Below are 144,179 nucleotides of genomic sequence, written 5' to 3'. Positions count from 1 at the left end.
GAGGATGCGTTCCCTGAATCTTGCTTTTCCTATTGATTCTTTATCTGAAATAAAACAAAGACATTTTCGCCGACAATTTATATAATACGAAAGCCACTGTCTGTTTCGCCTAAAATTTGCATGTATACTGCCTGATTTGTGATTTACTGTTATTATATGATATAAATTAAATCAAGTCTTCTTGTAACACAAAACATCAACCTCAACAGTTTAAATTATTTACGTCATATTCGATTCGAATGTATCTGATTCGAAATTCTAAAACAATAAATCTCGTATTTACAATCAATCCGAATTAGTTACTAACAACTGAGTAACAAATCAGAAATGTAATTGCTTTCGTTAAAAAATAATACAGACAGTGCCGAGCCATACTAACTTTTTTCAAATTTAATATGGAGCAGAACTTTATTGAAGGAACTCAGATTACATAATGCAATTTACACCTCACCAATGTGAGTTTCAGCCTTGAATGGGGCGTAGCATTCTCCATGTGAGGAAGCCTCTCCACTACGAAAGTTTATAGCATTCAATTTGGAATTATGAATTGGGAAATGTTAGGCATGAAGTGTGAAGTATTAACTTTAAGGTTATAACACACTAAATAGCTGTTGTTCTTTATTCTATATAAAATTGACCTATTTCCAATGACTGCAGCACACATCAGGACCCATTTTAAATTTCTGTAACTTACATTTTCTTGAAGAATATTGTCAGTGCTAACTAAAAATCAAAAGAAAAGTGGGGTTCATGTTTGATGCAAGAAAAATAATTTCAGTCAAACACACCAACTGCAAAATCAGCTAAAAAATGAGACCCCAAATTATACTGGTGGTGTATGATCTAAGTTTCCATGAAAAATTTTGTCATGGTGTTATTTCATGATCAAAATGCTATCTTCATGTCAAGCATAGATCTGTCATGTGATTTTACCAAAAAAAAAATGCAAAGAAAATAAGGAAAATAGCTCTACACAGCGAAAAAACTGAGGACTATTTGTATCCGCCATTATGCGACTACCATTTTTTTTCGCGCCATTTTTCTATTTAGTGTCTGTATGCCTATAAGAAAAACTTTTTTCTCTGACAGTGTGCCAATTTCATTTGAAATGTACAAGAAACCCAAATGCATGAAGAAATACAAGGTTTTAGCTTGATATCAACTGTTTCCAAGATTTTATGGCATTTTCAGTACCATAAGACAAAGCGTCAGATTTTGTCAAAAATAGCTGTCGCGACACAATGTTGAAGCAGTTACCCTAAATTCAGCCTTGTTTTGCCCTGTTTTGACATTTTCTACTCTGATCTGCATGCAAATTACACATTTAAACTGTTATATATCTTCACTTTTACCTCTGATGGACAGAAAATAGCAGTCAGTAGCCTATAATTATGCAGTTTTTGAAAAAAATACACCCAAAACAGTGAAAATGTGATATTTTTGGGTTTTATCCTCATTTTCAACAAAATTGCAATTAATTGTCTTTTTCTATCAAATTCTAATCAAACTAGCCCATTTCCACCATTATCTGGCCAGATTTCATTTTTTACCAATGTCATCGGTTATAACACACTAAATAGTTGTTGTTCTTTATTCTATATAAAATTGACCTATTTCCAATGACCGCAGCACACATCAGGACCCATTTTAAATTCCTGTAACTTACATTTTCTTGAAGAATATTGTCAGTGCTAACTAAAAATCAAAAGAAAAGTGGGGTTCATGTTTGATGCAAGAAAAATAATTTCAGTCAAACACACAAACTGCAAAATCAGCTAAAAAATGAGACCCCAAATTACACTGGTGGTGTATGATCTAAGTTTCCATGAAAAATTTTGTCATGGTGTTATTTCATGATCAAAATGCTATCTTCATGTCAAGCATAGATCTGTCATGTGATTTTACCAAAAAATGCAAAGAAAATAAGGAAAATAGCTCTACACAGCGAAAAAACTGAGGACTATTTGTATCCACCATTATACCATTTTTTTCGCGCCATTTTTCTATTTAGTGTCTGTATGCCTATAAACGGTGAAGTGTTAATTGTGAAGTATGAAGTGTTAAATGCGAGGTATGATACGCGAGGTATGAGTTGAGTGTATCAGGAAGATGCATTCAAATAAAGTAAAACATAACCCTTAAATGTTTTAAATGCGATATATACGTATTTAACAAACTATTATATTATTTTTCCATTAATACTTTTATGCTTCCTGTTCTGTGGATAGCATATTAACTGAGTGGTAGATAAATTATAAATAGCATTCGACAAACTAATGTAAATGCATCATGCCATGCCGTAATTCAGATGCATTATCCAAACAACTTATAAACTTGTAAATGTATTATCTTACAGATCTGTGCTGATATGTATATATTATTTCTCTTGGATCGTTACATTATCTGAGATATAATAAATACGTTTCGCAGTTTTTGCACGGAGTAGAAAAGAAAACGAACAAATTACCATGATTATTTATAACTTACATCACCCAGAAACATTTCTCGAGAACATGTTGGCATTTTAATCATTCACAGAATCTTTGGTCGATAGACGTATATCAAAAATTAGTTCATATTAAATAAAATAGAAATTTCGTTTCTAGTATGGACAATATCATCTTTACACAAGAGGGCGGCAGCGTTTAGAATGTATGTGACGCTTCTTTTTCAAAGTAAATGAAAGATGGATAATAAGTATTGCTACCGTTACGTTGTATTTGTGCTGCTATTGATTCTGGCTGTGGGAGATATACAGAACGAAAGTTTACGAGAAACAGTAATATCTACGCGAATTGGTTCTTTGAAAGGAATAACACAGGTTGTTAAATTTGACGGAAAATTTAAAAACGTAACAAGCTTTCTTGGAATTCCGTATGCCAAACCGCCAATTTTCGAAAGACGATTCTCTCGACCGGAACCGTATGGTGATCTGAAAAATGTTCCTATATATAACGCTACGTATTACAGGCCACATTGCATCCAACCTCTCGCAACATACTTCTATATGCAATATTTCAACCAAAGTGAGGATTGTTTGTTCTTAAATATCTTTATACCTGGAAGTTCTGCTCCACTTCACAACAACACGTTCGCAGTTATGATATATATTCACGGCGGAAGTTTTGCCGTAGGCGGAGCTGATGTTTATTCTGGAGATATGCTTAGCCCGTTTAATGACGTCATTGTTGTTACTATAAATTACCGTTTGAATGTATTCGGCTTTCTTAGCAGTGGGGAAAAATATTCAGGAAACTATGGACTCTGGGACATGAAGCTTGCGATCCAATGGGTACACGATAATATTAAAGACTTCGGCGGAGATCCTACCAGGGTTACATTGTTTGGAAATTCCGCCGGGGGAGGTGCTGTTCTTTTCCAGGCAATTAACCCAAGCAATCGAGGTCTCTTTCAAAGAGTTATAGCACAGAGTGGAACATGTTTTGCGTTCTGGGCTCTACAAGAAAACCCTGCAGACAATTTCAACTGGTACGTTACAAATGCTGGCTGCAACACAGGAACTCATTCAGATATGTTAAATTGCCTCCGCAAAAAGCCAGTAGAAGATTTAACTCTCGGATATACTATCTTCCTGACTAACTTTGTACCAGCTGTAGATTTAGAGTTTTTGCTAGAAGACCCTATAAAGTTATCTGAATCTCGAACTTCCGCTGGAAAGGTAGCTATGGCATTCTATTCGGAATTAGATCTTTTAATTGGCGTGTTAAGCCAGGATGGGGCATATGCACGAGGACGCTGGGAAGGGGAAAACATAAATGGAGTGTCAAGGTCTTACTTTGTGGAATCTTTCGTACCAAATTTGTTGCGCGACATAATCAACAAACCATCACCCGTGCTTATAGATTCTGTGTTAAAACAGTACACGGACTGGTCAAGACCAAATGACAAATTGATTATAAGAGAAAAAGTCATTGATTTAGAATCTGACATTACTTTTTTCATTCCTGCGATACACGCTTCCAGGAAACATGTTCAGATAATGGGAGAAAATAGTACCGAGAGAAATAATACTTACTTCTATGTGTTTGACCATAAACCAGACTTTGCGCCGGATCCAGAATGGCTGACGGGAGCTACACATGCAATGGAACTGCCTTACATATTTGGTTTTACCAAAGCTCTAGAGATAAAGATGACAATGGACTATGACGCAATTAGCCCCTTCGTAGCTTCAGAGGAAGACATACAATTTTCCAAAAAACTTATGACATTTTGGACGGATTTTGCGAAAACAGGGTGAGTTGAATAGAAGTTTTATTTAAATCTTCATGCCTACAAACATTACAAACGGTATAATGGAAGAAGGGATCGCTCAATGATGTTACAACTGGACAGTAGTGGACATCGTTAGTTTCATAAATCAGGAATAAGCTATATTTTTAACGTCATATAACAGATTTTGTTTCAATAAGTTTCCTTAAATGTCATTATTTAGTCTAAATAACTCTTATGATACCGAGTATTTAATTAGCTTGGTTGCATTCTACCTATTCTACCACAGTTTCTTCATATAGATTTATCTATATAATGGTGCTTATCTTGTCGGGTGTATCTTTACTTTGGAATTTTCAAAGCCCGTATGCCGTTTTGATCTAGCAGCTGATTCATACACGTGTACAATCCTGTCAATAACTTTGTGCACATTTGTCTTTTTCACAATCCTAGTGAATTTAAACATGCTTTTCTAAAGAGGGGCGATGAATAAAAAAAAAACACTATTTGCATGCGTATAAAATTATTGAAATGCACCAGTAGAATCCCATACTTAATCTAATTTTATCTAGGAATAATGTGCTAGCAATATCTTTTTATAGGTCTGTCAGCCTGAGTATACTGTCACTATTATAATTTGCTAGCAATATCTTTTTATAGGTCTGTCAGCCTGAGTATACTGTCACTATTATAATGTGCTAGCAATATCTTTTTATAGGTCTGTCAGCCTGAGTATACTGTCACTATTATAATGTGCTAGCAATACCTTTTTATAGGTCTGACAGCCTGAGTATACTTTCACTATTATAATGTGCTAGCAATACCTTTTTATAGGTCTGACAGTCTGAGTATACTTTCACTATCATAATGAGCTATATTTTACCATTACAGAAATCCGAATCTTGGCGAAGCAGAAGGACCTGATAGACTTAAAGAAACAGTTCTCCCAGAATGGCCTCCGTATTTACCAGATACTCAGTTGTATTTGGAATTGAGTCCTAATATGTCGTCACAGTCAGTGAAACACCATTTTGTTGCGTCACGTGTAGCATTCTGGGAAAACATGACATCTTTGTTGAAAGACTGCTGTTCAGGTTCTGTTTCCTGCCACTTTTCAAATACATACTGGTATACGGAGTGTTTAATGATATACTTGCACATGTCAGTCATATATTTGATATATTTGATAGTTAAATGAAAACCTACAAAACAAGGTGAGTCATACAACATGACTGAATGGGATATTTCACATAAAAGACGTTTGGTTTTAATAATCATTAAAGTTAAACGACGATACAATATACCATAATACCTTGCACGTTCACATCCTCACAATGCCACGGGTCAGCCCCTTTATGTTCTAACAAACCATTCCGAAAGGCCTATGTACTTCATGCCTTTCCAAAGGCAGAACAACCAACAAAAGAAACACCATTTACGGCCAGAAAACAGGACAGGAGACACATATCAAACAGTTCAGTTCAAGAGGGCATAAAAGGATTTGCAAATCATGGAGTCGTAAAATCGATGATATCCTTTGCATTATTGTAGACTTGTCGGTTTATCAGACATGATACATCAATCTGCCAAAATAGTTGTCAGTATCTCTGGAAGGAATATATTGAAATCCGAAATATTCAATGTCAGCCGATAAATCGCCATTCAAGAACTTCTGTATTGCTACTAAGGTCAGAAGACGGCGATGTAATTTGGTAAAAAAAACGTACGATTTCGTCTTTATTATATCTTTATACATGTATATACATAATAGTTACTGGTTACACAACAACGTGGAAATTTCAGACTATTTAAGGTTAACTTTAGCTATCTTGAAAATACATTTAAAATCAATTTGGTAATAACATGTTCAAGAGGTCTATGGCAAACAGGATGCAGAACGGAAATTTTAGATATTTGTCTGATTACTTATTGAATGAAAAATGCATTACACTTCAGATTCAGCATATAATTTGTTGTTATTATTTTTCATCTATCTTTATACACGTGCAAAAGCGATAAGACAGAACGTTTATCTAAATATCTGGTTTGCTTGAGTTTGATGCAGAACTCCGACATGAACATTGATACCTCAGTATTCACTCCTAACCGTCGACACGAAACAAACACTTGCTCGTCTGAAATATATTTAGCGGCATCGAGAGCAGTTTGTGTTTGTACAGTATTGCATTTTTTTCTGCGTTACATAAAAGATTACAAGTAACGAGAACGTTGTTCATAGTAACACATTATTTTCCAACAGTGATACACGCTTAGCTGTTGGCGGCACTGACGAAAACACATTAAAGGTTTTTAGCAATAGCTTACAGTTGCTTGGTAACACCGATAGAAGGGTCAGATTATGCTACAATTACATGAATAAACTTAGAAAAAACGGTGAATTTTAATGAGTTACTTCGTGGGTGAGCTTTCTTTTTGGCCAAACAATTAGTATATTCCATATTTCTTTTCTCTTTTTTTTTTTTTGGCAAACTTTCGATTGCATTTAAATACATTGGCATAGAAACGGGCAAAAAGTATCTTAATTGCTTCTTGGCTTTAATGAGTGATCTCTATATAACTAAAATGAGTTCAGAGTGAACATATCAGATATGAAGCTCTTGTTTTACCTATATTTATCGAGCAACAAAAGAAACAGACTACAAATAAAGTTTGGTGAAATTTATTTTTTAGATAGTGGCATATATTGGCCTTGTATCATAGCTCGGTGTTTTTTCTTAACAAATTTGGTGCAAGTAAATCGTATACACTGAGTGCAGGGTAAATAAAAGTGTGCAGGTTTTAAATACCCGCACGCTAGTTACCGCACTGTTGGATAGGTAAGTATGCCAGCGTGTCTGGAACAGCAGATAGCGAAGTGTATTTTATTGATTTTCTGCTCTCGCATTGGTTTATTTTACCTGGGCTTTACACATTTGTAAAGCAAGGATTTTAAGTACTCACTGAACTGCTGTATATGGCAAAGTGGAACGCCTACTGAACTACCATTTATGGATGGCTATGATACAAAACAGAACGAACATTAAAACTCTCGGGTAAATGATTTATACTCGGGGGCTACGCCCGCTTGTACAAATCGTTTACCCTCGAGTTTCAATGCTCTTTCTTTTACATGGCTGCAGCCAAGTTTCAAGTTTATTCATTTAGTCATGTCATATTACATGCATGAGACTATAACAGTATGACATAACAAATAAAACATAAGCGTGGAATGCATGCGGATGGTTGCTATATAGTATATAATTGGAATAAGTATTTTTACAATAGTTGCAAATACTTATATTTACTTTCATGACTAGAAAGGTTGCAAGATGTAACATTTGACAGTAAGTAACAATGTAGAATATACATATGGATACTACTTACAATGCATAACCTGAATGACTAGAGAAAAAGACTATATATAGTTGTACAAGCAACTGATAGGGATTTAGTCATAATTAGTGTTAACAAGTCTAAAATTATGAAGATATGCCAAAATATGTTTTACACGGAGAATGAGTTATATGAAATAAGGCTTAATAAAGTGTAATATCTGGCTAGCTAAAACATGACATAATGGATTTACAAAATAGAGCAAGTTTAATAAGTGAAGGTTTGTCATTATTATACACAAGTTTCTCAAATTTGTAGGTATTTGGATTATTCAAATAGTGCTGTTCCAAATATTTAGTTCTGACATTTACAAATAACTGACATTCCATAATGTAATGATATTCGTCACCGAGACAGTTGTTCGGACAAAAACCACACAGGCGCTGTTCTCTTTTAATACCCAAGATCTGTGATTTGTAGTGCGAAACTTACAAAGTGATCAGGCTAAATTTGTAGGTAATATATCAAGATACTCTTCAAAGGAATGTTTCTGCTTAAAAATACCAGCGAGAAAGAGGACGGCTCCAAGCGCGTGCTATCTTTTCATTATAGATCGCGCTTCAAGCGCGTACTCATCTTCTCATTATATTACGTCATCATATTATAAACCAATTAACAAATTATTCTTTCATGCTAGATAAACAGTTTAATCTTAAGCGATTAAACTCAATATTATCTGTCATTCAACAGGTTCTCAAGTGTAATCAAACACATTGAGATTTATGGTCTCATTATTAAAAAGAACTGGGTATCATTGATCAGCATATTAACTCATTTTACATTGTTGAATACTTCAAAACATAAAATAAATTTAATCACCTTGTTGAATGAGGAAGAAGTCATATAAATGACCTTTTTTTTCGGCGACGCCGTCTAAATTCGTTTTCGTTACCTATGCCACGTGACTTCAGTTTGCAAATCAAACTACTTGATAACGCATTATAGATAATTTATCAAAATGGAAGATTTATGTAACACTCTGCCTGATTGGATGAGAGTGTCAATTTCTTTCACTCTGTTGATTGTGCTACGCTGAGTGAAATGTGGACAAAGTGTTTATCCTAAACGACGCTGTTCACAGTTTTAAAGCTAACTTTGGCTCAGTATATTTAGTAAGAATATTGATATATCTCAAAATGATAAGTAAGTTTAATAAATATGATAAAAACCTGTTCAAATACCAACGTATATCAAATTAAAGAAAGAGCTGAATACGGTCTGCGTATCACATGAATAAGGGTGTGATAAGAGTCTTTTATGTAGAGAAGTGCTTTTTAAAAGATTTTCCTTGTTACAATTGTCGTCTGTATATGAAAAGGTTTCTTGCTTTTGTGACTTATTCAGATTGCATATTAAAATAAGTACTTGTTTGTTTTGATATATTTGTTATAAATTATTTAACTGATTTATTATATATGAATATTTTTCTTTAGTATGGTATGCAAATATTGAACTCAGTTGAAATCTGTTTTATTATATATATGCTATATAATGACTGAATCTCATTACTCTGAACTGAAGGTACGCTGCATACAGTTTATCTATGTGATATGACTACGGTCAAACTTTGCTTATGAAACAGAAATATTGAAATAACTACAATTGTATGTTTTGCTTGACCTTCACTTTTTTATAGGTGTGACGTCATTGTCCAAAGATTCATGAATAGCGAATATGCATTTGTTAAAGCGGGATCAGTTGGCCTATTTTAGAAATAAATAAAAATAATAAATAAAAAAATCCTTTAATTGATTTTTTCTCATGTATTCTAATCAAACTTGATTTGTAGCATCTTTATTAGGCCCGCAGCCAACTTTGTTCAGCTGGGACATTTAACCCCTTTTAGGGGCTGCTAGAGCTAAAACTAGAAATGCCTTTATACAGCGTCTCATGAACAGCTTGGTGGATCTTTGTCATACTTGGTCTGGAGCATCATTATAAGGTCCTCTTCCAAATTTATTTATATAGGAATTTGGGCCCTATTAGGGACCACTATAGCTAAAAGTAGGTATGCCTTTCTTCGCATTAACCACTAAAATGTAATGGATTTTTTTTCAAACTCGATGTGTAACAATATCGTAAGGTCTCCTGCTATTTTGTTACAAATGGGGATAGGGACCAATTTAGCTGAAAATATAAACACGTTTAATGACCTCTTCTCATGAACCGCTTCATGAACCTTCATCAAACTACTGCTGTAATTATTCGTCTAAGGATAAACGAAACAAAATTGCAACCCTACGAAATCTTTGCAAAAAATTAAAAGAGAACCATTTAAATTGTTAAAGTGCGGTGTTTAGTTTTGCAATTTGAAAAATGTTAGATGAAAGATGTATGTTAGATGAAAAATTCATAAACTTCTTTCCTTATTACAATTCGCCGACCATCATTTTTAAAGATATTTCTTGTTAAATATACGTTTCACTTCCATTTTGAAATAAACTATCCATATAAAAAAAAGCCGCTGGTGTTAGTATATTCAATAATGTTTTCGCCAGTAAGTTTAACATGTGCAGAAGTTTCGTTTTTCTTGGTTAAAAAGTTGCTTGACGGACGATTTTTCTCATTCGTACCTGCATTTTGACCTAATCATTACACCACCTTAATGTTTCTAGTCCGTTCTTTTTTCTTGCAGTTTATTAAATGCTGTTTCGTTTATATTATATCATTTTCATTATGTTTTTTTTTTCTTCGTAATCTTTTTCTAGGTCTTCTCTTTTCCTGTCTTCTTTCTTTCTTTTCGCAGAAATATTTTATACTGGTAGTTTCATTTCTGAAGGTAACTAAAGAGGTTACTTCAAAAATGATCATTAAACTTGGATTGAATATGTTTATTTTTAAACGAATTATCATTTACATCTTCTCCTTATTCTATTGGTTTCAGTTTTATGCTTTACGGTAAAATTTCCGAAAGTAGTTTTAATTCAGTGTAAACTTCATTGTTTAACTTCCAGTAACCCTTTCCTCGTGGATTATCGAAAATTCAGTCACATTGAGACGTAGAAAGAAGCAGACAACATAAAGTTTCATTACATTCGATCAAGGCGCCATGTTTATTTTATCTTGGGGTGATAGCATTTTACATATTCTGTGCATATAAATCAAGTTCACCTTTTCTTATATTTAAAGATATGCATGTATAGATCTATTGTGAAATAAAAGTTCTGGAAAACTATTTTCAGTTTACATATTTTTAGAGCACGTCTAGCAAAATTACAAAACCCTCTCTTTTTCGGACGTTTCATTTGTAACCCGCAAAACTCGGCTTCATTTAATTTGCACAAATATAAAACCAAAAAGCCATATAAAACTCACAATTTTGGGGGAATACGCACAAAAAATTTTTTTGAGAAAGAAAAACATTTGTTGAGAAAGAAATTTTTGTAATTTGAATACTGCAGGAGGTAATGTTAATACATGATATCGTTTTGTTCAGTCAACATTTTCTTGATTTCGCATTTTACCCGATAACACAAAACGCCGCACCTTTCTCAGTCACTGTTTAGTTGGATAATTGTTGAACACTGATAGCAGTATTTGAAAAGATCCATTATTAATCAATAGAGGATACATAAATGAAACAAACTGCAGCAATATTAGCACAAAGTATCCGATTTTCCGCCGCAGGTCATATTCAACAAATCCACGATATGCCTGTACTGTAGCTGCGAGTTTTCCAGCATAGGGTTTCAGTCAGATGAATAGGATCTCAAGAGCACCGGTCTACTTTCATGGTTGTCCTCTGGGATCAAGTCGCCCATCGACGACTGTATTTTTTCTAACATTAATGATTTAAAGTTTAACAATATCTGTTTGATACAAACAGTTTGATTGGTCACATATTGGTGAAACCCTTGGCGGAGAGAAGTTAAAGTTGAAAAACGGCGGCAGCTAGACACATGGAAGTAAGAGCACTCCTTTTCGTAGAACATTTTCTATACCACGATCATACTTTGATCATGATCAAACTTTGATAAAAATGTTATTATCGAACGTTTTACTGCTGAAAATAAAATTATGATGGGATAAAAAAAATATTCTGGTGTTTTTGCATGTCTAGCTCCTATCGAATAGCTTTTCATATGTGTAGGTTAAAGGCTTTATTTCTCGCCCACTAGGTAAATGAATTTCGAATACGTATGTCTAGTTTAAATATGTAGAATGTCTGCATCATTAAATATTCACAGACGTGATTGATAATAGTAATAGTCTCTATCAATGAACACACAGCATGAGAGGTAATACTTTATTAAGATAATAACGGAAACTGTAACTTGCAGACCGATTTGCACACATGTTATTGAATCTGCAGAACAAATTTAATTAGTATATATATGAATGTCCTGAAATGTATAAATGAATTCCTGGTATTTCGAACATGATGCTTCCAATGATAAATGGTCTTGGGGGAAACCAGTTACTGTACGTCGATGATGTATCAAATGTCCTGTCACTTCATCAATGCGGGCGGAGGATCATTTCATTATGTTATTGTCTGAAAGGATTTGATTGTTCGTATTATATGTTCGTCCATTATAGAAATTTAGTATGGTAAGGGTTAATATGCCGTATGGTCTCCTGGTACCGTTACTTCTTGTACATAGAACATCTATAAACATATTATTGCGATATGTATGTGTGGGTTATTTTTAATTTTAAACAGTGAATTTGAAATATTTATAAAAATGGTAAACATTGCAGTTAAATGTTTTAATGTTTTGACCAGGGTTTCCTAAGAAGTTATTGGTGCTGACACATTTATTAACATCAATTACGACATGTCAGCATATAGTGTGGAATAGTTAAACATTTAGCAGAATACGAGCAGGGAAATATCCAAAATTTATGGATTCCTGACAGAAAAAGACTATGCAGAGAATACTTTTTTGGTACATCTCTCAATATACTAATGTATATTTGAAAGCCCCACATATCAACAAGATTACTCGAATACAATATTTTTTGTATCAAAAGAAATATGCGGTATTTAATGATGTTTCGAAATCACATATTAAATTATTAATTTTGACACCTGCCATCTAGGTAAACATGATTGAACTAAAGCTTGCTGCGGATGGTAGTTAAACGATTTTGAATTTTAAACATGTCTTTAATACTTTCAGTTTATGGCCAGAAGCATTTTTGTCATAGAAAAATATCGATGAATTCCGGTTAAAGTGTCTGGTTTTGAAAAATAAATCCTACTTAGTATGGTGTTCCAAAGCGATGGTCTATAGAACATTTTTATATGTAAAAGACTTGAAGGCAACAGTTAAGACTTCGGCGGTAGCGACTTGTTTATTATTGTAAGAAGAAAAGATAACCATCTGATCAAAGCCAATGCCAGCGTAATCAAAATTTAACGTAAACTGGGCATAAAACTTTAAACCTGTTCGGAAAATCGTTGTTGAGACCCATCCATATTTGAAAACTACATTTATATGAGATATAGCTTAAAATTATTAACCATAGGTAAGCGAGGATGCCAGGAATGATAACTCTGATGCATTTTGTCAGAATAACTACTTACTGGTGTTTGTTTGTAATTCTTTTTTCTTTAATACTATAAACACCTTTGTAAAACTGTCGGGCAAAAAAGTAAAGAAACACATCCGTTTCGTGCATTTGTTAAACACTATGGTCCGTTTTGTATTTGAAAAAAAAAAACAATAACAGGTTGTAGTGGAACTTCCATGTCTCATTTTATATAATTTATTATCATTTTCTAGTCTAGTCATGTGTAATATGTGCTCACAATTTACTTACTCAAAATCTATGTTATTGTGTTTACTATTTTTATAATGAATAGTAAAATAATTTATATTTGCCTGTTCATAGGATAAAAATTAAAAACAATATTTCTTACGGTTTATTCCATTTATCCTCATTTGTATTACTTTCTATTCTTCTTATAAGGTCATTCGATATTAGCAACCTTTCCCAGTTTTGATTTATTAATGTCAATTGATATTGAAGTGTAAAGAATATCTTGTTGTTTACTTTTTATCGTGTTGTTAAAATATGAGCCGTGCCATGGGAAAACCAACATAGTGGGTGTGCGACCAGCATGGATCCAGACCAGCCTGCGCATCCGCGCAGTCTGGTCAGGATCCATGCTGTTCGCTAATGGTTTCTCTAATAATAATAGTCTTTGAAAGCGAACAGCATGGATCCTGACCAGACTGCGCGGATGCGCAGGCTGGTCTGGATCCATGCTGGTCGCAAAGCCACTATGTTGGTTTTCCCATGGCACGGCTCATATAATGCTTAAGCTGCTTAGAAATATATAATTGTGTAAAGAGAAAAAATCAGCGCGAAATCCAACTAGAATTTACACAAAAGCTTTAGAAAAACTAGGAATTATAACGTCTACAAAATTAACAGAGTACATCAGAATACATAGTCTTTTGGCCTGATTACCTAGTCCGTAAACTTGCAGTTAGACAACAATGGCGTTATTTAAATTACGTTCGTTAGATATTTTCTTCCTGATATCAACATCAGCTACACTTAAAAATATAAATACAGAATACAGAGGAACTTGGTGATACACAGTACAGAGGAACTTGGTGATACAGAATACAGAGGAACTTGGTGGGACGCTTTTCCTTGAAAAACATAAAAAAGTTATGAATTATTTGATACCGAGATGCAGATAAGGTGTATACTGTTATAATATCAGGTATCATGTACAGTAAGCATTCTGGTTTCTGTCTGATCTTCGCTATCTTGGTATAGTTATCAGAACTATTTTTCTACTTCTGTTAACTGCATTAGTGTCTCATGTTACAGTTAACAGTTTTCCCAGTTCACTTCCGTACGGACCTCGATCACAGATCGATAACTTTGCATCTATTTACAAGTTTCACAGCATAAAACCTGTTCTTTTATCTTTGATGATGAATATGCACTTATCGTAAATATCTCTTTTTCTCTCTTACATAGAATGGCGTTCATAACAGGTGCTATATATATGATATCTGGATAAATGATTGGTAAAAATGTAAAATCGTTTAGATTTAGGATTTTTATAACTTTGGAATACTGAAAAATGTTACAAATGCGTCCGTTGATAAGATCATATAAAGATTTGCGACAGAGGTTCTCTCGTTTTCCCAAAGTAGAAAATTACAGTTTTAAGGAGATACTTAAAGACATGTCCATTAACTTAAGTAAATACTGTGATACATCGTATAGTGTTACCAAGGGTCACATATTCTTTCAATTAATTAGCTAACGAGAAGGTAGATTCAGACTAACGTTTACAATGTTAATCAAGTCAAAACAGAATATCCTTTCTTACAGAAATACATGTATACTATATATAAGATAGTATTGTGTTTGTCATAATACAGATCAATTTTGAAACCAACCAAAAAGAATCAAAGTTGCTAATTTAGTAAACTTTATCATAAATAGAAATGAAAGTAATGGATCGATTTATTTATATGTGTATGCACATACATTTCGGTTGAATGCAATGCAATTTAAAGCAGACAACTCCTTCTTTCCCAGATACTCTATAGAGATTTGAGTGGCTTCCCATGAACATCATAATTGGTAATTTCTACAGAGGCTGTTTCTCTTTAGACAAAACACATTATTTCTTATTTTAGACACAGCTTATTAAATGCACATTTTGGCAAACTGTTTCTTCATTCATCTATTAAATATATTCATAAAACCATGTGTCTTGACTTTCATTCAGAAACTTCTAATAGAATTTACCAAATAGCGTATGTCGTCTTTTTTTGAAACAAAAATATATAAAAGCATAATTATAATTGTACGTTTGCAATTGCTTATCATCTAATTGTTAATAGTTTGCCACGTATCATTTGAATTAACATAACAGAGTTCTACTAAGCTTAACTAAAATTTGCAAATTATTTCGCTAAATCGTTTTAAAAGATCTTAGTTTAAAACAATCCATAAAAAGATAGTTATAAAGTAAACCATTGCGATATTTCCAGTCGAACGTATTCACCAAAAAATTGTATACAGTTAGATAATATTTTGAAACAAAAATGTGAAGAAAAAATTGAGCAGCACCATGAGAAAACCAACATGGTGCATTTGCGACCAGCATGGATCCAAACCAGCCTGCGCATCCGCATTCGCGCAGACTGGTCAGGGTCCATGCTGTTTGCTTTCAAAGCCTATTGCAGTGAGAGAAACCATTAGCGGACAGCATGGATCCTGACCAGACTGCGCGGATGCACAGGCTGGTCTGGATCTATGCTGGTCGCAAACGCACTATGTTTGTTTGCTCATGGTGTGGCTCAAATGTTTTTTTTAGAAACTTGCATCAAAAGTAACAACTTCATGTAACCAGTTCCGAAGTAATAACTGCACAGTGTTTCAGTACAATCTAAACACTTCTGAGTTTATTCTGGCACGTTAAAACTTTCCTTTACCAGCACACAGTTGCGATAAAATCCCAATTTACCACACCAAACCGAAACGGAAAGATAACCTTGATAAACCAGCTAGGGCGATAGGAAAATATCACAGAAATGTGATTTCAAAATGCTTTGTTTCTATAACTGCCAAATGATAAAAAGATGTCAAAAATCTTTCACAAATTATTTTAGGTCTGGTTAATCATTTTTGTGGTTTGAGGATATCACCTCTTTCTTTAAGTGGGGTATAACATTTTTTATGAAATATCTAGTTACTTGTATTGAGCGGTTTGTAAACTCTGAAATCTGTGCTCACATTATCGCTGCACTCCTCGGAAATTTCTAAGGCAGGAAAAACTTATTTCATTTAGCACGGTGCCTATACCACGTGACTTTTATGGCTATGTGTGGGTATAAAAAACATAAACAGCCGTCGATTCAAGGAACATTTTTCATGATAACTTTCTTAATCCTGCACCAATTTTATTCAAATAAAGACGAGGGCCCGGCCATAAGAAAGATACAATCACGGCCCATCAGTTTGAGAAGAATAAATTCGTATTTTTGTCGAAAAGTGCAACCGCACATTTTTCAGTCAGATTGCCGACGTGCTATGTGTGGGTGCATTCTGTTAAAATCGTTTATAAAACTCTTAAAAATGCGTTCAGCGACAGGGCAAATGGAACCGAGAATGTAATTTTACCTTGTTTTACAGTTGCAAAATGATCGTTAAGAAATATAGCGTATTTCTCTCGTTTTTTAAATAAATAAAAAATGCTATGTGTGGGTGCCGCTAAATTTATGCTATGTGTGGGAGTAAACTCATAAAAATGATACCGTTGCTTGAGATACTTGCACTAAGTAAGTTTTAACTTACTCGTGTTACGTTCATAGAAATGAGTGTCCATCTAGCATAACTGATCTTTTTTTTTTTTTTTAGAAAGTCGCTGTGTTATAGAGAATAGCGCGTCAGATTCATTGTTGTTATTGATTACGAGCGCGTGTTATCAAACATAATTATTTAAACGTTAAAACTCGGAAATATGTTTGAAGTAAAATTTATGAAAAAGTTATTTCCAATCTCCTTCAGTTGTATTAAAGTGTTGTTTTTTATCTTGATGCATAAACAACGTTTTTCATAAACACGCAATGGAATTAGTGTCCCTAAGGTAGTTTTAAAGGGCAGTATGTGTGACAATATAGTGTAGAGCACATATCGTAGCCTTTGATGCTACTCCATTGTAAATTCCACTGCTCACCTAGTTCGTGGTTAGTTGCAGCTAAAATGGTATTCATTGTAGCTTTGCGCTATACGTTTGAAACAACACAAATTACTACTATTACAGGGTTGTAGTTCAAACCACTTTTCAAGCATAAAGAAAGGGCTTCAATCCCTCGAACGAAAGTAAAGTACCTGCGATAGTGCATGTAAAAAACTGCTATTAAATTCATACCACACACATAACGCATGGAGTCATTTCATCAGAGTCGTTATTCATACTTAGATCACTGTACGTCAGTATTGCGTCTTAACTGTTCACACGAAAATATAAACACATAGTTAAGAAATGATATTTTGACAAAAGTTTATATACAGAAACAGTAAAAAGGTAAGACAATATGGTGAACTCTTTCGTGCCAAACAACAAGGTCAATCATATTGCATGGAGAGTTTACTTGCCTGATTATCCATTTTACTATTGAAAATAGTTTGTATATAAACAATGTTCAAAATATCGTCTGTGAATATAACTAATATTAGGATTGACATGTATGTTGTGATGCAGTAAGTTTGTTTGTTTATTCGTTTGATTTCAACGCCTTGTTTCAACAGTCGGAGTCATATGAAGTTTTTGAAGTTTGAAGTTTATTCAAATATATTCCACTGGGCTATAAGCCCACGGTGGCACACATATACATAATATAAACGAACAGTGGTGATATACAATATATATGGGGAAAGTAAGACAAACATAATTTTCACAAATACATAAAAACGTTACGAAACAGAAAGTTGTATACCAAAAAACAAATCTATGACATCATATAGAGAAATGCATAAAACACTGGCCATATTATGTTTGATATCCCAAATTGATCAGTTAGATCTATCAATTTAATGAATTCCATATACATAATTATTTACAGCTCAAATATAATTATAATTTGACATATGAGGCGGACAGTTCACCTAACCATCGTTCCTGGGAAGTACCAGTATACTAGACTCCCATCCTCCGTAAGCAACTGCATACTTTCTCACATAAAGAGACATAGTGGGTAGCTGGGGCTCGAACCTACGGTCCTCTATCAATGAGAGGTTACAGTGGTTTGAAGTCAGCGACCTTAACCACTCGACCACGGAGGTAGGTCACAGTAGATAAGTATAATGGAGTGTCCTTTATCACTAACAAAGTAGAAGACAATCAAAAATTGGTAAAATTATATCTGTTAGATCATTTTAAGAAAAGTTCCTTGGACAGTTCACCCCCTTCATAACAAACAATTTTATTCTTAATTTGTTTGATAATTTCTTTGGAGCCTTATTTTCTGCAATGGTCTTGTTAGAATGAATGTAGGCGCTTACAAAACCAACACAAAAAAAACAAAACCTATGATAGATATTATCTCACAACAGACCTTTGACGAACTCTTCTAAAATCACAAACTGAAATTATAATTCAAGAAATGTAATTGATTGAGTGTTTCTTTAAAATTATTTGGCTGTACTTTTAGCGATAGACGCGCTACAGATTGGTTTTGTAAGCGCCTACATTCATTCTAACAAGACTGCGCCCTCGTGATATAATTCCTTTGCATCTGAATTCCAAACAATGATTTATTCAGCGACAAATCACTGGATGAGATATATTATTTCTTAAATAGGCTAGCGGCTCTGATGAAATGACTCCATGTGTTATGTGTGTGGTATGAATTTAATAGCAGTTTTTTACATGCACTATCGCAGGTACTTTACTTTCGTTCGAGAGATTGAAGCCCTTTCTTTATGCTTGAAAAGTGGTTTGAACTACAACCCCGAAGTAGTAGAAATTTGTGTTGTTTCAAACGTATAGCGCAAAGCTACAATAAATGCCATCTTAGCTGCAACTAACCACGAACTAGGTGAGCAGTGGAATTTACAATGGAGCAGCATCAAAGGCTACGATATGTGCTCTACACTATATTGTCACACATACTGCCCTTTAAAACTACCTTAGGGACACTGATTCAATTGCGTGTTTATGAAAAACGTTGTTTATGCATCAAGATAAAAAAAAACACTTCAACACTACTGAAGGAGACTGGAAATAACTTTTTCATAAATTTTACTTCAAACATATATCAGAGTTTTAACGTTTATTCTAGCATAAAACTGCTGTTATTTTCACTTTTCGGGGGTGTTTTAACAGGAGAGAAAACGTGTGTTAACAGAGAGATTCTCGCGCTCACGTGCTGTTATAACACCTTTATATATATGCACGTTCCATGGCAGAGCGTAACGCATTACCTGATTACAGCCCCAAAACGGATAATTCAAAATGAAATGACGTCAACGTGACAAAACAACGTAGACTTTACCGCGCATTTCATGGAAACTCAATGACATTGAGGAACAATATATTCATTTTCCCGTTTTTAACGCGTTTTATGCTAGAATAGCGTTAGCGCATATTCTTTTCATGTTATAACATCTTTAGAATCCCTTGGGAATCGTTGGTACCCTCGCCGTAACGGGCTCGGGTACCAACCAATCCCTCGAGATTCTGCAGATGTTAGAACACGAAAAAACATGCGTTATCCCTACAAAGATGTTTGATAACACGCGCTCGTAATCAATAATAACAATGAATCTGACGCGCTATTCTCTATAACACAGCGACTTTCTAAATAAAAATAAAAAAGATCAGTTATGCTAGATGGATACTCATTTCTACTATGAATGTAACACGAGTAAGTTAAAACTCACTTAGTGCAAGTATCTCAAGCAACGGTATCATTTTTATGAGTTTACTCCCACACATAGCATAAATTTAGCGGCACCCACACATAGCATTTTATTATTTATTTAAAAAACGAGAGAAATACGCTATATTTCTTAACGATCATTTTGCAACTGTCAAACAGGGTAAAATTACATTCTCGGTTCCATTTGCCCTGTCGCTGAACGCATTTGTAAGAGTTTTATAAACGATTTTAACAGAATGCACCCACACATAGCACGTCGGCAATCTGACAAAAAAATGTGCGGTTGCACTTTTCGACAAAAATACGAATTTATTCTTCTCAAACTGATGGGCCGTGATTGTATCTTTCTTATGGCCGGGCCCTCGTCTTTATTTGAATAAAATTGGTGCAGGATTAAGAAAGTTATCATGAGAAATGTTACCTGAATCGACGACTGTTTATGTTTTTTATACCCACACATAGCCATAAAAGTCACGTGGTATAGGCACCGTGTTTAGAGCAGAATTAGATTTTTAAAATAAAATAAGGAACGCCGTTCGTCAAATTGTTTCATTTGTGTTCACTTGGTGGAAGATACTTTGCTCTTATGTTATCTTATACATATTTGAAATAAGGCACAGTTAATGAAAAACTTTCAGGAAAACATTCAAAACTTTGTACTTATTAATACACAAAAACATCACTTATTGTTTTTTAGATTAAGATCTTGTTTTTAGTTTCTTTTAGTTTCTAATATTTCCTGTCTGCATTGTATCTAGGTACAGATATTATATTTTAATAGAAGACAGCGTTTGTTACAAAACAATTTCTTAAAGCATACTCCCGGCTATCATATAATGACTAGGCAACTTTAATGTCCAAACAAAATACTTATAATATATTTAGGAACAGACGCTTAAGTCCTCCTAATCAGTAAAACGAAATCTGGTAAACAATATTTATTTCGGTGAACCTGACATAACAGGTTAGAAAATCAATAGTAGTCCTCAAATACCAAGACCTTATGTTGATCGGCTGCCTGTAAAGAAACATAGCATATAATTATGTCAATAACTCAATTACAAAATATGTTTGTACATATGTATTTACTAGAAAAAAATGAAAGAAATGATAAATGTCAGTTTTACAGTCCCGCAGAATAAAAGCAGACTTGGTTACAGTAGAAAAAAAAACTTGAAATATACACAAGTTCCTTTCAGAAAAGTGTTGCAGAAAACAATTTTTGCTTTACAACGGTTGCAAGCTCATATCAACTATTGATACAAAATAAAATTTAAAAAATTACAACGCTTGAAAGATCACATAAATACTTAACGGAAAACAAAGCCATACAATAGTTGCAAGATCATAATACGTTATGTTCAAGGAAGATTCAACATAAAAAGTAGTGGAAAAAACATTTAATATTAAAATGTACTCCGTTTGAGACTGGAACAAAATCAACAAACCTTGAGAGAATTGCATGATCATATTTAAATTATTTGACATTTGAGACAGTACAAAATCAGAAGTGATAGTGGTTGAAAGTGAGGAACAAAAAACAAACCTTGACAAAGGTTACAGGATCGTATACAATTCTTCATAGCCCAATCACGGTGTTCATTACAGTTGTGTAGATGCTGATAGCAGACTGTATGATCAATGCAAGGATCATTAAAGGCAACTGCAGGTAAAACAGTGAATGCGTTTTGATAATTAATTACTCAAAGTACAAAATATATACATAAAAAGTCTACTTATATTCATAGAAATCCCTAGCAGAACTCAGCGTGTACAACTTCGCTTGCTGAATAATAGTCGTAGCAAGTTTCGTGACTCTGTGTCAAATATGTTTTGCAGATATATGCAATACAAACTGCGTCGGACCGACGGATAAACTGAATGACGACCAAAGGAAAATCAAGCTGCCCGTACCCAAGAGAAAAGTGGAGGGATTTAATCACACGAGTAAATGTATGAATTACCATTGCACAGTCCGCATGTTTTGCGGCAGTTTTGTAGGCCCCACGTACTATTACATTGAGTTTGATAGTATCTGTAACAATCTTGGTATGAATCGCTGCAATCTGTGGTCTGAGCTGGCTGAGCTGAAATTAAATAAAACATATAACAAATAAAAGGTAAGGATAGATTTCCCGAAATACAGTGTACCCAAACACAGTCAGAGAGCCATACATCAAAAAGTAGGCCCGCAACAAAATGAAACTGTTACAGAGGTGAAAAAAATGACAAGTACATTTCAATAGAATATGCAAAATACTAGACTGTATGAAAACATGGAAAGCAAATGAGCACAAACTATCAATGAGTCTGTTCATTTGTTGTAATGAAATGTGCAACAGCACTCGGTTTCCCTAGAATAGGTTTAAGAGGAATTCTATCGTTCAACAACATAGACTGGCGCATCAGTCGTTAGAGTCATCAAATGTAGAGCACCTGGCCATAAAATCAATCCTCTCTAACAACACTTTCTGTAAAATAATTACAATATCTCTTGCCTCTGTCTCTAACAGATCAGCCTAGAGAGAAAATCTAATAACAACACTATGGGGATATATTTATGGCCGCCACACGGTACTGAAAACCTGTTGCTGTAATTGTGTAAGATAAACGATTCTTTGAAAGCAAAGAACACAACCAGGTAAAATAATAGCAGACTCGATCGGTTTGATAGATCAAATTTATGCGTTGTTCGCCCTCAAGCACTTAGTATCAGTGAGGTTTTATGACAGAAACCAAGTTAAAAACCTGTAAACAATCAGAGTTGAAAAGGATGGTGAAGGTAAAGTATTAATGACAGTCTACATTAAATACATTAAATATAAACACATGCATTTAACTTAAGGTTACATATATTAAACCGATGGTTACTGCCATCGCGTAAAAATGCTACTTGCTTTTAACCGGAAGTGTAATTACTTAACAAATTCAATCATGGACAAACTTTCGATAGAAAACTTTGCTTTGTCGTATATCTATTTTTCGTTTAGATCTATTTTACAACCGTTACACTATTTTACATTATTTCGTATTCTCTATAAATGAATGGAAGCCCTGCTGTTCTAGGTTAAATCATTTCCTCCTTTATTTCATATGAATAGTCAGCTCATTCAGTAAATGCCAAACAAAACTCCAGGTATAAATTACCATGACAGTGTCCGCATGTTTTGCGACAGTGCTGTAGACCCCAGTTGGTATTACATTGGGAATTATAGTATAAGTAGCAATCATTCCTAGAATCACGGCAGTCTGTGGTCTGTGCTGGAGAAGCTGTGGTCTGTGCTGAAGTAGCTGAAAGTTAACACGGATAAAACAAATACTCACTAGAAGTTTTTTTTTTTGTTCCTCAATCATTTAGAGAACTTTTGAATTTTTTAAATGATTTTGTTTTGTCCTAAGGTAGGGTTTGACGAAAACCCTACAGATTTAGGTTACATGATATTAATTCATTTCCTTCTTTTAGTTCTTATAACAATATTCATACATATCTAACGGCGTTTTAATGATATAAATTGATAAATTACCATGACAGTGTCCGCATGTTTTGCGACAGTGCTGTATACCCCAACTGGTATTACAGTGAGAATAATAGTATAAGTAGCAATCATTCCTAGAATCACGACAGTCTGTGGTCTGTGCTGGAGTAGCTGTGGTCTGTGCTGGGGTAGCTGAATGTTAACACAGATAAAACAAATACACACTTTTTTTGTTTTATTTTGTTTCTCAACCACTTAGAGAACTTTTGAAAATTTTTAATGATTTTGTTTTGTCCTAAGGTGGTGTTTGACGAAAACTCTTCTGTTTTAGGTTACGTGATATTAATTCATTTCCTTCTTTTATTTCTTATAAATAATATGCATACATATATAAGGGCATTTAAATGACACAGCAATGCAAAGTAAGTTAGTATGCTTAGTCTACTTACCACTTAAGCAATATTTAGATGATATGTTACATAGAAGAGAAATTGAGCCGTGCCATGAGAAAACCAACATAGTGGGTTTGCGACCAGCATGGATCCCGACCAGCCTGCGCATCCGCGCAGTCTGGTCAGGATCCATGCTGTTCGCTAAAGGTTTCTTTAATTGCAATAGGCTTTGAAAGCGAACAGCATGGATCCTGACCAGACTGCGCGGACGCGCAGGCTGGTCTGGATCCATGCTGGTCGCAGACCCATTATGTTGGTTTTCTAAAGTTGATCAAAAGAGGATACGATGCGAAAATCGTGAAGCGCAGTGCATGTTTAGTGATTGACCCCTCCACAGTTAATCGCTACGCTTTCCTATTTGATGGTGCGATGACTAATAAAGTGTAAGACTCTATGATGCTTTTCTCCTAAATCCTACATACAATGGACGGAGGGAGTTTTGTCTTGCAGTTTTCTTAGTCGTGCCTTTAAAGGTTAGGCTCTTGGTTCTCTGACTTCAGACAAGTTGTTGAGTACATTGGTGTAATTATACCTTAGATTTACCTGAATTTTGTTTTACTTTATTAATTTGTTATTTTTGCGCTTATGTTAGAGCCTTTCTCAGTGGGGATTTTATATATATTGTGTTGTCTTACTTGTTGAAAATAGGGTAAGTGCGAGGTTGGCATGCCCTAAACGCGTTTAAACCCCAGTTCCCTTTATAAAGGTTACTGACCGTTCCAAGGCGGTGCCCATATTTTCAACTGGTTTTCTGTCTGTCTTGTATTGTCTGTTGCGTATGTTTTCTTGTTTATTGTATTCTTGTTTTCCCTCCTCCTTACTCCCCCTATTGCCCCCTCCTTTCCCCTTGCATTTACACTACTTTTTGCATCCCTCCCCCTTTACTTCGAGTTAGTTTTCGTGGCTCTCCTTTACTCAGGCTGACGGAATCCTAAGGAGGTACACAGTTGTTTTTTCCTGCTTATATGGGTGCGTTTGTGTGATTGTGAGTCAAAGACGGTACCCTACTGTTTTCTATGTTATTTAGTTGGGTATAGTTGTGTGTTTGATAGTGGTACACGAGTGTCTGCGCTTACGTTGTAGTGTGACTGTTATGAAGGAACGTCGCATTCCCTTTGTATTTTTATCCTTGTTCTTATTTCCTCTTCAAATTCCTCACACCACCCCACCATTTTACCACTTCCTCACCCTCTATCTATATTTCACATAAAGTAATATGTACTTGTTAGATGTTTGAAGCAACCCGTCTGTAATATTTTTCCATTGCAGCTTCTTTTTGTTGTGGGCCTTCTTTGCTAATGCGTGGCTCTGAGGCTGCGTTTTATCTGTTCTGTGATTCAGAGAAATCTACCCTTACCTATTATATTTTGTTTGTACAATATCATTTATAATATCAATATAATCATCAATAGCTAAGTTTGTGATTTCTTCATATGTTACACCATATGACCGTTTGATCACTCTGAAGTTGGCGTTAAATTCAACATTTTAGTATATTGTTACACATACCCGAAGACGTTGTAGACGGTGTTTGTGTAGTTTGATACTTACCCGGAGACGTTGTAGACGGTGTTTGTGTAGTTTGATACTTACCCGGAGACGTTGTAGACGGTGTTTGTGTAGTTTGATACTTACCCGGAGACGTTGTAGACGGTGTTTGTGTAGTTTGATACTTACCCGAAGACGTTGTAGACGGTGTTTGTGTAGTTTGATACTTACCCGGAGACGTTGTAGACGGTGTTTGTGTAGTTTGATACTTACCCGAAGACGTTGTAGACGGTGTTTGTGTAGTTTGATACTTACCCGAAGACGTTGTAGACGGTGTTTGTGTAGTTTGGTACTTACCAAAAGACGTTGTAGACGGTGTTTGTGTAGTTTGATACTTACCCAGAGACGTTGTAGACGGTGTTTGTGTAGTTGTAGGTGCTGGGGTTGTTTGAGGAACGTGGACAACACTTACTACACTGGCCCCTGAACAGTCAGCATTGCATAAATCGCTCGAGCAACATTTCAATACACAGTTTTCTGTATCTACAATAAAAACCCTACATATTTTTATAGGACTGTCTTACCCTAAATATTGATTTCATGGTTTCACTTTAAGCTCAGTGCACTTTAACTGTTGAGGATGTTACTAGAAAACTAATATGTTCTTATTATTGAAATTGTACGCCAAATGAAGGTAATTAGGAAAAGGACAGATTTTAAACATTTTCTGGTAGTTTCATGTTTATATTGAATGAGGTCGGCATAGTTTGCGCATTCTCACAGAAGCCTAAGCGTTAAATACTCATTGATGAAAATGAACATTTTCTAAGGGACGCACAAGGACAACTGGTTCAGTATTTCAAAAGTAACCAGTCAAAAGGCAATCAACGGATGAAGGAATATGAAAATATGTAACAACTGTTCCGTTTGTTGGATCAGAAAAGTTCAACAACAGCGCGCGCTTACGAGAATCTCCTTGTTCGCTTGTTTTTGCATGCCGGAAAATTATGCATAATAGAAATCTTCGCCATATATTTCAAAATACATCAGATCATCCGTGTCAATACGAGACTAATCTTGTAGGGTTTTTGAAGCTACAGTTTCCTTGTCTCAGCTAATTTTTAGACAAAAAAGACCGATTTGAAACTCTATTGTAAAATACCGGTGCTAGATTTACTTGGAACACCAATATCAACTGTTTCTATTTCAACATCTTTACCACGTATACGAATTCTTGAATTCCTCTTCCCAAACATAATTCCGCTTTGATATTGCTGTTTCTTTTCTGCACACACCTGTAAACAAGTAACAACTTTAAAACATCTTAGGAAGAAATAATTCACAAAGGCTTCCAATTATTCTGTAGGAGAATGCATAATTTAGCTTCTCACATTTTGCACGAAACAATACAGCAAGCAACTTAATATCTGTCTTTATTTTGACATTGCAAGAAAAAGATTAAAATAAAATCTATAAAAAGATCCATAGAACATAGCCAGCTAAAAGAACAGCGGACTAGGTGTGACTGAGTAAGTTCATGAAATTTGAAAAAAAGACCAAGGTCAAAGACCCAGTAGGAATTTACACATTGCAAGAATGCAACAACCGTCACGCCACCTAGCGAAATTCAGATACACAATTCCAGTGAATGGACTCAATGATTCCATTCTTTTTGTCAAGAAGCGGACTACAGAATGGTTTAAATAAGCTTGAAGCTTTCATCACAATCGAGCTAAAAATAAACTAGTACAAACTAAGTAAAAACCGCACTGACATATTGAAAGTAATTTAAATCTTTAACACTCACAGATGGTTTAACACAATTAGATGAATACAGCAGATCATGTCCCACTTGGCTTTCAAAGCGTTGTAACATACACACCTGAAACAAGTGAATGAAGTATTGCCATGCAATACAAAGTCCCCTGCTGGAAGGCACTTAATTTTCTCTATTGTTATTTATAGTTACAACAAACAAATGGAAGTTAATCCTTAAAAAACCCAGCTTTATCATATAAGTCCACACATAACTCTTTACCAGGTAGAGCTAAGTCAAAATACACCTAAAAATTGGATATAACATGCATGTTGTACCGTTGTACCACAGAAAAGTTGTCTTGGAAGTAATTCTAAAAACAAGTGTGCCTCATGATGGTGAACATTTGTGCCAAGTTACATCAAATTTCCTCCATGCATAAAGAAAAAATGCTTCGGACAAAGTCATTCTTGTATCTGAACTTTGGCCTCTAAGTGTGACCTTGACATTAGACCTAGGGTTCTTGTGCAAGACAATCCCTCTCATGGTGGTGAACATTTGTGCCAAGTTACATCAAAATCCCTCCACGCATTAAGAAGAAATGCTCCGGACAAAGTCATTCTTGTATCTGACCTTTGGCCTCTAAGTGTGACCTTGACCTTAGACTTAGGGACCTGGTTCTTGCGCATGACACTCCGTCTCATAGTGGTGAACATTTGTGCCAAGTAATATTAAAACCCCTTTTAGGATTGTTCCTGGACAGGAAAAAAGCCCTTTTGGCCTTTGACTTCCAAGTGTGACCTTGACCTTTCAGTTATGTGCCCGGGTTTTGCGCATGACACATTGTCTCATCAAGGGGAATATTTGTATCAACTGATATTTAAATCCTGTTTTGCATGACACAGTTATAGACCGGACAAGAAAAAATTCCAGTTGACCTTTGTTCCCCGAGTGTGACCTTGACCTTTAAGCTAGGGTTCTGGGTGTTGCACATGACATTTCATCTCATCATGGGGAACATTTATGCCATGTAATATTGTAATCCTTCGATGGATGACAGAGTTACTGACCGGACAGGGAAAAAACCATGTTGACATTTGACCTCCAATTATGACCTTGACCTTTGAGCTAGGGGTCCGGGTTATGCGCATGACATGTCGTCTCATCATGGGGAATATCTGTGCCAAGTAATATCAATTCCCTTCATGAATGACAGATGGACCGGACACGAAACAGACCCTCTTCATGCCATGTTAACATTTGACTGCCAAGTATGACCTTGACCTTTGAGCTAGGGATCTGAAAGTTGTGCATGACACATCGTCTTATAATGAGGTATATTTGTGCCAAGTAATATTAAAATCCCTTCATGGATGGCAGAGTTATGGACTGGACACGAAAAAAGCCCTGTTGAATTTGACCTCCAATTGTGACCTTGACCTTTGAGCCAGGGATCTGGGTCTTGCGCATGACATGTCGTCTCATCATGCGGAACATTTGTGCCAAGTAATATTAAAATCCCTTCATGAATGACAGAGTTATGGACCGAACACGGAATTCCGGACGGAGAGACGGACGGAATGACGGACGGAAAAGTGCATTCCTATAGTCCCCGAAACTGGTTTTCAACCAGTAGGGGACTAATAACATTTCTAGAAAATGTCACATAGTTTCAAAAATAACGAAATCACCTTTACATAGACCTGAGGTATATTTATAGAGAAACAAGTGAACTCCATGATCTGAAATACCAATGAATGAAAAAACACAGACTTATCACGGAGCGACATTTGATTGCTACCACACGGCACTAAAAACTATCATTGCATAAATAACGTTACTGAATCTAAGTGCGGGTAACTTTTTTAATCTATTGTGGAGATAAAGCAAATCTCGAAGAAAATACTTTGGAAGCATAGATCGTAACAGAAACATTTAAAATCATACTCTGTTTGAATATGTTCACAAGAGAGAATGTAAAGAGCAACATTCCTCAAGCCCGCAAGCATAGGAATCGTAAGGGAAATTTTATCTTATTGCACAACGAGAACACTGATATACTGGTAAAGGCGACCATTAAAAACTTCTGACGTCTTTTACCTTTGAGGATTTAACATTCTAGCTCGTCAGAAAAAGGATTTTATTTCAAATAGTATTTGATTTAAAAAATACTCTCTTTCAATAACAACATTTCAAAAACAAACACACACACACACACACACACACACACACACAGAGGAAAATAAACCGAAAACGAGGCTTGTTAGGAAATGTCACTTTCCATGAACACAAACCAAACAAACAGTGCAATATTTGCGCAATGTGCGGCACAATCCCTGTAAAATGTAAGACACAGTCACTCCGGAAAAAATATCGTTTCGGTGTTCCTTGTTGAAAAAGTATATTTAAATTACTATTTTTTTTTAAGTAGACAAATCCTGATTTACCTCATCTCTACTGCATTCTTTGATGATATGGCACGAATCTGGATATAGCTGCTGATCACAGGAGTAGCAAATTGGACCTCGGGAACCAGATGATGGCGGTGGAATACCTTGAAATATAAACAGCTCGATATTCATTTAATATCATAAATTCGTTAACGGTTTTAATGGTTAAAGCGTTCCCGATAAGCATGACCTCAATACTCCCGAAGCTTATTGTAAAGATACAATAGTTTTCTATTTTGACAATGCTCAGATATATTATGTACAGCGTAAATCTTACAAAAGTTCATATCACGTTGAAAACTATATATTAATTACTCAAACTATTGTCTTTGTACCATCAATACGGATATTATAGTGCACTGTTTTGCACACAAGACATGCGTTTCCGATGATTTTACTCATGCCAGAAGGAACCATTGTGCATAGCACTGCCGCACTTTCATAGCACTGCCGCATTTTCATGGCACTGCCGCATTTTCATGGCACTGTTGCATTCAAAATTTTGGTTTATTTGGAGTATTGGTGAGAGATTTGATTCCTCTTGAAGACAACAATAAAGTTTTAAAATACCAATGCTCAATCTGTCTTCCTTGTTTGTGGACACATTTTTAGTGGTAAATGACCTTATTATCAACGAATTTTCAAACGATAACGCCCAGATAGTGGTCATATACAGTGTCTTTACACGGAATTTAGTATGACGTGTTTACCTTTGTTTGCAAAGGTACAGTGTCAGTTCATTCTGACGAAAATATCGAAACCGTGAAAGAATGCGATTTCTGTACAAAACAAAAACTTTACAGGATGTTTATAAGTTTGATGTTATATATACTACGGTATTTGTTGTTTGATTGTTCTAGTCGGGATGTCTTTTAGCAGCCTGCAAACTAATACACATTGGAAATTAGATCTTTCAAAGTGTTATATATAAAATACTAAGTCTACTATGGTATTTAACGATACTAGTGTAGACAGCACTATAAATATTCTGTTTCTTTTTATCTTTTTCGTAAAATTTATTCCCTTTTAATTGAAAATAAAGATAATTATTGCCTCAATGAGATTGACTGTCGCACACAAACCCTATACTCCTCTGTTTAAAGTCAAAGTCAGAGTTATGGGTCAAATGTCATTCTAAAGCTTGTCCGGGTCGTATCCCATGAATGAAGCAAACATTTTTGTTTGGCAGAAATGCCCCTCCATGCATTATTTTATCATGGGCTGGCACCTGGGTAGAACCACTGACCTTCCGTAAGTCAGCTGGATTGCTTCTTCACGTGACGAATTCAACGCGCCGATAAGTTACAGGAAAGTGATTTGAAGTCAGCGACCTTAACCACTCGGCCACGGATGCTCCCTAATTAAAAGGTAAAGTAGATTATTTTGGACACAGTAGATTTTCCGGACGCACAGAACACAGCAAAAATAAACAGCCAGATCCACACCACACATCGAAAAGTAAGTCCGCCAAAACGAGAAACTGTAGTGGAAAGATATAGCAGATGGGTTGCTTCAAAATCCACCAACAAGAACATTTACAAATGGTAATTGGGTAGAGAAAGAGGAGTGCTGGGGAGAGAAAAAAGACAGGGATGAATATTTTAAATTAGAGGACGCAACGTTTAAAAAAACTCGGCCCCTCTGGACTACAAACCATAGCAGTGCAAGCATGGACATGCACAAGACCAGCACACATTTCGCACGCACGCACCCACACGTACGCACGCACACGGTTGCACAGAGACAAAGCAAAACAATTTTTGTTTTGTAATTGGCTTAGTCCAATGTCACATTCAAATTGCATGACGACAGTTTCCTTCAGCTAATATTTACCTTTAAACAAACCCAGCTAAATGCCATTAATGTATCTCCCCAATAACTTTGTCGTTTAGGTACTGTGTCTTAAAGAAAATGTGTTTCCTTCAATGGGGTAAGTTCCTGTGTAAACTCTTACGATAGTACAAAGGCAATAATCAAATAAATGGGTTTGCTTGCACTGAAACTGTTATCAATACTACGCCTGTAAGAATGACTTTAATGGTTCTGGGAAAACTTTCTCTTAATTACCAGGAACAGTATCCATTTGAAGTTTGGTATTTCTATATTTAGCTTGGTTTCATTTTATTTTTCCAAAGCATCTCGTTAAAACGATAATTGTTGTAAAACTTTAACCTGAAACAGCGTTGATTATTGCAAAATTTTAACCTGGAACAATAATTCAGCATCTGATCTCAGTGACTTTAATCATTGAGGTGAGTGACTCTAAACCAGAAGATTTTTCCTAGTCTCTCGTAATATATCATACGGGGATACAGATTGGCTACCCAGCCTGTAAAGACGCTGAATATGTATTTTACGCTTCTGGAAGAGGATCCTCTTAATGGATGACAACAGACTGACTTAATGCGTTTTCATCTATGATTATGAATCATGTCGCAACAACTGGCCAAGTGACAAATTGTTGATAATCTTGGATTAACAGACGTTTTTGATACACGACGACACGTGATCAAATCCGTAACTTTTTCTCATGAAATGCAAACTGTCTCGAAATTACGAATTTATCGGCTATTTAAATCAAATAAGGAATGTGACACCTACGTAAATATTAATCTGAAGAAGTATGAACAATCATTACTAAGTCAGTTTCGAAGCAGCTTACTAATCATAAGGATCGAAACCGGTCGCTATGTTTGAGAAACTGAATTGCAGTTTTAAGATAACAGAAGCAATTAAAAGGGAATACATGACAGAACGTCTACGAAGACAAGCACTTACAACAAATTTAGCACATTTTCTAGGTAATATACTGTTTTAATTTGTCATCATCTATTAAAGTAGCAAAGTCTTGGGAGAGCAGTATGTCCCCAGATATATTTGTTATTAAGTTAGTGTAATATCACAATTTAAAAGAAAATATTCCTCATATTTCACGGAATTTGAGGTGCAAAATCTACAGTCTCTGTTCAACAGTTTCTCAAAAATAATACAGTTTCTTTCTTTCAATTAGCTGTTTTAAACAGGTGTTAATATTTTCAGTTTCGTTATTTATAACAAGGTTTTAAAACATGAAAGGTATATACTCGTACATAAATTTGGAATCATTTCACGCAAATAGTTAAAATCTTTAAAGTTGAATACTTTATAATATTTTTCTATCCGTTTTCGTTTCTAAAGGATATAGACAAACTTTATAGGTTCTACTTCATATTTTTGTTTAAATGCGATGGCAATGTTTGTTGATGTTTATTGATTTAATTAATCTATGATATTGAATTCAATACTACTTACAGTTGTATTGGTTCTAAGGAATCTCACTTCTTTTGTTTGTTGGATTTAACGTCGCAACAACATAATTATAGGTCATATGGCGACATTCCAGCTTTGATGGTGGGGGGAGACTCCATGTGCCTCCCCGTGCATTATTTCATCACGAGCGGGCACCTGGTTAGAACCATCGACCTTCCGTAAGCCAGTTGGATGGCTTCCTCACATGAAGAATTCAAAACCCCGCGTGAGGCTCGAACCCACATCGATGAGGGACAAGTGATTTGTCAGCGACCTTGACCCCTCGGCCACAGAGGCTCCTGGAATCTCACTTCTTTTTAATGGTTAATACAAAAACAGAAATTTTGCATTTTTATTAGGTTTATATATATATATATATATATATATATAGAGAGAGAGAGAGAGAGAGAGAGAGAGAGAGAGAGAGAGAGAGAGTGTGTGTGTGTGTTAATGTGACCTTTTTTTGTAAGAAGCTAATAAAATCAAATATAAGTGATCTTGTAAATTAAGGTAAACCTCCGCGGAATTATTAATTTTCGCATGTTCACTGAAAATGTGTACAATAACTATTTAGAAAGTTAATTAATAGCAAAACCGTTTAGTTTTGATTTATCTCAGCTGCAAATAAAACACGAAATTTACATATATATATACATTGTGTATATATAATAACAGCTCTATTAACGTTAAGCCTGTCTCGACACAAACTAGCGGTCTTGTATACTGGCATATAGCTGATATTGTTCATATACGCAATTTTCTTTTATTTTGAACGTTTTTACATCTCATTCAGCAAAATAGTATAAGGATCATTGATAAAAAACAAGATGTATCAGTCCCGATCATAAACAACGGAAAGGAAGAATATGTTATTACGTTTCTACAAAGAACATAGATAGATGTGGCCAAGAAAATACGACTAACATTAGCAGTGTAACGTCGTGAACCCTTTCTGTATGTCATGTTACAATAAAGAATTATCTTGATATTACATTATAGGAATGAAATTATACGAAAAGAGTAGGATAAAGAAATATTGCTGTCTTTACTAGTATCGTTAAATATCACACTAGACCTTGTATTTTATAAACAACGCTTTCAAAAGTTCTAACACCAAGGTGTATTAGTTTGTAAACTTCTAAAAGACATAACGTTAGAACAATAAAACAACAAAAGTGTCGTGTTTATAACATTAAACAACAAAATATTGCTTGTACCAGAATATTTTCGCAAGGGTTGGGTGGGGGTGGGGGGGGGGGGGGGGGGGGGGGGGGTAAGAAGCAGCACAAATCGGACACAGAAATCGGACACTGTACCTTCAATTACTTTTTTACAAACAAATATAAACATGTCATACTAAAACCCGACTAAAGATAACTTATATGGTCACTCGGCGTTATCGTTTGCAAAGTTCGTAGATAATTGAGTCACTTACCACTGAAAATGTGTCCACTGGTATGTCAAAAAGTAAACAAATGTCGCCTTTTTGAACTACAACTAACATTTTTCTCACAAAATACGTCCACCCTCTGTTCGTCTATCAGATTTGTCGAGAAAAATCATGTTAAAACGTGGCACCCTGCCACGGTTTAGTGTCCTCACACTGGACTGGTAAACGATGCACAAAACCTCACATGTTTCAAAGAAAACGAACAGAAGAAAAGCAAAGACAAAAAAAAAACAGGAAGAGCTAGCACTGCCTAGCATCCTATGTATGGATGCGTACATCATTATAAAACGAATACTAAAATAAATTTACAAGGTCAAACAGACAACGAACAAACGACGTTAAGAAGAGAAGAGAATGATGCATCACTAATCAGTGATAAAACTCACAGGAGGGTAAGAATCGGTCAACGATGCACCAAACCTCAGTGTTAATCCATTCATATTTATCCCCGCTAGTTATAAACGTTTAAACGTGTAACTGCAGTACGTAAGAGAGAATATTCCGGTCCCTTTCATTTAATTTTCCCTCTGAAATTACTGTAGCTGTGTATATGAAAGCTGCTAGGTTGGCTTCTGAATTGATGGCAAAGAGATTTTTATGCATATTTTGTCGTTTAATTGCAAAGTATTTGTCTGATTTTATCTTAAATATTGGCATTATATCTTGTGTGGTTATTTGTCAGTAAGCAATATAATAGATATGTTCGTCGAATTTCGTTACCAAAATCGGTATAGAGGTTAAGCGGTTTCATTAATGACATGGCATTGGATGCGACTATTGAATTATCCATACCACTGCACGTCTCCAAAGCAACCATTGCTGGACCAAGACATTTAACTTACAACGATACCTTCAGTTATATGTATGGCCAAACATTTCGAAAATTCTACCCTTGTCCCCGTTTATCAACCAAAATCAGAGAATTTGCACAAGTCATTGTAGCGGGCTACTAATGTTTTTGCCAAGAAAGTATATCATAATTATAGAAATAGTATTCTAAAATTTCCGCCGGGTCTTACCTAGATTTTATGAGCCTATGACAAAATGGTATCAAGTAACTACTTATTCTAACACGACCAGCGAATAACTACGGTGTTCCGTTTGGACAATCGTGACATCTTATTTAATACTTAACCGCGATGCACGATGGTACGATGACGAAATCGCGATGGCGCGATGGCACGATGATGAAACAACGATGGTACGATGGTGAAAACGTGATGGCACGCTGATGAAATCGCGATGATGTGATGGTACGATGGTGAAATGTCGATGTAATATCGCGTTTTCATCATCGTACCATCGATTTTTCACCATCGCATCATCGTACCATCGCGTTTTCACCATCGTGGCATCGCGTTTTCATCATCGTACCATCGCATTTTCACCACCGTACCATCGCGTTATCACCATCGTACCATCGCGTTTTCACCATCGTACCATCGCCTTCCGGTGGTCATGCACAGTGTCATGCCGGTGTCAGTAAAATACAGGCTTGATACAATCTCATTTTCACATTGCACTATGTACCTTCTACATCCTAACAAGAATAAGCTAAGTTTGAATAATAACATGTGACTATTACCCCCAGCTTTTTATTTACTTTCATGCATACATAAAATACAAAGGACGTGGCCTTGAAGATTTTACAGTTTTAATGAACTGAGCACTGAACATTTTGTAAAACATTTTGCAAAACAGCATAATCTAAATGGTAAATTTCTTCTCACAAAATACATTGAGATACATTCATCTATTGTTGACAAAAATACAAGTGTACGGGAATACGCATTTCTAACCGGAAGGCGATAGTACGATGGTGAAAACGCGTTGGTACGGTGGTGAAACATCGATGGTACGATGATGATAACGCGATGGCACGATGGTGAAAACGCAATGGTATAATGGTGAAACCACGATGGTACGATGATGATAACGCGATGGCACGATGGTAAAAATGCGATGGTACGATGGTGAAAACGCGATGGCACAATGGTACGATGATGAAAACGCGATGGCACGATGGTGCGATGGTGAAAACACGATGGCACGATGATGGAAACGCGATATTACATCGACATTTCACCATCGTACCATCGCGATTTCATCATCGTGCCATCGCGTTTTTACCATCGTACCATCGTTGTTTTATCATCGTGCCATCGCGCCATTGCGTTTTCGTCATCGTACCATCGTGCATCTCGGTTTAGTATTAAACAAAAAGTCACGATTGTCCAAACGGCACACCGTAAATAACCTACATACATGTGGAGCAAAATCTATCTCGGGTTACTTCTGCAATAAACCACTCGTGTGCAATGACGTCATCCGATCCAGGTGCGTAGCACGGTACCACTTTTTCTAACACTGTTGATACTAGTATGTAGTGTTAGAATCGAAATAACAAGTTCCCAAGTGTGATTTATCGGAGAATAACCCGAGGTTTTCGTTCTTATGCGAAACAATATATCACTCGGGCCTATACGGTGCCCCTAAAGTGACATGTTACACACTTTTTTTCCAATTAGGTAATGTGAGACTTTTTTTATTTCGTTTAAACGAAATGATTAGTTATTTCGTTTAAACGAAATAAGTTATTTCGTTTAAACGAAATGATTATTTCGTTTAAACGAAATGATTTCGTTTAAACGAAATAAAAAAAAGTCTCACATTACCTAATTGGAAAAAATGTGTGTAACATGTCACTTTAGGGGCACCGTAGGCCTACGGCCTTCGTGATATATTTTTACGCATAAGAACTCAAAATTCGGGTTATTCTACGATAAACCACACTTGGGAACTTATTATTCCTTAAATATAAAACATAGTATTACAGTATTGAAACGTACAGTGTAACAAAGTATTGTAGGTTGAAAGTAAACGAAATGTGACAATTTATCGTATAATAAAAAGGTAAATTTTAAAACTGATTTATCTGGAACAAATATATATGTAGATACCGGTCTGTCCGCACAGGCCACTATTACATAGCGTTCCATTACAGCACTGCGAACAGGTCAGAAGGTTATGTGCCGATCGTTTAACAATTCCACTTGAACATTGCTGAAAATATATTGCTTTATGAGATCTTTCTAAGGCTTTGACAGCTTCTAAAACAAATTGATAGCAGATACTGCTCGACTGAGTCTATTTATCAGGTTACAAATGTTCTTATATATTCTTATATAGTTCTACTAAAGAAGCGCTCATGTACCATTGTCATTACAATGACCACAAAGAACCACAAATAGCAACAAATTACACGACACTTAAAGATTGCTATCGTGAATGTTAGTTTAATGTGGAAAATTACATATAAGCAACATGAAATTTTGCAGTATTTGCATGTTCTGTTAGACATTTTTATAAGCACAAAAAACGTCCAGTTACATAGAGTTGGATCCCAATTGAAACTGTATCATTTGTACCTTACCAAATTACATACCCTTAATACTCTGAAACTGAAACTGAATAATTTGATGAAACACCTATTTCTATACAGTGACATAATCAATGACGTTGTACATAATAATAATAACCGTAACAAAAACGACAATATTAATAATAACAATCATAACAGCCTTCTTCAAATAAAAAGTCATGACTGCCGCACCACTCTTCCTGAGGTTATTTTACCCCTATTGCGAATACCAGTGCTCAGTGCCTTACATGGTACAAATTCTCAAGTATTTCAAAAGGTGTAAAATTTCAAAGTGATCCATTACGTAATCGAAATCGTATTCACCACTTTAAAATTTATAATATCCTTTTGATCCATTTTTATTCCGATTTTAATGTAAATTGAAATATTATATCCAAGCAATCATGGTACGTTGACAAATTAAGCAATATTTATCGATTATCATTTGCCTAACAAAGCAATTTAAACACTTAACGAGGCAAGTAATATCGCATTTTTTTTCAAAGTTTATTGTCTATTCCATCACGTGCTTACATATAATACATCAAACAAATTCAATAAAATACACATGGCCAATCTTTAAAGATTCGTAATAGACATCAAATCAAACATTAAAACAGTTTAACATATCAATGACACCTTACTTGATACATAGTTACAAAGAACTACAAGAGACTACATAATACCAAACCACAATATCATAAGGTATTAATATCTACATGATAAAATGTAGACGATCACTGCTAATCGAGACTAAAATCTGCCATAAAAGAATTCTAGAACTAAGACACTGACAAGGAAGTTATGCACTTATGCGCTAGATAAAAAAATTGAGTAACCAGGCATCACCTCAGATCAGATCTGAAATGAACAGATTAGCAGAAATATTCTACAGAAATGGTAAAAATGATATACTATAAGTAAAATACAATGGACATTATTTACAAAGAAAACACATTCTCCTATTAAAGTATATTATCCGATGCCAATAAAACATTTAGTCTTTTGACGATACGTTCTACAAACGTATAATGTTTTTAAGATGTAAATTAACTGAATTCAAATTTTCCATGTAAAGAATAATAAGATTAGTGTCACAAGTGTGTTATTTATGAAAACTGACAGCTAAAATGTGGAAAATTTTGTTTATGACGGGATCCACCAGCTATATATGTTCTCCGTGACGACTGATAAATGCGTCAAATGATAGTGTATCATAACTTACTGCGGTGTCCATGCATCCTAGTTCATGCCTCACTGCACCTGCAGTGGTGATGTAAGAATTTGTGTAACACACCTGGAAGCAAGATAAAATATATAAATCAACTGTTCAAATGTGTTTCTGTTGTTGAACCCATAAGAAAACGAAACGAATAATACGCATAAACACTTGCCGCTGATAATATACGTAGAGTTCCTTAGCTTAAGAAATTTCTAATCCCAATAAAATAATATCCAAAAATACGCAACATTGCCGCTGATAACGTACGTAGAGTATCACGGTTTGAGTAATTTCTAATCTCATTAAAATTACACCCAGAATAGCAACAACAATTTCCGCTAATCCTTTGCGTGGAGAATGAAGACTTGAGTAAGTTCAAGTACCATTAAAAAGAACCCAAAGTATGCACGAACACTTTCCGTTGATAATGTTCGTAGAGGACCGAACATTCATAATTCCAGTCTACAAAGTACACAACAACTATTTCCGCCGACAACGTCAAGATTGAAGCTTAATTTTATTTATTTATTTTTTTAATTTTTTTTTATTTAGTTTTTTTTTTGCTTTGTTTTTTTTTGGGTCGCACCGACACAATTACAAGTCGTATGGCGACTTTCCAGGTTTGATAGTGCAGGAGCTATAGTAATATCCACTTTGATGCAAATGCATGTGTGTGTTAAAGATTCAGTTTGGGTTTAACGCCGTTTTTAAACAGTATATCAGTTATGTAACAGCAACCAGTTAACCTAACCAGTGTCTGGATTCTGTACCAGTAAAATTCTGTTCTCCGCAAGTAACTGCCAATTTCCCTACATGAATCAGAGGTGAAGGACAAATGAAATCAGACACAATGTCCTTTTTAAAATCACCACGGAAAAAGTACTCCTCGCCCGCGGATCGAACTCTAGACCCCGATATCCGTAGATCTGCGCTCTCCAAATTGAGCTAAGGTGACGGGCTTTAAAGATTTAGTGGTTTGGCTTTAGAAGTAATATCTTATCGGGAAAACGTACAGGTAAGTATGTTGATTTCATCAATAGCTATGCTAACATTCGAATAATAAGGAATTTCCAGACATGGAAATGGAATTATTTCTGAATAAATAATATTTTTACATATTCAATTGTGGATGTAGCTCTTCAAACATAATTTCTTAATATATTCAGTAAAACTTAAGCTTTTGTTGAAGATTTTCTACATTTAATCTAGAACTTAACTTATCTAGTGAATATCTTTAAACTTTACGCAAATACTTCATGAGATCCGCATTTGGCTGTATACTGGCAGTCACGTGGTAGGGGCGTGTCTTTGCACGACAAACATGTCAAGCTGCCACCTGAATGATATACATAAAGTATTTCAGAAGTGTCCAAGGTTTGAAAAACACAAACTATAGATATTACAGTAAAAAGTAAATAAATGATAACTACGTATAGCCAAACCAAACAAATAGAACTGAAGTCTGTAAATGTTGAAATTTTATATATTTACTCTAAAGGTTTCCACATTGACATTTCAACATTGACATTTAAAAAATTACGCGCATTAGCCTTCATTTTGCAACATTTGATTTTGTCTCTGAGACAATGAACTTTCCTATCGAAAGCAGAGAATTTAATACAATACTATAACCCTGAAAACATATTTAAACATAGCTTATTGTGACTCAAAATGTATTTTAAGATACTTACTTACAGATCTAGCGACTATGCTTACAAACATAAATCTAAACCCCCAAAATATCATTTTGAAGTTGTTATAATTTATTCAATGAAATCAACAACGTGATGACTATCCCGCACCATAAATAACTACAACACGATATTTAGCAAAATGCCGAACATTTTCTTTTTCTTTACTTTGAAGCTGAAATCAGCTTTACTAGTACGTAAGGAAAAATCATATCAACGTTTATTTTTATTTTGTATGTCATGTTAGAGCTTAACAAAACGGTTATCAAAATATCTAATTGTCGTCCAAACACTTTCATTTTTTTCGCTGTGCATTTTATCGACCTGTGACTACGACAAAGAAACTTAAGTAAGAAGACTTTAGTAATAGAATTGGCCATTTAGTGTACCTGAAATTGTGTAAAGCAATTTTCTAGACTCTTTCATTCTTTCATTCAACGAAATGGCAATGTTTCGCTTTCTAAACAACAAAAATGATGCATTTAACAATAAACTACCAACTAGAAGAGTGGCAAACCTGGTCCGAAAAGTATAACAGTTTTTGTCATATAATATATTGTTTCCTCCGATGGCATTTTCGAGCCACGATTAGTGATTTGGCAGTCCAAAACTCTACCATTACTGTATTGGCTGAACGTTGATTGAAAACGAATGTAGAACGTAGGGCCTACGTTAAGTAACGTTATTATTAAAATACGTTTTTTGAAGAAATTGAAATTTTATATTTAAGAAGTAGCGTAAGTTTTGTACAAGGGCAACGACATATCGCCTTATCATTTGACATAGGTCAAGCGAAATCGTTTTTGGATCACTGAGAGGTCACTTTAAAATGACCAGTAGTCAGTGACACGTTATCAACGAAATTAAGTATTCAAACTACTGCGCAGTCATGCCCAAACTGATCAGTACTAACAATTGTAGGAAAAAATATCTAACACCCTCCAACGGTTTTTAGCTCACCTGTCACATAGTGACAAGGTGAGCTTTTGTGATCACCCTTCGTCCGTCGTCTGTGCGTCCGTGCGTGCGTGCGTCAACAATTTCTTTTCTGCACGATAGTGGTTTCATTTATGATTTTATTTTAACCAAACTTGCACACAACTTGTATCACTATAAGATCACGGTTCCTTTCTTGAACTGGCCAGATAAGCCAGATCCCATTATGGGTTCCAGAGTTATGGCCCCTGAAAAGGCCAGAATTAGCTATTTTGACCTTGTCTGTACAATAGCAGCTTTATTTATGATTTGATTTTTATCAAACTGGCACACAACTTGTATCTCCATACGATCTTGATTCCTTTCTTGAACTGGCCAGATTCCATTACGGGTTCCAGAGTTATGGCCCCTGAAATGGCCAGAATTAGCTATTTTGACCTTGTCTGCACAATAGCAGCTTCATTTATGATTTTATTTTAACCAAACTTGCACACAACTTGTATCACCATAAGATCTTGGTTCTTTTCTTGAACTGGCAAGATTCCATTATGAGTTCTAGAGTCATGGCCCCTGAAAGGGCCAGAATTAGCTATTTTGATGTTTTCTGCACAATTGCAGCTTCATTTATGATTTGAATTTAATCAAACTTGCACAAAACTTGTGTCACCATAAGATCTCGGTTCCTTTCTTGAACCGGCCAGATCCCGTAATGGGGTCCAGAGTTATGGCCCCTGAAATTAGCTATTTTGACCTTGTCTGCACAATAGCAGCTTCATTTATGATTTGGTTTTAACCAAACTTGCACACAACTTGTATCACCACAAGATCTTGCTTCCTTTCTTGAAATGGCTAGATTCCATAATGGGTTCCAGAGTTATGGCCCCTTAAAGGTCCAAAATCGACTATTTTGGGTTTTGCAGCCATATAGAGACTTTATTTATGGTTTCATTTCGTACAAACTTCCAAGATATCTTCAACAACAATAAATCTTGGATTCCATGACAAATCAGATCCAGTCATAGGTTCCAGAGTTATTTTATATCTGATTACCTACCCTGATTGAAATCAAAATGGATTTATATCAGTCAGTACTTATAGGACTTATTTGAAATTTCATTAGTGTTATTAGTTGGACTGAGACAATCAGGGTAGATAACTATGGACTGATTTTATGTCAAATTACCTCCATTTATTTCAAATTAAAATGGGTATATCTCCGTAACTAATGAAGATACTGATCTGAAATTTCATTTATGCCAACAGATTTATTTGGCAGATCCTTCTTTTGTTCACTTACAATATTTTTTTAATTACTTCCCTTTAACGTTACTATAAATAGCTTATTTTAGTAATTTTTTTATATTGGCAGTAGGGAAAAACCGAGACCACTTTTCTGTGGTACAACATGGATGGTACCTCCAATTTTTAAGTGTATTTTGACATATCTATACCTTGTAAGATTTTTTTTTCTTTTTGGTTAAATTTCTTCCCTTTGTTGTTCCTGTCCTTTGGATTTAGATATTTTTTCTGGGGACCTTCTTGTCCTCAAGTGCAATGATAACAGGTGAGCGATATAGGGCCATCATGGCCCTCTTGTTGTAGGATTTAGGAGAAAAAGCGTCAGGGAGACCTGCACTTGATTAGTCATCGTGCCACCAAACAAGAAAGCGAAGAAGTCACTCACCAAACATGCAGTGTGTTTAAGATTTTGTATCTAATTTGTAAATAAAAATATCTATTGAAATCAGAATTGTTTTTAATTTTCCGTGGATTAGAAACTACACCACCAAGGACCAAGTTTAAGAATTGGTTTGATTCTTGAAACGTTTGAACGATCTGTGAAACCCTTCCGTAATTTGTGATAAAGCGATAACACTGTTGTAACAAAGCTTTTATAGTTCACAGATTTTTAACGTAACAACCGTCTAACTTTTACCAAGCTCCGTCATATATAGGCTCCGTATAATATTACTTTCCAGATGGAAGAAAGTGGCAATTTCAAAGTTAGGGTAATAATGCTATAAAACAAAAGTATTCACTTTTTCATTTTTTTTTGTAATAATATAACGAAACCTTAAATAACAGTGAGACAAAAACATATTTGTTTTTATGATCTTAAATAAAACGACCATTCAACGATGTACGCCCATTTTTAGCTCACCTGAGCAATGCTCAGGTGAGTTTTTCTGATCGCTCGATGTCCGGCGTCCGGCGTCTGTCTGTCGTCTGTCTGTCTGTCAACAATTTGCTTGTGTATGCGATAGAGGCTGTATTTTTCAACTGATCTTCATGAAATTTGGTCAGAATGATTACCTTGATGAAATCTAGGCCGAGTTTGAAAGTGGGTCATCTGGGATTAAAAACTAGGTCACCAGGTCAAATCAAAGAAAAACCTTGTGCATGCGATAGAGGCTGTATTTTTCAATTGATCTTCATGAATAATGGTCAGAATGATTACCTTGATGAAATCTAGGCCAAGTTTGAAAATGGGTTATCTGGGGTCAAAAACTAGGTCCCTAGGTCAAATCAAAGAAACACCTTGTGTATGCGATAGAGGCTGTATTTTTCAATTAATCTTCATAAATTTTGGTCAGAATGATTACCTTGATGAAATCTAGGCCAAGTTCGAAAATGGTTTATCTGGGGTCAAAAACTAGGGCACTAGGTCAAATCAAAGAAAAACTTTGTGTATGCGATAGAGGCTGTATTTTCAATTAATCTTCATGAATTTTGGTTAGAATGATAACCTTGATGAAATCTAGGCCAAGTTTGAATATGGATAATCTTTGGTCAAAAACTAGGTCACTAGGTCAAATCAAAGAAACACCTTGTGTATGCAATGGAGGTTGTATTTTTTAATTAATCTTCATGAATTTTGGTTAGAGTGATTGCCTTGATAAAATCTAGGTCAGGTTAGAATATGTGTTATTTGGGGTCAAAAACTAGGTCACTAGATCAAATCAAAGGAAAAGCTTGTATATGCGATAGAGGCTGTATTTTTCAATTGATTTTCCTGAAATTAAGTCAAAATGATAACCTTAATGAAATCAAGGCCAAATTTGAAAATGGGGCATCTTGGGTCAAAAAGTAGGTCACTAGGTCATATCAAAGAAAAACCTTGTGTATGCGATAGAGGCTTTATTTTTCAATTGATCTTCATGAAATTTGGTCAGAATGATTACCTTGATGAAATCTAGGCCAACTTTGAAAATGGGTTATCTGGGGTCAAAAACTAGGTCCCTAGGTCAAATCAAAGAAACACCTTGTGTATGCGATAGAGGCTGTATTTTTCAATTAATCTTCATAAATTTTGGTCAGAATGATTACCTTGATGAAATCTAGGCCAAGTTCGAATATGGATCATCTGGGAACAAAAATTAGGTCACTAGATCAAATCAAAGAAAAACTTTGTGTATGCGATAGAGGCTATATTTTTCAGTTGATCTTCCTGAAATTAAGTCAGAATGGTTGCCTTGATGAAATCTAGGTCAAGTTTGAATATGGGTCAGCTTGGGTCAAAAAGTAGGTCACTAGGTCAAATCAAAGAAAAACCTTGTGTATGCGATAGAGGCTGTATTTTTCAATTGGTCTTCATAAAATTTGGTCAGAATGATAGCCTTGATAAAATCTAGGTCAAGTTCGAATATTGGTCATCTGGGGTCAAAAACTAGGTCACTAGGTCAAATCAAAGAAAATACTTACTTATACTCAAGATTTTTGCTCCAATTTTAATGATAATTGATCAGGATATTTTTTTCTATGAAATCACTAGGTCAAACATTTTTACACTGTTTAATAAGTTGTGTTATGGTGTGTTTCTCAGGTGAGCGACATAGGGCCATCTTGGCCTTCTTGTCTTAAATGTCTACACTGTTGAAACACGAACAGTGTTTGACTCTTATTTTCTATTTACCTTTGATAACAATTTATTTAACAACCCGTGTTGCTAACTAAATTTGCACCAGGAAACCATATTTTTATACTTAAGTGTATCTTAATGGTATAAATTGTTTATCAATTAAATAACCAAGACATGCATGTTGTTCATCATCTAAATAATCACGGTTAGAATTTAGATGCGTAGAAACTGGAACACGATTGCGTAAAATATCCCAGTATCTCAAGGACGAGCTGTGTTAAATCTGACGATAAACCAATAGAAAACCTTGCGAAACATGATAAAAGTCATGCTAATTTCATTCATTGGAGTAGTTTTGGCATCATAATTGGAGTCATAATGTTCTCTCAGCTTAACCGTTGTTTATTGCAGAATATACAACGTTTGACTTTCTTCTTTGTTTAAACTGAAAAATGATACCGAATCATGTTAAAAATTCAAATTGCCTGATAAACAAAATATAACATTATGAGACGTTGTAGCATTCAACTCGATCAATTGAGCGGCAAAGAGAATTCATCTGAAGACACTCTCTGAGAAACGGATTCATTTCTTCATTTTTGTTCTACTAAAAGGCTTCACACATCACAACATTTCAAAATATAAAGCTGTGCCTGTCCAGGGAGCCAGAACTTTATAAACAAAATCAGTTAATATAAATTCACACTGCTCCAAACATATGAAACACTAACAATTCAAAGTAAATCATAAGGAAGATATGCGGCATCATCTGCCATTATTGTGTTGCAATGTTGTTGCTTCAATGGTTTAGCCACATGAAGTTGGCAGTTACTTGCGGAGAACAGGTTTGTACTTGTCCAGGAACACTGGTTAGGTTAACTGCCCGCCGTTACATAACTGAAATACTGTTGAAAAACGGCGTTAAACCCAAAACAAACAAACAAACATATAAGATATTTAGGTATTACTAGGTTTTCTGGCAGTAGAAAGAAAATCAATTAATAAGATAATTTTCTTTCTCAATTTTGATAATCAATGACACTGACGTCAATCAGTTGTGTCTAGTCGGATAAACATGCTAGAAGTAAAAATGCGATTCAATAAATATAGTTTTATGTAGTCTAAGATCATTATTGCGTCGCGGTCCGGTTTTTTTTTCTGTTATCTTAATGGATTTGCTTTTAAGCAAGCCATTCATTCCCTTTTTAATCAGTTCTAGCTTAAAACCCGTTCCAAGTGGATACATTATTTATTATTTGAGTCTCATCAAAGTACTTAAATCAATTTGAAAAAAAAAATGTCACAAACTCAGTAATACACATACATTGTCACTCTTTGGTCGTTTGAAGACAAAACATATAACTATTAACTTGAATGCACTTGAAAGTATCATTGTTTGGGACATCCGGAAATCAGCCTTAAAAATAAACAGACCAAGTACTTCACCAACAAATCATCATGTCAAATGTTTTTGTTTGGAAACAATAAGATTTTCACTTGTTTCATATCGATTCCTTGGATGAATGGACCTTTCAAAGGGAATGCGAGGGTTTTTAAAAAGTAATGAAAACGTTTAGTATTCAACATCGTCTATTTGGTATAACGCGTTTTCATATACATATCATTTGTAATTCGCAGTATTCCTGGTCATATATATTTTTGATATCGTTTCCGCTGATAGTTTAGCCGCAAAGAAAACACAAACAAACTGGTTGTATAACCAAAGCTACACATAAGCGACACAGTCACGTTTTTATTTGTCATGATTTGAATTCTACTGCTTATAATCTGATTGATAATCCATTTACAACTTAGTGCAGTACACGTCGTGGTGACGAGCACCGAATGTATGGCGTCATTCAGACGATGAATGCGGACGTTGAAGGACGTTAAAACTAATTGAGTATTGTACGACAACCGAATGAAAATCAGGCGCTTATTGAATTTTGTAGACAACTGTGCATAACATCAACCAAAATATGTGAAATGATACAGCAGACGTCCTAGCAATATTCGGTCATCTGTGCCCTGATCACCAAATAGTAAAACAATTTGCAAATGGCCAATATTCGCTTTAACATTGCAAAACAAAACTGGGGAAATTCACAGACAGACATACATTTTATTTCGTTCCATTTAACCTAATAAGCCCAAAGTGACATACATCACAACAGTATCGAAACAGTACAAACATATAAAATTGCCAAACGCAGCAACCAGGCATGCACATACATATGTACATACAAGTTACACATCACACAGCTATTGAGTAATGAAATTTATATTTTAATGGTTCCAAATAAACGTCAATTGATGACGTCCGACTAAAGATATACACCTAGATGTAAACCTAGAATTGTTTTCGCGCTTTTTAAATTAGCACTTTTCGCGGGTAGTATATTTCCGTGAAATTAAATAGCCGCGAAAAACTCTGTTCTAACAAAAACGCGAAAGATTCTAGCTTCAGCTTATATAGATTGCTATAAAATGGTTCTGTGCTTACACATACCTGGATATTAATAATTCATATTCTAGTACCGTAATTGTATAACATGAGTGCACAAATCTACATTATTTCAATTGATTTACAATTTACATATTTATGAAGCAACAGCATTTTCAATATCGATCCGTAAGGCAAACAGGGGATAAAAACAAAAACAATATGCATCTATCGAACGACATATACATGCAATTTGCAGTCGGCAGCCAATACGATATATTATTTGTAAGTAAAATATTGTGTCTATTTCTGCTAAGTATGGATTAATCGCCTATCTAAATGGCAAACAAATGACAGTGTAAGAACAGCAATTTACTGACTGTCAATAATTGGTGTGAATAACCGTTGATATGGATGAAAAGGATTAGGGTGCCTTTATAATTGAAGGGTACAATAAAACTGAATGTTTTCGAGAATACTATAAATGCAGCTATGCAGTGATACTTACCATATTTTACTAAATATGTTCACTTGCGACTTCATATTCGCGGGATTCGCGATGGATATGATTCCGCGAAGATTTGTATCCGCGAAAATGTTCATGTTTTGAAAAACGCGAAATATGGTATCCGCGAACATTTCTAGGTTTACAGTACTCTTTTTCTGAGGTGTTTTGGATATGCTGATAGCGTTTAATGTACGGGGGTATTTTATTCTTACTAAACCAATGATGTCTAGGGGGCTTTTTTATGAAAATTAATAAGCAAATTATAAATCTTTGTAAAATTAAAGAAAGCATCTTACTGAAGGCACGACGTCGTTTTCGTTGTTCGCATATAATCGCCTCGATCGGTAGCGTTTTGGTGACTGTTTTCGAGGAGACTTCTGACGTTAATAATTATAGGTTATTAGATTTGTATCGAGAAATATGCATGAGTTCTGCAGCGGAAATATTGCGCGACATTAGGAGCGCAATATTATTCCGCGAAAGAACGAGTGCATAATTCTTGATGCATAACTAATAGATCTAATCTTTTATTACATACGCATCTAAACTTAAAATTATTGCATCAATGATTGAAACTTTTTATTTAGCCTGTGTAAAATTAAAGAAAAATCGTCGTTTAAGAACTTTTAAACGCGACGGCATACATGAAACTTACGTCACAAATGAAGTCACACACCCGATAAGAAATTTTAACGTCAATATGGAAAAATATTGACGTTTCAGATTCCATTGAAACTTAACGGAGTTTTTAAATGAGTATGTAATAATCATATTTACGTTTTACTTGCAGTAAAATTAGTTTAAATTTTGTAATGTAGAATAATATATATCTTACTATCTTACTTTGCTTCTTCAAGGTACATATATGCTAAAGTCAAATTCTATGTTACTTTTAAACAACCCTTGTGCATAGAGTTTTTCTTTTAAATTTCAACGATAATGTCTCTTATGGCATAAGCAGTTGTCAATGTGCAGATTTTCCTTCAATTCGAGTACTAAAATGTTGGACAGTTACACATTCTGCAAACTATCAGTACTGTTATTCTTGTGTGTCGTTTACAAACCCGTAAGCTGTACCATACAAACAGCGCAGTTCTATGGAGAACCTAGTTTGAACAATAAAATATGTATAGAATCAGACAGAATCCATCAAGCTTCGGCCAGAAGTAAGATATATTGTTCTCAAATGTGCGATGTAAGCTCGGAATGCACGAGTTTATTTTACAACACTGCTACCAAGAGTTGCACGATCTGCAGAGGATCTACTAATGTAGAGGAAGAGAGTGGCACCATCTTTCTCGCCAAGCAGAGTAAGAATCTATTTGGCTAAAATAACTTTTGAATATTTAAAGCAAAAGTAAACAAATAATGGAGATATAATTATGAAATATTGAACATTCTTCTATGCGTCTTTGATCTCTATGTGTAATATGTGACCTGTGAGCATTGGATCTGTTTTTTCTTTTAATAGAACATATCTTACTTGTCGCGTCCTTTCTTATAATATTCATGTTTTAGAAAAAGAAAAAAAAATTGAGCCGCACCATCAGAAAACCAACATAGTGCATTTGCTACCAGCATGGATCCATGCAGTTCGCTAACAGTTTCTCTAATTGCAATAGGGTTTGAAAGCAAACAGCATAGATCCTGACCAGACTGCGCAGATGCGCAGGCTGGTCTGGATCCATGCTGGTCGCAAATGCACTATGTTGGTTTTCTCATGCCCGGATCAAATAAGGACGCCTTTGAATAGCTTATTAAAAATCCACTTCTTTAAGAATTTGCATTGTAAATTCTAACTGAAAATAAATGACTTGAATATGGAAGTATTTAGATTGATATGGTCTTAATTATTAGTAAATAGTGGCACTGACTTATAGAGATTAGCAACTACACGATAACAAATGACAAGCGTTTCTTCTCCTTTCTTTTTTTCGTTATTGTCAATTATCTCGTTTCAGTTGAACTACCTGTACCAACTGAAGTTAGCTGTGGTACACCACCATCACCTGTTAATGTTCAAATAGACTACTCCGGAAGTGCTGTATACGGTGATCAAGCAACTTACACGTGCGACCCATGTAGCTATTCACCAGCAGGCGGCATTGGCGTGATCACGTGTCAGGCGGATGGAACATGGTCCACACCGTCTTGTGCTCCCGGTAGGACTTAATGATATTTTTTTCTGGTTTAGAACACATATTACAGAGCTGAAAAGCCCGTAGTCGCAGCTTATAATTCTTTATCGAGAAATATCAACGAAATCATAAGCGGAAATCTTATGAACCATTGTTAGAAAATGTTTTGAGACAAGCCAGTTGCGGGGGATAATAATAGTAAAAATATGATGTTAAGACATTATCCATTTAATGGCTCTCCGGCTCGTTCCGAAAATTTAAGGAATACATTGATATAATGATTTTTACGAACGGATGGGTTTGAGAATAAATTTAATTTTGAGCACCAGTTTATTAGTGATGCCTTAGCGCTGCCGACTTACATTGAATAAGATAGCATGTCTCTAGTAAGAGAACTTGTATAGATACGTTCTATATGTACTTATAAATTATTTTCCTAAATTTTGAAAGGAAATGCGTGAAAATAATTTGGTTAATCACGTTGGACAAAATGTGGTTAATCATGTAATGTTTTAGATGTTTATCTATTCAGTACTGTATGCAGAAGTGAAGATATTTTTGTTTTGTATCTAATGACCCATTCATAAAGTGCGTATGTAATACTTGCCTGATAATTTACTTTTTCAAATTTATGATACAATAACATGCAGTTTCCAAGATCTTTTATATGATCTGTACTACAGGATTGCCCGCCCGCTTAGCTCAGTAGAGAAAGCACAGGTCTACGGATCGCGGGGTCGTGAGTTTGATCCCCGGGCGGGGCGTATGCTCTCTGTGACGATTTGATAGAAGACATTGTATCTGAAATCATTCGTCCTCCACCTTTGATTCATGTGGACAAGTTGGCAGTAACTTGCAGAGAACAGGTTTGTCCTAGTACTGAATCTAGGAACACTGGTTAGGTTAACTGCCCACCATTACATAACTTAAATACTGTTGAAAAATGGCGTTAAACCCAAAACAAACAAATACAACAATATAACAAATACCATACTCAGACGTGTTGATTTAACATAATAAATTTTTCATCTCGATCCCTTCTTTTTGCAACTACATGTATAACATCATTGGCATTGGATACTTCTCCCTACCAAATACGTAGGAGAAAAAGGCTTATGCCTCTACAATTCTAATTCACTCAATCTGTATATAACCCATATTTTTCTTGTATTTGAACAGCTGCAGATGTAGGATTTCTACCAGGTAGTAAACAACTTATAACATTATTATACGCCCGAATGGACGAATTGTGTTATGACGCTGGTGTCCGTTTGTCCGTCTGTCCATCCGTTCGTTAGCAATTTCGTGTCCACTCTGTAACTCTTGAACCTCTTGAAAGATTTCGAAGAAACTTGATTTGACACAACTGTTCACCGCATCGAAACGACGTGCAGAGCACATTTTTTTGATGGCTCGCTTCAAAGTCAAGGTCACACTTGGGGTCAAAGTTCATATGACTTTGTTTCGTGTCCGCTCTGTAACTCTTAAACTGCTTGAAGGATTACAATGAAACTTGGCAAAAATGGTCACCACATCGAGACGACGTACAGAGTGCGTATTTGAGAAGACTCGCTTCAAGGTCAAGATCACACCTTTGGGCGTATATTGCTTACTTATAGTAAGCTTTAATAAATAGTTCTTAATCGTCAGCGCGTTATTCCTTTTTTTCAAATACTCGTATTCTCTATGTATGTACATAATTTATGTATTTCTGCTGAATGTTTAAGAATACAGTTCTTTTTATTTTATTTATTATATATACTTTTTTTATTTCTTTTTTTTTTTTTTTTTTTTTTTTTTTACATTTTTTATATTTGATTGTCAAATGCAAGTTCGTGTTATATTTTTCTTCATAACTAAAAGTGTCAAAACTGTTCTTTCTCTGTTCAATACTTTTTGAACAAGAATGAAAAAAAAAACCACTTCGTACGTTCTGACGTGTTCCTACCTTAACATACCACCGTATGTTCTTCCATCAAATACGCTAATAAAATTGATGTTACAATTTTGCTAATGAATTATATATTTATACGATCGGTCGTTATCAGTTACGATAACAAAATTATGTAGTTATGCGATGGTTCGTTATTCAGTTACGCTAATAAAGTAAACTATGTAGTTTTACTATTGGTCGTTCATCAATATCGGTATAATATTCTGTAATTATACAATGAGTCGTAAATCAATTACGCCAATAAACTATGTAGTTTTACGATGGTTCTAAATGTAGTTATACGATGGATTAAATATCTAAGACCTCCAAAGATAATGTAATTCTTCCTGTTTGTGTTTACAGATGGACAGCCTATACCTGATGGAGCTGAAGGTAAATATTACTCCTCTCCTACATCAGAGGTAAATTGGTGGCATGTTTTGGTACACTTAGTTACTATTGAGGTAACCTGACTGCTTGTTCTAGTAACTATCTTACTACTGAGACCACTGGCAGCATGTCCTAGTACACTACCTGACTATTGACGTCACCTTACATCCTATTTTAGCACTCTACCTAACTACAGGCGATAGCTAACTTCTTGTTCTAGTACATTGTCTCATTGGCTGTCTGCTCTAGTACATTGCCTTACTTTCTCATTGGCTGTCTGCTGTAGTACATTGCCATTATAACATGAACTAGTGGCCTTTTGGCTTAAACTAAATTGCTTTGTCACCTAGCAGTTAGTTCGAGTACACTTCTACAGGCTACTTGGCTGTGTAACTGTAGGCGCTAGATTCAACCGTACGCGTTTTGCTCAATATGGTGACAACTAATAAAAAATATCTATAATAAAAGATATCTAAGCATGGTCATTATAAATCTAATAAGGTTTACTTCGTGTATTAAATATGTAAGAAGTGTTTATATACTCTTAGATCGCTACCAAGCCACATTATAACAAACAAAGTTTAATAGAGTCTGTTCATGAGAAGTAGTAGTAATGCAATGAGCAACACCTCTCACGTTTTTAGCACCTGTTCCGAATTTACAAGGTATCTTATTAATGTTGCATGTCTTTTCTTCATAGGATGTATTTCCACACACGGCCAGAGTTGTCTAGGAATATGTGAATGGTGGACTTAGATCAGATGGAACTATTGGTGACTGCTGGTGTGGAAGTCTCTGTTGCAACGATGGTTATGGCTGTTGTTTCGATGTTAACTGCTAAATGGCAGATTTACCGTAGAAATGTTTAAAGTTTAAAGCTGATTAAGAAACAGACATGCCTGAAGATTGCAATACAACATCCTACCCGCTTATTTCCTATCAAATATATTTACTTTATAGACTTTCAATCCTTAGTTCTATTATGTAGTTTGGTTTTATCATAAATCTGTTTGATAAATATTTTCTAGTTATACACAAAGGACTGTAAAATTCGCCTTATCTGTAGGTCTCAGTTATATCATTATTGCATTTATTGTATTGGATGTTTTATATTCACTTATTGTCATTCATTAAATCTTGTCCAAAATGCTGGTTTCTGTTTTGACATTTAAACCGTGGCCGTTTCCACATGTGCATGTGTAACTTGTGTTGTAATTTAGGTTAATACAAAATTCACTGTTAGAATTTACAAAAATAATGTGTTACTAAATGTTTAAGCCGATTACAAGCTCATGAACAGCATTTTGCAACATACCCCAACTTTTATTTGGTGTATTCATTTAAATCTGTAGTGACGTATTCTGCCTAAAAAGGGTTTTCTAAAAATCTGTGACAGCAACCCAGTATTGATCTTTTAAAGGTGTAACGACTTAACAGATATTCAATATTTTTTCTGACGATGACAACCGAATCTCAGATTTCCTCATTAAAACTGATCCTAAACGTAGTCACGCCTCGTTTAGCACAGAAAAATAACCACCTTATACCCCTAATCATTATGCAAATTTCATAAGATATTTGGCCTGCGATGAGTCTGCGAAGCCCGAAGACTGCCCGTATCCTCTTTTCCGTGCGGCCTCCGTGCCTCGTACGGATTCACGGATTCCGCAGTCTCTACGATTTTGTTTAGAGAAAAGATATACAAATTTGATAAAATCGTAAGCCCGTAGCCAGTAGACATGTCGCAGGTGGTATTACCCAGTCACTGCACGGCCATCGTTAGGAGGCCGCGCGCTGATCGTGCAGACAACGCACGATTTTCAGTGGACATGGTGTCAGTAAGAAATCGCACGGAGATTGTAGACTTGTACGACCTTCGCACGGCCCTAGCACAACTGCCGCAAGGTTGTTGCTCGCTGCCCGTGCAGTACCCGGGAAACGCATGGATATTGAGCAACCATCGCGCGGCAACCCTACAGTGGCAGCACCATTGCCATGCGGCGGCCTTGATATGAGCAAAACAATGTTCAAAAGGTCTTGAAACATCTTGATCGGCAAACTAAAGCATAGATATGAATTTGTACACCGCATTCCTCTTTATACACTGCGGACTAGAATGTTCAAAAACGTCACAGTGGCTACACCGACACCATATCTTCTCCGCGCAACCTCTACACGGAAGCCATACGGGCGTCTTACGATTTCCGTGGAATGCTTGCGGAGACTGCACGGCAACTGCACTGAAATTGCACGATTTCCGTATAATCTACCCTCAGCGTCCATGCGGATTTCTCACGGCCTTCCCCCGAGAGCCTGTACAAAAAAAAATGGCACGATGCTAATATATAATGTGAACACATACGCCGTAGTCCGTAGCCACTTACGATGCCCAAAAAACCGTACTAATTTATCCCACGGCGCCCGGGTCAAATGTGAATTAGGCAATATATATGTATATCTAAAATGTTCCCGAATCAAATTTTCCAAATGCACGAAAGGGACCTTTTAAAAGTCATTTAGCGTATATGCTTTCTTAAGAGTAAAATTGCATCGTATATCGACTTGATCGTGGAAGAGATCATTATGCTGCAGATCAAGCGTGAATAGTTTCTAATATTAAATTGCCGAATATTATTGTCAATAAAGTATACTATTTTGTATCGAGTTGCGGACGCTATGTTCATTGTTTTGTACTGTTTAATAAAATCACACTGTACTACATACATTATCTGAACATTCTTGCCTATTTATGTTTTGTTTACAATCGGAAAAACACTTTTGTCACTTCGGTCATTCTCGTCTAAAAAGTGAAAATAATCCGAAAAGTTTCAATTCACATTTGTTAAAAAATATTGAATTGTAATCAGTATAAAGTGCTCATTACTGAGTATATTTGTAGTGAATAATAGAAAGTTTTGGTTGCAGAAAGAAAATCAATTGAGATAATATTATTTTATGAACTTTGGTATTCAATAAACATTTCTTGACACTGGCGTAAGTCGCCTTCAATCAATTTATTTTAATATTTTTGTTTTGATCTTATTACTGTGTGCTCGTGTTTACTTTTTTAACTATCTTAATGTATCTTAATGTACTTATTCTAACCAGGGTATTGTTACACTGCTTAATAAGAAATTGTAGCCTTTTCAAGCGCACTTAAAATATCATTGTGGGAATAGAGCGGAAGTTAGCCTTTTTTGAAAAACAAACAGTCCGGGTGGTCCATCGAACAATGCTGAATGTTTTTGAAAACTAGATATTCGCAACGGTAAAATGCTTGATTTACGTAATTGATTGATTGGTAAAAAGAATCAGTTTTCAAACATGCATTAGCTTTTAACAGGAATAAATGGAAAGGCTTTTTTGTTGTTACGTACACGGTTGGAAGACGTATGTTGAATATCTGACTGTAAACTTTAAATAAAATGATTAAGCACAAAATATCAACATAAAAAGGGGGAAATCCTATAAGAAAGGATATTCTGTATATAGTCTGGCTAGATATACAATCTTTTTAAATGTTGTCAAGCTGTGGGTGATTTTCATTCAGGAACTAAAATGAAGGGCAATCACTGGTTTTACAGACTGTCAGTACTACTTTTATTGTGTGATGTTTACACAGTCGTAAGCTGCAGCGTACACACAGCGCAGTTCTATGGAGAACCAAGTTTGAACAATAAAATATGTACTGAATCAGACAGGATGTTTCAAGTTTCCGCTAGAAGTAAGATATCTTGTTCCCAAATGTGCGATGTAAGCTCGGAATGCACGAGTTTATTTTACAACACTGCTACCAAGAGTTGCACGATCTGCAGAGGATCTACTAACGTAGAGGAACAGAGTGGCACCATCTTTCTCGCCAAGCACAGTAAGAATCTATTTCCCATGTAGAGGTGAAACGTTTTTGTTTTTTTGTTTTTTTCATCATACATAATATTAAAAAATAAATAGTAAACAACTAATGGAGAAGTAGTTAATACAACACTAATCTTGTAAATAGCTAAAATATGAGAATTTACGTTTACCTCAATGACATACAAATAGTTTTGTATGGGTTTGTAGAGGAATGACCATCATTTATGAAAAACTGTGTTGTTAAAGAAAGCTCTTTTGTACTCGCACTCTTGTTGTATAACTTCGAAACTCTAGACCTCCTTGATGGCCACCAAATTTTTGAAAATACTCTCCTTCGTATTCAACACATTACGCACGTATATTTTCAACATCTAAATAGTCTTAATGCTCTTAACTACGGGTATGTTAAGACACCTTGCGAAAACACTTTTTATGGACCGTTTCCTATATTTTTAACAGTTTACCTCAGCTGTTAGAAAAGGCCTAAAATTCACTATTTTGACCTTCTTTCGTTAGTGTTAATATTTCTGATATTTACGTCCAAATTGTCTTTATATCTTCTTTGTCTGATAAGGAGCATGCAGAAGCATATAAGCAATGATTTGTTTTATGATGTTTAATTCCAGGTAAGAGATTGTCTCACTATTGACTAATTTGTCATTTTAAAAAAGATTCGTCTTTGTTTCTTAGTTTTAAACTCCACTAATGCTTTCTTCGCATCAAACTCTTTTACAGGAGGATCCTCAAACTGAAATTTTTGATGGCTGAACTGAGAAGTTTGGAAAAAATCTGAAAATTGTGATTTCATTGACTTTCTAATTGTTATTTACATTATTGTCAATTATCTCGTTTTAAGTTGAGTTAGTTAGCTGTGGTACACCACCATCACCTGCTAATGTTAAGATAGACTACTCCGGAAGTGCTGTATACGGTGACCAAGCAACTTACACGTGCGACCCATGCAGTTATTCACCAGCAGGCGGCGTAGGCGTGATCACGTGTCAGGCGGATGGAACGTGGACTACACCGTCTTGTGCTCCAGGTAGGACTTGATAGATCTAATAAATGTCTAGTGTAGAACATATCATATATCTAGATCTATTACAAAGTCAACTGTATATACTCATAGTTTATAAGATTTGCATTCATATGAAACATATGAACTTGATAAAGTGGAACGTCAACACGTTCTCACGTTGACATCATGAAGTAATTTCATTATGGCGGATGAAAGGTTGCTGAAATTTTCAGATTGATTGTCAATTCTAACACGACCCGCAATAATTGCTATATAAAGATATAGCAAACAGCCTATATATGAATTTTCGATAAAATATGGTTGGCTAGTACCTTTCACTCCCTACGATTGTGACATAAGAGATTCTACTTTTGTTCCATAACATTTCAAAAACATAATAATTATAAAAAGTCGGGTTGACTTATGTGCATGTTTGATCTCTACCAGCGAATTAGCTCAGTTATGATTCAGCAGTGATGTCATAAAAGTATGACATAAAAAGCATGACGTCATAATGATGTTACGTCATACAAAAGTTAAGCTTGCAACACACAACAGCAACGTTTGGTCAAATAACAAAAGTTGATAACTCTGTTAATACAGGGAGGGTGATCACGTGACTTTTGTTTATGATCACATTGTGTCCACTTTAATGGCTGCCCCCATGTACAAGAAGGTTTTTTGTATTTTTCTTCAATTTATCATCATATTTGAACATATTTAACCGATCATGTTCCAGCCAACAACTTTCCGGTTCCAACGATGTATTATTTTGCTATGTGAGTGTTGCCGTTTTTCCATTTACCTTGCAGAGATTTTCGAAGCGGTGATTTTTCTCTTGAAAAAGTGTTGTCACATTGAGTCCCAAATTCAAAAAACACATTTTATACATCTTTACAGGTTTGTTTCTGGTAGAAATCGACCGAAAATGCACCTCAATCATGTATTTTCCTTCACATGCAACTTCTGAATGTTTATGCGTGTTTTCTACAACGTTCCAGGGATTCATGTCTGAATGGTTACATTACGTCATGGTCACATTGTGCCCGATAAATTTAGTAAATTGTGTACAGAGCAATTAATTCCAATCTTCTATATGATAGTGAGTCTTTTTAAGTGTTTTTGTGTTGAATTCAATAAAGGTATACATATAAGTACTAAACAGGTAGTCCAGCAGTACTTTCGGGCTTGTCACATAATTATTGGCTAAAAGAAAAAATAATTATTTGTTTTTAGATAAAGTGTCAATTTTTTTTCTCTGTAAGCTAGTTCCTGTTTTTACATCATTTTGGACCTTTAATTAACATTTTGTACCAGAGAAGTCTTTTTGTATTGATGGAAAAGTAAATGAACCTTTTTTACACTTATTCCTCTAAGTGTTAATAGATACGTTACCTTCATCAGATTCTGTTTAATTACTATGAAGTGAAAAAATGTGAAAAACATTATCTTTATTAACAATGTGCACCCATTACATACAACATTTATAATATGAAATTTTGATAAACAGTATCATCGGTTACTAGAAATCAATAACAAAATCCACATACATTATTGAATAATTGATGCATTATTTCACAATCAGCAATCGACTTTGTTATTTATCCTTACGGAAAATAAGAATTGCTGATAAACATTTCACCTACATGAAGAAATATAAAAGGAAGTAGAATTTAGATGTTGAAACGAGATACGTGAGGAACTGATACTTTAAAGATATTTTAAATTCGGAATGTATTCTGTGCTTTAGGGATGCAAAAGTGATGGAATTAACATCAGATATTCACTGAATAGACGCAATAAATGCCAGAAATGCGGAGTGTACACGAAAACGACAACTCTTAGTTGTACATGCAATTTTAGAATTTGATAGATATAAATGTATTATTGGTCAAAATCTTACAACACACATCACTTTTATAATCCTTCACTTTGGTGAAAAATCAAATTTTATATGTGTAGTTTTGAAAATAGAAAGCCTGTATGAGGTAAAAATCTACATGGGCGCTCTATGCTAGTTTAAAATACATTTTAAAGAGTATTTATTTAATGCTACTGAGAATTCCAAAAACGGATACGTTACTATCAAGCTCTTTTTAATATAGGACATTGTTTTGAGTATCATCTATAAATGAAATACAACATTTCATTTGACATATTCAGATCTTTGTGACAAAACCGTGTATGCATGTCTTACGTTTTCATTTCTACAAACTAAGCTTATGTTAACTAAGCCCTCAGGTTAAAGGAAGAAATAAAATTGAAGCCTACAGCAGGTCAGATAAGCTTGACAGCCTGGCATTTAATATAGTAACGTAAATTCTAGATCTTAATCACAAGTAGCAGCTTAAACATCGTTATATAGTATTATCAATATCACAGTTCAAGGTGTGATATTTATGCACTACGAATGCACACATTGATACACGAGGTATTTAGTAATATAACGTATCTGACACTATACAAAACAGATATACTTACTGCATAAAAATGTTATTTATTTATTTATCTATTTGGGTTTTACAGCGCACCAACACAGTATAGGTTATATGGCGCCAAACAGGTCTACACATTTTGGTTCCACATCTCATTTACATCGAAATAAAAACATGAGGTGTGGAAGCATAAAAATGTTAATAATTAAAAATATTAATAATGAAAAATGAAACCATACATGACTGCTTGATATAAGAATTAATTGCCTCAACGATTTTATACATTTTATTTTTGTTACAGATTTCGATATAAAATCCAAAGTTAACGTATCTGATTTTTAAGAACATTATAAATGGAGTCAATTTGTGTGCTTACAGACATACATGATGTCTAAGATCTCTCAGTTGGTATAGGCCGATCGGTAGCTATGATTACACTATGTTTTACAGAGGTCTCACAAAGGTCAGACTCAGATAATGAAAATTTGTTTGAGGTGTACAATTGTTTCTTAAACAGTCATTACATCCCTTCCATGATTATATCATATTAATTCCATCACTTATGTATTTCTAAAACGCAGAATTATGTGACATTCTGAATAATGTATCTGTTTATCACGTACTAGTTAGTATTTGGTTTCGCCACCTAAATTGTTCTTCCTTTTCAATTTCATATAAGTAAAGATAAAATATTTTATGTTAGTGAAATGCTTATCAGCAATTCCTCTGTTCTGTAAGGGAAAATAAAAAAGTCGATTGCTGATTGTGAAATCATGCATAAATCAACAATGTATGTGGATTTTGATATGTAACATTCTGTTTATCAAAATTTAAAATAATATTATAAATGTTGTATGTAAGGGGCACACATTATTAATAAAGATAAGATTTTCAAATTTGTTTCACTTCATAGTAATGGATCAGATGAAGGTAACGTATCTGATCAATGCTTTGGCGACAATATATATTTGAATACACAGACAATTAAAAATGTGTGCCAATGATGATGGATTTGGGGAGACTTGCATGAAAACAGTTTGAAAATGATGCCAAAAGATTCTAAATACAATGCAGAATAAGTTTAGTCAAGATTGTTGAGCGACACAAAATTAGGCAATTTTAACTCTTACGAAAAGTGTAAAAAGGTTCACTTACTTTTCAATAAATACAAAAGCCTTCTCGAAAATGGTACAAAATGTCAATTAAAGGTTCAAAATGATGTAAAAACAGGAACTAGCTTACAGAAAAAAAATATAAATGACACTTTACCTCGGAAAAAATGATTATTTTTTTCTTTTAGCCATGATGTGACAAGCCCGAAAGTATATATACTGCCTGCTGGACAACCTATTTAGTACTTTTATAATAGCTTTATTGAATTGCAACACTAAAGCAGTTTAAAAGACTCATTATCATATAGAAGATTGGAATTAATTGCTATGTACACAATTTACTAAATTTATTGGACACAATGTAACCATGACGTAATGTAACCATTCAGACATGAATCCCTGGAACGTTGTAGAAAACAGGCATAAGCATTCAGAAGTCACATGTGAAGGAAAATACATGATTGAGATGCATTTTCAGTTGATTTCCATCAATGAAGAACTTGTTTAGATGCATAAAATGTGTTTTATGGAATTTGGGACTCAATGTGACCACACTATTTCAAGAGAAAAATCACCGCTTCGAAAATCTCTGCAGGGTAAATGGAAAAACGGCAACACTCACATAGCAAAATAAGCCATCGTTAGAACCAGAAAGTTGTTGACTGGAACATGAAAGGTAAAATCAAATCAAATATGATTTAAAATTGAAGAAAAATACAAAAACCTACAAGTACATGGGGGCAGCCATTACGGTGGACACATTGTGATCATAAACAAAAGGCACGTGATCACCCGCCCTGTAATAGACAGTTTGCGAGCTGTTAGATTACTAGTTTATAAATATTTCTCAAAATTCTGTTTAAAAAAACAAGTTTCTAAAAGTTCCGTTGGCTATGCAACACTTTTTAACCATGGGGGTAAATTGTAACAGCATATGACCCGAATGACGCATTACGCTTGAAGCGTTGTTAGAATCGAAATAATAAACATGTTCCAATAATTTTATCAGTTAATAAAATATGGGCAGTCGTTCGGATACGAATAATTAACTCACTCGTGATTTAATTATTACGCATCCTAACCATATTAACTGATAAAATATAGGACCATACATATTATTTCTTAAGTAATGATGGCATTATTGATGAGAAAAGGAACACGATTTTATGCTTAATAGTTTGCGGAAAATATGTAAAATTAAACAGACAAATATGAAGCGAAAAGGCTAAATCTCTCGGGCAGTTATGACACTAGATGAACTATTATGACAAGAAGGCATAACCAAGCCGTATATTAACCTCTTAGTAACGGTCTTATAATGCAATCGAAAAATGCAGTTTCTGCCAATTTAAGATAGATAATGATAATAGATCTGTACGCAAAGACACTTACCTTAAACATATTAAAATAGCTTGTATAGTATTTGTGCAATAACACAAGTGATTCACAGGCTGGAAAAGGTTGATAATAGTAAAATACGGCAATTCAAACACAGATCAAATAATTGTAACATTTGTGCAGAATTTGAATGATTGTCAAACAATATATAAAAATAAGTCTCCATTTTAACTTTCATTATCAAAATGTGCTTAAGTCAATATTTACAATATGTGCAGAAAATGACCGTGCTTGGTTTATTTGCTGATCTTACAGTTTATTATGATGCTTTCAAAAATCAAGTTTGAATAAAATTCTACGAGGAATAAATGATATTACTCCACTGACCTCGGAGTGATGTATATAAATGTGAAGCATACAACTACACTTGATATTTACACGGGGGAGGAAGTGTCACACGAAGGATGGAGTTCTTCTGATAACCTGTCATGTTTTCTTCTGATACCTGTTACGGAGTTCCTGGAAAACGTTACAGAGTTCGTCTGATTTCTGAATGACGTGCCAATGAATCGTAGGAAAAAATGGTAATTATTTATCTTTAAATAGAGAGAATGGGTTGTAAAACTAAAGTTTGATGATCAAGGTTGCCTGATGTCTTGTGCTATGCGTCAGAAAAAAACTGTTTAGTCTAATAATCAGCGCCACTACTTTGAAAAGAAGACATTTTGAGTAAAATATCGAAATCGTTTGCTCATTCATACATATTATTCTTCTTATTCACGTTCTTCATCCGCAGCACATGCAATAGAATAATTTTAGTGCAAAGTTGCAAACAAATACCACTTTCTAACAATTTTATGCCCGATTTTCAAATGTTACGGAATTCCAGTGATAACTCTGAAGATGTCACAGAGTTCTTATGATAACTTATATTACTGCTAGGGTGTTTCTTGAGCTATGTTAAGATACTTTTTAGCTAATTTTATTATTTTAAAAGGGTGCTAACGATGTTCTAACGTAATATATTTATCCAAGGCACAGTATTGTGGTTATATAATGTACGGTATGAGTCTTTTGTAAAGTTTAAAACTATATGCAGAATGATGACATATATAGTAAAATACGAATAGTTAATAAATGCAGTAAATTGAATTTTTTGTTCTATATATGGATGTGCTAATGTTCGTGAACAACGATTTATTGGTTTCCGTTTTGATTGATCACTGAATTGAAATCAAATCCGTTATCTTTAATTTAGGGTACATCTATTTGCTACATTTGCAGAGGCTGTCTTTTTCTGAAGTGGTTGATCGGATTAATATGTATGACTGCTGTTGTCATTGCATGCAATTCAATTGCTTGTCTAATTATGCATATTCATACTATGGCCTTTACGTTAAGTTAATATGTGGTAGGTTGAAAAGGCCAATATGCTAGGTAAAGCTTTAGATAATTGTCCTTTGTTTCATGATGCGACAATCAGATACTGTCACAAAAGATTCCCGACACCGTTGTTAATATTCATCCTGAAAGGAAAGTCGCAATTACAACATTGAGGCCACGTGGCAAATTAAAACAGTCCCTTTAAAAGTAACATCTAGTCAGAATAACAAATATAACACTAAAAACTTATCATTGGAACTCAAAAACACACATACCGTACATTATATAACCACAATACTGTGCCTTGGATAAATATATTACGCTAGAACATCGTTAACATCCTTTTAAAATAATAAAATTAGCTAAAAAGTATCTTAACTTAGCTCAAAAAAACACCCTGGCAGTAATATAAGTTATCATGAGAACTCTGTGACATCTTCAGAGTTATCACCGGAATTCCGTAACATTTGAAAAATCGGGCATTAAATTGTTAGAAAGTGGTTTATGTTTGCAACTTTGCACTAAAATTATTCTGTTGCATGTGCTGCGGATGAAGAACGTGAATAAGAAGAATAATATGTATGAATGAGCAAACGATTTCGATATTTTACTCAAAATGTCTTCTTTTCAAAGTAGTGGCGCTGATTATTAGACTAAACAGTTTTTTTTCTGACGCACAGCACATGACATCAGGCAACCTTGATCATCAAACTTTAGTTTTACACCCCATTCTCTCTATTTAAAGATAAATAATTACCATTTTTTCCTAGGATTCCTTGGCACGTCATTCAGAAATCAGACGAACTCTGTAACGTTTTCCAGGAACTCCGTAACAGTTATCAGAAGAAAACATGACAGGTTATCAGAAGAACTCCATCCTTCGTGTGACACTTCCTCCCCCGTGATTATATTGACACAAGAAAACAGATAGATCCAAGGGGAAGAACTCTGTTAGGCTTAGACAAAAAGCTTACGCTGTGCCGGGGTACTTTCAATGATATAAAATGAAAGTTGCAAATATTTCTTGCTCTCTATTTTTGTTTGTGAATATGTGGACAGATGTGCAAAAGACCGACTGACGTTATGTCAAACTCTGTATGAGGGGGTGAAGATGACATGTAATGGATTAGTATTGGGCAAATTTCTAGTATTTGATCGTTAAACATTACCTAATCATTTTGTGTACATATATCAGATTCTGATAAGCAATATGTTCATAGCTTTGCTTCTTTTTATAAAGAAATAAAGAAAGTAAAAAAGCCTAGAGTAGCCGAGTGGATGCTTTTTTTCTATGGATATCTATTACCCAAAGGAAAATAGATGTTTGTTTCAAAAGGGTGGGTTAGAGATATGGTAAGTCAAAATGTGGTACCAGGTTAGGATATGGTAAAATTACTTATGTATCTAGCCACATTTATGATTACACTATACCTAGCTGTCCGCAATCAGAGGTTTGTATAATTCCCATATTTTGTCAAAATTCTTTAAGGTGAATGTTTTCAGGGCATTTAGTTTCTCTGTGCTGATTAGTGTAGTAAGTTTTTTTTTATATTTCTACATTTGGGAGAGAAGATTTGACTGATATATATGTGAAAGTTAATTGTCAACATTATGGCATTCAATGCATTGTTTGATCCCCTAAATCCAAATAATACATTTTCCTTTGCCCAATCAAAGATATTAATATTTCATTTTTAAGTAATAAAATCTCTTGACATTTTATATAAAAGTTCGAGTTGGTTCACATTCCCAAAATAAGTGTTCTATAGTCTCTGGGAGACTCCCACAGAAATTACACAACTTGTTATCTCGAAGACCTATTTTTGACAATAAGTGATTTGTAACGATTATTCTGTGATTTATTCTAACTGTGAAACCATCGTAATTTAGAGTCCCTTGTGTTGTTTATATTGAACTCTGAGTTCCATTTTCTTTGGGAAGTCTGACAGAGATATTATTTAGCAATACATGTATATAGTCCAGATTACACTGCAGTCTTTTTTAGAGTTATTTAGTTTGATTATAAATGGCTGACGAGACTGCTTCACTTGATTTATCGGTTTTTCTAAACCATATTGTACTGATCTGTCCAGAAAGCCTTAAAAGCAGCAGCTGTAAACCCGGAACTACCAGATGAAGATGCATTTGACATTCCTTTTGGACTATTTAACATTTCTTTATATGTAAGTTTTCCTTCTAAAGACATTTTTCTCCTAAGGTTAGCTTTTTCAAATTGATATCATTGAACAAATTATTTAAATCAGCATCTATTGTGGCTTCAAACGCATAAAGCTGCTTATAATGTGTTTCTGTTTCTTGTAAACTTTGGTCTTGTGAATTTAAGAGAGCAACTGGCTTTGAATATAATGAGGGTGAAATGTCTATTTTCTAAAGTACAGAAATAGTTTGTTGGTTTTTCTTCCTCTAGAATCCACTTTGCTTTTGATCTAATGAATGATCCCTGTAGTTTTAACTTTCCTCAATCTTAGTAATTCATTATTTTTCTTCCAATAAAACTTCGTTTCCTGACAACTGCAAACTCAATTTCTTTAATAAGTTCTTGTTCCCTATTAATATTTTGTTGTTTTATTTCTTTGCTGAGGCATATGCAATGGTTTTACCTCTAATAAGCATTAGCAACGTTTCAAAAATAGCTAATCATCAATGTTTAAAGTCAAATCATTGTCACTTATTTTATTTTATTTAGAGGACGATTACCTTGTTGAACCTCTAAACAATAGACATATTTGTGCCTTAAATTAGGTTTTCTATTTGTCTTACATATTCGATGTCTTTAAGAAGAGAGTTATTAAACTTATAGTAGAAGTTTCCTTTTGTAAATTTACCAATATAGATTTCAAGCACCACTAAAGATCATGGCTTTTTTCTACATCAGTAAATAAATCACTAGAAATTAAAAAGTAATCAAGTCTGGCTTTCTTTACTGGATGTATATTAAGTCTTGTTCTATTATCGTCTCTCGTATAGAATTTCTCTAGTTTGAAGGAGTCTTTATCTGGATTTAGCACTAAGTTATAATCGCCAACAATAATGTAAGTATGTTCAATTTGTGAAGTCTATCTTTCAATATTATAAAAAAAGTTTGGAACGTCTTGATTTGGACAATATAAGCATATCAAGGTAAATAATTTGTTAGCTATTTTACATGTCAAACTTAAGAAGTTACCATTTTCGTCTTTTTCAATTTTTTCATGTTTAAAATCAAAATTATTATTTATTAGCAACGCCTCTGGACTGGCTACAGAAGCAGCTATAGTAACTCTCGTACCCCCATTGACTTTTATTTATCTGTAAAGTAGGTATCTTGCAAACAATAGATATTATAGTTTTTACCCTTCAAATTGTTAAGGACATCTTTACGTTTTACCCTATCCCCTAAACCTTGAACATTTATAGATGCGAATTTTATGACAATAGACATTTAAGCCTGAAAATTATTAATAACTGTTTTAAAACCTCTTCAGCAGACAACAATGTAACTGTAAACACTCCGCCTGGTTCCATCCTACCACTCCATCAATCACCTCCACACCAAACATTACCACTCTTGAGATCTGTATAGCAAAAACATAAGGTAAAAAGGAAAACTGAAAGAAAAATGTAAGTGTCATTAAATGATACCTTAACCTTTACCCAGCTAAATTTCTAAAACTGACAGGCTCATCATTCAATTTGGGCAGTATCATTTATTATTTGAAGGGGTTTTCACTGAAAATTTACTGACTGAATAGCGAACAGTGCAGCCATGATCGGCCTGCACGGACGAGCAGGCTGATCTTGGTCTGCACTGGTTGCAAAGGCAGAATCACTTGCCACCAGCCGGCTAAAGGTTAAGTGATGCAGAAAGAAGGAATATGTGCATTATATTCATGCTTAGACTTGGAACCGCACTACATTTTGTATTTCATTATGTAAAATTGTAAAGAAGCAGGACTTAACTTATATTTTACTTGCTAGTCTACAGAACCGGGAGGCTGACAGAATATTTTAGCAAGTTCAGCTCTTGTATAATCTACAAACTGTTAATAGCTTCTATACATTGCTATCTTCGTAACTATTTGATAAACGACATTGTGTCTGAAGTCATTAGTCCTCCACCTCTGATAATTCATGTGGGGAAGTTGGCAGTTACTTGCGGAGAACAGGTTTGTACTGGTACAGAATCCAGGAACACTGGTTAGGTTAACTGCCCGCCATAAAACGGCGTTAAACCCAAAACAAACAAACAAACTATCTCTATACTGTAAACTTAAGATATATTCAGGAGGATAAAAAAATGATAAATATACATTTTCATGAACACAATGCTATAATGTACATGTCTATATTGCAAAAGTGATTACACGTATTCATTTAATTGATAATTTTACATTAACTGATAATTTTACATATGCATTACCAGTGTGTTCATGAAAATATACTATCAGATAAACATATTCAGGGGATAAATTTACCATGAGGCCTGTACATTATATTAACAAGGGAGTGTGTACTGTACTGAACTGTACTTTACTGTACTGTACTGTACTGTACTGTACTGTACTGTACATTCCGTGTTTACACTTAAATTCAGTTAAATTATAAATTTATATCAATTAATAATTTTACATATGTATTACCAGTACACCGACAGTCAAGTATGAAAAAGTCATATGTTTTTTAACCTTGCCCTATAAATTTGCAAATTTATCAAATTTAAGATTTAATTAAGCCTACAGTACAGTAGATGATCCTGATTTATAAATCAGGTAGACTCTGCAATACCGTACAATAGTCAGTAAATAGATTGATTAATGCATTATTAATTACCTAATTTGATATGCAGTACAGTGAATTACATTTACTTAGCGTAAACCTAATTAAAAATACCGCGTTATTTTGTTTGTCATATTTGTACTACATATTACAAAGATGATCATTTAAATTCATAGTTAATTCAACGCCGGGACTGTCTGATTTGATCAACTGTAGTTTTATTATGTTAACATACAGTTCAAAGCTGTGTTTTCTTCTTAGTTTGCTATACTGTCTTGTCTACTGACCATATTATCTTGTCAAACGGACATCTCATTATGTTAACGTACAGTACTTACTTGTTACAAGCTGTGTTATTTTGTCTGTTTCCTATATACTGTCTTGTCTACCGACCATATTATCTTGTCAATTTGACGTACCATTATGCTAACGTACAGCATTAACTTATTCGATACCATATTAACTTGTTTAACGCAATGTTGTTGTTGTTAACACAGTGTAGTGACGTCATCAGTCCGTCTCTGTTGTGAGTATGAATAGAGTGCGAGATGGAGTCCATTTCGCGAGATGGACTTTTCGTCTACGAAATAAGCTTTTATTTTCTTAATTGTGACATTAATTGCAATGTTATCTGTATTTTCTTAAATATATATGAAAGATAAGAGGTAATACTAAATGTTGGTCACTTTTGATAACATATTTATCTAATTTATAACCAAAATATTGCAATTTATTAAGACCGCGTCCTTGGCAATGGAGAGTTTCATGCAAAACTTCTATGAAATGGACATTTATATACTGAATTGTGTGTTTGATTTCAATGATATCGGTATTTTCTTTAAAAAATGTCCATTTTGTAGGACGTGGTCTTAATAAAGTGTAGCACTTCGGTTATTTAGATAAATATATCCTTAAAATGACCAACATGTAAGTTTGTCTCTTATTGAATATATCTATTTAAGAAATTACAGATATCTTTGAAATTAATGCCACGATTTAAAAATAAAAGTCCATTTCGTAGAAGTTCTTGCAAGAAAATGCCCATTTCGTAGGATGCGGTCTTAACAAATCGTAAGATTTCAGAAAAAAGAATGGATAAGTATATTGAAAATGACCAGCATGTAGGTTTAACACTTATCTTCCATATTTATTTAAGAAAATACAGATTTCATTCAAATTAAAGCCGTAATTTTAAGTAACAAAATCCTTTTCGTAGACGGAAAGTCCATTTCGTGAAATGGAGGCCATTTCGCACTCTATCGAGACGGACTGATGACGTCACCACATTATATAGCTGCATCATACCGTACTGTGTCACAACAATAACATTGCGCCGAACAAGTTAATATGGTATCGAACAAGTTAAAGCTGTATGTTATCATAATGGTATTTTAAATTGACAAGATAATATGGTCGGTAGACAATACAGTATAGTAAATAGACAAAATAACACAGAATTAAACAAGTTATTACTGTATGTTAACATAATAGTACGTCAAATTGACAAGATAATATGGTCGGTAAGCAAGACAGAATAGCAAACGGACAAAATAGCACAGCTTTAAACAAGTTAACACTTATGTAAACATAATGACATTTCATTTGGACAAGATAATATGGTCTGTAGACAAGACAGTATAGCAAACGAACAAAATAACACAGCTTTAAATAAGTAAATACTGTAAGTTAATATAATGGCATGTCCGTTTGACATAATAATATGGTCAGTAAACAACCGGACAGTATAGCAAACAGACAAAATAACACAGCTTTATATAAGTTAATACTCCGTGTAAATATAATGGCGTGTCCGTTTGACAAGATAAAATGGTCAGTAGACAAGACAGTATAGCAAACGGACAAAATAACACAGCTTTAAATAAGTTAATACTGTAAGTTAACATAATGGCATGTCCGTTTGACATGATAATATGGTGAGTAGACAAGACAGTACAGCAAACAGACAAAATAGTACAGCTTTAAACAAGTTAACACTTACGTAAACATAATGACATTTCATTTTGACAAGATAATATGGTCGGCAGACAATACAGTATAGCAAATAGACAAAATAACACAGAATTAAACAAGTTGTTACTGTATGTTAACATAATAGTTCGTCAAATTGACAAGATAACATGGTCGGTAAGCAAGACAGAATAGCAAACGGACAAAATAGCACAGCTTTAAACAAGTTAACACTTATGTAAACATAATGACATTTCATTTTGACAAGATAATATGGTCTGTAGACAAGACAGAATAGCAAACGGACAAAATAGCACAGCTTTAAACAAGTTAACACTTACGTAAACATAATGACATTTCATTTTGACAAGATAATATGGTCAGTAGGCAAAACAGTGTAGCAAACAGACAAAATAACACAGCTTTTAACAAGTTAATATTGCATGCAAACATAATGATATGTCCATTTGACAAGATAATATGGTCAGCAGGCAAGACAGTACAGCAAACTAACATGAAAACACAGCTTTAAACAAGTTAATACTGTATATTAATATAATAAAACTACAGTTGATCACATCAGACAGTCACGGCGTTCCATAGTTAATACCACCGCTCATGCTTACTGGCAAGGATCATGACAGTGTCTAAAATTGCAACTGGAGCAGCTCCGGATATTTTGAAGAGTATAACCTGTTTTCATATATCAACCTATGTAACTTTACCCTGGAAAGTATGTGCTTCAGTAGCTCGATCGTTCTGGCACGATATTTGTTCCACACTAGTATTCAAACTCTTACCTTATCCAAACTGTTACATATGTGAACAAATCGCATATTCAAACCGTGTGCAAAGCTGTTAATATCATTATTTATTCAGTTATTCATTTAGATGTTTATTTGATATCAACTACAGTGTGAAGATTGCATAGGTAATGCAAATACTCATCTATTAAGAGTATAATAGTCTTATGTTATTATCGTGTTTGAAATCTTTGTCAGTTTTTAATTTAATGCATGACTTTTGTATCCGAATTTTAAAGGTTTTTGATAAATGCATCTACCGTCAGTATTTCAAGTTTTCTCACGGGAAATGTAACTTTTTTTCTAATTAACGTATACAAAATTCTGATAATGGCAAACACAAATTCTAACTGCTTAAATTGCTGAATGATATTTTGGTATTTGGATTTGGATATAGAGTGATGGCAACCATTAAAAAGTCTTTAATATCACACCAAGAGTGTTGTATTCAGCGAAACGTTTTTACTGTTTACTTACTCCAGACATTGTCTGGTCATTTTGTTCTCTTGATTTGCCGACAAAACACATATCATTTGAAACTTGAACAGCAGAGTGATACAGGTGTCCTTATTTTGTGCAAACAATTTTCCAACATGCCCAGCTTGAGTACATCGAGGTTCAATGGACATTTATATTGCTGTGTTGATATATTTAGAAAACGAGCGCTCGGTCGTTGCCATAGAAACGTGCATGCACAAAAGATTTGTTTGGTATAACGACGCACCGACACAAATTCAGGTCATATAGATACTTTCTAACTTTGATGGTGGAGAAGACCCAGGTGCTCCTCCGTGCGTTATTTCATCACAGGCGGCCACCTAGGTACCTCGGTGGAACCACCGGCCTTCCGTAAGCCAGTTGGATGGCTTCTTCACATGCTATGCGCAATGGAAGCTTCTTTTCTTGACAGAGTATTGCAACTTGGAGTTTGTGGTAAAATGATTCCCCCGAGGTGGTTCTCAAAATCTTAAACATTCAATATGTATACATATCTATTAAATGTAAATCATTAACTAGCTTATTTTTGTACTAGTAATAGATATTTATACTATGTTTAGTTATACATGCATTTTGTCTTATTTTAAAACTACTGCATATAGTACTGTTAATTGTATGTTTACATAAACTATAAACAGTAGCTGTTCATATTTAGTCCACGGCCATTCGTAATCCTGCTCGAAAGTAGTTGAGAAATATAGCCACATATACCAAATTGTTCCTTGGTCCAAGACAAAAATAATATGTATGTATCTCTTTTGGGGACTGCGACTGGATCCGGAAATGACGTCATCAATATGGCGACCGTTTACGAAAATAATACTGCTGAATAATGATTGAAAATGTTAGTAAAATTGCTTATAATATCGGATATGATGTTAATAAACAACCCAATTGGGCATTTCAAATATATTATATTTGCACTTTCTCAGTAGAAAGTATATTTAAGTTATTTTAATTGTTTTTTGTACCCCACCCACCTAATTTACAATGCTTTTTTACATGTCGCTTCTACTTCTTGAAATAAAATATTTTCGACTAATCTTATGGCGTTGAATCCGAAATAAGATTATTTCCAAACGTTACAAGAAATATAACATACAATAAGGGAAAATATGTTATTAATATCTGGTTTTAATCAGTACCTAGAAGGAAAGGATTTTGTCAAAAATGCAATACAAATCAATGTCGGCACAAGTAATTGTCTATGCTGTTATTATTAGAACATGTGCCTATTACATGCATTGTTTGCAATTATTATTTAAACACGATTTAAGTACAATATCAAGACGACTATGCCGGTGGAAATTTAACAGATATTTTGTTAAAGTTAGATTCATAATGAGTCGACTCAATTACTGAGAATTACTGGTTAATTACTGGTTAATCATATGCATTCAAACTTGACATCAACACTGAAAGCGTTTTACTTAATTCGTCTTCAGCTCCGCGATAACAAAAGTATCAATAAACAATATTATTTATTCATTTAAACATTTATTATGGGCTTTCCGTAATTATGTTTAGCTAATTGCAGGAGGAGGGGCATCAGGGGCAGGGGATAATCACTTCATTTTCTTTCTTTCATCATTCTTTCTCTGAAACTGAAAATATTTCTCAACAGATCCCATTTGTGATAAACTCTGATTCATGTTAATGCAACGTATATTTGAACCGTAAAACTTTGCAGCAATGCATGTATAGGTTAGAAGATGATAAATACCTGAACGAACTAAAGCCAATAGACAGAAAGCTTAAAACTTAAAATAAAGGAACGTAGTGCGGCAAAGCCTTGGAACGGTCAGTTGCAAAACAATGCTGGTGTGCTTAAACAGTAGTTTGGCAATAATGCTCACACTCTATATCTCCACCATATTCCAATGTTATAGAACATTATACGTTAACTTAATCCCCCGACTGCTGAGTGTCTTACTCACGCAAGGGAAACTGAGGACACGCTATTAATTGAAACACAAAAATGATCGAATAAATATCTACATTAAATATGTAAATAGCCTCTGGTCTTAGTATTATGAAGTTCGTTAAATATCATTATAATATAATTCAGCTTAAGCTGGTGCTAAAGGGCATTAGAATTTTTTCACCTTTCTTAACCTCTCAGGAACAAATTTAGTCAAACCAAGTCTTCTATTATCTTGATTATTTGCGTTCTATACTTTCAAGGGATCTTCTTAAAGCTTTTAACAAATCACTTGCGCATGTTCTCCATGCCGTTACAGAAAGCAGAATACCAGCAGAACATTATTAAGGATCCGACAAATCAGGAAAGTAGAAAAATATCAAAGCAGTTCAGTCCCAATGGCCGTTAATAACCACCAGTCATGGCGTGGTCCATCTCTTTCGTTGGTCACGATCAAAGAGGAAAATGTAGCATCCAGCTGACACACTTAGTAATAGAAGTGTTTTAAAATTGCTATTAAGCTTTAAAAAAATAATAATAACCCACACAAGTCTGAATTACAATCGTAAAATTGTAAAATTTAGTAGAATGTTCTTGCACTTGATAATAGCAGTATATCTGCAAAAGGACATATTGATAACTTTCACCGAATTCTTGAAAGTCGCTCTTGCAAATATATGAAGATTATATAAAAGTTAAGGAAAGTGTATTTATTAAACGTCGCATATAACCGACAAACAACATGACCTACGGCTGATTGTGACAAACTGGGTATCTAGTAACAAATAGTTATCTAAGCTGATATATTACAGAAGATTGTATGGGGAACATCCCCATCTGAATAGAGAAAAATTCTAGTAAATAAACTTGAAAGTGTAAATCAATTTAAGATATGGAGATATATCAATCCCAAGCGATGCAGTATTGTAGTCTTTGAATTGTTAGTTTCATTTAATAACTACACCTCTCTGACATATAAAAAATGTCAACTATTCGAGCAACAACTGATTGTTTGTATTTGAAAACGTCATCAAGAATGCGTAAATTGTTTTTCATATAGTAGCCACACATAACTGTGTGTAACGTTTTCTAAATCATACGACAAGCTAGGCAGAAGTAGTTCTCATGGATTACTTATCATCTCTCGAAAAACTGCATTCCCTTACCGGACATCGTTTAATAAGGAGATGCTTTGACAAACTGCCTCACATGCTCACATGGAAATTATTTTTAGCAATGTTACAGGCAGGAAAATGCTTAACTGAAATTAAATACACAAGAAAAGGAGTTTAATTAAAGCAGTTTGTTATTCATTGGATTATTTGGTAAATAGGTATAAAGAGTAAAGGAATCATATGATACGACGGAACAGCACACCCTGTAATTGCTGGATTTAAATTTTTCTTGGAATGTATTTTTCAGAATCTGCATATACTGTGTCGCATTATATTTTTTTCACATGAGGTAAATATCAGTTCGACATGAATTTATACGATTTAATAAATTATAAGTAGTACATGTATTAGAGATTAAATTATCTATGAAACGAACATAATCTAATTGTATATATAATTAAGGAATCAAAAATAGTATTGCTGATCATATATGCGAGCTTTGTTTGAAAATACAAATGAAGGGATGCGATTAGTGACCAAATCTTGTTCATTGAAAGGACTAAATGTGTAGTTTTTTAATATTTTAAATTTTCTTCTGTAAAACGTAAATATACTGTAGCGCTAAACGAAGATGACATCATAGACCACTAGTATGCTGGACTAAAACATTCTTAGAGAAATCTTCTGATGATTCCTTTTTGTCACCTGTATTTATCCAGCAGCCTACGATTTTTTATTTTCTCTTAAGCCGCCATATTTATGACGTCATAACTTTTTCCAGTCGCGTGGCTGGAAAGAGATACATGGGAAATTACAATAACTCACTTCAATCTACAATGTGGTACAGGTCTCTATATTTCTCAATATTTTTCTCACGGCGGCCCATATTCCAACAATTTGACATGCAATAATTTTCATGAGAAATGGTCTGTAGATTGTATCCGCTCGTATCTTGTTCGAAACCCGCACGAGGTGTCAGAAGAGTAAGCCATCAAGCTGGCTTTGTGAACAATTCATGGCTTTATCCAGGTACAAGTTCATGACTAAAGTTATGTCCAAAGGAGGCACCCGAGGTCCTCCTTCCAACATTAAACACTGTTAAAAGCTGGATAGTTCTTTTGAGACACAAACACTAACTTGTAAAAAATATTGCAAGTTTACTTTAATTGATCAGCTTATACTAAATCAGTGTTTACTTACATATTTTCCACGGCATTAATACGTTTGCTTTACTTTCATTGTTCGAATGTTTCCACTTGGGCATTTTGGTTCTTGTGAGACATATCTATGCGAATTTGTTTCTATAGAAAACTTTAACCAAGGGATGCCAAATATATACATGTGTAATCAAGATCATACGGTATGTTTGTGAAAACCTTTGCAAGTTCAATTAAAAATATACGATATTTGAAATAATAAATATAATATTACACCAGTTATTATACAACCGATGGGACGTATTATGTTATGACGCCGGTGTCCGCCCGTCAGTCCGTCCGTCCGTCCATTAGCAATTCCGTGTCCGCTCTGTATCTTTTGAATCCCTTGAAGGATTTCAAAGACACAAATGTTCACTTCGTGACGACGTGCAAAGCGCATGTTTTGAATGGTTCACTTCAAAGTCAAGGTGACACTTAATGGTCAAAGGTCATATGACTTAGTTTCGTGTCCGCTCTGTAACTCTTGAACCCCTAGAAGGAATTCGAGGAAACTTGACACAATTGTTCACAAAATCAAGACGACGTTCAGAGTGCATGCCTTGGAAGGCTCGCTTTAAGGTCAAGGGCACGCTTAGGCGTTTAAGGTCATATGACTTTGTTTCGTGTCCACTCTGTAACTCTTGAACTGCTTGAAGAATTAAAAAAAATCTTGAACTGCTAGAAGGACTTTAAAGAAACTTGGCAAAATTGTTCACCACATCGAGACGACGTGCAGAGCGCATGTTTCGGATAGCTCGCTTCAAGGTCAATGTAACACTTAGGGGTCAAAGGTCATACCTTCGGGCGTATATAGTTCCGCATTGCGTTGCTCATGTTATGTATGTACTCACTATTCGAGGATTGTTCACTTCTATGCTATCGTATTACAGATCAAGGCACTGTTATAATAACCCTGTTGTATTGTTGATGCATACACGCAGTCTGGTCAGGATCCATGCTGTTCGCTAACAGTTTCTCTAATTGCAATAGGCTTTGAAAGCGAACAGTATGGATCCTGACCTGGATCCATGCTGGTCGCAAATACACTATGTTGGCTTTCTCATTGTGCGGTTCAAATGATGTACATGTTCCGATTTTTTTATTATTTTTTTTTTTTTTTGGTATTATTGATCTTCCATTACATAAATGGCATCTATTTCGGATGTCACCATTCATGTAAAAGAAATAGCTTTGTTTGACAAATCAGCAAGGAAAGAAATTTGTCAAATTTCTTCATACCTGTAAACGTTATACATGTATATGCATCAGCAATACAAAAGGGTTATTATAACAGTGCCTTCATCTGTAATGCTGTATTCAGCTAGAGTGGATTTTGGCAGGCCTGGATACCACGAGCAAAAGCACAATGTTGGTTTTCTCATGTTGCGGCTCAAATTATTTTCTTTTATTTGAAAAGCTGCTGATGTAGGATTTCTACCCAGTATGTATATACTTTTTAACAACTTGTAATATTATTATGTAAATGATGATATATCGTCCTTTCAAATATTCTCATTTTAAATCATATTAAACTCTCCTGTCATGCTGTTGAATATGGTAGACCGAGCGTTTCTTTATTGTATACTGCTATTCGAGTTTAACATCTAACATTTTTGTTGTCCCTGCACGTATCATTTAATGTAGTCCTACTTTTAACTTCTTAAGGTCAAGCTTAGTATTAGTTTTATTGGCTTTTATAATCATGTTCTCTTTTTTAGCTCACCTGAGCAATGTGAGTTTTTCTGATCGCTCGATGTCCGGCGTCCGTCGTCTGTCTGTCGTCTGTCATCTGTCTGTCAACATTTAGCTGTGTATGCGATAGAGGCTGTATTTTTCAACTGATCTTCATGAAATTTGGTCAGAATGATTATCTTGATGAAATCTAGGCCGAGTTTGAAAATGGGTCAACTGGGGTCAAAAACTAGGTCACTAGGTCAAATCAAAGAAAAACCTTGTGTATGCGATAGAGGCTGTATGTTTCAACTGATCTTCATGAAGTTTAGTCAGAATGATTATCTTGATAAAATCTAGACTGAGTTTGAAAATGGGTTATCTGGGATCAAAAACTAGGTCACTAGCTCAAATCAAAGAAAAACATTGTGTATGCGATAGAGGCTGTATTTTTCAATTAATCTTCATGAGTTTTGGTCAAAATGATAATATTGATGAAATCTAGGCTGAGTTTAAAAATGGATTATCTTGGGTTTAAAACTAGGTCACTAGGTCAAATCAAAGGAAAACATTGTGTATGCAATAGAGGCTGCATTTTTCAGTTGATCTTCCTGAAATTAAGTCAGAATGATTGCCTTGATAAAATCTAGATATAATTTAAATATGGGTCATCTGGAATTAAAAAGTAGGTCACTAGGTAAAATCAAAGAAAACCCTCGTGTATGCGATAGAGACTGTATTTTTCAACAGATCTTCATAAAATTTTTTTTCAAAATGATAGCCTTGATGAAATCTATGTCATGTTCGAATATGGGTCATCTGGGAATAAAAACTAGGTCACTAGGTCAAATTAAAAAAATACTTGTTTATAATTAAGATTTTTGCTCCAATTTTAATTATAATTGGTCAGTATTTTTTTTCATGAAATCACTAGGTAAAACATGTTTACACAGTTATGGTGTATTATGGTGTGTTTCTCAGGTGAGCGACCTAGGGCCATCTTGGCCCTCTTGTTTTCAATCTTATTTTACTAGATTTTAGTTTGTTTTATATTATTATTGTCAAAACTGTTCTAGTTGTGATCTACTAGTATGCTTTTAGGGCAAGAATGAAAAGAACACTTCAATATTAGTCCGTTCATCGGTTAGATTTTGTTAAAACCGATGATAAACTGTGTACTGATACGATAGGTTAAATATCTAGGAAGGGTATAACGCCCTTCAGAAGATATTTTGAACGTTCTTTCTTCTTTATGTTTACAGATGGTCGGCCTATACCTGATGGATCTAAAGGTAAATATTATTTCCCTCCTACCGCTTAGCTTGGAATTGCGGCAATTGTCGGCAAGTTCAAGTGAACTAACTAAATACTGAGAAAACCTGACTGTTTGTTCCAGAAAATACTACCCTACAGTTTCTGACAAGAAGATTTTAAAAGATTTTCCTTTCGGTTGCCATGGTAACCACAGTTCTGCATGGATTTCAATTCTTTGAGCAATTTTTGAAAGCAAGCCGCCTAGGATCATTCTTGTGAAGTTTGGTGTAAATCTGCCCAGAGGTTTTGAAGAAGAAGATTTTTTTAGAAATTGTCGACACACGACGCACGACGGACATCGAGCGGTCACAAAAGCTCACCTTGAGCCTTTGGCTCAAGTGAACTAAAAAGTCCGTCAGTATGGAAGGGTTTTTGGTGTCGGATCATTGAAGTAAAATACTATTATTAGCGTTCCGTTCCAGTAATTTACCTTACCTTTTTACCTATGTCACAGGTGATATGTTCTTGTACATTACTTACTCATTGACATCAACCAGCCTTCTATTTTAATACACTTCTTTACCGTGTGAACTGTGTCATTTTCACCTACACTACCTAGCGGAATGTTCCATTTTGTTTACTTAACTTTGTGACTTATAATTGTAGACAACCTGGCTGTGCACACTAACGACCTATTCTAGGCTAACATGTCTTAACATTTAGAACCCTATCAAACTGTTTTGCTTCATAAGGTAAAATCCAATCAAGAAATTTGCGACTATAATTAGCATGTGTCATATACATGTATTCTTCTACATGTTACTGCAGTATGTCTTTTTTTATAGGATGTGTTTCCACTCACGGCCAGCGTTGCCTAGGGTCATCTTTATTACCTCATGTATATAATGCACTGAGATCAGATGGAAGAATTGGTAATTGCTGGTGTGGGAGACTTTGTTGCCTCGAAAACTTTGGATGTTGTTTTGATGTCGACTGCTAAACAGTATATTTAAATTGCTGCCACATAGAATGGACAACAAAGAGTGCATACCCCAGTACAACAGTACCTATTTTCCTCAACGAAGCTACTTGTTATTCTCATTTTCTTTCTGTGTTAGTATTAAACTTTGATCATAAATCTAGTTTCTGGCCTCCTTTTTCTGGAATGTTGGAGTGGACAAGGAGGATATTTCATGGAGTCAAGAAAAATCTTTCTTTGATTATATTGTAACTTTTTTTATAACTGGCCGTAGGGAAAAATCGAGACAACTTTTCTGTGGTACAATATGCATGTTACATCCAGTTTTTAGGTGTATCTTCACCAGGTAAAGAGTTTCTTGTAGACTTGTATTATATAGATTTTTGTAGGATTAATTTCCCTTTGCTGTTACCATAAATAACTTATATGATAACTTTTTTATAATTGGCCAACAACTGGTTTTTATATATGCCAATTTTGATCCAAGTATTTTATTATAACATATTGTATATATAGTATAATATTGTTTATACATTATTGACAGATATCAGTTCATTCTGTTATACTGCAGTAGAGAAAATTAGGTGCCTTCCAGTAGGGGACTTTGCATTGCATGCCAATACTTCATTCATTTGTTTATTATACCTCATATAAATGTTCAAGGCAAATTTCTCATTAGTTTAACTTGAATAATATATCATATTCCCCGGTGATTTCCTATTTCATGCGCAATATCGTTATTTTCCATTTCTGCGCATGTGATATGATCCATAATTTCATATCACATGCGCAACAGCACTATTTTGTTTTCCTTGCATGTAATATGATGTTATCGCCGTTTTTTCAAATGTTACTGAGCACTGTCTATTTCAGCATTGACGTAATATTAAAATATGCGCATAAATATAGAGGTCAGCGAAATGTTAACGTCATATATCAAAAAATCTTATTGCACAGCAAAGTCGCCGCAATTTCTGAGGGCTAACAAGTAAAGACTCAGGACTTAATTCTGTCTTCATTATTTGGTTAGTAATTACTTTCTAATGTAAAATAAATCATTTAATTAAATCATTATGTTGATTTTCCAAAAACATTGCATTCCTGAGAGGGTGATATGAAAAATTTCCACCTCTTGAAATATGAATATAGACCACGGCTGCCGCCTCGGTCGATATTCATATATCTCGCAGGGAACATTTTTCATATCACCCTCTCAGGAATGCAATATTTATACATGTATAATGTAATTCTTGTAAACGAGAAAGATTCCAGTTCAAATCACTGCATGGAGTTATGCGTAAACAAAATCTATACATAAGATACAAATAAAAACATGAAAACGGTTTAATACATCTGTTTAGATATATAGATCTAATGTTGAATTTCTCAAGACACAATAGATAAAAACGACTACACTGGAGAGGAACTATGTCTAAACTAAATGTACAAAAATCTAAACAATTAAGTAGGGGTAATAAAGCATTAGGTCGGCAAGCTTCCGAGAGAACAAAACACACGGATTATTAATATGGACACGGAACGCAGCTCCTCATATATGACGAAAGCAAATACACATGCACACGTTCGTATATTCCTAACGTGACAATTATGAAGCACTTGTTAGAATGCACTTACAAACATAAGCATGAAGGTAAGCGACGAAATACAGGCTGGCAGAAACGCCAAAATACACCAGAACAGATGCACACTACATGGAAACATTATAAATGTTAAAGCATACAAAACAAGGGAAGACGCTATTTGGACACTAGCTACATTACAAAAGTACATATGAGCCGTGCCATGAGAAAACCAACATAGTGGGTTTGCGACCAGCATGGATCCAGATCATTCTGCGCATCCGCGCAGTCTGGTCAGGATCCATGCTGTTCGCTAACAGTTCCTCCAATTTCAATAGGCTTTAAAAGCGAACAGCATGGATCCTGACCAGACTGCGCGGATGCGCAGGCTGGTCTGGATCCATGATGGTCGCAAAGCCACTATGTTGGTTTTCCCATGGCACGGCTCATATATAGAACAATATCATCGTTCATCCAGTATCGTGGATCTCACCGTAAGTCTTACCACGTGGCTCTTTACAATCTATTGGCTTGTACTGATATAATATATTTTCTTGAATCACTCGAAAGTATCATACGTCATTTTTAATGTTACAGAAATATACTGCATACAAACAGTATCAACGCAGTACTTGATAGCCAGACAGACAGCATAGGCGCATCTGAGGTAAGAGGTGCAACTTTACATCTTCTTCTGAGAACAGGAACTAAATCTTTCCAGAATGCTACACGTGTTGCCATTGGGTGGTTCTTCACGGATTGTGACGTCATGTTTACCGACAGGATAAGATATTTCTGATCTTTGCTGTCAAACTGAGGCCAGTCAATAGTTGCAGTAGAAACGGGTGAATTCGGATTTCTGTAAAAATAGACTGAAAACGTTAGAACGGCTTATTCTGATAGTTAAAAGTCGACTTAATATGCTGAGAAATTGATTTCAATGCTTTTGATTTATAAATGCAGATAGAATCTAGTGGTATACAAATAAAGCAATTATTATGCATACTTAATTGTAAAGCTAAAGAAATACGAATGTGTTATCTTACCCGCTTTTTGCAAAATTACTCCACATTGCCATTAAACTCCTCGACAATTTAATGTCATCTTGGGTAACTTTAAAAGGCTCTATAGCATCCTGATCGTCTATTAACTTTCTTTCAAGTGATTCGTGGAGTCCGAAGACATAGGCAACGTCCATTGTATGTGTCGCCCCTTTCAGCCATTTTGGTATAGGAACAAAGCTCGGTTTTTGATCAAATACATAAAAGAATGAAGTTGACTTTTTCAAAATGGCGCTGTGCTTCTGTACAGCTTCTATTGCAGGAACGAAAAACCAAGTATCAGATTCCAAATCAATCATATTTTCTCTTGTAGCTACAGGATCATCAGGACGAGCCCAGTCTGTATATTGATGTATAACCGTTTCGGTCAGTACAGCTGATGTATCCCCAAATACCCCCGTCAGTCTCGCAGGTACCTGAACTTTCTCAAAATAGCTTCTAGGAACACCCATACTGATATCTATGTTCTTTTTCTCTAACTGTGCCTGCCAGGTAGGTACACTCACTGCCCCGTCGCTACTCGTTACTCCATCTATAAGATCTATTTCCGCAAAGAATTCTGAGACAGACTTGCCTGCTAGAGAATCACCTGAAAGTAGGCTTGCAGGTTCTTGTAGAACAAAATCCCTATCAACGGATGGAACGAAATTGAAAGATTCTGTCTGTAATTCTTCGGCAGGTTTATTGCGCAGACATTTTGCTATCAGTTCGAATTCGATTAAATCGCAACCTACGTCTTTGATATATTGAAAATATAAGTCAGACGGATTTCTTTGAGATGCCCAGAATGCCAAACTAGTTCCACTTTGTGATATAATCCTTTGAAACAATCCCTTGTTCTTAGGATTCATGGCTTGATACATCACTCCAGAACCGCCTGCGGAATTTCCAAAGAGTGTCACACGTTCGGGATCCCCACCAAATGTTCTGATATGATCATGTACCCATTGAATAGCCATCCTTGCATCCCATAAGCCGAAGTTTCCCGAAGATTTTGTCCCATTACTTAGAAATCCAAACACATTCAATCGGTAATTAACTGTAACAACAATGACGTCGTTGAATGTGCTGAGTATGTCCCCTGAGTAGATATCAGCACCTCCGATGGCGTAACTACCTCCATGCACGTAAATCATCACTGCAAATTTATTTTCTCTCGAAGTGGTGTTCCCTGGTATATATAAATTCAGATAAAGACAATCCTCGCTTTTATCAAAATCTTCCAGGTGTTCATAAAACAGAGGAATTGTTTGCAGGCAGTGTGGTCTGTGAAATGTAGCGTTGTGCGTATCAGAAAATTTCCCAAACGGCTCCGGTCGCTCGAAACGTCGTTCTCCTACTGGGGGCTTGGCGTATGGAATTCCCAAGAAACGTTGAACGTACCTGCTTTCTCCGTCAAATTCTACGATCTCCATATTTCCAATTATAGTCCCAACATTAGTAGAAACAGAAATCTCATGTAGGGCAGTTAAAACTCCGGTCATTAACGACAGTTGAAGGAAACACGAAAGACGTATTTTACATGGAAACATTGTTAACAGCTATCAGAACCGTAACATATAGAACTCATACAACGTTACCGATGGTGATGAGATTAATAAAAACCAGCAAATGAGGTAAACTAAATTATGCAGCACATTAAGTAGTTTATGCTAAATGTTATAAAGACAGGTGGATGCAACCTGATGCAAACATGCTCAGTCAAGGGTGAAAGCTGTTTACCGTTTTTCAAATACATTGTATACTGTTTAATGACTTTATACATATGTGTGTTAATATAATATAAAATATAATAAAGTTTGTATATTGATAAAGATATTTATATGATATTTTTTGCAACTGGAATAAAGCAATCTATTAGAAGATTCTTTCGGAGCATAGAACGCAACTAGACATTAGGCAATAAAACAGCAGGCTGTATTCGATTTTAAAGACATTGTAGTGAACTTAGATAAATTATATTTCACTCTAATTGATTAACCGTTCTCATGTCCCTCATGATGTCCATGACCATGTATCTATGAGGTGCAACTACCTGGTAAACAATAGTGCTACCTCTTTCAGAGGTATACGGTAAATCGTTCTGTCGCAACTTCCGAGCTAGTACTTGTCGTAAACAAAGGCGGACGTCATCAGTTATTTTGCATTTTTACATATCAAAAATCGGGGAATGGTAGGCGATGTAGATGAGATTTAACTTTCCAGAAAACTTAAAGTTAGCGAATTTATTCTCGATCTGTGGCTGTGGCGATGCTGATTTAGCTGTGAAGAGGGCCATTTCGTTATGAAAGCACTTTTCATAGTCAAATTGTTGCCTTTAAACTGATCTCAAGAAGGAATCCGAGTAGGCTTGAGATAGTTCTTATGTATACATTACATTTGGAATTAAAATGTGTACCAAAAACTTTTTTTTAGAAGAAATATATACATTTTGTTGCGAGAGGCAGCTCTGTTGTGAAAGAGGCAGGCATGTCGCCAAGGAGATGGTCTGATTTAAAGTTAATTCGACACAGTCGTCTTGAACATAACAGGACAGTAGTTATGTCCAGTTACGAGATACAGTTCAGTTATATCCCTTTATATTTGGATAACATTTGTATGATACATCTTGTTGTTTATTTTTTTAGATTTATTTAATATAGTTTTGTACTTAGTGCCTTGTCCAATAGGTTTTCAGTTATTTAACCTAACTAGCGTTCCTGGATTCTGTACCAGCACTAACTTGTTCTCCGCAAGTAACTGCCAACTAATACACATGGATCATTGTATCAGAGATGAAAGACGCATGATTTTAGACACAATGTCAAATTCTCATGAAGAACATAAGCCTCACTAGGGATCAAGATCAACACGGTCCGCAGATCTGCACTCTCCTTATTGAGCTAAGCGGAAAGGTTATGTTTTCATAGAATATACAAGTGCTACTATTCCTCTTTATTGAATGATTGCCATTACGCAAATTAGCTTGTTTAAATCTGTAGACGAATTTACAGGGTGTTGGTTAGTCCCCTGCGCTCATAAACCCGAGAAAAACTCTTTTTCCTGTCTTGCATAGTCAAACAGTAGGTTTGCTGCAGAAACTGAACCTACTCCATTGACCTTTAACTCAAAGTTTCGCAGCAGTGGCTCTGCATTTTATTTACATGATGAAATCAAATCCGGACCATAACTTCTTTTCGCGCAGGACATTGCTTGAGAAACAGTGACGTTGCGATTTTATCATTGTATGTGAACGTTTAAAATCTAGTTTAAAGATTAAAATTTGTCTTTAACAATCGAATGGAGACTTATTTTTACGTATCTTGTGTGTTAACAATATACCCATTGAAATAACAACCTTTGAATTGCATATACCATAATTGAAATCGCAGCCTTTTTAATTCTTGTAAAATCTATTCTTTAAAAATTCATATTTTCAACCAAACAAAAAAACATGAATAAAAGAAAAGCAACGTAATTTGATTTTTTCTTTTCTTTGTATTTTTTTTTTATTTGTTGTTTTTTTTCTGTTCTTTTTTATTGCATAGAAACTTAAGAAAAGACAAATATTCCGTTTAAGATTGAGTTCTTCCATTTCTTAAACAAGAGCTCCGCCAAGCAGGCAATATACGCCCGAAGGGTTACAACAGAGGATTGGAATAAAATTTAAAGAACTTGACTGTTGAAGCCCATAGAGCAGGAACAACAAAGAAAAGAAATTCCAAATAAATTCTAAGTCCGGAAAAAATCCTTACCATGTACAGGTATGTCAAAATATTCCTAAAAATTGGAGGTACCATCCATGTTGTACTACAAAAAAGTTGTCTCAGTTTTTCCCTACGGCCAATAATAAAAAAGTTTCAAAATAAGCTATTTATAGTAACATAAAAGGAAAGTAATTTTAAAAAAAATCATCATACGATGGCTATATTTCACAACTTATTCGTTTTGAAGAGCTTCTCGAAGATAGAGGATTTTAATGATAGAAATCTGCATATCACCGAGAAATTATTACAACAGGGTTTCAGTACATTTTACTACAGATCATCGCAACTGTTAGAAAAATACAATACTTACCTAAAACACTTTTAAAACTTGGACTTACTTACTGTGTTCCTGTATTTGTTTGTTTTGTCTTTGTGTGTTTATTTTGTGTGTGTGTGTGTGTGTGTGTGTGTGCGTGCGTGCGTGCGTGCGTGTGTGTGTGTGTGTGTGTGTGTGGTGCGAGTGTTGTTCGTGTGTGCCTTTGTGGATGCTGCATTTTTGGAACGTGGCTTTCCCTGTTGGATATTCTTCCTTGTTTTTACACACCCGGAATACTATGGAGATGTAGTTTATAAAATTCGGAAAATTAAACATAGTCCTTATTTTAATCAAATACTTGTAAAATTGGTTAAAAAGTTTATCAAAATAGGACACGGTGCGAAAATCGTGAAGCACAGTACATGTTTAGTGATTGACCCCTCTACAGTTAATCGCTACGCCTTCCTATTTGATGGTGCGATGACTAATAAAGTGTAAGACTCTATGATGCTTTTCTCCTAAATCCTATATACAACGGACGGGGCAGCTTTCTTAGTCGTGCCCTTAAAAGTAAGGCTCTTGGCGCTCTGACTTCAAACAAGTTGTTGAGTACATTATACCTTAGTCTTACCTTGATTTTATGGTTTACTTAATTAATCTAGTATTTTGCGCTAATTTTAGAGCCTTTCTCAGCGGGGAGTTTATTTACATTGTGTTGTCTAACTTGTTGAAAATAGGGTAGGTGCGAGGTTGGCATGCCCTAAACGCGTTTAAACCCCCAGTTTCCTTTATATAGGTCACTGACCGTTCCAGGGCGGTGTCCTTGTTTTCAACTTGTATTCTGTCTCTCTCATATTTTGTGATGCGTATGTACTCTTTATTTGTTGGCATTTTATTGACTGTCCATTTAGTGTTGTGTTGCGCATATGGTCTTGTTTATTGTTGGTATTTTATTAACATTGTCGTTTTTAACTTATTGAGAATAGGGTAAGCGTGAGGTTGGCATGCCCTAAACGCGTTAACACCTCACCCCCCCCCCCCCCCCCCCCCCCCCCCCAGTTTCCTTTATATAGGTAACTGACCGTTCCAACGCGGTGCCCCTATTTTCAACTGGTTTTCTGTCTGTCTGTCAGTTGTTGCTAACAGTGTATATCCATGTTTCCTATGCATCACTATCTACCTGGTCAAAAACTGTCTTTCTGTACTTCTGTTTATTTAAAACTAGTTCTTTTTGATAGCATTCTATTGTTCTTACTCGTCCTGGTTAACTTTTAGTGGGGATGGCGTCAGCAGTCTATTGTTGTTGTTGTTTCAAAAGAGGATTTTTAAATGAACTTATTTTAACAAACACTTTACTTTTTCGTGGAATGTTGATGTACTTGTTTTCAATGGCTTCTTCTGATCTTGCCGTAAATGTTATGGGAGTTTTCATTCTGAAGTCTAAACTCTGACCTTGAAATACACCCATCTGGAACGAAATTGACAATATTGCATCGGCGTGAAGTTGACAGTACAGCAGTAGCAACTGCTGCTACTGCCAATACTTTTAGCAGTTAACCGCCAACAGTTACAGCAGTTAATTGCATGTAATACTATAGCAGTTAACTGCTACTACAAGCAATTGCAGCACTTTAAAATGCTGCTATACCAGTTTGATGTTACTGGCATAATGTATTTTGTCTATCAGAATCCTACATATAATACTGCCAGTATTGTGTCACTAAAATCAGTTTATCAGTTTCCTGTAGATCTTACTGCCAGCAGGTAAATGATGTTTCTACGACCAGCTTCTTCATTTATTTGCATACATATATTTCACCAAATGCAGTTTCATCTTTTTTTACATCAGTACATGATATTAACATCTCATGAATAAGGAGTTTATGAGGTTTTATTAGTTTCATATTAAGGTCAAGAAGGCGTAATGGAACGTCAAACATTACGTATTACGTCGCCACGTCTTTGCTTTCTAAGCGTTGACGGCAAACAGCTTTAGAGTGAATATATTGCTAAGATTTTGTCAGCATTTGACCGCATTCATATTTAACACTCAGATAAAAACTTCCACAATTTATAATCATTTGTATTTTTTTCAAAATTGGAAAACGTGAATATTAATATGGATATAGCCGCTAAATCGCTGTCATTTTCAACTTTGGCTCCGGGACCACTCAGGGTCTGTTTTAAAACAGCACTATAAAATGAATCAATTAATACTAAATTTAAAACAAAAAGATAAATAAGATAAAAAAGAATTTGAATAAACGAGAGGGAAGTGATAACATTTAACTTCCGCGTTTCAAAAATTCACTGCAAACTCGGTGTTCTACCAAGGTGCACCCTTGTGCCTGAAATAATGCCTTGATGGGTACCTTGGGTCTTTTTCCACCATCGAAAGCTAGAAACTCGCCATATGACAGATGAATGTCTAAGCGGCATCAAACCAAACTAAAACAAAACGAAGGCACTCGTGGATCGTTTGATACCCGGACGAGGTATATTTCCTCGTGAAAAATGGCATTGTGTCTATAATATTTCGTCCCTACTTTTGATTCATAAGGAGGAGTTGGCAGTTATTTGCGGAGTATCAGTAGGTACTTGTACATAACCCAGTAACAGAAACAGAACAAGGGCCTCCGTGGCCGAGTTGCTGAGGTCGCTGACTTCAGTTCACTTGCCCTTCATCGATGTGGGTTCGGGCCTCACTCGGTGCGTCGAATTCTTCATGTGAGGAAGCCATCCAGCTGGCTTACGGAAGGTCGGTGGTTCTACCTAGCTGCCCGCTTGTGATGAAATAATGCACGGAGGGGCACCTGGGGTCTTCCTCCACCATCAAAGCTATAAGTCGCCATATGACCTATAATTGTGTCAATGCGACGTTAAATCCAACAAAAAAATGTAACAGAACAAAACAATCTGTTTACAAGTATATTATAAGTGCCTTTTAGCATAGTAACGCAGGATGCTCTGTGCATTTTCAAACAAAACGTAATAGAAATATAACAAAAATGAATATAAAACAGGACATGTCCTTTAAATGGAAAAGGTGTTAGTTTAGATCGTGGCCGCAACAGATAAGCCGTTAAAGTTTTAATCATGTCCTTAAAAATGTCAAGGTAACGTCATACATAGATATGACTGTCTTTTGCTGTGCGAAAACTGGTTTGCATTAAAGATAAAATGGAATTACATATTCCTATAATTGAGTTAGTTCTTATTTCACTAGCTGTACATTTCGCAGGTAAGTTATTTAAGTAGTAAAGGTTTAGCAATTAGCAGGTAAGTTATTTAGGCTGTTAAGGTTTAGCATTTCGCAGGTCATTTATTTAGGCAGTTAAAGTTTAGATCCAGGTTAACGTATATTGAACCAAATCTACAGAAAATTCGTTTTACAATAAATAAAACAGGTGTATCATGCTACCAAAGATTTGCCATTTTAGTGACATATGCCATATAATACCGAAAAGGCTTCCAAAGAGGATAATCGTTCCGGACAGTTCAAAGTGTTTTATACCATACTATAATCCTAGAACTGTAAAACTTGTATATATTCATGTATATGCAGAAATAGCGGAACCCTGAAATTTAAAAATAAATATTTTTTGTTGAATTAATCATTTTTGCAATGGGTGTGTCATGTGCATACTTAAATAATCGAAGTAGTCTCTGGCCTTTAAGTAATATAAATTGTCTCTTCAAAAATATGAGTTTGTCTTTTTTAAAAGAGTATGATCATTTTTCTGTCCCACGTTTGCATGGCTGATAAAACATGCTACAACTAGATAACCGTTTATTTCAGATAAATGAAAATTAGGGGATACAAATCCAAAACAAGCGTTTGCCATTTGACATTCAGTATTTTTTATTTAACATGTAACATTTGGCATATGGTTCCAAGTATATTGGATATAATATTTGGCATTTAGCATTTGACAATATGCATTAAATAATTGGCATGAAGCATTTTAAAATATTTAGCATTGCTCACTGATTTTTTTTAGTAGATTACTGTTTCAGTAATCTTCGCTAAATAATGGCTTTGTCGGCATTAGCAGTCCTGCATTTGACCTAGGTCAGCTGATATGAATGCTTGTTTGAAAAAATCATAAAAATGCAATTTGAATACCACCACAGCACAGATCCGCAATTATTTTTTTTTAAAAGGAAACCGTGTCTTAATCCTTCAGATTCATCTTTATTTTCAGATTTTGACGCTTTGAGCTCGCGTCCAACATTTGAAACTATATTAACTGCTACATAATCCCGACATTGAACTTGACTTTTTGATTGAAGGACTGAGGAAAATGCTTAATTTTTGGACTTCTAATTGTTGAGTGTGGATGTTTTCTTTAGAAATGAACTGTAACACAACACGCCTCTATGTAGCTGTCATAGACTGAAAACATCAGTCGTTTTTGTTGATCAACAAATGATTGTTTACACAATAAACTTACTGAGAATCGATATGAGTATAAATACATCCGCTTCTAAAACGATTTTGTCGCACGATAATCTTTTTAAATAGTTTAATCCTTTTCCCTGCGAGCCTTAATCTAAGTCTTTTATTTCCTGCAAGTCCTTATCTAAGTCTTTCGTTTCCTGCGAGTCCTAATCGAAGTCTTTTATTTCCTGCGAGTCCTAATATAAGTCTTTTGTTTCCTGCGAGTCCTAATCTAAGTCTTTTTTTCTGCGAGTCCTAATCTAATTCTTTTGTTTCTGCGAGTCCTAATCAAAGTCTTTGTCTTTTGTTTCCTGTGAGTCTTAATCTAGTCTTTTGTTTCCTGCGAGCCCTAATCTAAGTCTTTTATTTCCTACGAGTCCTAATCTAAGTCTTTTGTTTCCTATGAGTCCTAATCTAAGTATTTTGTTTCCTGCGAGTCCTAATCTAAGTCTTTTGATTCCTGCGAGTCCTAATCTAAGTCTTTTGTTTCCTGCTAATCCTCATCTAAGTCTTTTGTTTTCTGCGAGTCCTCATCTAAGTATTTTATTTTTATCAACTCATTTCACTCGTCACTCATTCAATGTGTCTCTGAAACTCGTTCTCGCACCCACGACATGTTTTAAATATCCGTATCCAGGGCCCAGAAATAAACAACACTATCAAAAGCACATCCTGAAGGTTTTTAAGCGATTTTTTATCTCTCGTTATTACAAAAATAAAATTACCAATAACTGTTCATATCATTTCACAATTTGGTGGACTCGATCACAATTTCAAGAATAATAACTTTACATTCGAGGTATATTGAGTACGGACACAGTTGGAGTACGGATGAGTACGAACATAGTGTCAAGCTTCCAATCTGTTTATATAAATTCTTCGAGAAATAAGATAAAAACATACCGACTGATACTTACCAAAATCATAAATATGATTCCCAAAAACAAAGAATCGCACAGGTAAACACGCGATTCTTTAACATTCACGGTTGCCTACAAAATCTGAATTGACGCCGAGTTCTAAAAAGGGGCGTAAACAAGGGAAGAAACGAGTACGAACATTGTTGGGGGCAGCGCATTTGGCGTTAGTTACTGATACAGTAAAACATTCTATGGTTTAGATTGCATCTTTAATGCTTCAAGAAGAGGTTTTTATGAAAGAAACAAGACGCAGATACCAGATGTCAATCTGCGCAGAAATACATATACGTCCCTGGGAAAGCATTTCAAAAATAAAAATCGAGTATTAACAGCACGTGAATTGCCTTGTTTGTACACGATTTTTCTCCCGTTAATACATGGGTGGATCCAGTGAAAAAAAGAATTTTTTATGCAAGAATATGTCGTTTTGGCGCCCTTTATTTGTCGTGCTGTCGTGTTTTCGTTTCGGCGGGGTTTGTCGTGTTTTCGTGTTTTCGCCCAGTCGGCACGAAAACATGAAAACTCGAAAACACGACAAATATCTTATTTGTCGAGTTTTTGTGTTTTCGCTTTGGCATCTTCCGTTAGACATGCGCACAACCATCTGACCCACTAAATAGGAGGCATGATCCCCTCACGTACCTCGTATCATTGGACAGAAATGCAACAGGGACCACAATTTCATACCTATATTTCAAAAATGACAAGGGAGAGACCCTGTGATTCCACTCTCAGGAGGGGGATAACCCGCACCTCAAAATTTGAACTCGAAAACTGCAGAAGGGGCCACCACTTTATTCATATATTTCAAACATTTCCAGGCGGACACGCCCTGACCTACCTAACATGAGGGGTTACCCACTTCCATACCTAACCCCACCCCGATGCCGCCTTCATTCTTTAACTGTTGCCAGACTACTGTTGCCGCTCACCGCATCCCAATGAAATATTTCTGGAACCGGGTCTATTTTACATACACATTTTATTCTTAAAACGATAACTGGCATCTGACATATTATTGTATTGTTTTATAATACCAAATCTCCTAATGCAGCTTTAGAAAATAAAGGGAAGGACAGTCTCTAATGTTGTCAGAACTTGTTGTCCGACCCTTTTGCCCTTTGATTATGTATGTTTGAATTGTAATTGTAATAATATATCAAAGAGCAATAAAATATGATTAAATCAAAAGCGAATATAGATAAATTCTGAATTGACTGGCCGTTCGAATAGAAAGAAAAATGCTTCTAAAACCCTTTGCCACTAGTTTCAGAATAACATCGTTTTTTTTATGTCTGAAAATATTCGTCGCGTTTTCGTGTTGTCGTGCCGCCGGGGCGAAAACACGAAAACACGATATATTTATACCCGCCAACACGAAAACTCGACAGATAAATTTGTCGTGTCGACGCCCTCTAAACGTCGAGTGTTCGCGTATTTTATGTCGTGTTTTCGCCCCGCCGACACGAAAACTCGACAAATTAGGTTTTTGTCGAGTTTTCGTGTTTTCGTGCTGTCGTGTTTTCACCCCGCTAACACGAAATGGCAGAATTCAGCCACCATATATAATAGTTAACACAATCATTAGGACAAAACTTTATGGTTAAAAAAATCCTCCGTTACGAAATTTGCCAGAGTAGAAATATCACCAATGATCTAATTATATTAACAAAGTTAATAGTATTTATAAGAATTATTTGAATCTTTTACCCAAAATAATTGCAAATAAAATAAACACAATGAATTATTAACCATCGATTATAGGCAGTCTAGTATACATATTTGTCTATTGTTGACCGGTGTAGCGTGATTATCACACGGTCGTGACCAGGTCCACGGTTTATATATGTTTTTCAAAACCTGCCCAAATGCTTATTCTTTGTCCAATATTTGCAAAATTTTGCATATTTAATTCTCAAAGACAGCTTTTGTAACTTACATAATTTGATTTTGATTTTATATTCCTGAAATTTAAATATATTGATTTGAATATGCCCAATTTGACGTATTTTACCGGCTTTTATGGTGCTTCTAAAAAAACCTGCAGAACACAGTAACTTATCTTTTTCACGGATCAGATTGTCTTAAAACTTGCTAGAGGTGTTAAATATTGTGCATGGGACTGTTGTTTGTGAATAGCTACTCAAAATAATAAGATTTACACGCTCTGAAAATGACCTTTTTGTCTAAAAATCTACGAAAAACATGGCCGCGGTGTGCAAATAATGAGTTGCTTATTTCAAAACTGTCCTATTATTTTTCAGTAAAACTTCTTGTTAATTTAAGACTCTAATAAGTTGCTTGACATACCCATAGGCAAATATCTGTTATCGGTGTAATTACACCTTTGGAGAAAAGCGTGATTCGCACGTTTTAATTTCATCATTCGCCGCCTGGAGAGACAAGATGGCGGAGCTTGCGAAATCGAAAGTAAGTAGATCTGCACTTTTGAAATAAAAAAATATTGTAGATTTTAGATCTTTCTGACTGACAGTCACTTGTTTATCTTATTTATCTGTTTCCACATATAATATGGATCTAGTAGATTACATACAACCAGTTTAATAACACCTACTGGTAGTGTGGATGCTCTTAAGACTTCAGACAAAGACTGGCCAGAGTGACATAATTTTACAATATAGATCTAGGTCTACTGAGCAGCTGTAATTGTGATTTATTAGCTGTTTTCAACTACTGAAATTCGAAAAAAGTGATCCGTAATTAGATGTTCAGTTGGAATATAATCCAAAAATTTAAAACGGGATCCATATATATGGAACAGAGGAGATGTTGAGATTTTTTTTATATGATAATATATATACTGTATGGGCAATGTCCCCACTTGCGTTAAACACTCGAAAGACCAAAATATTGGAAGTAGTTAATTTCTGATAAAATTTTCATCGCTGCTGACCCATGAAATTCTATAGGTTTAAATGCCTATTGTGTCACAATTTTGAAATTAATTTAAAAAAAAAACTTACATTGATCAAAAGGGGATTCGGTTAAAGGTAAATTTTATCTAACGTTGCTTTGTGAAACAATGAACATAAGCTCTGTAGAGCTTTTGACCGACCCTTTTTTAAGAACATTTAAAACCAATTATACCTTACCCCCAGCAATTTGCGAGTACCCGTTTACAGCTGGGCCGACTGAAGCAATCGTGATAAAGTGCCTTACCCAAAGTCACACCGCAATGGAAGTTGCCAGGAATCGAACCTGGGGCCTTCATCTCTGTAGGACAGCGTATTAGCCCTATCAACCAATGCGTCCGCATGAGTTCCTCATTGATTTATGTTAAATTATGTAGTATGTAAGTTGTTGGCTCAGCTCAATCCAGTGGTCATGGGTTCAAGCCCCAATGGGGTCAGTACTTCTCATATGACACTAGTACTGGTTATTCCAAGAAGCGGACTCGAGAGTGTGGTTCCAGTAAGCTTAAACTCTGCACATTTAAAGCAAAATTCTCTTTTTTTTCATTACCAAACAACATCTACTCTCCACCATATTTCACATCTTGTGATGGAACCCTCTTCACAAAAATATAGTGAAAAAGTACAAAATTTTAATGTGGAACACTACAATTTCATAACCCCATTAGTTTTCTAAAGTCCTAATGTTTTTCTAAGATCTTTATCCTTTCAGCTGTGAAGACACAGTATGTTTTTTTTGTTTAATAGATCAACTTTCTCAGACATTTGATGAATGTCTATACACCCAAAAATGTCCCCTTTGTAACTTTTTAGTTGTTAAGTGTCAGATTTCTTTTATTTTTTTTAAATAGAATTAGATTATACTTTATTTGAGCCGTGCCATGAGAAAACCAACATAATTGGTTTGCGACCAGCATGGATCTAGACCAGCCTGCGCATCTGCGCAGTCTGGTCAGGATCCATGCTGCTCGCTAACAGTTTCTCTAATTCCAGTAGGCTTTAAAAGCGAACAGCATGGTTCTTGATCAGACTGTTCGGACGGCAGGCTGGTCTGGATCCATGCTGGTCACAAACCCAGTATGTTGGTTTTCTCATGGCACGGCTCAAATTTTTCTTTGAAAGGGAGTTCACATATTAAGGACTGTTCAACATTCACAAAGCCAAAAGTGGTGTCCCCTGTGCACCCTTTTTTGACATTCATTTAATCTACCATTATATAAGAAACTCTGGACAATTTAAAATTCATTGTTTGCATTTTTTCAGAAGTAACCAGTTTTCAAGTTAAAAAGTGGAAACATCATTTTTTTTTTGCTTCTCAAGCTCTTAAGTTTACCTATATATGTAAATGTTCACAAGTGAATACTGTGTAGTTGAAAAAAAATACTTACTATGAACATATTCTATGAATATATATTTTGCTGCAGTTTGTCCCCTGTGCATCTTCTTAGTAACATAATAAAGTATGTATGAATTTTACTGTCACATTTTACCATGCATGGCATTTTGTCATTTTCTACTCTCAGTAAGCAGTGCATGTAGAATAAATGATTTCAATGTGTTGGTTATGTTTAAAGTCACTTATTTTTCATTTAAAGGAACACATGCTGTTGAATAAGCATGTGTTTGTTGTGAATTTTTTTTTATGAACAGTAAACTAATAATGAATGAATATTATACTGATTTTCAGTATGTGTCCCCTGTGCATCTGCAATAGAACTCAATTTTGAGTTGAAAATTTTAGAAATTAAGATTACTGGACATTCTTGAAATTGGCATGTTTTAAACATTCAAAATTTGAGGAAAAATAGGTTTTATAATAATATATTAATTAATTTTCATTAAGCAAAAAATTTTATAGGTAAAATTTATTTTCATGTCAGATTTGTGCAGAAAGGCTGATTTTAAAAACCAATGTCCACAAACATTTGATTGAATAAGTTTCAAACCATACACATTACACCTATTACTAGACTGGCATCAGTGGTTAGAGTCATTAAATGTAAAGCACTTGGCCATAAAATCAATCCTCTCTGATACCACTTTCTGACAAAATTTACAATATCTCTTGCCTCTGTTGAGATGAGCCTAGAGAGAAAATGTTTTTCTGAGAAAATGTCAGTGTCAGTATGAAGAAATTAATATTATTACAGATTATTTTGATCTCAACAGACTTTGTAAGTCTAACCTATTACTTATCATATATGTTGAAAATATAACTGTTAATATATTTCCTTATCATAAAACACTGCAACATTTATCACCAATCATACTGCAATTGAAATTCACTGAACTTTCAAATTAAAAGCTGATCTATTTTCTGATAGTTTTTTCTCAACACTTTCCCAAAGTTATTTCCTTGAAATTTGAAGTATTTGCTATCATATAAAATAGGTGACCACCGTAAGAAATAGGTTTTCAGCTCTATGTCCCACGTTTTCTTCATTATTTTGAAAACCACCCAAATATAGAACAATCTGAACGTCCAATTATTTTAACTAAGTTGGAATAGGTACAGGTAAAGGTAATTTTTTATTTACCTTTGCTTTGTGAAACAATTAACATAAGCTCCATAGAGCTTTTTAGTGACCCTTTTTCAAGAACAGTTAAATATACACAGAGCTAACTTAATTCTGTTTTACTGTTACAGTAAGTAATAATTAAAGACACTGATTCTGGTGTGCCTGGTATGTGGCCTATGGGGATGATAAGGTCTGGTATTGGAGGTAAGGGCCAATACACAAGTCTGGACCATTGATAGACTTGCTTCTGTTTATCATAATAAGCTACTGTGCAGTAAATAAATTGCAGGTGATATTTCTCAACTTTACAGCAAATCAGTTCTCACCTTTATAAAGAGTTTAGAAAGCTTGATTGAATTAGGGCTAAATAAACAAAGTTATAAGATAAAACAGTGTTTTTATCATATTTTTAATAAATCAAGTTTTTTAACAATTACATCTCATCATTGCTGTTTTTTTTATGAAAAATGTAAAAAATGCATCCAGGCACTTAGCTTTTAGAAATAATAAATTATGTGTATTTTGAACAATGATATAATTTTATTGCTGGATTTTATTATACATAAAAGAAACATTATTTAGACAGCACTAGGGGAATTATGCATTTTTAATATGTAAAATCCTTCTGTCCATATCCCTTTTTTATCTATTAAAATGCAACTGAACGCTTCTTTAATTTCTAATAAAATTCAGCAATTATCATTTTTTTCTGGTTTTATTTTGTTACTTTTGATAAAAAGATCATTATCATTGAATAAACAAACTTGTAATTTCTCTTAAATAATTATTTTATTGTTAAGGAGTGAGAATTGCTTTGCTATAAGAGTTATAATTTAACTGGCCAGGACATTACTCAACATGACTGAGCAATCAGTATTAGTATATTATCAGTTAAAATAATTTTGTGTACATTCTGAAAAGAAAAAAGAAAAAAAACAACAGCAATGCAAAACACAGGAAATAACCAATTTACCTGTAGGCAATAAAATTTATGATTCTTTGACAATAATAAGGCTACATGTCAAGTCTACAGGGGTTTTATGGACCCTTATCAGACTTGACCAGACAGGATCTTGTATATTGGGGATTAAAAAGTCTGGTATTTGAGGGGTGGGTGGGGGAGGGGTCACTTATATAGGAGATTTTCTTTGTCTTTTAATAGCAATTCATTAAACCCAGAAGAAAAATCTCATTACAGCAGGCTTTGTACATAATATATGTAAACATATATATTGAAAAATCTGTAAATTCCGCCTCTAGTGCAATTCAAACCCACATTGATGAGGGGCAAGTGATTTGAAGCAAGGGACTTTAACCACTTGGCCACACTCACAGTGCCCCCTCACACCAAAATGAAGGTGAAGGATTGAACTATACCATACTACTATCTTAATAACAATTTGTGCATCATTATTCTTTTAAGGTAACAAAATATGTAAAAGTTACTTTAAGTCTATGGTTATCTTCAAACAGGTTCAAATCCCTTAAACAGCTAATAAAACATTTTTATGCAGTTTAAGTCTCTTCACTTTTAGACTTCTGATAGCAAGTATAATTATACCTAATTCTGTAATTGAAATCTTATTGTTATGTGATTGCAAATTGGAAAATATGATGAGCATGATGAATTTCTTTCTATTTTGTCTCTGGAACCCTCATTTTATTATCTGCACATGTGCATGTCTAAGTAACTATACTAAATTAAAAATGAATTTATAAAATAAACACATTTTAGAAAGATATGCAAAACTCCTTTTTTATGCAAAACTATTTGTGGTATATTTAAATTAAAAAGCAGAATGGTCTGTGTTAATAGGCAAATTCCCTCTCTCTACTTATCAAATTCCCTGTCTTCTTTCTTATTCCATATACATGTCAAATTTTACTGGTATTTTTTTTCAAATCTTATTAAAAATGTTCTTACATTAATTGCATTTTAAGCTCATCTGAGCATGAACACATGGATGCCAGAGGGCATGGTCACTTTTCCTGATATGTATATATATGTGAAACTGCTGTTCCAGTTTTGAAATAATTTCACACAAATGGGCCTTTTATGACCTTCTATAAAGACTGTACAACTGCACGGCTACTAAACGCTAACGCCACCACCAAATTGTGGTGATAACGAAAAGAGCTATCGACATTTCCGTGGTGCAGCTATCGCCCGTTTCTACTTGTAAACACGTGAGTAAAATTTATATTTTATCTTCTATTTTTATTGATAGAACTTTTTTCGAAAATCAGAGAATGTAGTTCCGTGTAACAACACTTTTACTACAGGTTGGCTGTGATTTCATTAAAATAATATGCAAATTGTGGTGTCAGGAGCTTTTCTCCCGAATCTGACAGTGGCAAATTTTCATATCGGCCAGTATTCGAACACCATTCTGATGTATAGACACACTGTAAGAACATACCTGCGCATGCAAATGGTGTAGAAATGATAAATAACTATATAAGCACACACCATGAATAATAGAATCTCAGGTTAGAAGAAATATACCAGGATTTTAAAAGTGGTGGCGCTATAACTCTAGTGATGGCGCTATACAGTAGTGGTGGCGCTGTTACGGCATACAATAATACGAACTGCTAACGCATCCGGAACAAAACAAACACCAACATTCTCTAACTGATAATTTTCCTGCAAGGAATTATGTATTAAAGAAAGAAAAACACGATCATAGTTTTATTTACCTTGATGAAACATTCTCTATCTAAGAAAAAAAAAAGAAACAAAATACTCACAGACCCTTGGGACTCTTGTAGTCAAAGTAAATATTTTCCATTGTTTAAAACGTTACTAAATGTAGAATTATTTCTAACCTTTAAATATTCTACTTAAATACAAACCTAAGTGTACTTTAAATTCAGGTCAAGAAAAATAGCAGCAATACTTTTATTTCAAACAAAGATTTGTGTCCAGGAAATAATCTGAAGATAGTGTAGAATTTATTTGTTATTTAAGATTCTGAATGTTACTTCCCTTTGTTTTTATACGTCGTTTTGCATGTCATTGTAAACAAAAGACCTTACTGTCACAATTCTTTCTGAAAAGTGAGTACAGTGCATTTCAGTTCCAATCGATTGAATATGATTAATCAATAGAGCTTAGATGTACAATCTGTCAAATCCATATACATGTAGATTATTTTGCGATCATGTAGAGGTTACTACAAGTATTTTGTTGAGTAACGTAATTTTGGTGTAGTGTGGGATAGGTTGATAACATCCAATATTGTAGAAATTTCCGTGGCTTGCAACAGACATTTTCATGTATTAAAATTGAATATATCAGCCACTAATCATATATAACAGCGCCACCAACTACTGTATAGCGCCACCACTTGAATGATAGCGCCACCATTTTCCAAAATAGTCGTGTTTTAATATTTTACTGTATGTTTCGTAATTCTTTTGTGTATGGGAATAAGTGTAATTCATTTCTACACCATTTGCATGCGCAGGTATGTTTCTTACAGTGTGTCTAATCATCGGAATGGTGTTCGAATACTGGCCGATATGAAAATATGCCACTGTCAAATTCGGAGAAAAAGCTCCTGGCACCACAATTTGCATAATTTTTAATGAAATTACAGCCAACCTGTTGTAAAAGTGTTGTTACACGGAACTACATTCTCCGATTTTCAAAAAACGTTCTATCAATGAAAATATAAGATAAAATATAAATTTTACTCACGTGTTTACAAGTAGAAACGGGCGATAGCTGCACCACGGAAATGTCGATAGCTCTTTTCCTTATCACCACAATTTGGTGGTGGCGCTAGCGTTTAGTAGCCGTGAACTGTACAAATTATTTTTTTTTTTTTTTTGTTATAAACGTGGGTGTCAGGGGTAATTGTCACTTTTTCCATATTTGTAATATTGGAAACTTTAAAAATGTTCTGGTCAGAAACAGCAGGGCCAATTTTAAAACAATTTTACACATATTTTCCTATGTGTATCTTGCCTGTGATATATAAGGGTTTAACTGTCTACCATTATTGTTCAGCTTATTCCTTCATTCAGAAATCATGGGGGGTGTCGACATAACTTAATATTCACCAGTCCTAAGTATTACATTTCTTACATTAACATTTTTTCAGAAGGGCTCTCATGTTATCACTAATACATTTTTATTAAGTAAAGCATGTGTTCCAGATCATTTTACTCAGGAGTTTTAATGTATATATAGTTACTACAAAATTAATGCTAACTAAAAAAAATTTTTCATCATTATACATTATGTTATCTATGGTGAAACTTTATATAACTTTAAGAAAATGACCATTGATACTTTCCCATTTATTGATATTGAGTTAAATTAATATTAACTAGAAATAGTATATTCCAAGTGGTGACTTTTTTTCCATATATATAAAATAAAATTGTTGTCTGCATTTCAGATATTTTCTCATAGCTGATCCCAGGTCCACTGTAACAAACCTATATTATCAACACATATAAATGCATATATCAGATTGGTACTTGAAAGTCAATGGTTGATCATGCTGACCATCTTTAATTTAATGGGGAAAGATTAACCAATATCTGCAGCTGGACAGGCTGTCACCACAGTTTCAATGATTTAGGTAAGGATGGACATACTTACAGATCTATATGAACATGGTGAATGGTTCTTTATAAAAGTATTTGTAAGTTATACTATATAATTTACAAATCTCATAGACTAGCCACTAGACTGATAATTAAGAATTAGTAAAAAAAAATTCAACCTTTGTCATTTTCTTACTTTGATGTAATAGTGTCAATGCCAGTCCAATTTAGTGTTTTTATTTTGGAGAAATTACTTTTATGTAATCACAGGATGTAGACTAGCTATATTCACAATTTTAGAAATATTTCAAAAAAAGATATATTATAGTCTAGGAGCTAGTCTACAGATATCAGTGTGTTTACTGGCAAATATGCCATTAGTGCATTAAATAGACATGATAATTTGTAGTGTCAGTATGACAGATATGTTAAAAGGAAAAGTATGACAATAGGATTTGAAAAAAAAACTTCGCCCCTATTTATCAAACTTGGAAAGTTCTTAGACTTTAAAATCATTCTAATGTTAAGATTTTGAGAGTAAAATACTTAAAGTTTGTAAAGCAGTTAAAGTGTTTTCATTATATTATGTATGTAATTACTATGGTGACAGTTGACATAAAATATTTTTGATAATGCAAAATTTCTCTTGTAAGGAAATCTGGAGAACTTTTATGAATATTGAAACCTATGTCTTTGAACATGGAATACTTACCAAAATGTAGGTACAGTGTATGTAGAAACTAAGTCCTTTATTTGCTTTTATAACATGTTATTGTTGTTTTTTTTTACCTCTGTGCTTTATATCATTTTTGCACTATAATTTTTTTCTTAACAGTAATCTAAAAAATTAATATACTTCCAGTTAAGACAATGAAATCGAAGAACTTCATGCTAACACTTGCATCAGTGGAAGTACTTCTTATTGGATAGAGAACTTTTCAAGGTCAGTGATATTTGTAATGTTTTATATCAATATTTTGTTTTGCCTTTTTAGCTCACCTGTCACATAGTGACAGGGTGAGCTTTTGTGATCGCCCTTCGTCCGTCGTCTGTCCACAATTTCGTGTCTGCACGATAGTGGTTTCATTTATGATTTTATTTTAACCAAACTTGCACACAACTTGTATCACCATAAGATCTTGGTTCCTTTCTTGAACTGGCCAGATCCCATTATGGGTGCCAGAGTTATGGCCCCTGAAAGGGCCAAAATTAGCTATTTTGACATTGTCTGCACAATAGCAGCTTCACTTATGATTTGATTTTAACCAAACTTGCATAAAACTTGTGTCACCATAAAATCTCAGTTCCTTTCTTGAACCGGCCAGATTCCATCATGGGTTCCAGAGTGATGGCCCCTGAAAGGGCCAAAATTAGCTATTTTGACCTTGTCTGCACAATAGCAGCGTCATTTATGATGTGATTTTCTACAAACTTTCACACAACTTGTATCACCACAAGATCTTGGTTCCTTTCTTGAACTGGCCAGATTCCATTATGGGTTCAAGAGTTATGGCCCCTGATAGGGCCAGAAATTAGCTATTTTGACCTTGTCTGCACAATAGCAGCTTCATTTATGAATTGAATTTAATCAAACTTGCACAAAACTTGTGTCACTATAAGATCTTGGTTCCTTTCTTAAACCGGCCAGATCATGATTTGATTTTAACCAAACTTGCGCACAACTTGTATCACCATTATAAAGATCTCGATTCCTTTTTATACGCCTGAAGGAGCGTATTATGTTATCGCCTCGGTGTCGTCTGTCTGTCTGTTGGTTAGCAATTTCCCTTCCGTTCTGTAACTCTTGAACCCCTTGAAGGATTTCAAACAAACCTGACAAATATGTTCACCTCATCGAGCTGTGAACTGCATAGGTGGATTATCCATCAACCTGGCGTAAGCATTGGTTCAAGTTTATTTCTTAAGTTAAATATATTTTAGCTTTCAAAGATACTGTATGCACATGTTTGACAAGGGAGGCTGTCAGCAATATTTTCAGAGTGATGCCCCGTTTTTATTTAGAAATTTGATTAACATTATCCATAATGATAATTATCTCTGCAATGCATTGCAGTAAGGGACAATTTACAAGGCTAGACTATTGATAGACTAGCTTCTGTTTTATCATAATAAGCTACTATAAAGCTGCTGTTCAGTACACAGATTGCATGTGACCATTTTCATCTTTACAGCCAATCACTTCTTACCTTTACAACAAGTTTAGAAGACTTGATTAAATTAGGGCTTAATAGTGATAAGATACAATAGTACTTTCATTTTATGATGAATCAAGTTTTATTACAATGATATTTAATTAAAACCCCAATGGAGCGCTTCATTAATTTCTAATAAAATCCAGCAGTGATAATAATAATTGAATAAAAAGTACTTGCCACTTCTCTTATTGTGTTTTAAAAACATTTTAATTATTTTTGTTAGATACAGGTAAAGTTTTTCTAGAAGGATGAGAATTGCTTTGCTGTAAGAGTTAAATTTTAATTGGTTGGGACATTACTCAACATGACTGAGAAATTACAATTAGTATATCATCAACTAAAAAATATGTGTATTCTAAAAAAGCTGCATTTCAATCAATAAAATGCAAAACACGGGAAATAACCAATTATCTATGTACATATCTCTAAAATTTATGATCCTCTGACATGGACTACATGTCAAGTCCACAGGTGTTTTATGGATCCTTATCAGATTGGTTTGGACAGGATCCTGGTTAGTGGGGATTATAAATATATAGGGAATATGCTAGTTGACCTATAAGAAAATATAGGCTAAAATTGTCCAGATATTGATAAAAATAAGCTGGTTTGATCAGAATTTGGTAGAAAATGAGCATTTATATAAGATCTTGTCAACAAACCTACCAAAAACCAAGTTAGGTACCTCTTGGTTGAAATTATCTTGAATTATGGTCCTTTTTTGACTTAAAAGAATTGAGCACAAGAACTAACACTATCATGAGTTATATCATGTGTTTTCTTGTTTTTTTTTTTCTTGTTGTTGTTTTTTTGTTTTGTTTTCTTGTTGTTTTTTTTTTTTTGCTACATTAAAATGTTGAATGTCAGTGTGACCTTCATATAAAGTAGCATATTATTAAGCAAAAAGCAGACTTGTTAAAAAGAATGAGGAAAATGTTTTGGATAAAACCAAATTTAGCTATTTCTATATGCAATATGTTTGTCATTTGATACTGCAATTAAGTGACATCATTATAAAATATTTTTCTATCTATTTTAGGTCAGACATCAGCTTTTGAAGTTGCATTCTTGGCACATCATGCTGTCCAGTGGAGTTCATACCATATGCCAGGCCTTTATACATGGTCAAAGAAGATGAATTTGTTATTCAATTTGTGAAATTTGATTTAAGGAGGACTTTCATATATGATGATTATATTCAGCAGATTATCTTCAAGTGTGCACTTTATAGAATCACAGTTTCTAGGAGGTTTTCAATTTAAAGTTAGATTAATTGAAAAAATGATGAAAAGTACATTGTTAGAACTTCAAATATGCAACATAAAGGTGAATATAGGTAAATTCATAAAATTCTCACCACAGGGTGTTGGGTTAGTGGCTTTGAGTTGTGCAAATTTCAGTACATAGATCTATAATCTTAATCTGCTGAAATTTCTTCCCTTAAATGATGGATTATAAAGTCTTTAATATTGAAATAAATTTGTATCTCTGCTTCTATGGCATTACTAGGAAAGACACTTATTATACATTCTACATTGTAACAGTTGGTGTTTAGATCCTTAATTGTAAAACATAAAATAAATGTTGAAAGTTTCATAAAAGATCGTTTCTTTAATATGATTTTCCATTTTAACTCCAATCCAGTTTAAACCCATCCAGTTGTTAAACACTATTGAAAAATATTTTAAAGAGTCTTAGAGTTTCATACCTGATAACTATAATTGATCCGCGCCATGAGGAAATCAACATAGTGGGTTTGCGAACAGCATGGATCCGGACCAGACTGTGCATCTGCGCAGTCTTGTAAGGATCCATGCTGTTCGCTAACAGTTTTCTCCAATTCCAATAGGCTTTGAAGGCGAACAGCATAGATCCTGACCAGAATGTGCGGATGTGCAGGCTGTTCCGGATCCATGCTGGTCGCAAACCAACTATGTTGGTTTTCTCATGGCACGGCTCATATTTTTTTGATGACCTACTTACCCAATTAAATTTAACCCGTTGATGCAGAAATCAGTCCTGAATAATGTTATATATCATATTGGTATATATGTCTAAAAGCTAAGACCGCCCGTGCGATTATCACAGCTATACCCGAAACCGTGTGATTCTCACGCCGTTTTTTGTACAGCCCGTTGTCCAAATGGCTGTTCGGTGTCCGTCCGTATTTCGTTGTCCTGACCATAAGTTTGTCATTGATTGATTGTGGGATTTTAAAATAAGTTGTCACAATTGTTCACCAATCATAAGACGGCGTGTCGCGCGCAACACCCGAGTCCACATCTTACGGTCAAGGTCACACTGGGATTAAAGGTCAAATACGGCTATTATTGACTTTGTCTGGACAATAACTTCGTCATTGAATTTGGGATTATAAAATGACCTGGCACAGTTGTTCACCATCGTGAGATGGTGTGTCGCATGCAACACCGGCGTCAATATCTTAATGGTCAAGGTCACACTTGGAGTTTAATGGTCAAATATTGCTATAATTGACCTTGTCATTGAATGTGGGATTTTAAAATAATTTGGCACAATTCTTCACCACCATGAGACGGCGTATCGCGCGCAACGCCTGTGTCAATATCTCAAAGGTTAAGGTCACACTTGGAGTTTAAAGTTCAAATATGGCTATAATTGACCTTGTTCGGACAATAACTTTGTCATTGAATGTGGGATTATAAAATAACCTGACACAATTGTTTTACATGTATTTGGCACAAATGTTTGCCTCAGTGAGACAGAGTTTCGTGCGCAACTCCCAGTCCTTTTGACAGCCGGCCGGCTCGACATGTTGCCCTTGGGCATCTCGTTTTCAAATTATACATGTCTAATACTAAGACCGCCCGTGCGATTATCACGGCTATACCCGAAACCGTGTGATTCTCACGACGTTTCCTTTTTTCAAAGGATGTGGCTTTGATGCACAACCCCGATTTGATACGCGCCTGAATACCCAATTATTTATACCCGTTTATGCAGAAATCATTCCTGAATAATTTTATTTATCATATTGGTTTAATATGTCTTAAACTAAGACCACCCGTGCGATTATCACGGCTATACCCGAAACCGTGTGATTCTCACGCCGCCGCGTAGTTATCGCAAGATACGGAAACCTTAAGACAACTTTTAATATGAAATACTTTATTACTTTTCCCATTTTGTTTTTCAAAATATGTTGCTTTGATGCTCACTTTAGAGTTGCTTCGCACCTGTAAATTTAGTAATTAAATAAATAAATACCCTGCAAAAATTGCCTAGTACCCGCCCAGGCCCTGGATTTTTTATAATTTATCAGCTCGTTGTTAAGCATTTTAGTCCAATTTAGATAAAATATATTGAATAACTGAAACTATTTTAAAAAGAAAGGCACATATTTTCATGAAAAAAAAACAACTTTTTTTCCCCAAGGTATGTGGCTTTGATGCTCACCTCCGAATTGATACGCGCCTGAATAGCCAATATTTTATACCTTTATAAACCCGTTGATGCAGAAATCATTCCTGAACAATTTTTATGTATCATTTTGGTAAATATGTGTACATCAAAACCGCCCGTGCGATTATCACGGCTATACCCGAAACCGTGTGAATCTCACGCCGCCGAGTAATTAACACAATATACAGGAACCTTTGAAGACAAATTTTAATATGAAATACTTTATTAATTTTCCATTTTTAAAAAAAAATATATGTTGCTTTGGTGCTCACACCCGAGTTTCTTCACACCTGAATATTAAAAAAAATACGCCATTAAATGCTGGAATTATTCTTGAAAAAATTAATACATTGTACTCGTATTTTATATATGTCTTAAACCAGGAAGGTCTAATACGTATCAGTTTTTTCCAGCTTAGACTAACAACGTCCGTACGATTTTAACGGCCACACGCCGAACCGCAAAAATGCTAAGTAACCGCCCTGCCCTGTTTATTTTAATGAATGAACTCGTCGTTAAACATTTGATTTTAATGCACTACACGGAAGAAATCACTTCGAAATTAATTCCACAGGATGCTGTGTTACCACGCAGATAATTGCTCAATACAGAATAATTATTTTCTTTAAATAGAAATAAATATATTTTCATCAAAATGTTATTACATTTTAGTGTGCACCCTTGCGATGGCCTCAAGCCACGCATCAGAAAATAAAGTTTTAAAAAATAGATGCAGAAGTCATTCTGAATCATTTTTGCATTATAAAAGGGATATCATATATACCTACAAAATTACGCCCCCTGCATAGACATTTATCGTAGTATACTCCTGACTAGCCGCCCCTGGATTTTTTAAAGTTCGTATCAGTTACTAGCCGCCCCTGGATTATTAAAGATTGTATCAGTTCATAATATTCGGTTTAAAAATAAATATACGGACACGTATTAACACTATTCTAAAAAGGTCTGAATCATTTTGTTTATAAAAAAAAAAAAATGAAAAAAACAACAACACTTTCCTTTTTCTTAAAACTATGTTGCTTTGATGCACACACCGAGTTGCTACGCACCTGAATATTAAATATCATTCCTGATAACCTTGTACGTGGTTTCTGTATGTATGTCTAAAACTAACAACACCCGTGTGATTTTAACATACGCTGTACGTCATATTTCTCTATCAAAAAGGCGTGAATTATAATCCGCCCCTGTTTCTATAAAGACCTATTAGCTCATCATAAAACATTTCGTTTTATTGCAGTACACAAACATATTTATAATTGATTTCGAAGATAAATAGATTTCTTTATTTCTTTAAAAAAAAGGAGAGCATGCAATGCTATAATTATGTTTCCACGCACATAAATAGTCCGCTTATACAGAGTATAATTTTTTCCCTTAAATAAAAATTTTACCGAAATATTATTATATTTTAGTATGCACGCTCGTGTTTTCCCCATCATTGTCCGCCCCTGGATTCCTAATATTCATATCAGTCCAATTCAGATAAAATATTGAACCTATTCTAAAAAGAAAAACTTAATTATATTTATGAAAAAAAATCCCTTTTTTTTCAAACTATGTGGCTTTGATGCACAACCCCGAATTGATACGCGCCTGAACACCCAATTATTTTATACCCATTTATGCAGAAATCATTCCTGAATAATTTTTTGTATCATACTGGTATATTTATCTAAAACTAAGACCGCCCGTGCGATTATCACGGCTATACCCGGAACCGTGCGATTCTCACGCCGCCGCGTAATTATCACACGCGTGGTAATATTACCACGCGTGTGATATTCACGCGACACCGGTTCATTCTATAAGTGTTTTATTACATAAAATTTGTCTTATTACAATGTAGCCTAGTTGATGTTATATAAACTATCGACAGGCGATTTAAATATAATACGATATCCATGCGCCTTATCAAACTGTCGAAATTGTTACGTATTATAAACGGCTTTTATATAACAATTTATTTTCTAGACTGTGACTTGACGTGCCTGGCTTGTCCAGACTCTCCTGTTGCCCGGGACTGTCAGTATGTTGTACGATGTGGTTCGCATGAGGTATTATGTTTTAGCAAGATAAAAGATCACACAAACATATCAGGGAAAATACATTTAGCATACACTTTTAAAGTAACTGAATAATGTGTTATCGCAAAAATACACTATAGAGCGTTTTGTGGCCAGTAATGTAGCGCCCATTATCAATAAAAGCAAATAAGTGTGTGCTAAGTAAACGACTGTAGCTGAAGATGTTAGTACGTTAGATCGCATATGTGTTTGTAAAATAGAGTTGTAGCTGAGTATTCGTGTTGCTTTTTGCGTGTATAGACTTTTTACCGGTTTTAGATATGACTGTTGTATCGCTTAATTTCATATTCGTTTAGATATACGTATTCCGGTCTGATTAATCATCTTATGCTGTCCTAGTTTCATTCTTTTCATTTCTGTATTTCAGTCCTGTTATTTAGACAGTTACACAAATCGAGCTGGTGGAGTTATTAACGAAATGGGGTGTAGGGACACTGCAGTAAATATGACCTTTATTTGTCTCATTGCAACTCGACTAATTGTTAGGTAGCCGTATGAACTCATACACATACTTATGAAACAAATGCATTTTATTCTTAAAAACAATACATTTAATATTAAAAAAGTTTTTTTTTATCAAACATTAACATGTGTTTGATGGATATAGTATGAACAGCAATGATTTCATATATTTTAACATTTTCTTGTCTAAACTGATCCAGAAAGTTTGAATGCGGCTGTATAGTATTCATGTATGGTAAAGTAAAATAGAAAGAATACTGTTTTAAGAATATTTTGGAACTCTTTTACGCTTAAATGAATTGGAACAGTCCTTTATGAAAGGAAATCGGTAATTAATTGCAAACTATCTTCTTTATTAGTTTAATCATATTTAATTGCTTTTGAACACGTAATTATACATAACACACACTACATGATTAACAAAAGCAAGTGGGTTGGGCTGCAAGTTATTACAACATTAGAAGTCATTATTTCCTTATATTGCATTATTTATAGATGTGTCCATCGGCCACAGGTAAAAGGTCAACAAATGTAACAGCAGCGGATAAAAGATCCTCTGGAAACCTCCTGGTGTGCTCGGATTGTTGCCATGGTGACCTTTGCAACAGTGCACTTTGTGGACAACCAGGTAATGTTTCTTGTTATAGACCAGAGTCCGTTAATAAGCCCTATGTTTTTCTGCGCTTGTTCGTCCGTCTGTCTTTCCGTCCGTCCGTCCGTCCGTTCAAATTTGTGTCGTTCATATTTCAAAAAGTATTTGACCCACAGTCATCAAACCTCACAGGATTGTTATTCAGTGCGGGAAACAGAGAACCAAGCAGTTTAATTTGGATCTCATACAGTCAGACACACATTTAACCTTAATATTGTATGATTGTATATGTACTTTTATGCGAAACATGGTAAATGACCCTGATTTGTCACAGCATGCACATCCACACATGTTAAATGGCCAGGATTTGCATTTTTCAGGTTACCCGTCTGTATCAGGGTCTCGCGGACCTCTGTGTTACAACTGTGACCAGCAGCTAAGCACCGATTCGTGCAGCACTATAAAGGAATGTGGTAGGAATGAGGTATTGTAAGTTTGTAATCTGATGTAGAGAGATTTTATTTCTTTTAACTTTAAAACTTCTAGGAAGTTTTTGAGGAGTGATTCCTTTTTCAGGCTTATTGTATTTAGTATAGATACATGTAGTAATTATGTTTATAAACGCTGCGTAAGTTTCAAAAGACAAGACAAGATTAGATAAGGTAATGTAAGATAAGATAAATAATAAAGAATAATTTAAAAACGGTAAGACAGAAAACAAGTACAACATCTACTCATGTAACTATTTGAACCGACTAAATATTGATTTCATTGAATACATGCATTAATGCAAGATACTTTTGTGTGAACAATATGTCTGTCATCCAACACGTAAACGTTTATACCTTAGGTTTGCTCGTTGAAGTCTTCAAGCAGTTCTGTAGTTACCAACGATAAATTATACACTACAGAGTGTCAATCTAAACATGTAAGTTTTGTTTCTGTCCCACTGTTACATTGATTATTGTCTTTTTTGTTACAGTTTACTGAAGGATATTTTTTTACCAGTTTGATGTAATGACCAAAGTACTGGAACATTTTGGCAAAATATCAAAGCTGGATTACTTATGGAAAGTTACAGTTTTATGTTTACTTGTCTACCAAAGTATATTTAATAGTTTTATTTTTGAACTCCAAATGAGCCAATTAATCTTTATGTCAGTTCAGCAAACTTCGACTCGCCATACATGGTGAAACATTCAAATATCATTGAATACTAAAAAAGTTCATCTATTTCTACAGCTGTGCGAAACAGACTTGCAGGCACAACGTCATGCAATCAGTATTGTAGGGCGAAAACGGTACAGCGATCATGTGATGTCGGCTTCAGGTGCGTCTCCAGTTTTTGCATAATGGATGCAGTCCTGCACGTTTGGTTCAATTTTTTCTACAATGTAGAGTTTTATTTAACCATATTTTGTCAAAACTTCAGAAGGTACTTAGAAAATTAGGCTAATTGAAAGGTAGGGTCGTGTGATTGATTCTTTGCTTGACTGATTTGAAAAAATGATTGACCTCTATAGGAATCTATGGAAAAATCACAATTTTTAGGACATTTTCGCGACTACAATTTAGATTTGAATAAAACTTCTCACCGTTATAAGCTTGTATATGGGTTGTAATTTGGTAAATTAATATAGGCATGTGTTCTTGTTGTTTTTAACTTTTTGACAATATTTGCAATATCGAAGCCTTGAGACGTCTGGTGACGGGTTTCGGTAGATTTATTTTCTGCTTAATGGCAACGGTTGTACCTCAATGCCTTTCATCAACAGCTAGGATAAAGCAAAGGGCATCTGACAAAATGTAACTGACTGTATAAAACAAGACAATACCGATAAAGCCGATGGATGCTCCCTGAAGTATGCATTTTTTCTTAAAAAAGGAACAATAGTGGAATCCATTGACGATGATGGCGCTATGGTTTACTAATGTTGAATAATTAAAACGCAATTACTCTGTGAAAATCATCTAAACGAAACATGAAGATAATCTGCGCATCTCCTATTGAAAGTCAACTTTCCTATGAAGTTTCAATGAATTCAAGACAGTAATTGCTGGTGAATACTCCAAACAAGAAATTGTACTATAGTATACTATGTTCAATACTTCAAGGATAGTAACTCAGTGAAAAAAATCTTCTGACCAGTAAAGGCAATATCCGCTTCTCATTTTGTGATTTAAGCTTACCATGAAGTCTTGAAGAATTCCAGTAAGTGGTTGCTGAGGTATACCCCGCACAAGAAATTGTACTATAGCATATTTGCGGTTGATAATCAAAAGGCAATAACTCATGAAAAATAATCCGACCGAAATACAGAGATAATATAAGCATATTCTCTTAATAGCAAGAATTTCCTCTGAAGTTAAGCTAACTTCCAACCCGTGGTTGCTACAGAAACTGTACTATAGCATACTTATGTTGAATAATCAAAGGGCAATTACCTGGTGAAAAAAAAACATCCAACCAGAACACTAAGACATTTTACTCATCTCCTCTTAATGGTGAGGCTTTCTTTGAGGTTTTGCCAATTTCTAGCCATTCTGAGAAATACTCCAGACAAGAATTGCAGGATGGACGGACAGGCCGACGGTGGATGAACAAAGCGACTATATGCCTCCCTCCAGGGAACATAACAAAGACAGCAAACAGTTTCCATTTAAATCAAAACCAAAACTTCACTGTGAAATATTAGCATTTACCACCCTTTCTTCATAAATATCTCACTTATCAATTGCGCCCGTTATATACCTGATCTATTGTTGCACTGCATTGGTAACAAGGCAAAATTAATGCTAAACTAAAAATATACATGTATGAGAAACAAATATAAATGTATCTCAAATCCAAGATTAACTCTGCCTGATCCTTCATGAACTTATCTAAACTGCCAGCTGGCTGAAAATCAGTGAATGATGTAAGCATGGGTTGGAATACTTTATGATTAATAGAATTTATATAATCTAAATGGTCAGCGTGAATGAATGCAGGTTAAACTAGAAAATGCTTTTGTAAAAAAGCGCATGTCTCCCCCAATGCAAAGTCCTATAGGCAAGAAGTCAATAGGGGTCAGGAGCAAAAATCAAAGAGACACTGATGGTTGGCTGCAATAGGGATCATCTACTTGGCATGTCCAGTCCTCCCGCTAAATTTCAATACTCTTGGCCTAGTGGTTCTCCAGTCACTGTTCAGGCTCCTGTGACCTTGACCTTTGATCAAGTGACCTCAAAATAAATAGGGGTTATCTACTCTGCATGTCCAGTCATCCTATTAAGTTTCAACATTGTAGGTCAAGTGGTTCTCAAGTTATTTCCAAAAAATGATTTTACATGAACAGGCCACTGTGACCTTGACCTTTAATAGACTGACCCCAAAATCAATAGGGGCCAACTACTCTGCATGTTCAATCATCCTATAAAGCTTCAACATTCTGGGTCAAGTGGTTCTCAAGTTATTGATCAGAACTGGTTATCAATGTTCAGGCCCCTGTGACCTTGACCTTTAACGGAGTGGCCCCAAAAACAATAGGGGTCATTTACTCTGCATGAACAATCATCCTATGAAGTTTCAACATTCTGGGTCGAGAGGTTCTCAAGTTATTGATTGGAAATGGTTTTCCATGTTCAGGCCCCTGTGGCCTTGACCTTTAACAGAATGACCCTAAAATCGTTAGGAGTCATCTACTCTGCATGACCAATCATCCTATGGAGTTTCATCATTCTGGGTCAAGTGGTTCTCAAGTTACTGACCGGAAATGGTTTTCAATGTTCGGGCCCCTGTGACCTTGACCTTTCACAGAGTGACTCCATAATCGTTAGGGGTCATCTACTCTGCATGACCAATCATCCTATTAAGTTTCAACATTCTGGGTCAAGTGATTCTCAAGTTATTGACCGGAAATGGTTTTCAATGTTCAGGCCCCTGTGACCTTGACCTTTAATGGAGTGATCCCAAAATCAATAGAGGTCATCTACTTAGCATGTACAATCATCCTATGAAGTTTCAACATTCTGGGTCAAGTGGTTCTCTAGTTATTGATCGGAAATGGTTTTCCATGTTCAGGCCCCTGTGACCTTGACCTTTGACAAAGTAACCCCAAAATCAATAGGGGTCATCTACCCTTTATGACTAATCATCCTATGAAGTTTCAACATTCTGGGTGAAGTGGTTCTCTAGTTATTGATCGGAAATGGTTTTCAATGTTCAGGCCCCTGTGACCTTGACCTTTGACGGAGTGACCCCAAAAGCAATAGGGGTCATCTACTCTTCATGACCAATCATCCTATGAAGTTTCAACATTCTGGGTCAAGTGATTCTCTAGTTATTGATCGGAAATGGTTTTCAATGTTCGGGCCCCTGTGACCTTGACCTTTGACGGAGTGACCCCAAAAACAATAGGAGTCGTCTACTCCAGCAGCCCTACAACCCTATGAAGTTTGAAGGTTCTAGGTCAAATGGTTCTCTAGTTATTGCTCGGAAATGAAGTGTGACGTACGGACGGACGGACAGACGGACGGACGGACAGGGCAAAAACAATATGTCTCCTAAGACATAATTATAACTGCTCAATCACTGGTAATTCATCTAGTAATAGTCTAGTGGTTAAGGTGTCGGCCGTTCCACACGGGGGTCGTGGATTCGAGCACAACTGGGCTCACGACCATGACCTCTCACATGACACCTGTATCAGATTTTTCATGGGAGTGGACTCGAGAGTGGTTCAAATAAGTTTAATCAAAGCTCTTATCACAATCGAGCTAAAATTAGTATTAACTAAACGAAATGACGCTACGTCATTACATCCGGTTAATCAAACGTGCAGAGCTACCTTAACGGTGTAAGTGCGTGCCGTTGCATGTATATGATAATTGTCTTTAATTTTTCTTTAAGCCACATGAAACAAAGGAGAAGAATGCTATAAGACTTGACTTCATTCTTATCCTTTCCTGTTTTGTTTTCACCACAGTATGACATATGTACAAATATAATTATGTAATCTATTTTGGGAATGAATATGTTTAAACTAAAAGAGAAATAAACAGTATAAAAGAGAAAGAGTGTTTCCATTACAACTCAATCTAGCAAGCAATATTCTAAATATAAGCACAGTTAAAGATGGTTGTCATTTCTTTGTAACAAACTTATGCTTTATATTTAAAGGTCATCTTTGCTTGGGAAAGTGTTGCGATTCAGACCTGTGTAATTCAAACTGCACGAGTTCAGGTACAACCATTTAGTATGCAATGGAAAAATCATGCATGCAGATCTTCGACATATTTATTTTATATTGTCGGCTGACAAAAAAAAGAAGTCTACCCATGAGAAATGTCTATTTAGCAGCATTTTCATTCTACCCATGAGTAATGCCTATTTAGCAGCAATGGGGAAAAGGTTATGAGTTTTTTTTTTTCTGCAAGCAGTAATCTAAAATGTTACAGGCTTTCAAATACTACGTATATATTTTAATTAGTTGATTTGAAATACAGCTTTTTAATGTTTAGTCAGATATACACTGATAATTGCAAAGTATTCGAATGATCTGAGAGTCAGTGAATTACAAATACTAATTATGATCACTATATACGCGCCAGTAGTTAAATATTTTGATCTTGTATCAAACTCCTTTGAAGTCAGTCTTAATTATCTAATGACGATATTGTTTTATTCAGGATGTAAAAATTCTTCCTACACACCCATCCACAGTGCCGGTGTATGTTTGAAGATTACGTTATCCAATTTGACCTATGACGACGCGAGAACATCGTGCAAACACGACGGGGGAGATCTCTTCATTGTCAATTCAAAGGCGAAGTTTGATGCAATATCAAATCTCACAGTCCACTTTGGTAAATACTTTGTTACTGTCAAGTAATAATTTTGGCTTTGTTGCCAGTATTCCTGGATTCTGTACCAGTATTCATCTGTTTTCTGGATCGGAAGTAATGGCAACTTACATCACTTAATATTCTATGGCGAACTGCAATCCTATATTTGAAAATTCAAAGGGGCTGACTTCTTATAATTATACCGTGTTATACATTATTCAACCTAGCCTTCAAATGAACCAATTTTTCTAACGAAGAAGCTCATAGTTATATTTCTGGTAAATATATCTTTTAATATATACCTATAAAAATTTTGTCAAAAATACAACTTGTATTTCATTCATAAATTCCGTATTGTATCTTTTGAATTGTGTGTTGCCGGACTACTTTCATTTAATATGCATGGCCTGGCACAGTTCTCTCAATGGTGCACACAAAACCTTCACTCATTTCTATTTTAACGTCGACAAACATTTAAAATTTCGTTCAATTACAAAACAAGAAACAAAAAGGTGGCGGTATATATATAATGGAAGGGTCATTACAACAGTAGCTAGATCTAGGATTCGGCTCTCGTGTATTTTGCCAGGTCAGATCATGCGCCTCGTGTTATCCGACCTGATAAAATTCACTCGAGCCGAATACAGAATCCAAGATCAAGCTACTGTTACAATGATCCTATTATATATATCTTATATTTATGTTGGTTATGTAGTTTATGTATTGATTTTTTTATACATGACAAGTACAATCAGTTTAAAATGCAAGTTTGGAAAGAAAATCTTTTTTCTGTACATATCCAATTCTTAAATGATAAAATGAGGTATTTCTATAAAAAAATGTGTAATTATTAACAGTCAGGGGCAAGTGTTTTGAAGTCAGCCATCTTAACCACTAGGTCACGTTAGCTCAGAGGTGGAGGAACTCTATGGTTGTTTTTTTTTGTTTTTGTTTTTTTTTTTAAATTGTCATGCCGCATCCGCGAAATTTCGCAGCTCTGAATGAATATTGAGTTTACGAAGTCTTATATTCAATACTATTCTTTTTTATTCGACGTCAGGTCACACAAGATTCTGGGTTGGTTTACACCGAGATGCACCATTGTCCACATACTTCAGCTGGGTGGATGGTACCAGGTTAACAAGTAGCAACGGTGGTCAGTTTTGGGCGCGAGGACAACCAAATAATGCAAATAATTTCCAAGATTGTGCAGTAATTGTGAAACTTATAGATGATAGTCTGTTAATGTATGATGTACGCTGCAATAGATACGAGTATTCTATATGTGAAATGAAATTATAATAGTACATTTGATTGTTATAATCTGTCCCACCAAATTTTGGACCTCAACTTTGTACTGAAATGAAGAAATGGAACGGGATCAAAGAACATAAAACATGTTTTTCTTTTTAATTAAAAAAAAGTAACTCTCGGGAATTTCAAGGATTTTTCCAACAATCGTCTAGTTTTCCCGTGCGACTAAATTTCAGTTTATCTATAGGAATTCGCTATTGTTTCTGGTCGCCATTGCCAAATATTCTCTATTTTGGAGATTTTCAGGAAATTTCACGTGTTTTTCCTCGGGGACGTTTCACACTTATTTTTATTTTACACCTAGCTATTTTTCAATCCATAAAACAGCTTTAGTTTGAAATAGAATCTACAATTTAGAAGTCTACAAACGAAACCTGGAAAAATGCAAAAATGAAATTTAGAAAAAATAACTTACTTTGCACGGAAGAATCCTGTCATTAATTATTCACTGTTATAAATTCTTTTAATCATAATTTCTTTTATCCGTAAATCCTTCCAACCGATGTCTAGTCCAATGCATAACTTTTTACACAGAAAGTTTATCATCCTAAAATTAAAGCATTTATTTCAGAAAGTACAAAGACCACCGACCCATACACAATATATAACATACATAATATAATATAATATACATCATTACAATTATGTTATCCAGCCGACATATTATGTTCACAAGACATGATGTAAGATATTTGAACAAAAATCACATAAATCAAGGTCACAAATATCAAAGGCTACTTTCACAAGAAGATTTTGTCTGCTTCATTGCATAATGTACATACATTGCCAAGTTTCTAACAACAGCTTTGTTTCTGCTAGACATCAAAATATTAAACTTGTGTATATTTGGTTCCTCACAGTATTTAGCTTGAATATATTTTTGTCTAATATCAAGATAGTACGGAGTGATATACAAAGTGATATACATCCCCTAAGCTTCTGTCACACAAAATACACATCCTTGATCAAGTCCGTCAGCAGCAGTGTTTAGAAGAATTCCAGGTAGATCTAAATAACTGAACTATACCAGACCCGGATCCAGGGCCAGGCCCAGGAGGCTCGTACCCCCCCCCCCCCCTTACAGTTGGCTGACAAGTGACCTATACTCATCAAAGATCCATCCTACTATTTTGGCAAAGGAATAATATTTTCTCGAAATGTAGACACATAAACGAACAAGAGGCCACCATTTCATACCTATATTTCAAAATTTTCCAGGAGGGGAGTAACCACTCCATCATCTCAAAATTTAGACCACCTAACCACCCACCTAAAATGCACCAGAGGCCGTCATTTCCTGCCTGTATTTCAAAAATTTCCAGGGGTAGAGCCCCCTGACCACACTAAAATGAAGGGGATATCTCCAGCAGTAAATGCACCAGAGGCCACTATTTCATACCTGTATTTCAAACATCTCCAGGAGGAGACCCCCTATCCCCCTATAAAGAGCAGAGGCCCCCCTCCCATACCTACTCGCTCTCGGCGCTATGCGCCTTAACGTTGACGTCTTCCTTCTAGATAGAGCCCCCAACCCCCTCCCTCCAGTCAAATATTTCTGGATCCGGGCCTGCTATGCATATGAAACAATATCTTTCATCTATATAATCCAAGAAAAATCTGTTCGATACAAAACCGTCAACTGCTTCAGCCCTCTTAGAATATAGCTTTCTTTTCATACAAAACACACGAGCACTACATGACACTATATTCGTCCTCCTCCACCTCTGATTCATGTTGGGGCAGTTACTTGCGGAGAACAGGCTTTGTACTGGTACAGATTCCAGGAACACTGGCACCGTTACATAACTGAAATACTGTTGAAAATGGTGTTAACCCAAAACATACAAACAAAAGCAAATCAAGGAAAAGCTCAATAAAATACCGATGGAATGACTCTTGATTGAAATACGGTCACATGTCGTCTTTCTAACTTTACACCAAATCTAATTTTTAATACACAGACACGTATATACCTGTTGAATATTTAATCGTTTGATCGTACATTTTAAAATTCATGACATGTTATTCAAACATAATAATGTCATGTGTTCTGCCGATTTTGTACAAAGTTATACACAAAGACCACTTTTACGTATTGCTGCACCTCAAAGATGCAAGGTCAGGGACAACATGAGGAACATCAGAACAGCTTATTAATCAGAGTTCAATATAATTTATCTAAGTTTACTACAATTTCTTTAAAATCGAATACAGCCTGCTGTTTTGTTACCTATGTGCGTTCTAGGCTTTGAATCTTCTAACAGATTGCTTTACTCCAGTTACAAGAAAAATACCATATCGATATTTTTATCAATATAAACTTTTGATACTTTATACTATATCAACACACATATGTATAAACTCATTGAAAGTTTACAATGTATTTGAATAACGTAAACAAATCCATACAAATGTAAACAGCTTTACCCTTGGCTGAGCATGTTTGTATCAGGCTGTATACATTTGAGATACACCACCTGTCTTTTTACCATTTAGCTTAGACTGCCTAATGTCCTACATAATTTAGTTTACCTGTTTGGCTGGTTTTTTATTAACCTCATCACCATTGGTAACGTTGTATATGTTCTATATGTTACAATTTTGACAGAGGATGACAATGTTTCGATGTAAAATACTTCTTTCGTGTTTCCTTCAACTGTCGTTAATGACCGGAGTTTTAACTGCCCTACAGGAGATTTCTTTTTCTACTAATGTTGGGACTATAATTGGAAATACGGAGATCGTAGAATTTGACGGAGAAAGCAGGTACGTTCAACGTTTCTTGGGAATTCCATACGCCAAGCCCCCAGTAGGAGAACGACGTTTCGAGCGACCGGAGCCGTTTGGGAAATTTTCTGATACGTACAACGCTACATTTCACAGACCACACTGCCTGCAAACTATACCTCTGTTTTATGAACACCTGGAAGATTTTGCTAAAAACGAGGATTGTCTTTATCTGAATTTATATATACCAGGGAATACCACTTCGAGAGAAAATAAATTTGCAGTGATGATTTACATACATGGAGGTAGTTTTGCCATCGGAGGTGCTGACATCTACTCAGGGGATATACTCAGCACATACAATGACGTCATCGTTGTGACAATAAATCACCGATTGAATGTGTTTGGATTTCTAAGTAATGGGACAAAATCTTCGGGAAACTTCGGCCTATGGGATACGCGGATGGCTATTCAATGGGTACATGATCATATCAGAACATTTGGTGGGGATCCCGAGCGTGTGACACTCTTTGGGAATTCCGCAGGCGGGTCTGCAGTAATGTATCAAGCCATGTATCCAAAGAACAAGGGATTGTTTCAAAGGATTATTGCGCAAAGTGGAAGTGGTTTGGCATTCTGGGCGTTTCAAAGAAATCCCTCCCACTTATATTTTCAATATATCAAAGACGTAGGTTGCGATTTAAGCGAATTCAAACTGATACTAAATTGTCTGCGCAATAAACCTGCGGAAGAATTACAGGTAAAATCTTTTAATTTCCTTCCATCCGTTGATAGTGATTTTTTTCTACAAGAACCTGCAAACCTACTTTCAGGTGATTCTCTAGCAGGCAAGTCTGTCTCAGAATTCTTTGCGGAAATAGATCTTATAAATGGAGTAACGAGCAGTGATGGGGCGGTGAATTTGCCAACCTGGCAGGCACAGTTGGAAAGAAAACACATAGATATCAGTATGGGTGTTCCTAGAAGTTATTTTGAGAAAGTTCAGGTACCTGCGAGACTGACGAGAGTATTTGGGGATACACCAGCTGTATTGACCGAATCGGTTATACATCAATATACAGACTGGGCTCGTCCTGATGACGCTGTAGCTACGAGGGAAAACATGATTGATTTGGACTCTGATACTGGCTTTTTTGTTCCTGCGATAGAAGCTTCACAGAAGCACAGCGCCATTTTGAAAAAGTACCGGAAGTCAACTTCATACTTTTATGTATTTGATCATAAACCGAGTTTTGTTCCGATACCAAAATGGCTGAAAGGGGCGACACATACAATGGAAGTTCCCTATGTTTTCGGACTCCACGAGTCACTTGAAAGAAAGTTAATTGACGATCAGAATGGTATTGATCCTTTTAAAGTTACCCAAGATGACATTAAATTGTCGAAGAGTTTAATGGCAATGTGGAGTAATTTTGCAAAAAGCGGGTAAGATAACACATTTGTATTTCTTTAGCTTTACAGTTTAGTATATGCAATAATTGCTTTATTTGTATACCACTATCTGCATATATAAATTAAAAGCATTGAAATCATCTTCCCAGCATAAATCGACTTTTAAAACACCTTTTTTCTCCTCAGCTATTAGAATTAGCTGTTCTAAAGATTTTAGTCTATTTTTACAGAAATCCGAATTCACCTGTTTCTACTTCAACTATTGACTGGCCTCAATTTGACAGCCAAGATCAGAAATATCTTACCCTGTCAGTAAACATGACGTCACAATCCGTGAAGCACCACCTAGCGGCGACACGTGTAGCGTTCTGGAAAGATTTAGTTCCTGTTCTCAGAAAATGTCAAGTTGCACATCTTACTTCAGATGCGCCAATGTTATCTGTCTGTTTATTAAGTATTGCGTTGATATTGTTTGTATGCACAATACTTCTGTAACACTTAAAATAACGTATACACTACCTTCGAGTGATTCAAGAAAAAAGTTTATATCAGTAGATCTACAAGCTAAAAGTGTGGTAGATCTAATAAATCTATACGATACAGGATAAACAATGATATTGTTTTATATATGTACTTTTGTAATGTAGCCAGCGTCTTCCTTTGTTTTGTATGTTTTAACATTTATAACGTTTCCATCATGTAGTGTGCATTTGTTCGTGTGCATTTTTGGCGTTTCTGCCAGCCTGAATTTCGTCACTTGCCTTCACGTTTAACTTCTAATTGCAGTCTAACAAGTACTTCATAAATGGTCACGTTCATGATTGAATGTTTTAATTAATGTGTATGTACTTATGTCATGTATGAGGAGTGCGTTCTGTGTCTATATTGGTAATCCGTACGTTTTGTCTTCTCGTAGTTCCTGATTACTGTTACTAAACCTTTACCATGCTAAATTTCTAAAATGGACTAGTCCATCTTTCAATTTGGGCAATACCATTTATTATTAGAAGGGGTGTTTACTTAAACTCTTCTGGATGAATAGCGAACAGTGCAGATTATGATCAGCCTGTACATCCGGGCAAGCTGATCTTGGTCTGCACTGGTCGCAAAGGCAGAATAATTTGCCACTAGCAGGCTAAAGGTTAAATGTTTAGTTTTTTTTGTATTTTTTGTACTTTTAGTTTAGACATAGATTCCAGTTCCCCTCCAATGTAGTCTTTTTTATTTATTGTGTTCTTGTAAGAAATTCATTATTATATAATCTAAATACATTTATTAAATCGTTTTCATGTTATTCCTTTCTCATTTATAGATTTTGTTTACGCGCAACTCTATGCAGTGATTTGAACTGGAATCGTTCTCGTTTACAATAACTACATGTATACTGGTCCAATGCCTAAATCCGGACCTTTTTGGTGGTTTTATGACCATAACTTTGCATTCCGAGACCGCACGTGCATCACATTTCAAATGTATAATTTTAGGTTCTTTATAAATCTCTATGCAAAACAAAAAAATCGGATATTGCTGATTTCATCATAAAAAAGTCATCCGAAGTGGCCACTGGGCCAGTAAAAGCTGTCAAAATCGACCTTCAGAGTGCTTAAATATTCGGACACGTACTATTTCGGTATGAAATGCAACGAATCAGTGCTTCAAAAAATAAAAAAGAACACCACTTTGTTTGAAACAAAGCAGTCAGATTCAGTCCTGTAAATTTTGTATACAGGCATCTCCGTCCGATTGAAGCTTTATTACCTGTTAATCACGTGATCATGTGAACTAGTTTCTAATTTAATGTATAACTGCCAAATATAACAATAATATAATACGCAATAAAATCTATCTTACCGGAAATTAATGTTTACACACGTGCATATTCTGGCATACAGACTAAATAGAAAAATGGCGCGAAAAAAAATGGTCGCATAATGGCGGACACAAATAGTCCTCAGTTTTTTTGGCTCTGTAGAGCTATTTTCCTTATTTTCTTTGCAATTTTTTTTGCTAAAATTACATGACAGATCTATGATTGACATGTAGGTAGCATTTTCATAATGAAATAACAACGTGACAAAATTTTTCATGGAAACTTAGATCATACACCACTAGTATAATTTGGGGTCTCATTTTTTAGCTGATTTTGCAGTTTGTGTGTTTGACTGAAATTATTTTTCTTGCATCAAAATGACCCCCACTTTTCTTTTGATTTTTCTTTAGCACTAACAATATTCTTCAAGAAAATGTAGGTTACAGACATTTAAAATGGGTCCTGGTGTGTGCTGCGACCATGGGAAATAGGTCAATTTTATACAGAATAAAGAACAAAAACTATTTAGTGTGTTATAACCTATTCTGTCGATGTCGTTATACTCTTTGACGCAACTATGCAGTATAATGACGCCGCACCGATATTATCTTATGAATTGCTTCCCTTGTCTGCAAAATGCTGGCATTTTCTTCTCTATTGAATTAATTAATATGAACTAAGGCAAAGCCTCAAAGCGAGCTCAAAGAAATCGGATTTATCTAAAAATATTATGCATCATTTATTTGTCACAAAGAAACTATTCACTAGTCACAAGAATTCAGGAGAACCTATTCGCTTGAAATAAGTCTACATTTAGTGTCACCATGCCTATAACAGTGAATATCATACGTTGCAAAATTTATGGGAGCCGGTGTCACGGTGACGTCATTACCGCGTTCCCGTTTCTTTCTGCTTATTAATGACATTTTTTCCCATTTTCTGGCCGATGCTTGATCTTTTAAATGCAAATAATATTTTTTTCAAACAACTGGAAATCATTCTTTCATTATTGTTGAGTGATGAATAATTTTTAGCAATTGAATGAAGTTCTGTATTCACTCCGGAAAGAAGTACTTCCTGTGAGCACCAGTCCGCTAGGGTGCGCTTTTTTAAAACTTCCGACGAAACTTTTCAAATCCATCACCAAGTGTGAAAGTATACTTGCGTTACCGTAAAGCTCGATTCTCGAGCAGGCCCTTCGGGCCTGCTCTTCGAGCTCGCTATTATATAACAGAAATCGGTTATAGCGAGCTCGAAGAGCAGGGCCTGCTCGAGAATCGAGCTTTACGGTAACGCAAGTATACTTCCACACTTGGTGATGGATTTGAAAAGTTTCGTCGGAAGTTCTTAAAAAGCGCACCCTAACGGATAGGTGCTCACAGGAAGTACTTCTTTCCGGAGTGAATACAGAACTTCATTCAATTGCTAAAAATGTTCATCACTTAACAATAATGAAAGAATGCTTTCCAGTTGTTTGAAAAAAAAATTTTTCATTTAAAAGATCAAGCATCGGCCAGAAAATGGTAAAAATGTCATTAATAAGCAGAAAGAAACGGGAACGCGGTAATGACGTCACCGTGACACCGGCTTCCCATAATTTTTGCAACGTATGATATTCACTGTTACAGGTATGGGTACACTAAATGTAGACTTTTTCAAGTGAATGGGTTCTCCTGAATTCTTGTGAGTAGGGAATAGTTTCTGTGTGACAAATAAATGATGCATAATATTTTTAGCTAAATCCGATTTCTTTGAGCTCGCTTTGAGGCTTTGTCTTATTTCATATTATTTCTTATATAAATGCTGAGGGTAGTACAGAAATGTAAAACATGTTTTACATCAGTTTTGATCAACTAAGAACAAGAGTCGTCTGCAACAGGAATAATTGTTTTCTCATTAAATCAATACCTTGTCGCACCTTAAATAACTGGCGCGCGCTGTATGACGTCATCCCCCGCAACACACAGTGTTTAAAAGGTATAAACCTAAGTTTTATGTTTAATGAATGAACAGTTCAGAAGTTAAAGTTATACAGGTTTTTCTAAATTTTTGTGGAACGGGCCGTTTGCTGATGTTGATATAACTCGTGGCCCAATCCATTTGTATATGTTACTTTTGTGTTCATACTATTGTACATATGCCTAATAACAAATACAATAAAATATTATTAAACTAAACACAATGTTTACTTTTAGCGGTGCGGATATTTTAAGGTAATTTTCTCGGGAAATAACTACATTCACACACTGTTGCTGACAACTGGTCATCAAAGCATTCTTCTGCGTCGATCATGTTCATTCCAGTAAAAAATCACGACCGTAAAGCGTTTTTAATGGTGTCCAAATTATTAAGTACTGTCCGGATTTAGGCACTGGACCAGTATTTAATGATTTCCCCATGCAGTGTTATTCTTAACGACATTATCTCCCGACAGTCAGTTTTCTTTATACATGTAGGCATTATCTAATTTTTTTATAATTTCAAAAGCGGGGAGATTATACCTCCAAAAATACATCAGAATGCACCAGAGCTGTTCCACAATTCAATTTTTTCCGGTGGAGCATGCCCTTACTGAACCCTCTTATTTGTACCAGAAGATCTATTTTAGCCTGGTTGTGCCATTTTTGAACCATTTTGTTAAATGAAGATTATGATGATGCTAAAATTAGGAACTATAATTTGGGTCAGGTTGTTTCTTATCTAAAGATTTAATCAAAGAGACCTGCATTTAGCTATTTCATTTACTTAAGCAAATCACTCAATACAGAGTGCACATGTGTAACACAAAATACAAAGAGAACATATTCTAGCCTTCAAGTTATGCAACATAATATTCTTGCTTTCATAGAAAGATTTTCCTTGACTCAATGAAAAATCCTCCTTTCCCATCCCCACCCCTACCCTAACATTCCAGGAAAAAGAGGTCAGAAAAACTAGATTTATGATCAAAGTTTAATACTGTCACAGAAAGAAAATGAGAATAACAAGTAGCTTCGTTGAGGAAAATAGGGATTGTTGTATTGGGTCTGCACTCTGTTGTCCATTCTATGTGGCAGCAATTTAAATATACTGTTTAGGCAACATTGTCTTCCACACCAACAATTACCAATACTTCCATCTGATCTCAGTGAATTATATACATGAGGTAATATAGATGTCCCTAGGCAACTCTGGCAGTGAGCGGAAACACGTCCTATAAAGAAAAGACATATTGCAGTAACATGTAGATGAATATAAAATAGAAAAAGTGGAAACTCCACAGGTCGCTCAACACGACAAAAACGAAAATGTTGCAGGCTCGGTTTGATTTAGCCTGTTCATGGACGGTAGTGGAAATGCATGCTACCGTCCACGCTCTCTCGCCCCGGGTTGAGCAGAACTCAACATTTACACATGCTACAAGTACAAAAATAATTAACAGACATCCACAGATGTGTTCATGCGGCGGTGCACATGGAACCTTCAATGATACACTTGCATGTAATTCCATGAAAAGCGGCGTATGGTCCCCAGTTAAAATAATGGGTTTGCCCTAAACGAGAAAACACTGAGCAGAACTAAACAAACTGGAATTTAGAAATGGGATCTGAGGTTATGGAGCCTGCATATCACAGGAACTGCAAAAAGACAAAATTAAAAAGCAGGCACCATATCCAAGGGGTGATTATACAATACCCAAAGCTATAAAAGCAGGAGTATTAGAACCACCCAGGCTGAAATGTTCAAGCTGAGAAACTAAACAGTACCAATAACACGACATAAAAGTCGTGCTGAAAGATCTGAGAAGATAAAAACATTACTAATCATAGTCTTAAACTGTTTTTGACGGTAAAGCTTGCGATGACACCTGCATCCAATGCTGTGGTTTCCAAAATATGTTCACTTTTACAATGCCAGTTGAGATGTTATGCTAAGCGCTACAATCTTGATAAATCTGACCTGATGAATAGATGTCCCAACGAACACATTTGTATTTCACATCGTAGCGCAATACGCGACTTCAGATCCTATAAAAACTTGAAATCACAATGTTCAGGCAATGTAATCTTCAGTCATACCGTTTATTTGCTGAACGTTTATTATCCATGGTAACCATTTCATATCTAAGGCGTGCCAGAAAGTTCAATGGAATGGAACGGTAATATGCATATGACTAAACACGACTTCCATAACAGTAACAAAGTAGTTTCCCAAAACAGTCCACCAGGTCAGTTGATTCAATAGGAAGTGTACATATCTATGAGAGGCCTCCGTGGCCAAATGGTTAAAGTTGCCAATTTCAAACTCATTACTGTATGTTCGCAACCTAGGTTAGGGGGTAAATTGTTTTATGTGAAGAAGCCATACAGCTGGCTTATGGAAGGTCGGTGTTCTACCAAGGTGCACCCTTGTGCCAGGAATAATGCCCTGATGGGTACCTTGGGTCTTTCTCCACCATCGAAAGCTAGAAAGTCGCCATATGACAAATGAATGTCTAAGCGGCATTTAGCCAAACTAAAACAAAACAAAAATAATCGTGGATTGTAGGGTCGTGAGTTTGATACCCGGACGAGGTATATCTTTCTCGTGATGTTATTGCGTCTTAAATATTACGTCCCCACCTTTGATTCATGTGGAGGAATTAGCAGCTACTTGCGGAGTACGAATTAGTACTTTTACATATTCCAGATTAACTTAACTATTTACAAAACCAAATAACTGTTGGAAAAAAACGCCATAAACCCGATACAACAGAGAACAGAAACAGAACAAAACAATCTATGTACAAGTATACTATGGACGCCTTTTCGCTTAAAGGTGGATATTCAGATTTTGGCCATTTTGGTTCAGATTGTTCAATAGTTGATATGTCTATCAAATGCAAATGTAAAACTAGACATTGTATCGAAATAAAAAGAAATACCCAGCTTTTTATATACTTTCATATTAAAGGGGAGTAATTACAAAATTTTATAAAAATAATAAAATATACATTTCAAATAGGAATCTAACTCTATGTAATCGGTCTTTTTGTTCCTTAAATAATTCTCTACCAGAATATACAAAAAGTAAAAAATGTCATTAAATGTTGATTAAATGTGATTGACCACCTTTAATAGTGACACAGTCTTTGTAGCTGAATGCCCTGTGTATTTACCAAAACAACTCAGATAAAAGAACGATGTATATTAATCAGAACTTGCCCTTTAAATGTAATATGTGTTAGTTTAGGAGAATCATGATCATGGTCGCTTCAGATAAGCCAGTTGACCCTTACTCTGCTAAATTTCTATAATAAACTTGTCCATCTTTCAATTTGGACATTTCCATTAACTGTTAAAAGGGGTTCTTGCCAAAAAAGGTACTGACTGAAAAGCAACAGTGAAGAACATGATCAGAATACACGGATGTGCAGGCTGATCATGATCTACACTGGCCCGCAAAAGCAGAATGATTCGTGTCCAGCATGATAAGGCTTAAGGTTAAAGCGTAAATTTACAAAATGTCAAGATATGCGTCCTTTAGATACGGCTGTCTTTTGTTGTGTGAAAACCAGTTTGTATGAAAGACAAAAAATGGAGCTGCTTATTCCTATATTTGAGTTATTTCTTTTTTCACTGGCTGTACATTTTGCAGGTAGGTTATTTAGGCATTTATTGAGTAAAAAATGTATATGATATGATTAGAACCAAATCATCATTTAAATAAAACAGGTGTATTATACTACCAAAGAACTGCTATTTCAGTTACATATGCCATATAATACCGAAAAAGCTTCCAGAAAAAGATAATCGTTCCGGACAGTTTCAAGTGTTTCATACCATACTATAACCCTAGAACAGTAAAACTTTTATATATTCATATACACTCATAGACATTAATAATCGGTCACCTATAATTTTCATACATTTCTTTAAGAATACACTGAAAATAAAACAATAATGTATACCATCAATTTATTCAATATCTTAATATGGGCGGTTTCATTTCATTAGAACAATTGAAAATTGGTAACAACAACAGTTTGAATAACAACACCCAAACTTTCCAAAGTCACACTGGTATGTCCGCTATCCGCATTAATAACTGCCTGAAAACGGCTTCGCATCGAAATGATATATCTCTGAATGACGCCTTGTACGATATTCTGCCACTTGTTAATGGCGTCATTTTCAAGATCATGCAGATTCCATTTGCTGTAGCAAACGTCGAATTATTCTTTTGAGCAACTCCTAAATGATATTATTTGACAAAGAGAAAGTGTGACTTTGAAAAGCTTTGGTGTTGTTATTCAAACTGTTGTTTTAAGATATTGAATCAAGTGATTGTATAATTTATTGTTTTAATTTCCGCGTAAATCGCCACGACTTATCTGTTACTATTCCCAAAAGGTTGAACCCCTTCTAAAAAAACTGCCATTAACTTTGTAAAGAAATAAGAAATAGTCATTTTTCAAAATTGCTGTAAACGATGTTGAAGCTAGTTATGTGGAATTTCCGCACTGGGACATTTTTGCAAAAGCACCAAAACGTAGATAATATTAATGTAACATTTCTTAGAAAATGGAGAGTTTTTAAAGGCGTTAAGCTTTCCAGAAGTGTAACTCCTTCATGCAGTTTTGATAGTCGGAATTCAAGGCATATTTCAGTAAACTGGTAATCATTTTGTAGAAAAATATACATGCTATATATTCTGTTCAATTTTCACGCATATACCGCCTCGGTATCTTAGTTAGAACGCCCATTTCGAGTGCGGGAGGTCGTGGGTTCGATCCCTGGCCGAAGACGTAGAAAATGGTACTAGTTGCTCCCTCGCTTAGCGGATAGTACTAGAACTGGTCAGCCCGGTGTCAGTATAATGTGACTGGGTGGGTATCATGTAACGTGTCTATATGGCGTGCTATTCCAGTGAGGCAGCACACTATAAAGTTGGGCATTGTGCTTACAAGTAGACACCGTTGTTTATATGACTGGAAAATTGTTGAAAAAGACGTTAAACTAGAACACATACACAATCTCATGCAAATTAACTTTATTTTTACATATTTATTGTATATTTCCAGAGGAGGAGGTGAAAGAGAAAGCGGAAGAAATTATTAAATGTCGGTGCGCCATGCAAATCGCTAGTTGCTAAATATCAAAAGCTAAACGCTGAAATGTTAAAAGGTTAATATTAAATCCGTGCAAAATTAACATTGCTAATTACTACTGTACGTATCTGCTGATTAATACTTACGTTAATACTAAAATAATCAAAGTAGTCATTGGCTTCCGTGCAGTATAAAATTGTCTCTTCAAAAACATAAGAGTGTGTGATCATTTTAGAGCAAACAGTTTCTGTCTCACGTCTACATGGCTGATAAAACATGCTGCTATTTGCAGAATATTGTTTATTTACTTTTAAATAATTGAAAGTTACATTCATTTGTTTCAGCGATACAAATTTCAAACAAACATTTGCAATATAGCGTTTAGTATTTAATATTTGGCATATAGTTCCAAATATATTGGATATCACCATTCAATAAGTGTTTTATTACATTACATCAGAAATGAATTTTCACAATTTTATTTTCAAACTCCTGTCTAAAGAGCCATGCGTTGAATATAAGCCTATCATATGATATAGCACAAACTATGGACTGTCGATTTAGATAAGGTGTCATGTATGTATAAAGATACATGCTTCTTATCAAACTGTTGATATTTTAAGCTCATTATTTAAGACGAAGTAACGTAACGTATTATAAACAATTATAAATCAAAAGCATTTTGATAACAACTTATTTTCTAGACTGTGACTTGACGTGCCTGGCTTGTCCAGACTCTCCTGTTGCCCGGGACTGCCAGTATGTTGTACGATGTGGCTCGCATGAGGTATTATGTTTTAGCAAGATAAAAGATTACACAAAAGTATAAAGGAAAATGATTGTAGCATGCGCCTTAAAAGTAACAGAATGACATATGCCGCAATGAATACAATTTTGTTGTCAGTAATTTAGCGCCCATTACACAATGTAAGCAAATATTTGTTTGTTGAATTAACAGTTACAGCTCAGTACGTTAGTGCGTATATGCGTTTGTAAAATAACAGTTGTTGCCGAGTATGTTAATGTGTATACGTGTTTGTGAAATAAAGAGTTGTAGCTGAGGATGCTAGTGTGCATTATTGATTGTGAAACAAAGAGTTGTAGCTGAGGATGTTAGTGTGCATACGTGTTTGTGAAACAAAGAGTTGTAGCTGAGGATGTTAGTGTGCATTATTGTTTGAGAAACAAAGAGTTGTAGCTGAGGATGTTAGTGTGTATACGTGTTTGTGAAACAAAGAGTTGTAGCTGAGGATGTAAGTGTGCATTATTGTTTGTGAAACAAAGAGTTGTAGCTGAGGATGTTAGTGTGCATACGTGTTTGTGAAACAAAGAGTTGTAGTAGAGTATGTTAGTGTTGTAGCTGAATATGTTAGTGTGCATACGTGTTTGTAAAACAAAGGGTTGCAGCTGAGTATGTTAGTGTGTATACGTGTTTCTGAAACTAAGAGTTGTAGTAGAGTATGTTAGTGTTGTAGCTGAGTATGTTAGTGTGCATACGTGTTTGTAAAACAAAGGGTTGCAGCTGAGTATGTTAGTGTGCATACGTGTTTGTGAAACAAAGAGTTGCAGCTGAGGATGTTAGTGTGCATACGTGTTTGTGAAACAAAGAGTTGCAGCTGAGGATGTTAGTGTGCATACGTATTTGTGAAACAAAGAATTGTAGCTGAATATGTTAGTGTGCATACGTGTTTGTGAAACAAAGAGTTGCAGCTGAAGATGTTAGTATGCATACGTGTTTGTGAAACAAAGAGTTGCAACTGAGGATGTTAGTGTGCATACGTATTTGTGAAACAAAGAATTGTAGCTGAATATGTTAGTGTGCATACGTGTTTGTGAAACAAAGAGTTGCAGCTGAATATGTTAGTGTGCATACGTGTTTGTGAAACAAAGAGTTGCAGCTGAGGATGTTAGTGTGCATACGTGTTTGTGAAACAAAGAGTTGCAGCTGAAGATGTTAGTGTACATACGTGTTTGTGAAACAAAGAGTTGCAGCTGAATATGTTAGTGTGCATACGTGTTTGTGAAACAAAGAATTGCAGCTGAATATGTTAGTGTGCATACGTGTTTGTGAAACAAAGATTTGGTGCGTACGTGTTTGTAAAACAAAGATTTGTACCTGAGGATATAAGTGTGCATACGGGTTTGTGAAACAAAGAGTTGTAGCTGAGTATGTTAGTGTGCATACGTGTTTGTGAAACAAAGAGTTGTACCTGAGTATGTTTGTGTGCATACGTGTTTGTAAAACAAAGATTTGTAGCTGAGGATGTAAGTGTGTGATTATTAAATTAACAAATTCAGTTGAGATTGTTAATAGACAGCTGTATCAGAACATGTTAGTGTGTATATGTGTATGTTATTGGATGTATGTTTGTTAAATGTACTGTTGTCGGTTTACATTGCTTAAGTTTCATGCTCGTTTAGATATAATCCTATTTTCGCTCCTTTCGTATTTCAGTCCTGTTTTTTAGACAGTTACACGAATCGAGCTGGTGGAGTTATTAACAAAATGGGGTGCAGGGACACTGCAGTAAATATGACCTTTACACAATTATCTATATTTATCACTCTATCATTGCAACTCGACTTTTGGTTTGGTAGCCCCATGAACCCGTACTTATATTCATAAAACAAATGCATTTTATTTTACGTTCAATAACAACTAAAGACAATAGTACCGCCTTGCGAGTGGACACGCTCATTTGATTTTTTGTTTGTTTTTTGTCTCCGTATAATAGAAACATTGACCTACCCATGTTTTTTTCTAAGTCCAAAAAGGGCCATAATTGTTGCAAAAAAGCAATGGAGAGTTACAGTACTTGCTGTACAGTGTCAGCTTTTAATGACGAATAACTGCTTCAAATTTTAAAGCAATACCTTTGACCGTAAAAGAGAAAAGTTGACCTTAACGCAAAACTTAACCAAAATATCTGATATCTTCTAAATCAAAAAGGGGCCGTAATTCTTGCAAAAACAGGATGGAGTTATGTTTCTTGCCGTACAAAATCAGCTTTTGATTGTGAACAAGAGTTGTAAATTTCAAAGCAATAGCTTTTATAGTTTAGGAGAAAAGCCGACCTAAACATAAAACTTAACCAAGAAATCTGATATTTTTTAAGTCCAAAAGGAGCCATAATTCTTGCAAAAAGCAGGATAGAGTTATGTTTCTTACTGTACAGAGTCAGCTAATGATGGTGAACAAGTGTTGCAAGTTTCAAAGCAATAGCTTTTATAGTTTAGGAGAAAAGCCGACCTAAACATAAAACTTAACCAAGAAATCTGATATTTTTTAAGTCCAAAAGGAGCCATAATTCTTGCAAAAAGCAGGATAGAGTTATGTTTCTTACTGTACAGGGTCAGCTGATGATGGCGAACAAGTGTTGCAAGTTTTAAAGCAACAACTTTGATAGTTTAGGAGAAAAGCTGACCTAAACATAAGACTTAACCAGGCAACGCCGACGCCGATCAAATGATGACAATAACTCATCATTTAAAAAAAAAATCAGATGAGCTAAAAATGATAAGTAAATTTCATTTAAACATAAAGCATTATCAATATTTTACGTAAATAATAGATATAATACGAACAGCATTAATTTTGGACATTTTAATTTTTCATATTATTTAAACTGATAAATTAAGTGTGAATGCGGCTGTATAATATTCCTAAATGGTAAATTAAAGTAGAAAGAGCATTGTTTTAAGAATATTTTGGACATTTTGTACGCTTAAAAAATGAAAATACATGAAACACACTATATACATGGTTAACAAAAGCAAGTGGGTTGGGCTTCAAGTTATTACAACATTAGAAGTCACAATTTCCTACCCAGCTAGCTTACGGAAGGTCGGTGGTTCTACCCAGGTGCCCGCTCGTGATGAAATAATCACGGAGGGGCACCTTGGTCTTCCTCCACCATAAAAGCTGAAAGTCGCCATATGACCTATAACTGTGTCGGTGCGACGTTAAATCCAACAAAATAAAATAAATAAATAATATTTCATGATTTATAGATGTGTCCATCGGCCACAGGTAAAAGGTCGGCAAATGTAACAGCAGCGGATAAAAGATCCTCTGGAAAACACCTGGTGTGCTCGGATTGTTGCCATGGCGACCTTTGTAACAGTGCGCTTTGTGGACAACCAGGTAATATGGCTTGTTATAAATCAGATCCGTTAACAAGCCTTATGTTTTTTAATATTTTATGCTCTCATTTCTATGTGGTTTCGAATAACAGATATGACGATGTATCACTTCATTCATTAACTGAAAAGTTAGATACCTTACTACATGTTTCGCGAATGAGTTATGTCCGATATTATCGTTATTGATAAATGATGATAATTGAGCCGCACCATGAGAAAACCAACATAGTGCATTTGCAACCAGCATGTATCCAGACAAGCCTGAGCATCCGTGCAGTATGGCCATGAACCATGCTCAAAGCCTATGGCAATTAGAGACGCCGTAAGCAAACGACATGGATCCTGGCCAGACTGCGTGGATGCGCAGGCTGGCATGGATCCATGCTGGTCGCAAACGAACTATGTTGGTTTTCTCATGGCGCGGCTCAATTAAACATTGTTTCCAATTATCATGCAAATCTGTCAGTTTTGGCAGAGATAAAAACAAACAAAAGTGTTGAGTTGGAAAGGTTGTTAAATGTACGGCGTGTAGAGAAGCTTACGCGGCTCTATTACAGTATGCACTTCCATATGAGCCGCGCCATAAGGAAACCAACATAGTGGCTTTGCGACCAGACCAGCATGGATCCAGACCAGCCTGCGCATCCGCGCAGTCTGGTCAGGATCCATGCTGTTCGCTAACGGTTTCTCTAATTACAATAGGCTTTGAAAGCGAACAGTATGGATCCTGACCAGACTGCACGGATGCGCAGGCTGGTCTGGATCCATGCTGGTCGCAAAGCCACTATGTTGGTTTTCTCATGGCACGGCTCATATGTGTAAAATGACACTGATCAGAAACAACAAGTACTTCCTTATATGTTAAATGATCTGATCTGTTATACATGTTAAACAATTAACCTACATGGTCTGAAGAAGCAGGCACTTCCACACATGTTAAAATTGAAATATCACGCACATATTATATGACTCTAATCTGTAACAACATAAAACATTCACACGTTTTAGTTGTCTGTTATCTGTGACAGGACGTACCTCCACTCTTAATAAATGTTCCTGATCTGTGACAGCCAGCACGCACTTCCGCGTGTTTTAAATGTCCCTGATCTGCGACAGCAAACACTTCCACACATGTTAAATGAACCTGATCTATGACAACATGCACTTCCACATGTTTTAAATGTCCCCGATCTTTAACAGCAAGCACTTACACACTTTTTGAATAGCCAGGATTTGCATTTTTCAGGTTACCCGTCTGCATCAGGGTCTCGCGGACCTCTGTGTTACAGCTGTGACCAGCAGCTAAGCACTGACTCATGCAGTGCTATAAAGGAATGTGGTAGGAATGTGGTATTGTAAGTTTGTAATCTGATGTAGAGAGGTTTTATTTCTTTTAACTAAGTTTTTAGGAGAGTTTCCTTCTTCAGGTTTATTGTATTAATATAGCAGGTAATTATGTTTATAAACGCTGCGTACCTTTCATAAGATAAGATATGAGCAAGTTACATTAATGAAAAAAGAAAAAGAAGACATAAATCATTAACTGTAAACTCGAGATCTGTTCAAGGAAAATAGGCAGAACAGCAGAATTGCTGCAATATGTTTTAAAGGAGAAAATTGACCTTGGTGTTATTTCTGAAACTTGGCTCCAGTCTGATGGTGATTAAGTTGAAACAGGATGACTATAGTTTTGATGATGTTCATCGATCTGAGCGAAAAGGTGGTGGATTACCTTAAGGTTTCAAGAAATACTTGTGAAACATTTGAGTCCTTTGAATATGCTGAGTGGAAATTTAGTAGCAAAAGTTTTGGTTTCCTGGTAACTGGTATTTATTGGCCACAATACCCAATGTTTATGAGAGAAATCACAGACCTATTAGAACAACTAGAAAAATAATTGTTGCAATGTCTTAACGTTTTTTGCTTTGTTCACAGTGTTCAAAGAGTTACAAATCCAACACACAACAGTTACACATTTTGGACTTGTTCATCACTAGAAAAGGATAAATTTTCACACGTAACAGAGCCCTTATCTGAGTATTTCATCTTCGACCATTGCTTTGTCAGTTGTTACGTAGAACAGTGTTGCCCCCACGCCCCCCACCCCCCGCCCCAAATGATGCTACTCTTGCCAATGACTTTGTGTGGTTCTTTGCTGATAAAAATACCATTCTGAGAAATGACTTAGATAATTTAACCCCTGGAACATCGAATATCAAACATGCCAGTAAACGGTGCGACAATGACTGACTTTAAATCTCTCTCAGAAAATGAAGTCATTAAACTTGTCCAAGTATCAAAGTCAACAACGACTGAACTTGATGTTTTTCCTACACATAAACCGAAAAAAAATTAGTCCTTTGCTGCAGTTGTTACTGCAATTATCTATAGAAAATTATCATCTGGCGTGTTTCCAGCGGACTGGGAAAGTGCTTTTGAAAAAGAAGGGTCTCCCCTTAGAACTTCAGAATTATAGACCTATGTCAAACTTGTCATTTCTATCAAAAGTCCTTGAGAAATCAGCGCTGAAACAAATATCTAATCTACTTTTAGCGTATCAAAGTGCATATCGAAAAGATCATGGTGTAGAAATTGCATATAGCGATATATTGGACGCTTGTAACAAGCGGGGTTATGATAGATCAGCAACGCTTTTGATACTGCCGATATTTCAATAGTACTTCCTTTTTTTCATGATGATTTGCATTCCATTAAACTGGGTAAACTGGGTAAAATTCTATTTGACGGAAAGGACAATGAGAATGGTTGTTCATAATGCAATTTCAAACATGGAATCATTTAAATTGTATTGTTTCGCAAGGTGCACTCCGTCCATTTTGACAATGTGTTATCCAATAAAGTTGTTTTAGAGTAATATACATAATGAACTTTATGGATATGCAGACGACCATAAGTTAGCATTCAGAATTTAAGCTGGAAATGTGCAGAATGAGACAAGTGTTCCTCAACAATTAAGTGAATGCCTTAATGATGTGATTTTGTTGTTGACAAAATTCGAGCTGAAAATGAGCAATTCAAAACTGAGATCATCATTTGAGTCGCACCATGAGAAAACCAACACAGTGCGTTTGCAACCAGCATGGATCCAGACCAGTTGCACCAGCATAGATCCAGACCAGCCTGCGCATTCGCGCAGTCTGGTAAAGATCCATGCTGTTCGCTTTCAAAGCCTATTGCAATTAGAGAAACCGTTAGCGAACAGTATGGATCGTAACCAGACTGCGCGGATGCACAGGCTGGTCTGAATCCATGCTGGTCGCAAACGCACTATGTTGATTTTCTCATGGCGCGGTTCGTATATGGAAGTGTGAATGTTGGTGGATGTACAGTGGTGTGCTGACCATGTAAGAGACTTAGGTGTATATATGGACTGTTCTCTTAATTTCGATATGCTTATAAGATAGAAATGTCAAACTGCGCATGCTCAGCTAAGAAATCTGAAAGACATTCGTAAATATCTGTCCCAAAAGCTTGACTTTTGCAATGGCCTTTTAACCGATATCCCTGCCAATCAAGTCAACAGACTTCAGAGAGTGAAAAACCAAACAGCCAGAATCGTGCCAATGCTCGAGATGATCATCCTACAACAGAAATTCTAAATTATCTTCGTTGGTTGCCTGTAAGAGCTAGAACTATGTTCAAAATTCTTGTTCTTGTATTGTATTTCGTACTGTGCTAGGAAAAGCTCCATTATATTTGAATGTTTTGTTAAAGTGTGCCCAAGCATGCCAAGGGAAATACAGACTTAGACCTTCAAAGTGTCCAAAGAACAAGAACGAGACAAGCTGACAGTTCCTTTGCTGTTGATGGACCATGATGGTCCAAAATGTTCGGCATATTTCGGCAAATGTAGCAGACATAACAACATCAGCTCATGCAAGCTTTTGAACTGACTAAATATTGATGTCATTATATAAATGCATTATTTCATGACTGTTTGTCTATCATCCCACACATAATGCAATACCTTTTGTATATTTTATGCTTATGTACCTTAGGTTTGCTCGCTGAAGTCTTCAGAAAGTTCTGTAGTGGCCACAGACAAATTATTCACAACAGAATGTCAATCTAAACATGTAAGTTTTGTCTATGTTCCACTGATGCTGGAATTTTCGTTCCTATTAAAAGTTTATTGAAAAATGATTTTGTCAGTTTGATGTAATGATTAAAATACACACATATTTTGCCAAAATATTGAATAAAGATAAGTTATAAAAACAGGTTTTAAGGTTTCTTGTCACCTAAGATATATTTACTTTTTTACTTTGAACTTCAAACGAGCCAATTTATTTTTGTCAGTTTAGTAAAATTTGACAGGACATACATGATAATGCATTCCAATAACATTGAGCAAATATTGAAATAGTTCATCTATTTCTACAGCTGTGTGAAGCAGACCTGCAGGCACAACGTCATGCAATCAGTATTCTAGGGCGAAAACGGTACAGTGATCATGTGATGTCGGCTTCAGGTGCGTCTCCAGTTTTAGCATGAAAAACAGTTCATTGAAGTAGTTCTGTACTTTTGGATCGAATTAATATTTCTACAGACTGGAATCCTATTAAAATAAAAATGTGGAAAACCACAGGTCGTCCAACACGACATAAACGAAAATGTGGCAGGCTCGGTTTGATTGAGCCTGTTCATTGACGGTAGTGGGCATGCAAGATACCGTCTACGCCCTCTACCCCAGGTTTGAACAGAAGTCAACATCTACACATGTTATAAGTACAAGGATATAATTTAGAGACTTCCGCAGATGTATTCGTAAGGGGGTTCACATAGAACCTTCAATGATACACAGAGTGCAGTTCCATGAAAAGCGGCATATGGTCCACAGATAAAATAATGGCTTGGCCCTAAACGAGAAAACAATGGGTAGAACTTAATAAACCTGAATTTAGAGAGGTGATCTGTGGTTATGGAACCTGCATTTCACAGAAACTGCCAAAAACCAAAATTAAAAAGCAAGCACAATATCCAAGGGGGTGGGGGTTAAACAATACCCAAAGCTTAACCATGTTTTAACAAAATTTCAGAATGTACTTAGAAAATTAGGCTAATAAAAAAATAGGGTCGTGTGCTTGATTCTTTGCTAGATTAATTTGAAAAAGTTGAACTCCAATGGGTGTCAATGGAAAAAACACAAGTTTGAAGAGAGTTTTTTTTTCTACGATGTTGATTTTAATGAAAGTTCTCACAATTTAAAATTTTTATATGGGAATATTGTAAAATAATTATGTTAAAAACTGTACAGGTCTTGATTTTCTTTTTTTTAATATTTGACCATAATTACAAACAATCGAACATTTCAAGCTGATCTTGAGACATTATTTTGGAAATATTTAACGTGTTGACCAGACAATTTAACATCATATTTTATCTGTGGAAGGGTACTAACTTTTCCGGGATTTTTTTTATAAAATTTTAGTCACAGGTTGCCATCTATCAATAAAATGATTTTCGTTTCCGTATGCCGAGTCCAGGCATTATTCTACGTTAACCAGATAAATGACGCTACGTCATTACTTCCGGTTAATCAAACGTGCAAAACTACCTTACGGTGTGGGTGCGTGTCGGTGCATGTATTTTACATTTTCCTTTCCACAAATGAAAAGAGTAATAAACGATATAGAAAAGTAAAAAGTGTTTCTCCTTCAACTCGTTCTAGAAGCGTTACTTTAAATAAAAGCACAATTTTAGATGTTTGCAATTACTTGTTATTATGCTTATGCTCTATATTTGAAGGTCATCTTTGCTTGGGAAAATGTTGCGATTCAGACCTGTGTAATTCAAACTGTACGAGTTCAGGTACAATCATTAAGTATGCATTGTAAACATTATATTAGATATCATGCAAAACATCGAAATATTCGCTGAAAAAGTAGTTTTCTGTTTAGCAGCAATGGAAGGAACGTTTTGATTTTTTTTTCTTCAAGTAGTAACCTAAAATGTTACCAGCTTCCAAATACTAAGTAAAAGTTTTGAATAAATAATTTAAAATGCAGTGCTTTAATGTTTGGTACTATAGATCTAAAACTAAAGGTCGCAAAGTATGTGGATGATGTGAGAGTAACTGAATTAATAAATATAAGTAATGATCACTATATAGCTGCCTATAGTTACATAATTGGATTTTGTACCTAATTCCTTTGAAGTCAATCTGGTTTATCTAATGCCGATATCGTTTTATTCAGGATGTAAAAATCCTTCATATACACCAATCCACAGTGCCGGTGTATGTTTGAAGATTACATTATCCAATTTGACCTATTACGACGCGAGAACATCGTGCAAACAAGACGGAGGAGACCTCGTCATTGTCAATTCAAAAGCTAAGTTTGATGCAGTATCAAAACTCACTGTTCACTTTGGTAAATACTTTGTTACTGTTTATATTATATTAATTTGGTCTTGTCAGTATTCCTAGATTCTGTACCAGTATTGACCTGTCCTCCGCATTGAACGTGATGGCAATCTGTCTCACTTAATAGTCTATGGCGAACTGCAATCACGTATTGTTTTTCTTTCCTATATTTGAAAATTCAAAATGGCTGTCATATTTCATAAGTATACCGTAATAAAGCCTTCAAATAAACCTTTTTATTTACGAAGACACATAAAACTATATTTATATATTTTACTTATATTTATTTTGTTTATAAATAAAGTTTTGTTTTATACCTAGTATCGATTTTTATACATGACAAAAGTCTTTTGTTTTCTGTACACATCCAATTCTTAAATGGTAAAATGCGGTAATTCTTTAAAAATTGTGTATTTATTTACATTGCCACGTTAGCTAGCCCAGAAATCAATGTCAAAGGACGATTGACTTCAGACAAGGTTTATATTATATATTTTTATTTATTTATTTTTTGTCAAATTGTCATGTCGCACAGACGAAACTTCGCAGCTTTGAATAAATATCTAGTTTACGACAGTTTTTTTTTCACTGGATTCCAGGTTACTCAAGATTCTGGGTTGGTCTACACAGAGACGCACCATTATCCACATACTTTAGCTGGGTGGATGGTGCCAGGCTTACAAGTAGCAACGGTGGTCAGTTTTGGGGGCGGGAACAACCGAACAATTCTAATGGTATCCAAGATTGTGCGTTACTTGAAAAACTTATAGATGATAGTCTCCTAATGTATGATGTACGTTGCAATAGGCACGATTATTAAATATGTGAAATGAAGCTATAATAGTGCATTTGCTTGTTAATGTAAGTACCTTTAGAACAAGATGTGCACCAAAAGAGACACGTGTGTTTTATTCATGAGGGGAAGCCTTTTGTTTATTTGTCCAAAACTAGATATAGAGGTAAATGCATGAAAATTGATGTTTTTTTTATTATTATTATTTTTTTTTTGCAATTTCCTCATTTGACAAGTTTGAATATGAAATATTAAGTATAGACCTGTCTAGAACAATTATAACGGACCAAGTACTTATGGAGATTTCCGATTATCCGGCCGTGTTCGAATACCAGCTCGTACTGGATGTCTCCTTGGACAAGAGAAAAATCAGTCTCTTTTTATAGATTTATTCAATATTGTTGAATTACTCATAATTGCAAGTACGATTAAGTAATTAAACAAATCCATTTATCAACTTCTTGATAAATTAAAGGAACATAAAAGGAAATGGGGAAATCAACCATATGGCAACGTACGAGACTAGGAATCGAGCATGTGCACGACCTTCCCCGTTTAACTGTCGTAGTTATATCATTGATCGTTTTACATTTGTATCTTATATACTGATAGGATTGCTAGAAGTGAAGGAAACACTTGACTTCCCATTGTTAGAGTAAATATGAGCCGAGCAATGAGAAAACCAACATAGTGGCTTTGCGACCAGCATGGATCCAGACCAGCCTGCGCATCCGCGCAGTCTGGTCAGGATCCATGCTGGTCGCAAAGCCACTATGTTGGTTTTCCCACGGCGCGGCTCATATCATGTTCCTATTATGCAATAAATCAATTAAGATCCATAAGCATACTCCCATTAGTTTATACTAATCTGCTAATCTATTTAGGTCGATTGTGAAGCAAGTTCTAGACTACAACTTATATTAATCACTCTCGACATCTGATTCCTGATGTCGACATCTGATTCCTGATGGGAATAAAAACTTTTTGACAATATAAATTTTCAATACCTTGAAAAAGATTTTGAAAATATTTTGACAATGAAATTTATAAATCGGATTTTGGTTTAGAACATTTTTATTGCGTCATTGGGATAACGTCATCAAAATATCATTTATCACTGACAAAATTGAAGTAAAGAAGTTGGTATTAAAGACAATTCAATGTATTTATTCTATGTGTTTTTTTTTCATCTACCATAGCAAACCGTCAATAATTATTCAAAGAGTCAACTTAGCCTATTTGATTTGTTAATGTCAAAAACTTCATCGAATGTTTATTTTTGAATGGAATATTGCCATTGTGAAAAGAAAAACAATAAAAACAATGAAACTCAAATGTAAAATTTTAACTATTTAGTGAGAGTTTCGAACAAAACCACTCTATTGTTATTACTGAGAGGCAAACCTAACAATAGACTGCACTTCTTTCTACAAATGGCGCCAAGGGGGCAATTGGAGGTAACTTCGTATTAAAAAGGAAAGGTCGGTTTCAGTGACCTGTACTTCATTTAGCAAATGGCGTCAAGGGGACAATGGGAGGTAACTTCAGTTGTAACAATAGGTTATGTAAGAGAGACCTCCCCTTTTTTCTTGTAAATGGCGTCAAGGGGAAAGGGGAGGTGTCTTCGGGTGTAATAATAGG

At 35.1% G+C, this 144,179-nt stretch overlaps 7 protein-coding genes and 1 long non-coding RNA gene across 9 annotated transcripts; 6 read left to right on the top strand and 2 right to left on the bottom strand.

The window, feature by feature from the left end:
* The first annotated feature begins 2,392 nt into the window (after positions 1-2,392).
* LOC123551949 (bile salt-activated lipase-like) lies at positions 2,393-6,352 on the top strand. Its single transcript, XM_045341267.2, has 2 exons — positions 2,393-4,257; positions 5,125-6,352. The coding sequence occupies exons 1-2, from the start codon at positions 2,687-2,689 to the stop codon at positions 5,429-5,431; spliced, it is 1,878 nt and encodes a 625-aa protein (XP_045197202.2). The 5' UTR covers positions 2,393-2,686; the 3' UTR covers positions 5,432-6,352.
* Positions 6,353-20,547: 14,195 nt separating this feature from the next.
* On the bottom strand, positions 20,548-30,072 carry LOC123553433 (uncharacterized). Its single transcript, XM_053542241.1, has 9 exons — positions 30,015-30,072; positions 29,614-29,720; positions 27,218-27,292; positions 26,573-26,705; positions 25,810-25,953; positions 23,142-23,285; positions 21,959-22,081; positions 21,541-21,657; positions 20,548-21,012 (listed from the first exon to the last, which is right to left on the bottom strand). The coding sequence occupies exons 1-9, from the start codon at positions 30,070-30,072 to the stop codon at positions 20,996-20,998; spliced, it is 918 nt and encodes a 305-aa protein (XP_053398216.1). The 3' UTR covers positions 20,548-20,995.
* A 19,225-nt stretch (positions 30,073-49,297) lies between these two features.
* On the top strand, positions 49,298-54,032 carry LOC123553432 (uncharacterized). The gene is made up of 5 exons (XM_045343145.2): positions 49,298-49,744; positions 50,396-50,596; positions 51,752-51,775; positions 52,869-52,898; positions 53,596-54,032. Exons 1-5 carry the CDS (start codon positions 49,402-49,404, stop codon positions 53,649-53,651), a joined length of 654 nt encoding a protein of 217 aa, XP_045199080.2. The 5' UTR covers positions 49,298-49,401; the 3' UTR covers positions 53,652-54,032.
* A 2,334-nt stretch (positions 54,033-56,366) lies between these two features.
* LOC123553431 (uncharacterized) lies at positions 56,367-80,518 on the top strand. The gene is made up of 4 exons (XM_045343144.2): positions 56,367-56,763; positions 57,607-57,792; positions 79,250-79,279; positions 80,087-80,518. Exons 1-4 carry the CDS (start codon positions 56,454-56,456, stop codon positions 80,239-80,241), a joined length of 681 nt encoding a protein of 226 aa, XP_045199079.2. The 5' UTR covers positions 56,367-56,453; the 3' UTR covers positions 80,242-80,518.
* Positions 80,519-82,205: 1,687 nt separating this feature from the next.
* LOC123553430 (neuroligin-4, X-linked-like) lies at positions 82,206-84,603 on the bottom strand. Its single transcript, XM_045343143.2, has 2 exons — positions 82,847-84,603; positions 82,206-82,659 (listed from the first exon to the last, which is right to left on the bottom strand). Exons 1-2 carry the CDS (start codon positions 84,391-84,393, stop codon positions 82,392-82,394), a joined length of 1,815 nt encoding a protein of 604 aa, XP_045199078.2. The 5' UTR covers positions 84,394-84,603; the 3' UTR covers positions 82,206-82,391.
* Positions 84,604-89,967: 5,364 nt separating this feature from the next.
* Positions 89,968-143,185, top strand: LOC123553429 (uncharacterized). 2 transcript variants are annotated; one of them, XM_053541506.1, is made up of 10 exons: positions 89,968-90,104; positions 109,889-109,971; positions 110,369-110,440; positions 110,959-111,091; positions 111,436-111,539; positions 111,906-111,983; positions 139,762-139,849; positions 141,127-141,189; positions 141,576-141,752; positions 142,345-143,175. In XM_053541506.1, exons 1-10 carry the CDS (start codon positions 90,044-90,046, stop codon positions 142,563-142,565), a joined length of 1,080 nt encoding a protein of 359 aa, XP_053397481.1. In that variant the 5' UTR covers positions 89,968-90,043; the 3' UTR covers positions 142,566-143,175. The 2 variants fall into 2 exon arrangements, with proteins under 2 accessions (XP_053397481.1, XP_053397482.1); XM_053541507.1 differs by lacking the exons at positions 89,968-90,104; positions 109,889-109,971; positions 110,369-110,440; ... (1 more) ...; positions 111,436-111,539; positions 111,906-111,983 and adding exons at positions 133,674-133,741; positions 135,226-135,358; positions 136,604-136,707; positions 139,377-139,454 and having other exon boundaries at positions 142,345-143,185.
* On the top strand, positions 102,684-105,771 carry LOC128556413 (uncharacterized). Its single transcript, XR_008370637.1, has 3 exons — positions 102,684-102,954; positions 103,099-103,179; positions 105,492-105,771. It is a non-coding gene; the product is annotated as an uncharacterized LOC128556413 (long non-coding RNA).
* LOC123551948 (cholinesterase-like) lies at positions 120,648-123,619 on the top strand. Its single transcript, XM_045341265.2, has 2 exons — positions 120,648-122,368; positions 122,566-123,619. The coding sequence occupies exons 1-2, from the start codon at positions 120,807-120,809 to the stop codon at positions 122,828-122,830; spliced, it is 1,827 nt and encodes a 608-aa protein (XP_045197200.2). The 5' UTR covers positions 120,648-120,806; the 3' UTR covers positions 122,831-123,619.
* Positions 143,186-144,179: the final 994 nt, after the last annotated feature.

The sequence above is a fragment of the Mercenaria mercenaria genome, chromosome 4 (genome assembly GCF_021730395.1).
Source record: "Mercenaria mercenaria strain notata chromosome 4, MADL_Memer_1, whole genome shotgun sequence".
NCBI lineage: Eukaryota > Metazoa > Mollusca > Bivalvia > Venerida > Veneridae > Mercenaria > Mercenaria mercenaria.
This window is presented reverse-complemented; position numbering and strand designations above follow the sequence as displayed.

Excerpts from the sequence above, each read along its gene's own strand:
- LOC123551949 (XM_045341267.2), top strand. The coding sequence starts at position 2,687 with ATGGATAATAAGTATTGCTACCGTTACGTTGTATTTGTGCTGCTATTG. Across the intron at positions 4,258-5,124 it reads ACGGATTTTGCGAAAACAGG|AAATCCGAATCTTGGCGAAG; the intron begins GTGAGTTGAATA and ends TTACCATTACAG.
- LOC123553433 (XM_053542241.1), bottom strand. The coding sequence starts at position 30,072 with ATGCGGCAGTGCTATGAAAGTGCGGCAGTGCTATGCACAATGGTTCCT. Across the intron at positions 25,954-26,572 it reads TCCAAGTAAATCTAGCACCG|ATACAGAAAACTGTGTATTG; the intron begins GTATTTTACAAT and ends TTTTTATTGTAG. Across the intron at positions 21,658-21,958 it reads AACATGCGGACTGTGCAATG|TTGCCTTTAATGATCCTTGC; the intron begins GTAATTCATACA and ends TTTTACCTGCAG.
- LOC123553432 (XM_045343145.2), top strand. The coding sequence starts at position 49,402 with ATGTGCAGATTTTCCTTCAATTCGAGTACTAAAATGTTGGACAGTTAC. Across the intron at positions 49,745-50,395 it reads CATCTTTCTCGCCAAGCAGA|TTGAACTACCTGTACCAACT; the intron begins GTAAGAATCTAT and ends ATCTCGTTTCAG. Across the intron at positions 51,776-52,868 it reads AGATGTAGGATTTCTACCAG|ATGGACAGCCTATACCTGAT; the intron begins GTAGTAAACAAC and ends TTGTGTTTACAG.
- LOC123553431 (XM_045343144.2), top strand. The coding sequence starts at position 56,454 with ATGAAGGGCAATCACTGGTTTTACAGACTGTCAGTACTACTTTTATTG. Across the intron at positions 56,764-57,606 it reads CATCTTTCTCGCCAAGCACA|TTGAGTTAGTTAGCTGTGGT; the intron begins GTAAGAATCTAT and ends TCTCGTTTTAAG. Across the intron at positions 79,280-80,086 it reads TATACCTGATGGATCTAAAG|GATGTGTTTCCACTCACGGC; the intron begins GTAAATATTATT and ends CTTTTTTTATAG.
- LOC123553430 (XM_045343143.2), bottom strand. The coding sequence starts at position 84,393 with ATGTTTCCATGTAAAATACGTCTTTCGTGTTTCCTTCAACTGTCGTTA. Across the intron at positions 82,660-82,846 it reads AGTAATTTTGCAAAAAGCGG|AAATCCGAATTCACCCGTTT; the intron begins GTAAGATAACAC and ends CTATTTTTACAG.
- LOC123553429 (XM_053541506.1), top strand. The coding sequence starts at position 90,044 with ATGGAATTACATATTCCTATAATTGAGTTAGTTCTTATTTCACTAGCT. Across the intron at positions 110,441-110,958 it reads TGGGGTGTAGGGACACTGCA|ATGTGTCCATCGGCCACAGG; the intron begins GTAAATATGACC and ends CATTATTTATAG. Across the intron at positions 111,540-111,905 it reads AGGAATGTGGTAGGAATGAG|GTTTGCTCGTTGAAGTCTTC; the intron begins GTATTGTAAGTT and ends TTTATACCTTAG.
- LOC123551948 (XM_045341265.2), top strand. The coding sequence starts at position 120,807 with ATGACAATGTTTCGATGTAAAATACTTCTTTCGTGTTTCCTTCAACTG. Across the intron at positions 122,369-122,565 it reads AGTAATTTTGCAAAAAGCGG|AAATCCGAATTCACCTGTTT; the intron begins GTAAGATAACAC and ends CTATTTTTACAG.